The 144,179-nt window shown below is 40.5% G+C and overlaps 6 protein-coding genes and 1 pseudogene across 9 annotated transcripts in view; 2 read left to right on the forward strand and 5 right to left on the reverse strand.

Annotated features, from left to right (window-relative positions):
- The first annotated feature begins 1,544 nt into the window (after window positions 1-1,544).
- Window positions 1,545-6,836, forward strand: LOC128357367 (60S ribosomal protein L22). 2 transcript variants are annotated; one of them, XM_053317701.1, is made up of 4 exons: window positions 1,545-1,597; window positions 2,328-2,438; window positions 2,732-2,856; window positions 6,644-6,836. In XM_053317701.1, exons 1-4 carry the CDS (start codon window positions 1,586-1,588, stop codon window positions 6,786-6,788), a joined length of 393 nt encoding a protein of 130 aa, XP_053173676.1. In that variant the 5' UTR covers window positions 1,545-1,585; the 3' UTR covers window positions 6,789-6,836. The 2 variants fall into 2 exon arrangements, with proteins under 2 accessions (XP_053173676.1, XP_053173677.1); XM_053317702.1 differs by having other exon boundaries at window positions 1,552-1,597; window positions 2,331-2,438.
- A 3,532-nt stretch (window positions 6,837-10,368) lies between these two features.
- rcc2 (regulator of chromosome condensation 2) lies at window positions 10,369-22,136 on the reverse strand. Of its 2 annotated transcripts, none has more exons than XM_053317376.1 (13): window positions 22,105-22,136; window positions 20,853-21,067; window positions 20,602-20,695; window positions 18,193-18,336; window positions 17,964-18,095; window positions 17,727-17,815; window positions 14,138-14,252; window positions 13,656-13,822; window positions 13,359-13,539; window positions 13,167-13,272; window positions 12,030-12,102; window positions 11,831-11,908; window positions 10,369-11,510 (listed from the first exon to the last, which is right to left on the reverse strand). In XM_053317376.1, exons 2-13 carry the CDS (start codon window positions 21,051-21,053, stop codon window positions 11,406-11,408), a joined length of 1,485 nt encoding a protein of 494 aa, XP_053173351.1. In that variant the 5' UTR covers window positions 21,054-21,067; window positions 22,105-22,136; the 3' UTR covers window positions 10,369-11,405. The 2 variants fall into 2 exon arrangements, with proteins under 2 accessions (XP_053173351.1, XP_053173352.1); XM_053317377.1 differs by having other exon boundaries at window positions 22,091-22,128.
- A 9,860-nt stretch (window positions 22,137-31,996) lies between these two features.
- On the forward strand, window positions 31,997-59,578 carry arhgef10lb (Rho guanine nucleotide exchange factor (GEF) 10-like b). Its single transcript, XM_053317430.1, is given in 20 exon segments — window positions 31,997-32,102; window positions 32,921-33,024; window positions 35,477-35,554; window positions 36,171-36,350; window positions 38,524-38,640; window positions 40,032-40,124; window positions 44,622-44,792; window positions 44,987-45,144; window positions 46,644-46,813; window positions 48,991-49,106; window positions 49,653-49,780; window positions 49,914-50,014; window positions 51,014-51,135; window positions 53,120-53,206; window positions 55,132-55,352; window positions 55,457-55,611; window positions 55,700-55,842; window positions 57,678-57,854; window positions 58,487-58,598; window positions 58,992-59,578. Coding segments are annotated over 20 exon segments (3,117 nt in total). The 5' UTR covers window positions 31,997-32,005.
- Window positions 59,579-61,813: 2,235 nt separating this feature from the next.
- Window positions 61,814-79,270, reverse strand: igsf21b (immunoglobin superfamily, member 21b). The gene is made up of 10 exons (XM_053317168.1): window positions 79,258-79,270; window positions 79,043-79,155; window positions 77,673-77,794; window positions 76,435-76,553; window positions 74,754-74,869; window positions 70,989-71,511; window positions 65,843-65,943; window positions 62,928-63,120; window positions 62,804-62,842; window positions 61,814-61,899 (listed from the first exon to the last, which is right to left on the reverse strand). Exons 1-10 carry the CDS (start codon window positions 79,268-79,270, stop codon window positions 61,814-61,816), a joined length of 1,425 nt encoding a protein of 474 aa, XP_053173143.1.
- A 26,733-nt stretch (window positions 79,271-106,003) lies between these two features.
- LOC128356876 (solute carrier family 22 member 7-like) lies at window positions 106,004-109,051 on the reverse strand (annotated as a pseudogene).
- An 18,417-nt stretch (window positions 109,052-127,468) lies between these two features.
- On the reverse strand, window positions 127,469-135,840 carry tpx2 (TPX2 microtubule nucleation factor). Its single transcript, XM_053317047.1, has 16 exons — window positions 135,825-135,840; window positions 135,246-135,368; window positions 134,755-134,862; window positions 134,083-134,194; window positions 133,849-133,902; window positions 133,608-133,708; window positions 133,358-133,476; window positions 133,130-133,232; window positions 132,866-133,004; window positions 132,581-132,632; window positions 132,393-132,485; window positions 132,123-132,296; window positions 131,881-132,027; window positions 131,682-131,793; window positions 131,269-131,435; window positions 127,469-127,841 (listed from the first exon to the last, which is right to left on the reverse strand). Exons 2-16 carry the CDS (start codon window positions 135,349-135,351, stop codon window positions 127,731-127,733), a joined length of 1,698 nt encoding a protein of 565 aa, XP_053173022.1. The 5' UTR covers window positions 135,352-135,368; window positions 135,825-135,840; the 3' UTR covers window positions 127,469-127,730.
- Window positions 135,841-138,257: 2,417 nt separating this feature from the next.
- Window positions 138,258-144,179, reverse strand: part of vps13d (vacuolar protein sorting 13 homolog D) — a 78,352-nt gene continuing 72,430 nt past the window's right edge. For both annotated transcript variants that reach the window (XM_053317039.1, XM_053317038.1), the window contains exons 67-69: window positions 143,954-144,085; window positions 143,597-143,837; window positions 138,258-138,910 (exon numbers count right to left, since the gene is read on the reverse strand). In XM_053317039.1, the coding sequence (XP_053173014.1) occupies window positions 138,779-138,910; window positions 143,597-143,837; window positions 143,954-144,085 (505 nt within the window). In that variant the 3' untranslated portion in view covers window positions 138,258-138,778. The remainder of the gene's footprint in view (window positions 138,911-143,596; window positions 143,838-143,953; window positions 144,086-144,179) is intronic.

Genomic DNA, 144,179 nt, shown 5'->3' on the forward strand with positions numbered 1-144,179 from the left:
CTATTAGCAGGAGAGCTAATATCACTGCTGAGGCTAGCATACTGACACAAAAGTGACATTAACAAGAACTGTAAAATTCACACCCTTCTTTACTTGTCCTTTAAGAAGATGTATATTATTATTATATTTAGGCAGAGTTCTCATATGTCTGAGATATGTACAGACAATGCTTATTTCAAAATTTGGCTGAATTTGTTAATAATAATGCACCCATTGTGAAATTCCTGTGGATATGATGATTATTATGTTTTGTTGGTATTTATTCCACAGAGATACAAAGAAATTATTGTAAAAGAAGAAATGAATTGTTTTAACGTAATTCAGCCTGTTATACTTTCTTTGAATGAACACAAATTCATCTTCAGTAACTTAACACAAAAAAGTATTTTTCTTTTTGTAAAATAACTGATTCAGAATCACTTTAGCCTGCTATACAATTACTTACTAACCCTAACCCTAATTACTACATGGTCTAAACTAAACAAGTAAATAAGACCATTCATCACTACTAATTCTAACACTCAGGACCAGTTTTATTTTTTTAATTTATTTGTCTTTATGCTTTAGTGTTGACCAATGGCACAATCTACTAAATACAGGACTTTTGTAAAGCAGTTCAGAATGCATGTGTGTGTGTTTATACACAGGTGTGTTTTGGGATAAGAAAGTTAGTCTGAGTTTAAAGTGACACACTTGTAGCATATACGTGTGGAGTGCATTGTGTAGGGTTAGATCCTGAAGCTGCTGTATGCAAAGAGTTCACATAATAATGAGTTGAGCGATGCAGCATGGCAGACCTGAGCTGAGTTTGGATTTGTTGCACTTTTACTGTATAGAAACACTGTTTATCTTAGGCCTGTATTAAACACATGTCACTCTGACTGAAAACTGATGGCTCAATACTGTGCATCTATTCATAAAGCAGGTTTTCTCAACAACACGTGTCAAATAAAATCAAGTCGATTTGTCTTTATATCTCCAATTAGCAGACATGATCTATGATAGAGTGAGATCAACAAAGTGGACATGCTGTATTACATTTGGAAGAACAGATGACATGATTACTGACATGTCAGTCTGAAAAAGCAAACATTATTTTGTCACAGAAAGAAAGAAATCAATTTATAGTTGAACAGGTGTAATATTGGTTTATATTCTAATTGTCTAGAATAGCCTCAAGTGCAAATCACCAAACACAAGGCTACTGGATCGGACTGAGAGATTACAGTCTTAGTTTAGTTTTTCTAGATCTTTACCTATAATTTTCATGTTCAGTTGTTATTGCCTCCTGTGTTCTGTCCCCATCAGATTGTAGCTGCAGTCAGATTCCATTTTATCATCATTAAGAAAACCTAAGTCTGCTAAATGATGACAACACTGAATAAAACTTAATGGTGTTGACACTTTAATTTCAACATACATATTTACATTTTAAGGTGATAAAAAAATCCCTACTTGTAAATCAATCTCAGATCATACCCTCGGATTGAACGGATGTATCAATCGATGATTTGACGTTTGACTCGTAGAGCCAAATGTGACGCATGCGCACGGCTAGCTCTTCCTTTCTGCTAGCTTCTCCGCCATGGCGCCTATAGTAAGTCAAATCGCGTGTCGATAAAATCACAAAAACTGAGTATTTTCGGCTGTGAACGCCTGAGAAAAGGCTCGGAGTGCAACGCCAGGCATGTTAGAACAGTTGTAGCCAGATTTTAGGGACTGGGGTCGTGATTTAACGTGTTTTTTTTAAGTAGACACACATGTAGCGGAGTGTTTGTGGCCTATGGCTGCCTCTGTGCTAACGTTAGCGGGATGAAACACCGTCGAGTGAAACACCACGTTGTGAGCCAGCCAGCCTGTGTGCAGCCTGTCTACAGCCTGCAGGACAACACGCTGTATTTAACTAGTTGTATTAAAATGCACTGTTTTTAATGTTACTGTATATTTACGTTGCGTCACTTGAACGTTGTCTCTACGTACTGTGTGCTGCTTGTCGGCAAACTAGCGAGTCTACAGAGAATGAAACAGAACAATAAACTGCTCTATTCTTCATATTCTCTCGTGTTACCGCGTTTATTTAATAGTTTCTACCCAAATGACTTTGATTAAATATATAGTAAGAGCCTGTAATAAGCTTCAGTTAAAAAAGATTGATTCTGAATAATAATAAAAAAACAAGTTGTATGTCTCGTTCGGTCTGCGCATGTGTCAACAAACAGTTAATTGTCTCCAGAAGTAAACAGACTATCATTAGAAAGAGTTGACATCCTGTATTAACCTCTCCCTGCTGTCCACTCACTGTTTTCTGCTCTTTTTTTTGTTCATAGCAGAAGAAGCAGAACCACGGTAAAGGTGGTAAGAAGAAGAAGCAGGTCCTGAAGTTCACACTGGACTGCACCCATCCTGTTGAAGATGGCATCATGGATGCTGCCAACTTTGTAAGTCTATCACTCAGTCGCTCACTCACTGGATGTTCTTATTGGTAGTTTGCTTTAGTCAAGTTAGCAGCTGTGTTTGACTCTGTGGAACGTGAGTTTCCCTCATGCTGAAATAAATTTGTATAGTATGAAAATAATGAAGCTGTTGTAGTGTTGTGTAATACTAACATAACTTAAAAATGATGTTCTCTGTGATACATTATCTAACATAAGCAAGTCTCTACAGGTCAAGTTTGCACATTGAACACACTCTTTTTTACTAATGTGGTGGGGTGTGTGTGTTGTGTTTATAGGAGCAGTTCCTTCAGGAGCGCATCAAGGTGAACGGGAAAGCTGGCAACCTGGGTGGTGGTGTGGTCTCCATCGAGAGGAGCAAGAGCAAGATCACCGTGTCCTCTGAGGTTCCCTTCTCCAAAAGGTAAGACACTCTCACAGTTTATACACACCTGCCAAGCTGTGCACATTCAGTGTACGAGTTGTTATTTTAAGGGGCACAAAAAATAAGCCAATAGTCTAAGTTTTACATGTGAGTAATGGATGAATCCAGTTGAGACAATAAGCTGACATAACTGCTGCAGGAAGTCCCCTAAATCAGTAACGTCCATGTTTTTCTGTTTCACCTCTTCTACTCTCAGATGTGTTCACTTGCTTGTGAGTTTATATAGAGTGGTAAGTCCTCATGTTTCTGTGTGAAATGAGCTTCAGCACTGGTTTGATCTACCTCTGACTGACAAAGCCACAAAAAACAGTGTGGCAACAGGTTGTTGCTGTCTTTTCAGACACTGAACTGCTGACACAGACATTTTTATGGTTTGAACTTCACCACAGTGCAGTGTAGCTTAGCAGTACCTACATTAACACACCAGCAGTGACCTGTGAGGAAGAAATGAGATACTGATAGAGAAAACTGAGGTGTGTGTGTGTGTGTGTGTGTGTGTGTGTGTGTGTGTGTGTGTGTGTGTGTGTGTGTGTGTGTGTGTGCGCGTGCGTGCGCGCTGGCACAGTGTATCTGTAACTCAGCCTACTCTAGTAACATTTCAATGAAAGGAAACAAACACTATTGCAAATGAAGTGCATGTGTAATGTGTAATATGTGTAATTCTATACACACAGCAGTGATTCACATCTAGGTCTGAGTTCATCAGCTGACTCGTAAATGAAAAAGATAAACTGATGTGTGTGTTCATCAGTATACAGTATGTTTCAACCACACTACATGTGCTTCAAGTCTACTTATTGGTTTTACACATGTAACTACAGTGATTGTGTATTGGACTCTGAGTGTTCAGTCTCAGTCTGTACAGCTCTTTGTTGTTCCTGAATGAGCCACAGAGTGTTTTTAAAGCTTTATTTTTGATAGGGCATGGCATAGAGTCCAACAGGAAACAGAGAGAGAGGGTAGTGACCTGCAGCAAAGGTCCACTGCCGAAATTGAACCAGGGACACTGCTGTTATGTAGCATGCGTGCTAACTAGGCATGGGATGATAACCGTGTTCAAGGTATACCGCGATTTGAAAAGCCATGATAACCGAAACCGCCAAATTTTCTGTCATACCGTTCCTAAGGTATGAGCCGTGTTTTGTCTGGTCAAAGACAGAAAGTGGTTAGGGTCAGAAATCCCTCAGGTGGTGCAGCTGCAGCGTAGAGTATCACGACCCCTCACACTGTCATTACTGATTCAGGTTAAATGAACATGTCTGTCTTTATTTTTCTTCCTTTTAGGAACATTTTAGAGCTGTAATCGCAATACCGCCATACCGTGAAACCGTGATATTTTTTCTTATGGTTATCATACCGCCAGAATCTCATACCGGCCCATGCCTAGTGCTAACCACGTAGCTACCGAGGCACTCCTACAGTATGTGTGTGTTAAGTGGAAAATGAAGCTGACAATGTTGAGAAGTGTTGACTTAGATCCTACACAAGTGATATTCTTACTGTATGAACAAATATAACAAACATGACTGTTTCACCACTAGTTTGTCATGTCTAGGATCATACTATATGTTTAAATGACTATTTCCGTTTGCTGTTCAGTAGAGCCTGGCTGATATTATTGACCGATATCTACCTATCACCTATATATTGGTGTCTGTGAATATGCTGTTTGATATGCGCTGATATTTTTAAAAAAAAGTTATGTTAAATAGATTTTATGATTTTATGTATATTTGATCGTTTTTATTAATTCAACTTTAATACATGTATATTTGTTTTTTTGTTCTGTGTTTTTTATTCGTAGCTAATTATAATGATTATATTCCCAGCTGTGTTTTTACTGTTTCAAACCACTGATGTCTTTTGTACAATAAAGTTTATTGTTAGACTGAAAAATATCAATATTATTACACATCTTTGTCACAAGTGAGTAATAACCACATTTGAGGGATCACTGCAAATAAATGTTTAAAATATATATTCTGTACATATGATTGTCAGCCAATATATCCATATCACAACTTTTTTGCTTCCTAATATCAGTATCAGTATCGGTATTGGCCCCTAAGATCCAGTATGGGGCGGGCTCTACTGTCCAGTCAGATCAGCCCACCAATCAGTAAACAGATGGAGGTGGACAGGATGTTGGCTCCTCTCTCCTCTGACATGAAGCATCCTCCATCAGTTAGCAGGTCACACACAGAGCAGTCAGCTGTCATAGCCCGTCTGAAAACAGTATGAAACATTAGTGACCATCACACAGAGCTGACATGTACAGCTGTGTCTGTGAGAGAAATGCAAGTCAGTGTGCAGCATAAAGAAGATTCCTCTAACATGTTGTCTTTCTCAATACTAAATACACCATGTTCAGACTTGTACACTCACATCTCCAACTGAGCTCCACTCTGCTCATTAAACTGTACTATGACTCAATCACCTCAACTCTAACTACAATAACACTGTTATACAAGAACCAACCTAGCTGACAGTCACACAGTTAGTTGTGTTAATTAGTCTGTAATGTCTGTGATGTGTTGATTAGAATAAATGTAGTCATAGATTAGTATTGAGGTGCAGTGCTATGTGGACATATAAGAAGCTCAAAGTCCACACACATAGAAAAACATGAAGCTTCACTTGAAATGGACACAGCTACAAATATTAGATTCAACATTGTTTTTCCTAAATGAATCATATCAAATATGTAAACAGTGTAGAGACATCAGAGCCAATCATTATAAGCATCCTGCTCTCAGTATGAACCACTGATAACATCTGACTGATGTTGTGCAGCTGTTCATAGTCAACAGTGCACATGACTCCATCGTGTAGATCAGCTGTGCTCATTGTATCATGTTATATCAAACCTGAACCGTTCACATATTTACAGGCTATTTACTTCTGATGGTTGCAGCTCTTTAAATGGTGAAGAAAATTGTCCCATAGGTTAAAATTGTGCATGTGTGATCTCATTGATGTCCAGTAATGGAGCAGCTGTTTGCGTATCTACATTTATTCTGACCAATCACTGAACAGCAACAGAGTGGAGCTCCACAATTTTAAATGAAGTCATTATTTAGTTTTATTTAATTCATATTCCAACTAACCTGGAAGTTTAAAATGATCTTCTCTACTTTGAGATGTTGATGCTGTTTTATTAAAACTACAGCTGATGTCATGCTCTTCTTAAACATGCGTCATGTAATAATACATAGTGTTGTATTGTGTATGGACTCTGTGACAAATATTGAATGAATCGTAGATGAAACACTGAGAGCTTTCAGCTTGTTCAGTGCTGTTAGATTTCATGATGACCTGTACTGAGTCAGATGGACGATGTGTTTCCACGTCCTGCTGCTGTGGAAAAAGTCGAACCAAAATTTCTTCTTTTTCTGGAGCAGCCATCTTGTTTGTGTGACATCATTTGGGGCCAGAGTCTGTACAGTAGAGTCAGGTGGTGGGACACGCCCCCTCAGCTGGCCCCTCCCCTTTTATATCATCAACTAATGTAAACAAAGTTATCAGAAAAAGGAGCAGCTGGACAAACATCAGTGTGATAAACAACATGAAAAAACATCTTAAAGAAAAGTGTATGTGATGTGTATTTAGATTTTTTACTTTAACTCATGTCCATCCAAATGTTTTGGTTTTACTTTTGGGACACTGTCATCTTTATATCCAATCAGTGATCAGATCCAGTCCAGATCCAGTCCACACATGTACTTTAAAGGTTTCCAGACATTGATGGTTGTGTCTTCCTCTGCAGATACCTGAAGTATCTGACTAAGAAGTACCTGAAGAAGAACAATCTTCGTGACTGGCTGCGCGTCGTGGCAAACACCAAGGAGAGCTACGAACTCCGCTACTTCCAGATTAACCAGGACGAAGAGGAGGAGGAAGATGAAGATTAAACACAATTCATCTGATTTTGTACATTTAAATAAATGTTGTTTACAGTCCAGTGTGTTGTGTTTTTCTGTGTGTGAGTGTGTGTGTGTCAGCAGACAGACTCACCTCCACAACATCATTAGTCAGCATTAACATGAATGTGGAGCATTCGGTTTATTTAGTGGATTAGTAAACGTGTTTAGGATGTCTGTTCTCTTTTTGACAGTGCTAAGAAGTAATTCCAGAAAACACAATCCTCCAAAGACAACTATGATGATCAGAGGCTGCGTGTGTGTCAGTGCTTTGAGTCTGAGCTCATCTTCATGTTTCCTCCTGCTCATCTATCTGAAACTAACATGAAAGCTGTTTAAAATCCATTTCAGTTGTAAAACATGAAAACTAAATGGCAAAATCTAACTAATAGTTCTCCACTCGGGTAACATCAAAGCAGGTCTAGCTTTTTAAAAGTCTATTTACAGATGACATTAACATGTGGACCAGGACCCTGTTGGTCTGCATGGTGTCTGATTTATAAAAATGATTTTGTAGGAAAACGCAGCTTTCTTTCCAATCCAGACCACATTAAACCAGGAGCTGCAGTCACTTATCTCACCACCAGGAGTCGTAAGTAACACAGGTTTCTCTTAAAGGACAGGTTCATCATTTTTGAAGTGTCTTTAAACAACAGTCAAGAGCCCAAATGAACAGTGTTTTTCTTGCTGTAATGATTCCTCCTGTTCATACTGACCATTAGATCCCTTCATAATGCATTTATAATGGAATGCTTGATGTGAAGCTAATATGAAGCTTTAGTCATCTCACAGGAAACACTAAGAGGGAATTTGATGGTAAAAAGACTGTAAATGTGTCAGATATCACTTGATATGACTAACTCACACTGATAAATAATAATAATAATAATGCATTTTATTTAAAGGCGCCTTTCAAAGCACTCAAGGTCACCTTACAAGGCACACATAACACAAAAACAGTACATCAAACAATATAAATCAGGTGACATTTAGTGCAGAGATAAAGAATAAAGAAAGAAAATAAATAAAATAGATAGATAAATAAAAATAAAAATAAATATGAACGTGACTTCAAAGTGCATTAATATAATAATAAACAAGAATGAAGATTGCATGGTTAAAGGGAGATAGAGTAGGCCACTCTGAATAGGTGTGTTTTCAGGCGGGATTTAAAAGTAGAGACAGAGTCTGAAGTGCGAATGTCAGGTGGGAGAGAGTTCCATAGGCGAGGGGCTGATCGGCTGAAAGCTCTTGACCCCATGGTGGTTAAGTTGGCAGATGGAGCGAAGAGCTGGTTAGCAGAGGAGGATCGGAGAGTTCGAGAAGGTGTGTAGATGTGAATAAGTTCAGAGAGATATGATGGTGCCAGGTTGTGAAGGATCTTGAATGTGAGGAGTAGAATCTTAAAGTCAATGCGGGATTTGATAGGGAGCCAGTGAAGTTGCTGCAGGGCAGGAGTGATGTGTTCAATAAAGGGAGTTCTAGTTATGATACGAGCGGCTGCGTTCTGTACAAGTTGGAGTTTGTGGAGAGATTTCCGCGGAAGACCAAAGAGGAGAGAGTTACAGTAGTCCAGACGAGATGTGATCAGGGTGTTTACCAGGATAGCGGTGCAGGTTGGTGAAAGTGAGGGACGAAGACGGTTGATGTTACGTAGATGGAAGTATGCAGACCGAGTAACGCTATTGATGTGGGCTTCAAACGATAGTGTGCTGTCCAGGATGACACCCAGGCTCTTTACTTGAGGGGATGGAGGACCAGTGGTATTGTCGATGGACATGGAGAAAGTGTTGAGTGTTGCTAGGGTTGATCTGGTACCAATGAGGAGGACCTCAGTTTTTTCGCCGTTAAGTTTAAGAAAATTTAGTGAGAGCCATGATTTAATTTCCAGTAAGCAGTCGGATAGAGCTGTGGGTGGCAGAGTGGAAGTAGGCTTAGTGGAAAGATAGAGTTGGGTATCATCAGCGTAACAGTGGAATTGTATGGCAAATTTCCTGAGAATGTGACCAAGAGGCAGAAGATAAATAATGAACAGGAGGGGGCCAAGGACAGAGCCCTGGGGAACACCACTAGAGACTGGAGAGGAGCCAGATCTCAGGTTTTTGATTTGAACAAACTGAGTGCGGTCAGAGAGATATGATGTGAACCAAGCCAGTGGGATGTCAGTGATTCCAATGGAGGCTAATCTGTCCAGGAGGATGTCATGAGAAACGGTGTCAAAGGCTGCACTCAGGTCGAGGAGAACCAGAATGGATAGAAGTCCAGAGTCAGATGCCATCAGGAGGTCGTTGGTGATTTTCACTAGGGCTGTCTCAGTGCTGTGGAGGGGACGGAAGCCTGACTGAAATTGTTCATAAAGGTTGTTGTCAGACAGATGGGTGTGGATCTGAGCTGCAACCGTTCTTTCAAGTATTTTGGAGAGAAATGGCAAGTTAGAGATGGGACGGAAGTTGTTTAAGTCATTTGGATCGGCGCCAGGTTTCTTGAGTGTAGGAGTTATTGCAGCAGTCTTTAGTGATGATGGAACAACACCAGAAGTCAGTGAGGAATGAATGATGTCAGTTATTAACGCAGACAGGGCAGGTAGGCAGCTTTTGACCAGGTGGGTAGGTAGTGGGTCTAACTGGCAGGTAGATGACTTGGCTTTATGACTTGGCTTTATGAAGCTCAATAGAAGCTGATCATCTACTTTAAATGACTGTGTGGACACACTGTGGATACAGTCCTCCATCACTGAACACTGAAAGCACTTTTGAAGGAGATCAGTGATGAAAACCTCTCTAACCTCCATCAGTGCTGATCTCATTGATATGCAACCAGCTGTCAACATCAAACAGATGTACTTTCTCTCTAATTGCACTTTAATGCACTGTGCCGCTTATTTTTTTTTCTCTCTTTGGGATTTATTTACGATTTTAAAGAGATTTTTAGATATGTACTTTTATTCTATGTTGTAGTTGCTGTTCTCCCTGCTGTGTACTGAGAGGAGCATCATGCCATTTTCTTGTGTATGCAGCAGTTTTAAGTGCCTTAAAACTATTGTTTTAAGATACTTGAAATAATACGAACCTGTTCTTTAAAAACCTGAGTAACTTTTAAGAACAGAATCCTTATGTAACAGAACATTCATCAACACACTGCAGCCTGATTACATAGAACAGGATGGAGCCATTTCATCATTGAAACAAGTTCTAATACTTACCTGTACTGATGTAGAAAGACGTTTTAATGCAGGAATGTCCAAACTATTCCATAAAGGTTCATGTGGCTGCAGGTTTTCATTGTAACCCAGCAGCAGCACACCAGGTATGACTCATTTAATCAGCTGATCTCAGTCTTCAGATAGTAGATTGGTCAAATTGTGTGCTCTTGATTGGTTGGAACAAAAACCTGCAGGCACACAGCCCTTTATGGAATAGTTTGGACGTGTGTATTAATGGAATAACTTGGATATTCTGATACAAATTAATTCCAGCACAGGCCTCCCTACACACAGCATATGTAACACTGTGGTGGAAATATATGTACAAATTCATGTTAATGGTCAGAAATGACAAACAAGAAATCAATTTACATGAATCTTTATTAACCATTTCAACGAAAAACAATGTAACCCAGAGAAATTTCCATAAAAAAGAATGCAGTACAGGTAGGAGGAAAACAACCTCTGCTGTTTTAAAAACTGGGACAAGTCTCCAGCATTGAACCATTTCCAGACAGTGCATTATTGGTTCTGAAAGTTCTGACCTGCGTGTGAAACCGCTTTGAGCGCCGGAATAGTTAAATTCTACTCATTAGCAAAGATGAGAGCTAGCAGACGCTGAGGTCTGGAAGGACTGAGGTGTGCATCTTAGATGCAAACACTGAGGAAGAAGACAACAAAAGGAATGTAACATCGAGTGGAGTGCACAAACTTAGAACATCATGTTCCAAAAATCCTGATTGTAAAGTGTGGCAGCTGCACACAGACCTGCTTTACTGCCACTGACATGAAATCAGACTGATCAGCTGACCGTCTGGAACGACATAAACAAGACTTCCATATCCTGAACATACACGTAGAAAAAGGCACAGGTATGGAGTGTTGGTCTTTGAAAAGCCCTCAGTAGGAAAAGACTGAGAGTCCTGCTGTAGCACCCGTAAATGTGACAAACAACTCTATTATTTCAAATACTGCCACAAAAATAACAAATCAGAACAAGAGAAATTAAACATGAACGTTTGGCTGTATTACAAAATGGAAAAAAAAAAAAACATTTTTTGGGGGAAGCACGACTCTGCTAGGTGTGAAGTGCTTGAAGCAAACTGTTGCAGGTTTACTTGAGGTGAGAGGTGAAGATGAGCGTTCATTGTGAGACCTGGACCATCCCTGAGGATCTGTCCCGCCTCCAGTCCCGTTTTATCTGATTTTCATTGTCCTAATTGGTGGAGAGCTAGTTTGCTGGTAGTTGAGATGTATGGATATCCTGCAGACTTGTGAGCGCCTCCTCCCCCCTCTGAACTCAACCGTCCCACTTAGTGCACCACACCTGGACAGGTGTTCCTGCTGAGCGTCGCTGGTCTCTGCTCCAGTGAAAAGGGTTGAGGTGTTGGTGTGGGGCGCCCCCGTCAGATTGTTCGGGGGTTGTACTCTGGCAGCTTTTTCAGTTTCTCCTGCTCCTGCTCAGAGTCCTGCCTGGCAATGATCATAGAGTGAGCGTAGCCCATCACCACCTGCAAGACAAACATCACACTGTTTAATGAAGGCACACTTACATCAAACTCTAAAAGACAGGTGCAGAACACACACACACACACACACACACACACACACACACACACACACAGAGAAAGAGCATCTTTCACAACCAGTAAAGATGAAATAAAAAGGTTAATAATAATAATAATAATAATAATACACAGAATTACAGTTAGTTACTACTGTGCATGTTAATATGTTCTCCACTGTACTGTAAATGCTTTTAAATCTATTGAAGCTTTACGACTTCAAGACAATTCAAGAGCTATTAATGATTATATTTGTGTTCAGTTACCTGCTCGATGTAGATGCCATCCAAGGTTTTGACCTCCTGGGCGGTGGTGGAGGATTTGGGTTTGTTATCTCCATATCCCTGAAGAACACATGAGGAGAGTCTATCGATACAGCCAATACCCTAACAATACTTTATACCAGTAAACAGTAACACTTGACTTTATTCATTTAACGTGTGTGTGTCATCTCTGAGGTCTTACCAGCTCTCCAAATGTGGGTGAGGGGCCCCAGCTGATGGTGCTCTCATCTGCAGCGACGATGATGCTGCTCTTCCTGTTCAACATAAACACACCGAGTCACACTCCAAACCACTGCTGCACATCTGTGTCGTATATGATAATACTAAAATATGATGAGCAGCTGTGTGTGCTCTGATCTTTTCATACAGAACAGTGGACAGCAGCCAGTCACATCAACACTTACTGATGCTTTCAACCAATACACAGCTGTGTCTCAGTAGATAGAGAGCAGACTGTGTCCATCAAACATTGGACCTCATGTAAAAAGTACTTTCATTCTTAAAGTGATGTAACAATATTTGTGGCATTCATCAATTTTTCCCATACTTAGAATTTTGTGTGAGGTATGAATGTGTTCAGTGTGTGTGCAGCTGTCTGTCTAGTATCATGTACTGTTGCAGCTGACAGTGTAACATCATCTACTGTAGGCTGTAATATTCTCTCCTCTAGTACTGCTGCTCTGATGACTCCATCCAGATGTGTTCATTACTTTTGTTTAGATTCTTTAGGAACTTTTGGTGAATGAAACTTGCCCACAAACTGAGCAGAACATTGAGTCTTATATGGACATTTTAGAGGCACCAATCATGCTAATAATCCAGTCTCACTAACACACACACACACGCACACGCACACGCACACACCTCATCAACAGGTGACACACTTAAGTTGAGACAGTGAAGACAGTTTGTTGGATCACTAATAGGAGCGTACGTCAGAAAAACTGAGATTTAGGATAAAATGTGTATTCATTATAGTTATTAATTTTTTTACCAACTAACACATGCACACATGTTTTCAGCTTTATGATCAACAGGGTCTTTCATTCCTTCCCATCTACTTTGTGTTGTATGTGTTGCTGTATACAGATGCCTTTATGTGAACTGTACTGAAATGAACACTGATCACTGTTCTGCTCTCTCCTCCTTAAAACAACTGTGAACTATATGATACATGTGTTTGGAGGTGTGGTGAGGCTGTGGTACAGCTGGATGGAGATGCAGGCAGATGCAGGAGGACAGGAGGAGTAACAAATGTCCACCACACGAACCCCTCAGCATGTCAGAGTGAGAAGGGAACCGTGATGTCATCACTCACCCGCACGCCAGACTGCGGATCTTCCAGCCACACAGATCCTGCACAGCTTTGGGGTACATAGTGGACTCTCTGGATGTGTTGGTCACGCCCCAGAAGAACAGACCCCCTGGAGATACAACAGTCATCAGACACCTACTAGTACAGCAGCATGCACACATCTATCATACACACTACTCTGACTTGTATTCTTACCCATCTCACTGACAGCGAAGGAACACTGGTATCCTGTGTAGATCTGACTGGCTCCACGTCCGGGGAAGTCAAACAGTTTGACCAGTCGGGGAACCATCTCGTCTTTCTGCTCCGTGTGTCCCAGACGCCCATACCCTCCGAAACCCCAGCTGAACACCCGCTTCTGAGAGTCCAGCACCAACTGAAAACATACGCGCACACACACACACACACACACACACACACTAGTTTAATACCCAGTGTTCAGTGTAACAGCATTCGTTTGTGAACTCTTGTAAAAACTATCCTCCTCCTCACCGTGTGGTTAGCCCCGCAGGCCACGTCTCGGACCACCACGTTGGGCACGGGCATGACCTGGCCGTCCTTGGACTTCTCAATAAAGATGGCAACCCGCCGGGCGATGAGCTCGCAGTCGAACTCGATGCGCTGAGCACGAGCTATGAACTTCCCATCGCTGTTGTGGCCTGCAAGGAGAAAAGTGGGAGCATAAATATTAAATCCAAGGTAAATATGATACAGAATAACCCAACCAATGGCATGATTTTGAGTTCTAAACATGCCTATCAATATCAGCTGATACACTATATATTGCATTTTAACATATAGAAAAGCAGTTCAACTACTATATAATCAACTTCAATTATCTTTCATTTCTTGTCAATCAGCCGACTTAAAACTCGTTCCAATTCAAACATTCTCCCATTGGTCCCACTGATTAGCAGGTTCATCAAACCCACTTTAAACAAAGCCGACACGTTAAAGACAACATATGAACGCACCCAGCTGTCCATACTCAGGGCAGCCAAAGGAGTAGAGGTTTCCTTTACAGTCCACCACCATGCTGAACTCTGCACCACAAGCCACCTTCACCAGGGGCTGACCATTGTAGGAGATCTGGAGGAGGAGAGAGAGAAGGTGCACCAACATGATTACTATGAAGCCTCTGAAAGGAAGTGGTTACAGTTACAGTAGTGGATAGTAGTTACTGTCATCACAACTGGTTATTGCTACAGCCATACAATGTAAATCAGTCTGTACCATTACCTCTAATGTAAAAAAAAGGGGGTTTATTATACTTTATGTAGTTCTGTTGTTTTTAAACAATCTTTTAGACAGACTTTTACTGGTGCCTGTGAAGTAATGCAGAATTACAGTGGTGAAGGGTCAGCTGACCAGGATGAGCGAATCAGCAAAAAGAACAGAAATTTAAAAAAAAAAAAACGTATTTATTAATCCAGCAACATTTAAACACCAACATACAGACACTTTATCTATAGAAAACACATACATGAAATAATAAAAGCAGAAGTCAAATAGAAAAATTTAAATCAAATAAATAAATGGATACATAAAACATACAAGAAACATAACATTAAAAAAGGAAAATCAAAGATTTTTGTATCAAATCTCATGTTTGGATCCAAACCAACAATGAACTCATCAACACTAACAAGATACATCTTATTCCTCTGGGCCTTAGACCTTTATCCTTATCCAAAAACTATAGAAAACACATCAAAGAGCCACACCGCTGCACTCGCTGACATGTTCCTTTGTCCCTAAACATGGTGGTCACAGTAGATTGTTTAGAAGAGGCTCCACAGAGTAAAAAGAACAACCATAAGAGAGTAACCCTCAGGAGAGAGGTACCTGGAGCAGCAGACACTACCGTGCATACTCCAGAATGTAGCTCTGTTTACCTCTTGACTTCATACTGAATACAATACCATTCACCTTATATCTGCTTCCTTTATGGAATATTATTAGGAAACACTTCATAAATGTTCATCGCTATGCAGATGATAACTAACTGTATTTATCAATGAAGCCTGATGCAATCAATCAGTTAACTCCAAGCATATGGACATAAAGATCTGGATGATCTGCAATTAACTGAGTTTAACTGCTACTAAACTCAGATAAAACTCAAGTTATTGTGCACACAATCACATGGTTGGTTATGCAGCTTTAGGTCTAACACTGCAGGGGGACTTCCCATGATGATGCTGAGCTCATCTCCCCCCCTCTCCATCTGTACGCATTCATGTACCATTAATGCATGTTACTAACTTGGCTTTCCCGTGCATTTTTGGTAGCTTAGTGTAACACCCACTGCTACTGCTATTATTAGTCATATTTCTATTATTATTGTTGCTTATCTGTATCTCTCTCTCCGCCCCCTCCTTCCTCTCTCATGGCAGATGGTCACCCAACTAGAACCCAGTTCCTGCTTGACGTTTCTTTCCACTAAAAAGGGATTTTTTATCTTGCTGTTGTCACCAAGTGCTGCTCACAGGAAGAATGTTGGTTCTCAGTAAATTTAAGAGGAAGGTCTAGTGCTGCTCTGAATTTTGAAACAAATGCCCCAAAGTAACTTCTGTTGGGATTTGGTGCAACATAAATAAAACTGACTTGAAATGCCATAATGTAGCTGAAGATCAGACATCTACAAGAAACATTCAGCTGTTCTTCTCAGCATGGATCCCCACACAGAGGTAGTGTTGAGATTTCATAGGTAAAGTTTTTTGAATCCATCATGTCCTTCAACTTGTGAACAAAAAGGTGACAGCTCATTGTGTGCATGTTTTCTGCTGTTGGTAGATTCTTTTGTTGTTGATACTTCTGTGCCAAGGTCCAGTTGTGCCAAAGATCCAGCTGCACTCTGTGTGAATACAAGGACAAAGGATTTGATTCTTTTTTTGTCTCTTTTATGACAATGCAGCAAAGCTACAGCAAGCACAAGAGTCACAAAACATCATGAAGTAACTAAATCTGTAAAAGTCTTGAACACCATCATCATAGTGGTTAAATGATGTCATGAAGTTATTTACCATGCTAGAAAAAAAAAACATTTCAATATGTAATGCACAGATAGCATTTAATTTCATAATATTCTATCTATAATAACTATCTAACAGACAAGTTTAGCATCAGAATGGTACAGACAGTACTAACTGTTGTAGTGAAGGCCATCTGTTGCATTCCTTTGATAACGTGGGTACAACTGTGAGTAATGGGAAGTTACGTAGGAGAAATGACAAACTACACATAATAATATGTTTGTCTGATATTGTTAGAGTAAATATTTGAATTGCTTCTCCACCGCTACTATCTACAACCTCATTTAGTCTCTCAGTATATTCAGATGCATTTAGCATCTTGCTCGTCTGTAGAAGATTTGTGTTTTCTTACCTGTGTGTGCACTGCTGAGGAAGTCCTGGCAGTGGCTGTGGTGTCAGGTGGAAAGACGCTTGGCTCTTGAGGTTAGAGTTTTGGCTTGTATTGGGATTCCTTTGAAGGAACTGTAGTTGTAATCGTTTACAATAAAATGATTGCAGTGCAAACGTAGCACGTATGTAAGCTCCCTAGTGTTTGGATGTGGTATTGCGGATGTCAGATTGCAGTGAGCCGCAACCTTCGCTGGTCAACATCAGATGGAACAGTGAAAATTAACTTATTGTAATGTGTAGCAACCATATCGTATTTCCATACACTTCATGTACTCAACATTCTTGGGCGAGTTTGCAGTCAACTTGATGAATCTGTGCTGTTCCTGGTGGAAGGTGTTGAGTCTGTAAACATTTACTCTTAAGTCCTACTAACCTATACAACTACAGGAAGGGAAAGTAAATCCCCGCAATGGGAATTAGTCTCCACTTACACGAGTGTTGTACAAGTTAAATAGCAACTGTTTTAGGGAATCCTGAAAAATATTACACAGCTAAAATCCATCTATGAATTTGTGGGAAATGACGAACAAAAGGTGTAAGGTAGGCCTGGGCAAGATGGACAAAATTAATTATCACAAATACCTTGATGTTGATATTATGATAATATTGTAAGGAGGACTATTGGTGTTTTCATAAAATGTTTAAACAACCATCAGTAATGTGGATATAATGTCTAAGGGGGTAATGGTAAATAATAGAACAGCTAGAACAATCTGGTATGTTTAGAAAATGACATACCAGGAAAAGAAAACACTTACCGTATCATATTACAATATTTAGTCTTATATAATGATTAGATGTGAGTATATGTGTGTGTATATTATATATATATGCCTTATATCCAGATATCTTTATAATATCGACATGTTGAAAAGCCCTAGTGTAAGCAGATGTTAGTTATTTGTCACTGGTAAATGAAATGTGCAGAATATGCATATTTGAGATAACCAGAGCTGACTAGAACGGGTTAGTTCTAAACCCTGATATAACTGGTTTGTCTGTGGCTGTGACTGTGTTACACACTGTGAGCTAAAACAAACAGCAGACATATAGCTCATGAGTCACAGAATGTATGTATATGAGTGTATGTCCCTGGCTTCACAGTGAGTAGTGTACTGGTAGTAGGTAATGTTCTTACTGGTGCTGGGCTGAGGACCGCATCAGTCTGGTTGCCTTGGCCGAGCTGGCCCAGCTTGTTCTCACCAAAAGAGTATGCAGTGCCATCCTCTGTGGAAAAGTATGACATCATAAACACGTCATATACCAACTCTCACATTGTGTATACTACTGTTTACTAGAAAACTATAGAGCAATGAAAACTGCTCTTGATAACAAACACAGTGACACTTTACATTGATATGGTGCTGCAGCCTACCTGTGAGTGCCAGGGTGTGATTGCGTCCACAGGCTGCTGCAACGATCACATGATCTGCCAGGCCCTCGATTAACTTGGGAGCCTCCAGGCGCTTGGTGTCTCCGTGTCCCAGCTGACCTTTGTCATTACGCCCTGAGGAAGGCCACAAACAAAGAGCTCAGTGATGAAGACTCCATTTAGGGAATTTTTAGCAGGATTTCTTTTAACACAACTACAGCAGGTAACTTACCCCAGCTCCACAGCTTTCCCTCGGTGGTCAGGAGGAGACTGTGTGCAGCACAGGGACCAGCCATCACGCAGCTCACCTGGACATCGTTCAGACAGCCGTAGCGGTGAGGACCCCACAGATTCTGGCCCAGGTTACGGAAAGCCGCTGGAAATTCACACACACAGACCACAGAGTCAAACATTTAATACAAGCATCACATAAACACCTGTTTCATGTTACTTTGTTCCTCCTTATTTGTTACCCCGACCACAGAGTGGGTGGTGAGACTATTTACAAAACACAAACCACAGCCTTGTCATTACCGCTGAGGTATTTCTGAATAAATGATTCTTTGCTGTGAATTGACACTGACTGAAATGTTTGATCGAATTCCACATATTAATGTATCAATAGATTTTCCTTTGTGTTGGTAAATGTAGAGTTTAACACTAGAGTGTCACCTAGCAATGTCTGAGAATGAGTTCATTCTCTCCTCCCGCAACTCTTCAGGCTGATGTGCATTCCCCTCCTCTTCAACCAGATTCAACCCATTTCTGCTACCCACCCCCCCTTCAACAATGTGACAGATTTAGGATTGGGATCATTCCCCTGTCTGTTATTGTGAATTGGGGCCAAACCGATACTGGATTTTATATATTTATAAAAACATACACCTTTAAAAAAAAAAATCTGCACATATCGGACAACATATATGCTGATACCGATATATCTGTGATATCTGCCGACCAGTATATCCATCCGCCTCTATTTTGTTTATTTGGATGAACCTACTTCACACACAAACAAACGTATTAAGTCTTACATGTACACATGAAATCCAAAGCCTGATACATCTCCTTCTTCTGTGCCACAGAGCTTCATTGTAGTCCAGAAACAATCCCACATCCACACATACTGTCCTGCTGCCAGAAATACTCACTGCAGCACTGAATGCTGATTAATCTGACACTAAAAATAGTCACTGTTTTTAAATCAAATGATTGAGCTCTTAAAAAAATTGAAACGAGAGTCTTTAAAGATGTTCAGGAGGAACCAATGGGCTTAGTGCCACAGACAGACAGAAAGTACTGCGACGAACACGAACACTGTTGGTTTTGATTTTTTCATGGGATTTACTGACAATAAGGGGAAAAAAGAAAAAAATATATACACAAAGTAATGCATACCTTTAAATAAAAAAAAGGTATTTTTGTAGATGTTTATCTTTATGAGTGGGGTATCACTATCTCAATTATACTGTTAGAGTGTATCATTGTTAAATCTGTCAGTTACTTGAATAAATGCAGATCACTGAGATTAACAGGAAGTTCACTTTCAATGTGGACAGTTCACTTCAAGACTAACTACAGTTATATTTCTACATGGACTGCTAAAAATATCCCTCTAAACCTTTATTTATATATATATATATACATCCAAGTGCCTAACAAAAGACTTATTTCAATGTGTTGTTGGTGCTCAGGCAGGCGCAGCGTATCGCCCATCTAGAGATGGTCTTTGTCTATGCAGCTGCTCCTGCCGGCACCCCCAACCCCCCACATCCAGTCTCAACAAAGCAGTTTATCAGTGTGTACCAGAGTAGGGAGGCAAAGGATGGAACAAGGCAGTCCGCAGCCTGCCCCAGGCATCAGTAGGCCCACTGCAGGGAGGGGGCGGAGAGGGGGTGAGGGGTAAGGGGGCAGCACAGAACATGCATACATATGAATAGACATTACTGTCACAATCAATTAATAGGATCTCACTGGCTTTAACACGTGTGGGCCCCGTGCATCCCAAACAAAGACATATGTTGATATCCTCAGTCAGACACACTGGAAATACCTGATCAGCCCTTTATTGATTTTTTGGGGGGGTGGGCTGTTCAATGCAGAGAAGCCACACATCAGGAAAAAAACCCTCAAATTCTGCCCAGTCAATACGTATTACTAAAAACCTGATTATAGCGGATCTGTATTCACTGCACTGCTTTATAACAGTGAAGTGAGGACTACATTTTAGATTGAGTTCATTCAGATGAGAAGGTAAAAGTAACTGATTACTGGTTGCAACACATTATTCGGCATCAATGAACAAATATCCAGAATTTAAAACTATGATATACCTGTGAAGACTCATTTTCAATAAGGAGATGGCAGTCTAAATAAGCTTAAAAAAGGTTCATCAGCAAGAGATATTCTGCTCCATGATGTTAACTTAAGTTGAATTAAAGGAATAGTTCAACATTTTGAAAAATACACCATGTCTCTCACCGAGTACACTTTAGATAGCTACACAATGTCAATGGTAAAATAAGTCACTTTAGTATAATGGATATTAATAATTGCTTAAGTGATCAAGTTTTAAGGGAGCTCAGTTATCAGCAACATTTCTGTCCACCTGATCCAACCATTTGGCATTAAAATACTCTACCTTGTTGTTTGGGCACCTCCTTTCTTCCAATCAAATCCCAGTTAGTCGCTCCAAAGATGAGCAGCTGACCTTTAGTCTTTGGGCAGTCAAGTTTCTGTGGAAACGACACAAGGTCAGTGATGTAAAAAAAGCTTATACGTTCTGGTCTAATGTCAAAAAAATAACATCAAATATTTTAAATTACTAACACATCATTCTGGCAGTTTTCTTATTAAATTAGCAGACTGGTTAATTAAAGAGGTCAAACTCACTATTTTCTCTTTGACATCATCTGCCACAGTGATGGGCTGCAGACCAGACTTGGTGGTGGGCTTTCCAGGTTTCTTGTTGTTCTCCTGCTCAAAGTCAAACTCATCATCGCTGCTGAAGTCCCTCTCTTTCCTTTTGCCGCTGGTCCTCTTCTTTTTCACCCCACCGTTCCCTGAGACATCTGTCACCTTCTTGCGTGGCATTTTTCAGTCAGAAGCTGTTAGTGAGAGTGACTATGATCAGTATACACACACAGTAACAATCTGTATGTCAGAACTCAAATCTTTAAAAAGGAACAATGAGACAGTCTGGAGAGATACTGGACCACTGTAAAAACAAACATTAAGAACAAAGCAAGTGGGAGATATTATATATGACCTAAAACTGCTTCATTAACAGAATCATTCGCACTTATGGGACAAGACAAACTGTTCTTCATTAGAACAAACAGCTAGTTCAAATAAACACACACACACTCATGGGCAGGTTGTGGAAGAACAAGCATAATTAATAGAAAAACTTTTATATACTCCTGTTTTACGTTGAATTTGAACTTTAAAAACTTAAAAAAGTAAAAAATACAGACTTTACGAACTGAAACTACTGCCTTATGGTGAATCGGTGGTAACGTTAACGGAACTAAGTTTACTATACAGGTTTCCTCTGTTGCCAAGTACCAGTTTTACTATTTAAACTTTGGCCAATTTCCTTCAGATAACTTTGGTCAATATCCGAGTTATGAATAAGTAGTATAATTAGCGCAAGTTACTAAAAACAAACAGCAAACTAAAACACGTATCGGACAACCGGTGTCCGTCTGGTAGCTAGCTGCTAGCTTCATTAGGCTAAGCAGCCGACCACTGTCGCTCTTTGTTCACATAATGGTTGGGTAGCAAGCTAGCCCAGGTGCTAACGCTCAATATATTCACTTATATAGTTAGCCGCTACACAAACGAGCAAAGCAACGAGGGAACAAGGCGACGATAAACAACACTGACCGCACAATTAATAAGCCTGTTTAAGACTTAGCAAATAGCTGACTTAATTGAGCTAACGTTACCTTGCTACTGTGCGTTAAGCTAACAGCCAGTCTAAATATAGAGCCGTGGAACGTTACTACATCAAACGCTGTTACTACTCTAACTTTTTCAACATTTTCTCGATCGGCGCGTGTTAGGTTCAAAGATCGGACAGTCTCTCTGATTTCGAATGATGTTCCTTGTCATTTCATAAAGCTTACAATAAATCATGTACCGGGATTTCCTGATTCAGCAGCTCTCCGTCCGTCTCCGGTTTGATTGATTTGAACAAAAGAAGCTGCAGTCTGCTTTCACACCACGTGGTTTGCATTTACTATTCACACAGGAAGCCGAGACTCTCCAGTACACAGGTACAACCAATCACATCAACCAATCCACCTGCTTATACACATATACATACTCTGATCTGACACTTTATAAACATGTGTTTAACAGCTGGACACTGACACTGATAAAACTTACTTAAGAAAAGTTATGTTAATACATAAATCACTGGCATCAGGCAAAAATTGGAAGCAAGAAATGAATGAATGCAATAACGCAGCTCTCTCCATCACAAGTTTTAGACTGGTGAATAAAGAAAGAATGAACACAACAGTTTTCACCATTGACCAATCACACTTGATTTATTTCTATGTCTCGTTTTGTGTGTTTGTTCCCTCCTAAATCATCATATCAACAGTTCACTACAGTTTTAATTCAATAATAATGTCTTGTTGAAACATATTCCCAGGTCATACATTGACTGTGGGCCATTTTAAAGCGTCTATTGAGCGTCTGAAAACCTTTACGTAAATGTAGCCGCGCTATAATCCCAGTTTAATATGAGAAAGGATCATTTGCCCCCCTATGTATGTTAATGGAGCCACCATTTAATAGAAAACACCTTAATACAGTACACCACCATCACCCACTATGACCTCAATAATAATCAAAAAGTATAAACTCCATTGGATTGCACAGGTGTACAAAGAAGCCAGTGAGTGTATGTAAAAATATAAAAAGTCATGACCATGACTGCATGTTAAACCTTTAGATCTATCAGCAATTCTGCTGTTCTCCCTTTTTGAGAAGGAACCTCAAAAGGTGTCATTGAATCTAACCACAATGGACTTAATATTCCCTCAAATGATAATTGTCAGTACAGATTATAAGTAATTACACCGTGACTCTAGCCTACTCTTGTCCTTATATCAATCCAATATTGAAATCCAAATTCAAAGTCTAATCTTAGATTCCAACAGATAAAAAAAATAATATTTCTGCAGCCATCCTCATGGTGAGTGCACCACCAATCTGTCAAGCTCATTGTGCTCTCAGCTCCCTCTGCTGTCCATTCAAACCCTCTCTCCAGCCTTTGGGTCACGCCTCCTCATTTCCATAGAGCTTGAAAAGCCAGATGGAAAATGCCAAATGCAAAATTGCATATGCAAATAGAAATGCTAAATAAAGAGCTTACAATGAAGTATTTTAATTTAAGTGTTAAGCTTTTCCATGTCCTAGTTTTATATTTGATGCGTCCCTTTATTTCCATATCCTTTGCTATTTTCAATTTCGTCTCTGGAATTTAATAAGCTTTCAGTTGTAGCATTTTCATTTAAGCTTTTGCATTTTAAATGTCACTTTTTTCACTTTACATTTAAAATTTCACCTTTTAAATTTGCTTTATAAAAAATTATTTTTCTTTTTATGTTTAATTATGGCCTCGTTATTCCCAGCAATCTAGTAAAATAATATTTTCAGTTTTATTTCTTTTAATTTTCTATTTGGACTTTTAATTTTAATTACAAGCAATAAATATCCTCCATATGTTGACAAGCATTCACAATATTCTTCAAATCTTTACTGTTCTGATTGCTGGATGCATTCACAGTCTATGTTGTTCAACATCATTTATTGTGAATACTGGAAGTGAAGAGTTTTCTCAAGAACCAGTCATCCAAACAATTTCATACTGCACTTCCAGGTGTGAAGTACTATGCATAGCCTACATGCATACATATTGCTGTGAAGTGATACTGAGGTAATGTGTACATGTAACACAGAAAGTTATCTAATGCATGTTAATAGTCAGGATGTGGGGTTAGACAGTAAAATATGAAACAAATAAAACATTTGAACCATAGGTCAAATACTTATTTTTGATGCACTGTAGCCACTGTGTATTATCCACACTACATGTGACACTTAACCATAATAATGCAGCAACTGAAATTATGGGTATGTTTTATATTTTATTGATATAATTTAATATTACACATGAATGATGTGAATAGTTATCCACATGAGTAAACACCTTATAGAGTTTCAGATTGTCCCATGCTTTAAAAGGCTCCATGTATATAACCTTATTTAAAACATAGTCACTAAGTATTTGCAACAATACTTTAGCAGAGTTTGAAAACTTTTTTTTAAAGAATCAGGACTATGCATAAAATAATTTGAGGGAAAAGAGCAGATTCATTTACAAAACTGGCTCATGTCACTGGACTTAGCCACCAAAAACAACTTTACATAGCTCAGTCAACACATAGTTAGTATTCATGTTCCACTACTGCCATCTAGTGTCAGTCTTTTGTAATTTAAAAAAAGTATGTAGTTAATGTTGCTGACCAAAACTACACTACACACTACCTACCACTGTTATATCTGTTTTACAGTTTATAGTGTGAGACTATTCACTGTAAAACAGGAATAAAAGTGGACTGTGGACTAGAGTTACACTCTATTGAAGATGAGTTACCACATCCACTAAGAGTGAGTGTTTAAACAAAGACTTTAATGGTTTGATGAGTGTATCAATATTCAGCTACAGACTATGCAACAGATGACCTGTGCATTGATTTCAAATTAAAAACATTTTTTAGCTCCCTCTTTATTCATTGCACTTACAGAGTAAATTATGCACCCAGTGGTGCTTTTCAAAATATCAGGTCTTCCAAACTGTGAGCTCTGTGTAACTACACAGTGTACTGTATGTTTTGGTCATCTGTTGGCTTCTGTGTGTAGATGTTGATGACATATATGAGGCCTTCAGACACCTGATGGTCAAGGCTTTAACGACTGGAGCTCTAGTGAATAGAGACTGCAGCAGCTGTAACTCATTCATTTATTAAAAAACAAACAAACATGAATATCACTTGACTGGAAATTCCTATATTTATTATTTTTCTGGTGTGGTTGGGTTTGAGACAGTTTGTCTTGCTTGCAGATATTGGCAGGCATGCCTGGTGCAAAAGATGCTATGACTAATGCTACCTTTCAGTCATATTTTTCCATGAAGTAGATTTGGATTTATGTGTCACTGTTCACTGACTTTACCATTTCCATCAGTATGCATCATATGAGGACATCCATCATGTGTTGAAGAAATGATGACAGATGCAAAACTCATTTCAGTGCCACAGTGGATCTGAGGCAACATTTTTGTCTTATATCAGGATGCTTGCTCATCATTGTTATTTTAGTTGCACTTGGTGCTGTTAGTTTTGTTTTCTATATCATTTCAGAAGTTCAGTTTTTCAGTGTTTGTTGTAGTTGCTGAACATTGTTCCGGACTTTTTTCAAATTGTTTATAGTTTAGAAATGCTTCAAGTTCAGTTTGAGTTTGATTAGCTGAGATAATACATAAATCTAATAAAATAAAATAACTGAAGCTTCAATCCTACTAGTTGTGTTTCTCTGTGACTGTAAACTGAATCGTTGGGTTGTGGACTTTTGGTCAAGACATTTGAAGCAGGGCTCAGCATGGGCTCTGGGAGCAATTGTAGTAGTTTCATCCCTAATTAAGATAAAGTGTTAGGGTTAGGGTTAGGGTTTTATACTTTATTTATTGTCATCACTTTATTATATGCATCTTTTACATGTACAGTAATATAGGTTACATTGTGATGACAACAATTTTTTTGTCAGCATAAGTAATGTCATTAGGTGTCACTCTGTGATACATACAACATAGTAGACATTATTTAATATAATGCTTATTTAAAGTAAATCTAAATCTCAATATTTACAGTACAGATTTAAATCAATGGGAAATTTGTAGAAAAAAACAGGGTGAAGATAATAAAAAAGAAATTCAACTTTTAATTTATTGTTTGACATTTTAAAATGTATTTTCATTTCCACATTTGTAAATAATCCACATAGGGGAAAATCAAATACTACATTATAAATCATACAGTATATTTTAAAACAAATGATAAACAGATTTAATTTAAGATTTACAATATTTAAATGTGTCTGTGTTCTCTGTTTAAAAAAAGTCTAATAGTAAAGATTTAAAGCAGCTTCAATACATTTTTGGCTACTTGGGGGCAGCATAACAAACTATTAACACAACATTGACATATTGTGTTTTTATGGCTTTCTACACATAGGAAACAGAGAACATTAGGATTCATTTGGAGTTGTGTTTGTGTTCATCTGATGAATGGAAGCATCATATTCACTCTCCTTCAGAGGTGGACAGAGTACACAACTTCACTACTTGAGTAAAAGTACAGATACTCATTGTCAAGTATTACTCCAATACAAGTAAAAGTAGCTTAGTCAAAATATTACTTAAGTAAAAGTACTAAAGTATTTGCTTAAAAATCACTTAAGTAAAAGTATTTAAAAAATATCTCAGGAAATACAGGAAAGTAGTTTTATTGTCATTATACAATACACTGATGTGATTCTGCTCCAGACATGTTTATAGCTCAAAAATAAACACATAAAGTCAAGAAGCCTCAGAACACAGTTACATTTCAACACACCTAACCCCTACCTTGGACTCTTTGATATGAATTGTATAAAAAACATGAACAGGAAGTCAACTTAATCATTCAACTGGACTGCAACAGTTGCCATATGTTTAAACTGTTTAAAAATGGCAACTATGATACTACAAGCACATACAATTATGTTTAAAATGTTCATCTGCAATTTAACGAACATTAAGCTAGCTAACGTTAGTAGCTACTTTACCGCGACATACTTCAGGTTGGAAGACAAGTTTTTGTAGGCTGTGATCAGTTTTTGTGACAAAAATCTCAATCATGGGTTTGAGATAAGACCTGCTCGGTGGGAGTTTCTTCATTTCTTTGTATGGCACGACGTAATACAGGTACAGCAATACGACTAAGACAATCCATATGCAAATCAGCAGAACGTTTATTTTTCTCCGAATTTTGCAAAAAAATAATAATAATAATAATCAGCTGATGTAAGCTCAAAAGTAGCAAGTAACTAGAGCATCAATAGAAATGTAGTGGAGTAAAAAGTACTATATTTGTCCTTCAAATGTCGTGGAGTGAAAGTAAAAGTATCCCCCAAAAATAATACTCAAGTAAAGTACAGATACTCAAAAACTGTACTTAAGTACTGTCCACTACTGCTCTCCTTTCAGCTCTGGTTTGGTCTCTTGAGCTGCTGAATGCTCCGCTATGTTCACCAGCTAGTCTCTAACTGTGTCTGTGTGCTGTTTGGTGATGAGCAAGTAGAATACAATGAGTTGAGTTTATCAAAGCTTTTTCAATAAAAATTGCTAGCAGCTTGATGAGAGTGCTGACAAAACAATTAATTTGTGGGCCATAAAACCAAAACAATGAACTGAAAGGCCCAAAAATCACTCTGTAGATCTGAGCGGCAGAGTCAGCATTAATTCTCTGTGGTTTCTTCAACATCTTTCATGGTCGTCTGATCAGTGGTGATATACAAGATTTGTGCAGTTTTTAGATCAGACAAAGTTTCTCACTGGATCTTCAGTGGAGGGCTGTTGCAGAGTTGTTAGTAGCATTTACATATTGTTGAATGTAAAGATAATAAAGGTTGATGCAAACAAACAAATCCACCAATCTGTGAGTGTAGTCCTTTAAAGAGTCCAACCTAAACCACAACCTTTACAGTTGAAAACCCACAAACGACATGAAACACTGATTTGATAAAAAGAGGAAGTGCTTTATTTCTGGCAGTCTCCTGCTTTCTCAGCACTTCTGTCTTCTGCTTCTGTCACCATGTACTGCTCCCACTGTTGGACTTTCCCCTTCAGCTTATGTAGTAGTGTTTCGGAGACGGCACAGTGTTATTTGAGTGAGATTTCAGAGTGGCAGTGTTGTACGGTTCAAAAGGATAAGACTGTTCTGAGTTGCCTTATTCAGATCATTTTTGTTCATGACTTGGAAATCCTGGATATTTGTCTAAGAGTTACACATGAGAGCAGATTTGTCAGAGGGGAGGTGCACTGATGTATGAGGTAGGTGTTTGTGGTCAAGTAATAAAGCTGACACTGAGAGCTGGGTCAGATAGTTTTGTTGACTTTTTGTTGCATCACATATTTCCTCATTTTGATATGTTTATATTACACAGGCAAAGTTCTTCTATCTTGTGTCATTATAAACTGATGCATTGAGGAGTCTGCCCTTTAGTCTCTGGTGCAAGTAGAAACATGTAGACCAGGGTTGAGTTCACTTAGAAAGAATGGTGCTCCTTAATGGATGCAGGTTTCTTTCATTTGCTCACAGTGCTGATTTTAGTGTATTACAGTGATGAAAAGTACATGCACCAAACTCCTGTGCAGTGTTGGGGTACTTGTACTTTATTAGACAGTTTTCATTTTATACTTACTTTACACTCATATTTACTTTATAGCACATTTTAGAGAGGAATGTTACTTACAGCCAATATCAAGAAAGAACCCATTCTTTTTAACTTTTACTTTAGTAGGAGTTTCAATGCAGGTCTTTTACATAAAATGAGGTGTTTTTACATAACTGTACTGCTACATTTACCAAAATAAAAAATCAGAATATTTCATGGTACTCCAAAATGGTGTAATGGACAACCAGGAGCTTCAGTGGGCCATAAGGCGAGCGCTGTGAAATCAAGTCACCAGAATAAAATGTTGGGATTATACGCTTCTGCAAACCCAGCCAGCATGTCCATGTCAGTTCCACATGGGGCTACGTGGACACAGGCTACATGTGACAGGCTTGAACTGGGCAAATTTTGTGGGTCCCACATGGTTTCAGTAACATGTGCCCCACATGGGCTTCACATGTCTGAGCCCCACCAGGGATGTAAGTGGGATATGTGGGCATGGGCATAAACACTGCAAATTATATGGGCCCCATATTGTTTCAGTGACATGGGACCCACATGTGAAGCCCATGTGGGTTGGCTAAATTGGCCCCATTTAAGGTCCATTCTGTTCCCACTTAGACCCATATGGGCAAACATATGGGGCCTACATTGGTCTCACCAAGTTGGGCCCCACCTGAAATTCAGTCAGAACCAACTTGAAGATCATATGGGCAAACACAGGTGGGGTCATCATGGAAACTGTGGACAAACCCACTTGGGACCCATATTTGCATCCCAAATTTAACATGCTGGAGATGAACATGCTGGCTGGGCATCGGTTGAATAATGATGTTTATGATGTGACAATGCTGTGATACCCTCCCTGAGCTACTACCTTACCGTGGTTGAGGGGTTTGCGTGTCCCAATGACCCCAGGAGCTCAGTTGTCGGGGGCTTTATGTCCCTGGTAGGGTCTCCCATGGCAAACAGGTCCCGGGGGAGGGGCCAGACAAAAGGTAGCTCAGAAGACCCCAATGACGAGCAACATAATTGGTTTTTCGTGTCCCTTGCCCGGACGCGGGTCACCGGGGTCCCCCCCTGGAGCCAGGCCTGGGGGTGGGGCTCGGAGGCGAGCGCTTGGTGGCCGGGCCTTCACCCATGGGGCCCGGCCGGGCACAGCCCGAAGAAGGGACATGGGACCCCTCTCCCACAGACCCACCACCGGTGAGAGGGGCCAAAGGGGTCGGGTGTGCAGTGAGCTGGGCGGCAGCCGAAGGTGGGGACCTTGGCGGTCCGATCCTCGGCTGCAGAAGCTAGCTCTAGGGACGTGGAACGTCACTTCTCTGGTGGGGAAGGAGCCTGAGCTTGTGCTTGAGGTTGAGAAGTTCCGGCTAGATATAGTCGGCCTCACCTCGACGCACAGCAAGGGCTCTGGAACCAGTCTCCTCGAGAGGGGTTGGACTCTCGTCCACTCTGGAGTTGCCACTGGTGTCAGGCGCCGGGCAGGGGTGGCAATACTTATTGCCCCCCGGCTTGGTGCCTGTATGTTGGAGTTTACCCCGGTAGACGAGAGGGTAGCCTCCCTCCGCCTTCGGGTGGGGGGACGGATCCTGACTGTTGTTTGTGCCTATGGTCCAAACAGCAGCTCAGAGTATCCTGCCTTTTTGGACTCCTTGGAGGGGGTGCTGGAAAACACTCCCCCTGGGGATTCCCTCGTTCTGCTGGGGGACTTCAACGCCCATGTTGGTAGCGACAGTGAGACCTGGAAGGGTGTGATTGGGAGGAACGGCCCCCCCGATCTGAACCCGAGCGGTGTTCTGTTATTGGACTTCTGTGCTTGTCACAGATTGTCCATAACGAACACCATGTTCAAGCATAAGGGGGTCCATATGTGCACTTGCCACCAGGACACCCTAGGCCGCAGTTCGATGATTGACTTTGTAGTCATGTCTTGGACACTCGGGTGAAGAGAGGGGCGGAGCTGTCAACTGATCACCACCTGGTGGTGAGTTGGCTCCGATGGTGGGGGAGGATGCCGGTCAGACCTGGCAGGCCCAAACGCATTATGAGGGTCTGCTGGGAACGTCTGGCAGAGTCTCCTGTCAGAGAGAGTTTCAACTCACACCTCCGGGAGAGCTTCAACCATGTACCGGGGGAGGCGGGGGACATTGAGTCCGAGTGGGCCATGTTCCGTGCCTCCATTGTTAAGGCGGCTGACCGGAGCTGTGGCCGCAAGGTGGTCGGTGCCTGTCGGGGCAGCAATCCCCGAACCCGCTGGTGGACACCGGCGGTGAGGGATGCCGTCAAGCTGAAGAAGGAGTCCTATAGGGCCTTTTTGGCCTGTAGGACTTCGGAGGCAGCAGACAGGTACCGGCAGACCAAGCGGAGCGCAGCTAGGGCGGTCGCTGAGGCAAAAAACCCGGACATGGGAGGAGTTCGGTGAGGCCATGGAAAAAGACTTCCGGACGGCTTCGAAGAGATTCTGGACCACCATCCGGCGTCTCAGGAGGGGGAAGCAGTGCGCCGTAAACACTGTGTACGGTGGGGACGGTGCGCTGCTGACCTCGACTCGGGATGTTGTGGATCGGTGGAAGGAATACTTCGAAGACCTCCTCAATCCCACCAACACGCCTTCCGGTAAGGAAGCAGGGCCGGGGGACTCGGGTGTGGGCTCTCCTATCTCTGGGGCTGAGGTTGCCGAGGTGGTTAAAAAGCTCCTCGGTGGCAGGGCCCCGGGGGTGGATGAGATCCGGCCCTGGATGTTGTGGGGCTGTCATGGTTGACACGACTCTGCAGCATCGCGTGGACATCGGGGCCAGTGCCTCTGGATTGGCAGACTGGGGTGGTGGTCCCCCTTTTTAAGAAAGGGGACCGGAGGGTGTGTTCCAATTACAGGGGAATTATGATGATGATAATTTTACTGTTCAGCTTTATTTTCACTTCCAAATAAACTTGACTAAGCTTGTGTTTGATAATCATACTGCTTCTTCAACTCTCAGACTCCGTCGTAATTTACACTGAGTTCTCAGACCACAGCTATTAACTTGATGAGTAGAATCGTATCATAAATAGCTTATGATTATTTTATCCTGTCCATAGTGTAAAGTCGACTGTGTGTTTTTCTGCTCTTCTGGCTGGTCTTTGATCGCCAGCTGTCTGCAGATGTGCTGAGGCTGAAGGAGCGTTACGCTGTCACCCGAAAAGAGCAGCCAGTGCGTCCCAGTACACCTCATGTTACCCATGTCAAACAGAGCTGTGACACTAAGGTAGGACTCAGACTGAGACTAATCCTACTTCATGTTTCGGACCTATTCTCCTCTGCTTACTTGAACTGTTTTACTGCCAGGGAGAAGGGTTTTGTTCTTATGGTCCTTTTCATGCATGGACAAACCTGGGCTCACTGCAGCAACCTAGTGTAATCTGATACAAATGGGGGCTAATATGAATTATAATCAGTATGTAAATGTAAAAAACAAGTAAGGATAGATATGTATGAGAGTATCATTCAGAGTCAGGTTTGGCTATGTTGTGTTTTTCAGGTGCAGCAGTTGATGAAAACAGCGAGGAATGGTACCAGGGACGGTTTAGAAGAGACAAAGTTATCCATGATGCGTAAAGTGTCTTTCCTGCAGAGAAAAGACTTCACAGGTACATCATCTGTCACTTAATATGTTTGTGAAAGTAGTCTGGTTCATTACTTCTATGCAGACACAAGGCTTCATTCCTCATGCACAATGCTGTGATGCAACTTTTTCCTTGATTATATGCACATGATTAAAACTACTCCTGACCGTGCATATAAACAACTCACAGTGGTGGACAGTGAGTCATGAGTGCAATATCAGCATATTTAGTTCAGACATCGTTGATCTACTTCTGCTCAGTGTGGCTGCAGTACAGCTTATGGTGATGAATGAATGGTGATTTGTATCAGCTTCACAAAAATAAAAGAATGATGCATTTTATGTCCATTTATGTAAACTATGGATCACATTAGGAAAGGTGCAGCTAAAAGAAATGTGTATATGATGTTTTTACAGCTCTCAAATGTAAATATTGATCAAAAAGGATCATTTCAATTTGATTAAAGATCCCCTCCATCTAAAAATACTCAACACGTGTCAAACTGAGATTTAAGGTGAGCTCACAGAAACGTTCCTCCTTCAGCAGCAAACTCTGCACATGCATCATTCTGCACAGAGAAGAGAACAACATCCAACTGCAGGAACAAGAAGAGCAGTACATAGTTGAGTGGAGGGGACTTTAATGCTTGCAGTGAAAATCTGAGATATTTAGCAAAATGTTACATGTGCTGCAAAGATCCCAAATGCTGCATGTAAAAGAAATGACAGTAAATGTACAGATATGAAAATAATAAATGAGTTGCAATTAAAGCTGCAGGTACAGTACCAGTGCTGCCTGTTTGCTCTTGTTTGTGAATAAAGTGTTTGTTATTGATTTTCCAGGTGAAGGAAAGGACGATGCAGGTTACATGGATGTGTCTGTGTGTGAGATAAAACACCCTCCACCACAACTCTGCCCCGTGCCAGAGGGGCTCAGCAGTCAGCAGGTGTGTGTGTGGATATGAGTGTATGTACAGATGAAGCCATTTCAAAGTTCCCGTGTTTCCTTGATGGCTCCTTGACTGGTCCTTGACCGGTCCTTGGCTGGCCGATAATGGAAGCAGGGGGGAAATGCGATCCCCCCGCGATGACGTGGTCAATGAGGCCCCGACTGGAAACGCCCCTAAGCTGCCCGAGTGAAAACCAGCTGCAATGCCTCATTTAACCACGGGGAGGAGCAGTGTGTTTAGACCGGTTTAGACCCACTGCTCATAGAAAAGACTAGGCTGTCCAACGATTAAAAAAATTGGATTTATCACATTACAACCCTGTGATTAAACCTGATTAAAATACAAGGCTAAATGTTATATGCACTAATATTACTTGTATTTACTTCTATTCTTCTGTATAAAGTCGCCTAATGAAGGGTACAATATAGTTAATCCATTAGAAAGTACGGATGCCTTACATCTGACAGGACACCGTCCGTCACAGGAAACACTCGCGGACACTTAATAATTCCTCTGACTGATCACTGATCACTGATCACTGTCAAACCAAGAAATAGCCCATGAGACAAACCCAGTCTAGTGATTTAAAACAGGATGCGCTATTTAATACGTAGTGTTAATATTATATGGGTTCCCAATCCGACCATTTTTTGTGTATTATTTTATCATTATTAAGGCAAAATAACTCAATTTATGTCCATCAACATTATAATGAATAGGCTATAGGCTTAATATTAGTTTTCATCCAGCGTGCTGCGTGGACTTCATTACATCTGCTGCACCACTGCTACCACAATTATGAAATGCTAAGTTTATACAGCCTGTGACTGTGACCCTCATAAAAATAATATTTTACAAATCTGCATTATATAAACTAACGAAATTCGTTAAAGCAAGTCATTTGGCGACTTCTAAGTCATTCAGTTAAACTAAGTCTGTTCTATAGCTGCGCCGCTGGAGAGGCTGCGAGCATGAATGATATCAGTGCGTCTTTTTTACACAAGTATCTGTAGTAGGCTACTGCATGACTCAGGCATGACTCAGAAGAACATGCTTGTACTTTTTAATCATAGTGCGTTGTGTTAATTGATCGGCTGTGTTGTGTGTTATCGGCGCAGCACGCGTTGTGTTTTCGCGCAACGTATGTGTCGGAGGCAACTGTGCTTGAGTACACTTGGGTTTTGAGGTAATGTGAGTGCGGGCCAGCGGGGGACGGGGGGCATTCGCTTTGAAAGACAATGGGACAGCACTGTAACCATCCCCCTCAACCCATCACCTTCGTGCTGGACACCTCCCCCACTGAAAATCAAGATCAAGACACTGTTTGTGCCCCCACTATATCCAGCACATATGCTACTGTATGTGTGGTTGAGTTTTCATTTTTACATCTTTTCTAAGTGAGTGAGGGGTGTAGTTGTAGATGTGTGTAGTGCCCCCACTCTGTCCAGCACGTATGTGTGGTTGAGTTTTCAGTTTTACACCAATAGTTAATTAACTAGTTAGTTACTGTAATAATAATAACGAATCTGAATTTAAACTCAATTTGTCTGACTTATATTTATCTTTTTCATATAATTAATGCTCATTAAACTCTGTCTGGCCCATATCTGTCGCGGCATCTGAGCGCTCTTTCTCAGCCTTGCACAGGCTGAAAACCTGGCTGCACTGCACCATGACGCAGGAGAGATTTGACTATTATGAAAGCTCACAGTCACCCCTCTCAGAAAATCGTTCCGACGTCCAGGAACACTATTCTGATCTCTGTGCGTGATTTGTGTGACCATGGAACCAAATGGCCCATTAAGCCCAAACAAAAGGTTGAGCAATGATAATGCTAATAAGGTCGCTGGGCTTACCTGGCTTAACGCATGCACTGAATAGACCGGGGTTGGCTGGCACATATGTGCTGTATAAAATCAAATACAGTCCTGTGGTCCGTTTTCGTCATTTCGTATTATTTACCTGAGCCTAAAATTAAAATATGAAAAGACTTTTTTTTCGTTTTTTGTATTGGATTCAAAACAAATAACAAAATAATCAGTAGTCAGTAGGTTATTTAATTTTTTGATTTGATTCGATGAATCTGGATGACCTGACAGTAACAATTCCTAAAACATCAGAATGTGGGCTAGTTTGTGACAGAAGCGCCATCTTCTGGTCAAACCCTGTATTACAATGAATAGGTGGGTTTACAGGAAAAGATAGACACGCCCAGGAGAAGGAGGGGGTCTCTCCAGCTGCTGGAACTCAGCTGGAACTTGGCTGGGAGTCAGCTGCCATTCAGCTGGCATTCAGCTTGGAGGGGAACTTTGAAGTGGCTACTACTGTATGTGGAGATAGTCTTAATGGATAGCTTATATTTTTTTGAAACTAGACGACCTGTGCTGTGCTGAAAGTCAGTAATAAATAAGTAATTCAAGATGTGTGATGTAAGGTGACTCTGCTTCAGATTGTCAGACGCCTCATCCTTGGCTCCATTGTGCAGAGTGAGAGCAGCTACCTGGACTCTCTCAAGAGAATCCTGCAGGTGAGCTTCATGTCTCTTCATGTCTCTTCATGTGTCTTCATGTCATGTGTGGAAAGACTTTCTTTTAACAGGACAACATAGAACCAGAACATGATGTCTTGTTTTTGTGTTTTTTACCATCATTTCCATCAGTGATAATAAGTGTAAGTAGACAATATAGTGTTAAGTAGAGTGCAGATATCTGCCAGGTGTGTGTATGGGCATGTGTAGTCTCTGTGTATGGGCATGTGTAGTCTCTGTTAGACATAGAATAGTGTGATGGTATTTTAACTTAGCATCCTCCTAGGTTCACCTGACTGTATACATTTAATAAAGTAACACACACACACACACACACACACACACACACGCACACACACACAGCTACATGGACACAGACACACACACACACACACACACACACACACACACACACACGCACACACACAGCTACATGGACACAGACACACACACACACACACACACACACACACACAGCTACATGGACACAGAGACACACTGACACACACACCGGGACACAGACACACATACACACAGACACAACCCCTTCACACACACACACACACACACACACACCTACATCCTGCTAAACTGATCTTTTTGTATAACCTGTCAGGAGTACCATAGACCTTTGCAGGAGTCACAGAACTGGATCTTAAACCCCAAGAAGGTGCATCAGATATTTTACCGTCTGCAGGAGATCTATCAGTGTCACTCCATGTTCCAGATCGCTCTGGCATCACGCGTGGCTGAGTGGGATCACAGCGAGAAGATCGGAGACCTGTTTGTGGCCTCGGTCAGTCACACACACACACACACACACACACACACAGACACAGACACAGACACAGACACACACACACACACACACACACAGACACAGACACAGACACAGACACAGACACACACACACACACAGAGTATATTATGAATGTGTTTTCATATTAAGTGTTTTCCTTTGCACACTTGGCTGAATGGAGGATTTTTGTGCTTTAGAAATAATTGTAATAGGGGCAAATAGGTAGTGTACAGTAAATATGTGAGATATCAATTAGAATTTGTATGCATTGTAGGTAGGAATGATGTGGTATAAAGTGTAAAGATTAGGTATATGTGGCTGATGGTGTCCTATGTGTGACGTGTATTATGTCTACATCTCTCCAAACTTGAATTACTACTTCATTCAATTCTGTGAGATACTCTTTTTTTAAATAATATTTTATTTTAAATGAAGCTTATTTATCTTCACTAATCCTCTGGCTAGTGTCATGGTATCACATCATCTATGAATTATAGGTTATATATTTTTTCCTGGTCTTGACATTATTAAACACACTCTTTAACCTCAGCATCAACCAGACACTGAAGTATTTGACAGCAGTTGCTCTGCTCGTGTTGTTTATTACTACTCACTGACTTACAGTTACTCTAACTGAACCTCACTGTTTTTATATATTTTGGGACTCTGCTGCTCACATTGCTATGCCTTCAGTGCTTTAACAGAGTGCAGTGTTGTGACTATAACAGCTGTCATTCCAGCAGCAAACATCTGGATTTACAGCTGACAGCTATTATTCAGAATGCTGAGATTACTGATCTTGATCCTGTTGCTGACTGTAGATTTTTATTCTACTTACATTTCAGGCTGCAGATTGTTCATCATTACATCATCATTACAGCTTATCTTTTGTTGATCCTGCTGAATTAATAACTACTACAAGACTTAAGTTGAGGACACACAATAGCTGAATATCTGTACATATGTAACATATTATATGCAGGGTTGGGAAATTTAATTTGGAAATGTAATAGATTACAGTTTACTAGTTACTCTATTTAAAATGTAATAAGTAATGTAACTATTTCAATGACTTCATCAAAGTCATGTAACTTATTACATTTGATGATTTTTCTAATTTGAGTGAAACTCATTAAGCACCAAAATCTAAGTTGAGCTGTTTTTCATGGATACTGACATGATTTATAAGAGAGATCATTTCTTATAAAGAAGATGTATCTCTCATTTAAAATGTATTCATTAGTTCATGTAGATTTTGGAATATAAAATAAAGATATTTGATGAGAAAAGTCAAAAGTGTGACATGAGCTTAATTGTTACTGTGACTCCATTTAAGCTCCAAATAAACCCACGTCATGATTTATTTACTAAATATAAAAATATATTGATTTCAAAAAATTAAAAACAGCAATATATGTATTCAGTAACATGATAAATATAAAAAATGAGGAAAATCTTAAATCTTAAAGGTGACTTCAGATGGAACCTCCTTTATAATCATCAACATCTTCATCAGTAAGTGTCATTTAATGACACATTGTTTCTCAGTAACTGGAACACATACACTTACATCTAGTCTGTAATTAAATTATATAACTTCTCACACAGTGATGGAAGCAAATGAACCACAGATCAGGCATCTGGGATAATGACAAAATATTTCTTCCTCCTCTTTGGTGCACCTCTAGTTGGTGGTGGTCTATGTGACCACTATCACTCACCATGCCTAAGACTGGCCCTGTATTTAAGTCTGAAACTGGATGAGAAGTCCAGCAGACAGTCATGTACATTCTTTATGTGGTTAGTCAAATAGCTTCAGTTATCACCTTTTGTTCAGACCCTTAAAGGCCAGTTCTACTCTTGTATTTCAACTTAAACTTTTTAAAACTACAAATTGTTGTGTTGTTTTATGGCTGCATCATTCTATCAGATAACTTTATTTTAAATGTGTTGTGCTTCATTTTAGAGCCATTTCCTCAAACTTCAGTGTGACAGATTTGTTAAGTTTTGTAATCTCTGTTAGAATGTATAAAATGTATAAAACTAGCAGATGACATTCTGCAGAGGTAGCACTCAGTGTGTCAGTGTGTGTGTGTGAAATGAAATGTTGACTAGTAGCTGTGCATATGTGTGATAAAAATCAGTCTATTGATCGTCTTTTCCTTCCCAGTTTTCCAAGTCCATGGTGCTGAATGTGTACAGTGATTACATCAACAACTTCACTAACGCCATGGCGCTCATCAAGAAGGCCTGCGTGTCTAAACCTGCTTTCCTGGACTTTCTGAAGGTGCTCTCTTTAGTTTTTAACCATTTCAAACCTGTCATGTTTTTCCCTTTCAGACTAGACGGGTTTCAGTCAACTTTCTCAGTTGTCTGACAGAACTGATACACCTCCATTTAACTTTGACCAACACACTAGCTGTATAACATCTCATCACAATTTCCCAGAACTTGAAGTGACAGCAGCAAATTCTCACAAACTGCAACCAGAGAATGATTACAAGAAACAACTGTTAAATTAGATTAGATAGATTAGATTTCTTTATTTGTACCCGCAGGTAAATTTGGCTTGCAGTGAGAGACATTCATACAAAACAATACAAGAAATGAAAACAGTAAAATAGCCACACAACTCATCATCATCCCCATCATCATTCCATGCTGCGTCATAAAGTGCATTATAAGGTGGCTACCCTAAAAGTGCATGCATAAAGTGCATAAGTGCGCTCATCGTCATATCATCAACGCCACAAACATCGTCAACATCATCATCATCATCATCATCATCATCATCATCATCATCAACTTCACAGCTCCCCAACCATCATCAAGGGATCACTAGTTCTTATTAAGATGTATGATGGCTGCAGGGACAAAGCTAGACCTGTGCCTTTTAGTTTTGGTCCTAGGTACGGTGTACCTGCGGCCAGATGGGAGGAGCAGGAAGTCACTATAGAGGGGGTGAGACCTGTCCCCTAAGATGGAACCAGTGAGCCGCTGCAGCTGTTTTATATACAGGGCTTCTGGGCTAGGCTGAGTCTCACCGATCGTCCTGCTAGCCCATTTGACGACCTGGCTCTGTTAGACACTAGAATTGTTTAGCAACTAATTGATGAATCAGCCGATCATTTAGCACTATTGCTGCCTGTTTACACAACACAGCTGATGGCGACAAGGTGTTAAAGCAGGGGTGTCAAATATATGGCCTGCAGGCCAGATTCGGCCCTCCAAGGGGTCCAATCCGGCCCACTAGATAACTTTGCAAAGTATGAACATAGCAGAAAAGTAGGCCTAATTCCAATTTTTCAATAAAATGCACCTTAATGCTATTCTCACCTATTTTCAGTTGAGGCTTCTCTACTGGTGGAAAACTTGAAATAATTGACTTGAAACATGATTCAGATTTGAAGAACACATTTTTCCTTGCTCACTTGAGATCAAATTGGGCTGCATGTGATCTCTGAAGTAAAATGAGTTTGACAAAGTGTGTCAAAGCTGTGTTCCTTTTTGGGCAACTTTTTAGAATTCTATTACATTGCTTTTAGGATGTGGGAATATGTGTATCGAGGATTTTATCATTCATCACAACTTTGTGAATTCTGTTTTTGATTTGATGAATAGCACATGTTTTCATGGCATAGAACACTAAGTCTCTCTTCTCTGTGTGGCTTTGTTTAGAAGAAGCAGGCGTCCAGTCCAGACAGGATCACACTGTACGGTCTGATGGTGAAACCTATTCAACGCTTTCCTCAGTTCATTCTGCTGCTGCAGGTGAGTGAGTGTTAAACTGTAGTTTTAGACCATAGCTGAAAATAAAAATGTCTGAATTCAGCTACATCACAGAGAACATGATAAAACTGAAGCATCATGAAGCAGCCACACATTAAACTCCAGTCATTATAAAGCAGCTGAAACCAAATTATTTCTAACCTACATGTCTCTCCACCTGTAAACCCTCCAGGCTGCAGTAGTTATCTGATATCAAGCTGCAGTTCTGCATTTTCAAATAGAAAATGCAAATGTTGCAATAAGAGGCAGTAAAGTGGTGAAACTCAGCACCACCAATGGAACATTTGGTTTCATTTTGAGGCTTTAATTGTTGCACTGAAACTGTCTGTCGGACTTTCTGACTAGAGGAAGTGAAAGATCTCATGCAGTGTGTTATGAGTCCTAGACGTTAAAAATGACTCCATAAAACCTGCTTCTATATAACAACTGAAATGATGTATTACTCTCTCATTAAGATATAACATAGATTGTTACAGAAAGGATAAAACTAGTTATTGTTAGTTGTTGTTGGTTGTATCTGAACCAGCTGTTGGTGCTCAGCTGATGTCTTTCTTTACATCTGGGTAACATATAAACATCAAATAGGGGAAATGATTGTTCTGGTTCTGTGACCCCACACCTTTTCTCTGTTAGTTAAGACAGGACTGAGGTGGAAGGACTGATAACCCTTAGCAAAAAGTAGTATACTTGAAGTTCATTTTATTAAGTATAAGTATAGCAAGTATACTACGGACCATGTACCTGCAGTGTACTAAAAAGTATACTAATTTAATACCTCTTCGGACTAAATTGGAACATTTTTAAGTTTACTTTATAAGGTCATTTTAAGTTTACAAAAGTACACTTTCAAGTTTTCAACAAGTACACTCATCTATATACTGCTAGTGTACTAGGTTTATACTTCTAATCCACATTTTAGTTTATTGAAGTATACTTAAAGTATAGCACAAGTACACTCTTCTTCCATTGTACTAGTTCTATACTATATAAGTTTATAACAGGGGTAATACCTCAAAGCTAATGTGTTTTTATTCTGCTAAATGAAATGTAAGCACGAGTCAATGACTTGACCTTATTCTGTACTTGGATCAAGATATACTAAGTATTAGTACTTTGTGGCAGAAAGAAGTAAAAAGTATACTAAAGTACAAGTATAAGCTTTAGTATTAAAGTAGAAGTGTAAGTCTTAGTATTAATGTACTTAGTCTTAGACTTTTCTTTAGACTTGTCAGTATAAGCCAAGTATACTTCACTATACTATTCTTAAGTATATGAAATATAGTATATGAAAAGTATACTGCCTCAGTTTTAGTATAAAATAAGTATACTCATAGTACACTTGAGATACTGTTGCTTCATTGACTCTCCTAGAAACTAAAGAGCAAAAGTGAACTGAAACTCAGAGCAACAGTTGTCTTTCTTTGTGTTATTAATATGCAGATCAGGAGTTATATTTATGTCATTCAGACACAGTTGGATTTATGATGCTTTATATATTAAGAAGATTATGTGTGATTGTTTAGACTTTGTCCTCAGTCAGGAGCAGCTGCTGTCTTTTGTGTTTTTTCTTCTTGTTCCCAGCCTGCTCTTCATCACTCAGCCTTGTGTCTTGCCACCTGTTCCTTGTTGTTTCATTAGTTCAGTTTGTGTTTGAGTTCAGGTTTTCACTTCAGTCTTTGTTGGATTCTTCTGTTCTGCTCTGTTTATCACTTCTGTTCTTCTTTGCCTACACGCAAGTTTAAATAAAGAAGTTGCTCTACCTACAGTCTCCTGGATTTGGGTTCACCTTGTTTACACCTGAATGTGTCTGATCCACAAGTGGACAGAGCTAAATACAAATGGAAACGACCACCAAGACACATTGTGATCTGGTCCCTCAAACCACTTACTGAGGTGATTTCTTAGCGTTCATAAATAAAGACAAAAAAGTAGAAAGAAGATATAATCATTTTGATAGAAAGAAAGAAAATTAACTGAATAAAAAAGGTATAAGTGACAAACATAACATTCTGAATATAGATTCTGATAACAGATAAACTTCTTCTTTTTTATATATGTTAGATCAGTGGTCTCCAACCCTGCTCCTGGAGAGCTACTGCCCTGCATGTTTTAGGTATCTCCACCACTCTAACACACCTGATTCTAATTATGAACTCATTATCAAGCAGCTGAAGCTCATCAAGGGCTTGATAATGAGCTAATTATTAGAATCAGGTGTATTAGAGTGGTGGAGATACCAAAAACATTCATAATTAATATTTAGATTTAGATTTAACATTTAGAAATATATTCATTTTTTATGTATACACATTTTAACAATCATATATAACATGTTGTTTTACATGAATTTCTGTCTCAAATGAAAGAAAAATTAGCTAAATATTCCAAATATATTAGCTATAAAACTGTAACCGAAATATACAATGGACATCCTATATTCCTGACTACAAGCAGTCATCAGTGATGCTGGCTGTGGTCAGAGGTGAAACACACTGAACCTCAACCTGGTGTAAAGTTACTCTTTAAGAAAAGCAAGGCAGTTTTATTTATATAGAGCATTTCATACACAATGGAAACTCAATGTGCTTTACATAAAACAAACATTTAACAGTAAGAATTGGAAACAAAATACATAAAAACATGCAATTTAAGAGATAAAAATAAAACCCAATAATAGTAAAAACATGGAAACATTAAAACACCCCCCCCCCCCCCCCCCCCCACACACACACACACTAATAATAAAAACAAAGTACAGAAAAATAGAAAGAGAGAAATAAAATACTAGAATAGAGCATTAAACATAAGGTTGCAGCATAAAATAATAATTAGCTTTAAAATCATTAAAAGGACATAGAGTAAAAATGAAAGATTAAAATATAAAGTGCTTTAAAAGAGCTCAATCATAAGCTCAGGAGAAGAGAAATGTTTTTAACCTGGATTTAAAATGATTTCAGTTCTGCTGGTAGTTTGTTCCAGATGTGTAAAAGCTGCTTCATCATGTTTAGTTTGAACTCTGGGCTCAACTATCTGACCTGAGTCAGTAGATCTCAGAGCTCTGGGCTCAACTATCTGACCTGAGTCAGTAGATCTCAGAGCTCTGGGCTCAACTATCTGACCTGAGTCAGTAGATCTCAGAGCTCTGGGCTCAACTATCTGACCTGAGTCAGTAGATCCCAGAGCTCTACTGGGTTTATATTCTACTAACATGTCATTCATGTATTCTGGACCTAAACCATTCAGTGATTTGTAGACCAGTAGCAGAACTTTAAAATCTATTCTATAGCTGACTGGGAGCCAGTGTAAAGACTTTAGAACTGACTGGGAGCCAGTGTAAAGACTTTAGAAATGACTGGGAGCCAGTGTAAAGACTTTAGAACTGACTGGGAGCCAGTGTAAAGACTTTAGAACTGACTGGGAGCCAGTGTAAAGACTTTAGAAATGACTGGGAGCCAGTGTAAAGACTTTAGAACTGACTGGGAGCCAGTGTAAAGACTTTAGAGCTGACTGGGAGCCAGTGTAAAGACTTTAGAACTGACTGGGAGCCAGTGTAAAGACTTTAGAACTGACTGGGAGCCAGTGTAAAGACTTTAGAACTGACTGGGAGCCAGTGTAAAGACTTTAGAACTGACTGGGAGCCGGTGTAAAGACTTTAGAGCTGACTGGGAGCCAGTGTAAAGACTTTAGAACTGACTGGGAGCCAGTGTAAAGACTTTAGAACTGACTGGGAGCCAGTGTAAAGACTTTAGAACTGACTGGGAGCCAGTGTAAAGACTTTAGAACTGACTGGGAGCCAGTGTAAAGACTTTAGAGCTGACTGGGAGCCAGTGTAAAGACTTTAGAACTGACTGGGAGCCAGTGTAAAGACTTTAGAACTGACTGGGAGCCAGTGTAAAGACTTTAGAACTGACTGGGAGCCAGTGTAAAGACTTTAGAACTGACTGGGAACCAGTGTAAAGACTTTAGAACTGACTGGGAGCCAGTGTAAAGACTTTAGAACTGACTGGGAGCCAGTGTAAAGACTTTAGAACTGACTGGGAGCCAGTGTAAAGACTTTAGAACTGACTGGGAGCCAGTGTAAAGACTTTAGAACTGACTGGGAGCCAGTGTAAAGACTTTAGAACTGACTGGGAGCCAGTGTAAAGACTTTAGAACTGACTGGGAGCCAGTGTAAAGACTTTAGAACTGGAGTAATGTGTTCTGATCTCTTTGTTCTGGTTAAAACTGGAGCTACAGCGTTCTGAATGAGCTGCAGCTGTTTAATGCTTTTTTGTGGGAGTCCAGTCAGAAGACCGTTACAGTAGTCGAGTCTACTTGAGATGAAAGCATGAATCAACTTCTCGTGGTCTGTTTGAGACATAAAACCCTTCACTCTGGATATGTTCTTAAGCTGATAGAAAGAAAGAATAAGTGCTAACAATACCCTGAAGTCATAAATAATTTGAGACTTTTGTCTAACACTTGTTCTCCTTGTATCAGGACATGTTGAAGAGCACACCAAAGTCCCACACTGACCGTCTGCCTCTGCAGCTGGCTCTCACCGAGCTGGAGACGTTGGCTAAGAAACTGAATGAACAGAAGCGTCTGGCTGACCAGGAAGCTGAGATCCAGCTGCTGGCACACAGCGCAGGAGACCGCAACCTCAACAAGGTGACACACACACACACACACACACACACACACACACACACACACACACACACACACACACACACACACACACACACACACACACACACACAATGTACTCAGTGTGATGCTATGGTCTGAGATTGGTGAAGTGTCTTGATTCATGAAAGAATGAATAATTCAGTGCTTTCAGTGAGAACTCTTTGTGCTTGTAGTTGTTGAACTCTCAGCAGAGGCAGCTGATCCAGTGTGAGCTGCTGACTGAAGTCGTTTACGGTGAAAAAGGTCAAATTGTCAAGTCTAAGGAGAGGAAGGTGTTCCTCCTCAATGACACGGTGATCTGTGCTAATGTCAACCTCAAGTAAGTACCTCACACTGTCTGGACATGATCTCTTTTAACTCACACACTTCTCTTGTTTTTGATTATTTTATTGCTTTACTTTTTTTTTAACTTTTTATGTGTTCTACTTTTTTTTTTACATGATTTTGTTATTATCATTCTATTGTTTTATCTTCTTGATTTTATTTTTCTTCTTCTTCTTGTCTTCTTTGTCTTCTCTGTTTCGTATGTCTCTTAATCTTCTTTTTAACCTAGCTGTGTCCATCTTTTATTAAACTTAATCTCTTATTTTAATTTTCTTTTTTCTTTTTAATCTATTTTAACCTAGTTTTTACACTAACTTCAAATAAACCCTTTCTCTTTTCTCTTTTTTATTTATTTACTTATCTTTTTAATTTAATTTATTTATATTTTCTAAAGATTTTTATCATTCTTATTCTCTCGTGTGCATTGGTTTCAATTTTTTATTTTTATTTTGTTCTTTCTGTTTTTTATTCCTTTTCTTTGTGTCATCACTTGTTCTGTCTAATTATCAGCTTGTCAATCAACTAATTGTAAAGCACTTTGAGCTACACTAGCCTGTGTGAAAGTTGCTATATAAATAAAGTTTGATTGATTGATCTCCATTACAATTATAGTGGTTGTTGGACTTGATGTTGAAAGAGTGTAGTTGTAGCTTAAAGTGTGTATTTAAGGTTTGAGTTGACATTGAAAGGAACAGTTAAACATTTTAGCAAAATATTCTTGTTACCTGTGTTTCATAGAGTGGTGAAGTCAAGGTGTTATAACTGTGATAAAGTATTCTGAAGGAAGGAAGGAAAGAAAAGAAGACATGAAGGAAAAATGGAAGAAAGGGAGGAAGGAAGGAGCGAGGGACGAAAGGAAGAACGGACAGAATGAAGGAAGGATGAAAGACAGGAAGGAATGATGGATGGAAGGAAGGAAAAGAAGACAGGAAGGAAAAATGGAAGAAAGGGAGGAAAGAAGGAAGGAAGGAAGGAAGGAAGGAAGGAAGGAAGGAAGGAAGGGAGGAAGGAGCGAGGGAAGAAAGAACGGACAGAATGAAGGAAGGAAGAAAAGGAGGAATAACAGATGGAAGGACAGAAGGAAGAAAGGGAGGAAGGAAAGATGGAAGGAAGTAGGGAGAGAAGAAAGGAACTATGGACAGAAAGAAGGAAGGACGAAAGACAGGAAGGAATGATGGATGGAAAGAAGGAAGGAAGGAAGGAAAAGAACACAGGAAGGAAAGTGGGCCGGACTGGACCCCTCAGTGGCTCGGTTCTGGCCCACGGGCTGCATGTTAGACACCCCTGTCTTAAAGTCAAGCATTAATCTTCACCATCAAACTACAACTATTTCTTGAGTGAGTGACCTGCAGGTTCAGTGATATATGCACCACCTCCATCCAACTAGTCCAGATCTCAGCTGTTGTAGCTCTCAACAGAAGCCAGGTGGTGTTTTTGGGGTGTATGATTGTGACTAATAGAACAGCTGGAGTAATCAGCATCCACATCCATCATGTGTTTGTCCACCAGGGGTCCCCCAGACATCAGCAGCCTGGTCCCCGTTGGTCCTAAGTACTCAGTGAAGTGGTGCACTCCTCTGCTGCAGACGGAGGTGATGGAGGTGGGACAGGACAGTCTGCAGAGCAAAGACAGCGTAGTCACAGCCAGACGACGCAGCCCCGCCTTCAGCCCCGCCGGTACATCCACACACTCAACATCCAGCTGTTCAACACCTGCCACACACACACACACACACACACACACACACACACACACACACACACCACGAGCAATGTAGTAAATACAAAGCATGCATAATACTCACAGAGCTTATGCAATCAGTAAATGCAGATAAACAATATAATTGCAATGTCCCTGGACCAGCCCCCCCCCCCCTCTCTCTCTGGGTACATGTCAATTCCCTCATTTGATCATTCCTCACTCCTCAATCCTCACTTGACCCAGAAATCATTGTGATGCACCATCAGGCTGTTCCACTGTGCTTATTACTGCTGTGAGGAGTGAGGAGAGATCCCTGAGGATACACATCGCCATCCTGCACCCTTACTAGCCAACATACTCATATGTGATGTGACTGATCTGGATCATCACTGCAGTTTTATAAACAAATAACAGGTTCAACTCAAGTGTATTACTACAGATTTTAATATTTGATTTGTTGTTGTTTTTTTTAAATTCACGACCCAATTAAAAACCAGATGATCTGTGTTCAGAGCAGTCTGCTGTCTATCAGCAAGAAACACATTTAATCATTTATCTTCATTTCCATTAAGTTTCATATGCCATTCTAATTATAACATGGATTATTATGATTAATTTACCGTTAGGATATCAATAAATACAGATGAAAATAATGAATCAATAGAATAATGAATAAGTTAAGGGTTAATTTGCATTCAACTCCTGAGTAGAAGTGATTTGTACATGCTGTAAATACAGAATGCAGGTTTTCAGTCATGTGCAGGTGTTTATTAAATGGTTTAAAGGAACATACAGAAAGAAAACCTGTATCTTTATTATGATTTGGATATTGCATATATGTGTGGATACAAAATCCATCAAATGTAGCTACATCATGTTTCCTTGTTTCCTCTCTCCTTGAATCTTCAGTGGGAAAGACTAAAACACAAGGAATAAAAAAAAACATGCATTCACTTAAAGGAATTAGCATGCTCACTTTCTCTTTCCTCGTGTGTCTCTCTGCACTGTTGGCTGTCACAATGTTAAATCACCCTCATCTAAAACAACAACCAACCAAACAAAAAGGGGGCTCCTCAAGGGCCTAATGGTTCAGACACATGCCACATAACTGCAACAGCCACAGTTTGAATCCCGTCTATCAGACCTTTGCTGTGTGTATATTCCTCTTTCCACATGTTTCCTGTCATTGTGCACTGACTGTCAAGTAAAGGCAAAAAAGCCAAAAAATCATCTCCTAAAACAACAACCAATCACATGTAGCAGTTAGGGATTGATTTATATAATAGGGTTAGGTTTAGGGTTAGGGGTTATATTATTTCCAAGCTTAGCTGTTGTGTTTCCACACGTTTTCAAATTCCACACATGTTCCCAGACAGCAGGTACAGTATAAATTCATCCAACACGTACACCACCTGCAGCAGCAGCTGCTTCAAAATCCTGCTCACATCCTTTACATCCAGTCACACTACTCACAACATTATCCTCACTTCAGGTTTAAGCCTCAGCCTAAAAGTTTAGTTAGTTAGTCCACATGGTTTACTCAAATTTAAAGGGGTTATAACGTAAATGGATGTAAAATGTAAAATTTCTGCTTTTAATCCATTTTGAGAGAATTTATTAGAGGATTATGGCAAAAATGTCTAAGTGGTGTAACCATAAAAACTTTGTACCAAATAATTCAACTTGCTTAAAAACAGTAAATTCTCAATAAAACACCATATCAACTAGTTTGGCATGATCTTACATTATAACTTTTATATTAAATAAAGCTAATGGAATACTATTGTTCTAAATATTACATTTCATCTGGAGAATCGTGGAGACCAGGAAACATTTCCATGTTTTAAATGAAGTCATTATTAGTATAAGTCCACTTAAATACTCTGTAGCTGATACAATATTTAATATTTATCATTCTTTTGTGGTTACACCATTTGACATTTTCAGGAGCCTTCAGTCTTACTTTTGGTAAAAAATGGTGCAATGTCATGTCAAATGATATATCAGTATGTATCTTCTTAACTCTGCAGCACAGTGAGACTTCTTTAGTTCAGTCTTCTACCATTCTGTCCTTCCCTTGCCATCAGCTGTTCATTATATTTCATTAGGTTTGTATAGTGTGGTAGTAAACAGAGAATTGTTGGTGTTTCAGGTAAAGTGTTCCTGGGTCCTCCCAGATTGTACCAAGAGCTGGAGGAGCTGCAGCATGACCTGGCTGTGGTGGAGGAGGTGTCACTGCTGGTGGGAACACTCACTGGAACCTACCAGGTAACAATGATTACTGCTTAGAGAGAGAGAGAGGGGAGGGAGAGGTGGTCGAGCGAGCTAGAGAGAGAGAGAGAAGTGGTCGAGCTAGCTAGAAAATGAATGAAGACAGTGAGTAGCAGGGAGCAAAGCTGTGACTCTTATGAATAAAACATGACTTTTTGATTGCTACATATTAATACACAAATAAACACCACACCATCTTGCGGGAAGGTTACATGAGCAAAAATTAAATGTGACATGCATAAATAATGAAATGATGTAACAGTGGGGGTTGAATGCAGTGTACAATATAAAGTCCTGTTTGATGACATGTATGAAAGTGACAAGTACAGGGATTAAATAAGGGATGTAAATGTAAAGTCCAGTCTGATAACAGTACAGCAACAGCTTCTGTGTATGCTGGTGGAGGTTGTTTTGCATCTCAGTCTTTGTAATGTGATGTGTAAATGAAAATGAGTGATGTATAAATTCAATGTAGACTGGCTTAATCTTCAACAGATGATCTGATTGATTTATCTCTTCTTTCCTGTCTTGTCTGTGTGTCAGAATCTGAACAGCACAGTGTCTCAGGACTGGTGTCTTGCCCTGAACAGGCTCATCCGTCTGAAGGAGGAGGAGATCCAGAACGCCAACAAGTGTCGCCTGCGTCTGTCTGTCCCAGGAAAACCTGACAGGTGAGCGTCAGGACAGTGATTCTACAGCTTCAGCTGCAGAGTACTGGGTTACTGGATTAAGCAGACACACGTATAACTGATGTATTTTATCACGTTGACATGGTTTCATATCTACTTTATATTTGGCTCCCAGGTCTGGTCGTCCAGTGAGCGTCATGGTGGTCTTCAACACTCCTAGCCCCATCAGTAAGATCTCCTGGGTGAACCGGCTTCACATCGCCAAGATTGCTCTGAGTAAGTCCAGCGCAGTACACTTACCAAAACTTATTTTAGTATGTATGGTGGAAACCAGCAGCAGCATCTGATCTGCTCCAACCTGCATGTAAAATAATAATGTGCTGAATGTGCAGTGAGATGTATTTTTTAGGCCTTGTGGTTGAGAGGATGGATGGATGGATGGATGGATGGATGGATGGATAGATTAATGATAGATAGTTGGATAGATAGACAGATCCGTCACATAAAGCACTAACATTGTACTACTACTACATTATCCACTGTCCTACTGACTGCATATCATGGTCACTGTTCTTTAATAATCCAATTTATGGGAGCCTTATCATACATGTTTGTTTATGTCCTGTGACCGATTACACAGACTCTGTGGCCCAGGGGCCCCCTGACCTCCTGGTTCACTGGGCCTGTACTCATAGACCTGTTCAGTAATACTTGTATTGATCTGTAAAACAATTAAAAACCACCCCACTGAATTTGGTTGCTATAGACCTTGAGAGTAGTTTTTCTACCATACAGGCAATCTGGTTAAGTGCCCAGGGGCCCCTCAGCCTAAATGATGGGAGAAAAAATGTGTACGCTTTTTTTCATCAGGCTGTACAGAAATAAAGCTTGACCCATTGCTTGACCCATTGTCTTGAAGTTGATCATTACGGTCACTGTCAGAAACCTAGTATAAAACATATAATATATAATATATAAAGATTTACAAGGTTTCCACCTGACAGCAGTGTTATCTAATCAGACAAAGATAAAAGTTGTATGGGGGACATGAGCTTCAGTGCCCAGGGGCCCCTGGGGGTCCTAATGCAGAAAGGTAGAAGGTAGAAAACAGAAGACCAATATCATTCCAGCAGTTACTGGATCGCTAATGTTTAAAGTAAAAAACACACCACTACTTTAAATGAATTGTTGAGGATATTATTATAATGTTGAACACACTCCTCAGCATGGGATTGTATGACACTCTAATGATGTGTGTATGATATTACTGCACAGGGGAAGAAAACACTCCAGGGTGGGAATATGCTGAAGAAGATGAAAAGACTAAATCTCCACTCAGTTGTCCATTGTTGACTGGAAGACTTCCTGTTTTCTCCTCCAAAACACACACACTGAAGGTAAGAGCAGCTGCTGGTCTCTGATACTAACATTTAGAAAGGACACAATATATAGGGCTAAGTTTAGCAGTGACTGATCAAAAGGAAGAGCATTTGCAGATTTGCAGATCACTAAGCAGCCATCATTCTGAGCTGAACACATCTGTGAAGAAGTGATATTTGTGTCAGACTAAAGGCAGAGGAGGCTGCAGCATTTATGCAGAAAACAAACCATGAAAAGCATTAAAAGGTGATGAAACTGAAACCATCACAAATGTTGAAAATCTGTTTTCAGCATGGGACCATATCATGATATTTTGGCAGAGCTGTGGTCTCTGCTTTTAGATCTATTCCAGAAGCTGTGCCCATGTTAAATATAGTAATGCCTGAGGAGATATGAAAGACAGAAATAACCAATAAACCAACAAATAAATAACATGCTGAAATACTGAAATAAATGAGCTAATTCATTAATGAATGAATGAAAAGGAATACATAAAATAATATGAATAAATATAGAAATAAATGAGTAGCTATGATGAGTAGAGAAATATAGAAATGAAGGCTAGAATAAATACAGAATAACAAATATGGATTTAGTTATAAAATAATGAAAATATAAATAAATGCTGAAGTTCATACAGAAATAAATATTTCAATGCAGAGTTGAGTGAATAAATAAATATATGTTGGTCATCGATTGATTGAAAGTAATTATAAAAAAATGGTGTGTATTAATTTTCATATATTACTGAAGTGAGGTTATTACTACCTAATGAACACACACACACAAATGTAGACCAGAAACGTAGATTTGTATAAATACAACATATAAAAGAAATAGTTTTAATTACCTGCATTTTAGTTTTTTTCATTAAATTACTTATTTATTTAAACTTTCACTGTATTTGTATTCATATGTATACATTGTTTTACTAATTGTATTCATTAATCTATTTATTTATTAGAACATTATTTTTTATATATCAATAAAGATGGGGGGGGGGTTACTTGTTCAATAACAAGAATTTCATTAACAAATTTCAAATTTTTGAAAGAAAAATGATTCGAAAAACAAAACAAACAAGTGATCAAGTGATCCGGGGCCCTCCACAGAAAGCTGCAGGATATTCAGTTTTCCTCTATGAAGATGTGACATCATGCTTCTCTGTCTGTCAGGAACTATTTACTTCCTTTTATGATGGGTTTTAAGAGCGTATTTTATGCCTCCAGTGTTGGGGAGTAACTAGTTACATGTAACAGTTATGTAATTTAATGAAAAAATAAAGTGTAATGTGTTCCAGTTACTGAGAAACAATGTGTCATTAAATGACACTTACTGATGAAGATGTTGATGATTATAAAGGAGGTTCCATCTGAAGTCACCTTTAAGATTTAAGATTTTCCTCATTTTTTATATTTATCATGTTACTGAATACATATATTGCTGTTTTTAATTTTTTGAAATCAATATATTTTTATATTTAGTAAATAAATCATGACGTGGGTTTATTTGGAGCTTAAATGGAGTCACAGTAACAATTAAGCTCATGTCACACTTTTGACTTTTCTCATCAAATATCTTTATTTTATATTCCAAAATCTACATGAACTAATGAATACATTTTAAATGAGAGATACATCTTCTTTATAAGAAATGATCTCTCTTATAAATCATGTCAGTATCCATGAAAAACAGCTCAACTTAGATTTTGGTGCTTAATGGGAACATTTACCCTAACAGCTGGAAACAGAACATTAGAAAAGTCATCAAAAAGTAATCAAATGTAATAAGTTACATTAATTTGATGAAGTCATTAAAATAGTTACATTACTTATTACATTTTAAATAGAGTAACTAGTAATATGTAATCTATTACATTTTCAAAGTAACCTTCACAACTCTGCGTGTGGGAAAGTATCACCAGCATGTGTGTGTATAATAAGCTGTGTCCAGGAGTCCTGCAGTAAATGAAACATACCCCTCTCTGTCTCTGTTATGTAGCTGGAGGCAGCTCTTCACAGTCCTTCTCAGTCCAGCCTGCTTGGTTTCTGCACTGCCAGTACGTGTTTACCACAGGGTTACCTCTGGGTGAGTTCACTGACCTCAACTGTAGATAAATGTATATTTTATGTGATACAGGATTGTAACTTTTTTCAAAATATCAAGTTTAAATGAAGTAGAACAAATAGTCACATTGTCCAAATGAATAAAATAAAAGCAACCCATGTAACCTTAAACTACATTGTAAAATGACAGTGTTGTGTTCATTCACGATTTGCATTTTTAAAAGGGAGCACAGGGTTTTTTCACTATTTTCCTGCTTTTTGTGTTAACAAAGAACAGCTATTCTACTGATCGGTGAACTGTACAGCATGGCCTATTGCTCTAACAGAAGGATACAAAGCAAGTGAAGAAAAAGTGTAAACCAACAAAATATATATATATTTAAAAAAAAATAGAAAATAAAGAGCTATTACCAAGTAACACAACACATTTGACAAAACAAGGGGGACAAGAAACACAAATGCAAAGTTTAGTATATGTGCATGTGTGTGTATGTGTTTTAGTGTGGGTCTGTGTGGGATGTGGGGGTGGGGGGGCACAAGGTGCAACAGTGGACACACTTAAAAAAACAGCAACCCTAAACAGTTTCAGACTGGATTTCTTGTGAGCAATCCGTGTGACCCTGAGGAAGTGGTTTGCTCATCCAGGTCCAATTCACAATGTCCATCCTGCTGGTTTCTTTTTTAAATGTGATACTTAAACTGTTTCAGAGACTGATTTTCTGGTGGGCAACCACTAGACCCTGAGGAAGTGGTTTGCCCATGCTGGTCCAATCTCTTTTTTTCTTCCACAAGAAGCAAGCAAGAAAACAGACTGTGAATTTTGAAGTTACATTTTTTTAAAATTGTAGATTGAATATTTAATATTTTGCTGATTAACATCCACTAATTATAAAATGTGATATAACAGATAAAATGAATTTCAGTAAAATAAGTGAAAAATGAATAGATGGCCACACCTTTCAGTACCATACACTATATACAGTATGTACTAAGATGTCAGAAATACAGCAGGAAGAGAGGCCAGGAAATAAATCAGTAATAATATACTGTGAAGAGAGTAAAACAGGAGTGATGTGATCATGTCTCTTGCTTCTGGTTAAAAGCCTGGCAGCTGAGTTTGTACAGTGAAGTACATCTGTGTGTCATCAACATAACGATGAATAGAGACACAATGTCTATCAATGATGTGCCTTAGGCGAAGCAGGTATAAAGAAAATATTGGTAAATTGGTCCCAAAATTTACCCATGAGGTGCATTATACCTAATATAACAAATTGAAGCAGCATAGTGATATTCAAATACCCACAAAAAACATTTTAACATATATTTTGTGTACTAAAAGTAGCAGAACAATTAACACAGTAACAGAATTAGAACTTGGAAACTTTTGTTTGTTTCTCTCTTTAAACCTTGTCACATCCTGTTTGTAGGTCATGTTTTTTTTTGAAGTTGTTCTCCCTTTGTGTATTTTGTTAGTTTTACTTCCTGTGTTTCTCCTGCCTTAGTTGATTGCCTCATGTGTTTCACCTGTCTTGTTTCCCTCACCTGTGTCCTGTTAGTTATTACCCCATGTCTATATAGGTTTTGGTTTTCTGTTCAGTCTTTGTCTGAGCCTCTGTGTTAGTATGGTGTTTTGTCCTGTGGTTTGTACAGTGTTATTTTGCCCGTGTTGCCTGAGTTTTTATTTTTGAGTTCTTGGTTCTTGGTTTTGTAGTTTTTTGCCAGTGTTGCCTACGTTTTTATTTTGAGTTTTTGGTTCTTGGTTGGCCAATAAAGTGTCCTTTTGTTGAGACTGTCTGCTTTTTTGGGTCCACCTGCTACTCACCGTGACAAAACCTATTGGAACATTTCACTGAGATTGTCTCACTTTACCCCAAAGAAAGGTTTCTATCAGAATACAATCACACACAGCTTTACCTGCCTACTGCTTGAATCCATGGTGATCAGGTTGCAGGTGGAGGAGGCAGCTCCAACCACGGCCACGTAGAGATCTTCTCCCTGAACCGAGCCATCCCCCGGCCGGTCAAGAGTATCCCACTGAGGGCTCCGGTCCTGTGTGTGGAGTATGTGAAGGAGCCATGTCACATCACAGAGGAGAAGGAGGCTGAGAGAGCTCACAGTGCAGCCAAGATAGGAAACATCATCTGCGTTGGTCTGCAGGATGGCAGGTCAGTCATTTCTACCCACTCATCACCTCAAACTGTAGACATGAGCTTTAGAGGAGTTGAACTTTGGACTGAGCCATGCTAGCTGTTTCACCTTTTCTTCCCAGCATCCATGTGTACAGCACTGTGGACACATCTGTTCAGTGCCTGCTGATCTTGGCGATAGACAGCTGTCCAGTTCTCTGCATCAAACATTCACTGTCCTTCCTCTTTGCTGGACTGGCCAACGGTAAAGTAGCGGTGTACCACACAAAGACTGGAGGTGAGTGCTCACTAAGGGACACTCAGACACTGTGCTGGTTTTTAGAGTTGTGAACAGATGGTAAACCATGTGCTGTGTCTCCTTTCAGAGAGACTGTGGGACATGAACTCATGTAGGTTGGTGTCTCTGGGATCTGATCCGGTCTTCAGTCTATTGACTCTTGAAGACACTGTATGGGCCAGCTGTGCAAACCAAGTCACAGTCATCCAAGGATCCAGCCTCCTCAGCCAGGTACAAGATGGCTTTTTTGAGATAAAGTCGCTGTGATGTTCATGAAATTGTGAGATCATTGCTCTCATATTGTGGACATCATATATATTTTAATAAAATAATTCTCTGCTAGACACGCTGGGATTAACTTGCTCTGTTGATGAATTCTGATTGGTTCATGTAGACATTTTTAGGTCTTTTACTTTCAAAGAACAAACCAGTGTTCCACATTAATAATAATTCATTAGTTATTATAAATAATTTAATGACTCAGTCTAAAGATCCTGTGTAATGCACCATGTTGGTTTGGAATCACATTAACATACAACGTCGTGCGCCAGAAACTCATTGCTGCTGGCTGACAGCACACCACTGCTGCCCCACTTTTCACAGAGGCTGAAAATGTGTTTAGCTTCACTAAAATGAATTCAGATCATTTTTCAAGTCTAATATTTCATATGCCAGTCCCTGTGTATATGTCCTTTCATCACTTTGAATGTGGGTAAACAAGTTGTACACTGTCTATAGTACATTTCCCCTTCTGCTGCTATAGAATAGAATAGAATAGATAAAGCTTTACTGTCTACTAAGGTGGAAATTTGTCCTTCCTAAGCACTAGACAACATAAAATCAGACATACAGCATAAAAGGTCCCATTCAATATTAAAAACAGTTCATATGTGTAGCTTGGATCTTCTTAGATACTCTGCTGTGTTCAGGATGCTGTCTTGGAATGAAGGATTTCTTTAAAAAAATGTTAGTAGCCAGAGTGACTATATAGCGTCTTCCAGAGCTCTAAGACTCAAACTGGCCGTATAGAAGATGGAAACTGTCCTTTAACATGCTTCTCACTTCCCTCCTTGTCCTTTCAGTGAAGCATGATGACGAGGCCTTTTGAGGTTAGCCAACAATTTTGCTGGCCACTGACATGATCCTGGACAGTTCTATCATTGATGAAATATATTCTCACTTTACCTTAGCTACAAGTCATAAGCTGTCTGTTGTAATTCAGTCACAGTGCTGTCACTCTGATGACACTCATGTTGGGCATCAGGTGTACATGGGAGATGTATGTGCTTCGCTGAGTCCTCAGTTTGACTGACAGATGAGTGTGTGTGTCTGGAGCCAACAGCAGCCAGAGGCACCGCAGCTCCTCATCCTCTTCCTCCACACTGATGACTGTAGCTCAGTCTCTGTAAGGAAGGCTGGAGAATTTAATTGAATTGAGGAATTTGTTATTTTATTCAGTCACTGGTGAACATGTGAATGTTTTAACTTGTGCTTTATGTGACCTCTGTACTGCTCTAAGGCTTTGTGAAACTGAAATATGAATATGCCCTTAAACAGAAAATGTGCTCAGTGGATGAATTCATAAAAAGAATAAAAACCACAGCAAGACTGAGGCGGTGAGAATTTACATTGTAGTATGTGGAACAAACAGTGTTAGACTGGCACTGATTACAGTATTTGCATATGTAGTAGGTTAATATTTGCCATTTTATTTATTTATTTTTTTGTCCATTGTGCTATTTCAAGCACAATGGATATGATGCATTTTGATGAGTATTTATTCTATTCAAATCCAATTCAACAGTAATCTGACAAAAGACTGCACACAACAAAAGCACAGCTGCATTCAATTACACGGAGCAATGCGTTCTTGTATTTAAAATAATTCCATCCACTGAACATTTGACTATTTGTTAAATCCAAACACTTGAGGAGCATTGTGAGGAAACACTCGTCCCATCCTAGCAGGTCTGGGGTTAGGGAGAGATTTATTATATTTGACGCTGAGCTACTGCTGACAGATTACCCACACACTGACTATCTGTGCCTCTCTCCCTGAACTGTAGAGCTTTGAAGCCCACTCTGATCCAGGCTGCAAGGTCAGCCATATGGTTCATTCAGGTGGGGGGGTTTGGATGGCTTTCACCCAGGGGTCCTCCATTCACCTGTTTCACACGGAGACCTTGGAACCGCTGCAGGAAATCAACATCTCCACCCGCACCGCCCATCTGACACCAGGCAAGGTCTAACAGCATGTTAACACCCAGCAGAGTGTAGATTCTTTTATTAAAGTCATTGTCAAAGACATGCTCAGTCAGACAGTTACCATCATAAACACACAAGGTAATCATATAATTAAGTAAATGGTAAATGGACTGTACTTATATAGAGCTTTTCTAGTCTTTTTGACCACTCAAAGTGCTTTTACACTACATGTCACATTCACCCATTCACACACATTCATACACTGATGACAGGAGCTACCACGCAGCGTGCCAACCTGCTCATCAGGAGGAAACTAACCATTCATACACCATTGGTGCAGTCATCGGGAGCAATTTGGAATTCTTGCCCAAGGACACATTGACATGTGGACTTGAGGAGCTGGGAATCAAACCGCTCTATCTCCTGAACCACAGCCCCATTATTCAGTCATGATTCCTGACCACATTCAGTGAGTGAGGAAGATTTAGACTTCTAAGATTCAACAGATTTCCTGAGCTGCTTAGCGGTGTACATTTCCAGGACATTTCCATGGACTATGTGGCTTCTGTATCAGGTTTATAATGCTGTAAAACATGGACTGTATTAGCTTGCGAGAGCAGCAATGATGGTCATTGTTAATGATTAAATGTCTGTATGTATTCCAGGTCAGGTTTGTGTCTCCAGTTTGCTGACCTGCCAGGGTCTGCTGTGGGTGGGGACCAGCCAGGGCATCATCCTCACCTTCCCTGTACCCACCCTAGAGGGTATCCCCAAGATCACAGGTCAGACTTTGTTTCACTTTAGAGTGTGAATGTAGTGTGAATTGAAGTCCTATAAATATAGCTCTGGATGTTCTACTGCCTGATGTTAAAACCTTCTGCTAGTGAGAAGAGTCAATTTAATCATTTTTTAGCATTTATGATGAACCTAAATGCATAAATCAAGCTATAATATGAGTTTCAAAGACAGGCCTCATTTTAGACCTGCTAGTTGATCTGATATAAAAGTCATAAAAGTAATGTACTTAGAACTTGATCAGTTGCCAAAACATGAGAGGCACACAACTATACTATATATTATCCTGTCGATCTTGGTATAATTGCACAGATTATTTGCTTTGTCTGGTGTTGCTATGTGAGACAGCATGGAATCATTTAGAACTGTTCTTCACTCAGGTAAAGGGATGACGTCTCTGAATGCTCACTGTGGTCCAGTTGACTTCCTGGTGTCAACTTCCTGCACTCTGGCCTCTGATGTGCTCAGACGGGACTCCATATTCAACGGAGGTGAGGAGGGCACTAACGGAGAAGAACGAAGTGGGACGGGAGGAGATAAAGAAACACAGAGAATACAGCAGTTCAACTCCTCCCATGGCTCAGAGGCTTTTTTACCAAAGGAGGAGAAGCCCAAGCGTCTCCTGCTACAGTACCGCCTTCGCTCCACCTGCCAACTGCCCGGGAAGCTGCTGACAGCCCAGTCAGATGAGGGCAACCCAAGAGCCGCCACAGATTCTCTAGAGCACAGCCCAGAGGACGGCTCCATCTACGAAGTGAACGAGGACCCTGACGTGTGGGTGAGGGGACGGCCTGTGGAGGTGGGGAAGGAGGGGGATTCCAGGCGCAGCAAAGTCACCTCAACAGCTATCTTCTCTGGAGGCAGAGGACACCGCAGGATAGGACAGACAGCCTCAGCAGATACCAGCTCAGACCCCAGTGAAAACACTCTGCTAGTATGGCAGCTGCCTTTAACTCTCAGCCAATGAGAGGTGAGCATGTCGCCGGACTGGCTCAACAATCAGTTTCTTCAGTTACTGGTCAACTCTGACACCAGCTGACTTCAAATAGACTTAACATCACATCTGGTCTCAAAGAAGGCAAGGACATGTTACACAACTGTTTCAGAATTCTGGTTATACATGTAGTATAAAAGCCCATATATCATATTTGCATTTGAATTTTCCTCACATGAATGATTTTAATTACTTTATCTCAGTAGATGAAGCTAGACTTAAGTGTCCTGATGTCTGTCAACTTGTATGTCATACTTTGTTTGTATATATTGTACATTTTCCCCCACTGTTGTCTGTGTAAATTACCTTATACAGCAGTGATTTATATAGAGTAAAACATTACACTTGATGCATTTAAAAAGTTGAGTGTTAGATGCGCACATCCGGAATAAAAAAACAGGTGCTGGACCAAAAAAAATCTAAATCTGTAAAGGCAGAAAAATGTCGGGAAGGATACTTTGCAAATGTAATAGTGTAACTAGTAAACTGTAATCTATTTAAAATGTAATAAGGAATGTAACTATTTTAATGACTTCATCAAATTAATGTAACTTATTACATTTGATTACTTTTTGATGACTTTTCTAATGTTCTGTTTCCAGCTGTTAGGGTAAATGTTCCCATTAAGCACCAAAATCTAAGTTGAGCTGTTTTTCATGGATACTGACATGATTTATAAGAGAGATCATTTCTTATAAAGAAGATGTATCTCTCATTTAAAATGTATTCATTAGTTCATGTAGATTTTGGAATATAAAATAAAGATATTTGATGAGAAAGTCAAAAGTGTGACATGAGCTTAATTGTTACTGTGACTCCATTTAAGCTCCAAATAAACCCACGTCATGATTTATTTACTAAATATAAAAATATATTGATTTCAAAAAATTAAAAACAGCAATATATGTATTCAGTAACATGATAAATGAGGATTATCTTAAAGGTGACACAATGTGTCATTTAATGACACATTGTTTCTCAGTAACTGGAACACATTACACTTACATTTATTTTGTAATTCAATTACATAACACTGTTACATGGAGCTAGTTACTAGCTAACACTACAATGTTAAAGCCATGCTGGATGCAGCTGCTTTCAGTACTGACACTCCCACTTTGAAATGAAAACATATTGAAAGCTTCCTTGTTTATACGGTCTTAAATTCAGTCCACCTTAAGTAACCCTTACATAATATATTTTCATACAGTCAAGTGGAAAAATGCTGGATTCTCTTTCTGTGTTCCTTTTTCTATTCATTCATCTTAGATGCTGCACCTGACTGATAATGGTAAGAAAACCCCTGAATTCATAGATTCTGGATTATTAATATTTTTTTACATAAGGCAAAAACCATATCAGACACAAATTATTATTCAAAGCATTGTATTTTATATCTTAATACATATCTGGAGGGGAGCTTGAAGAATTATACACTGAATGATATTTAATTTCCAGTAACACAATTTCAGATTCCATCATTTAAACAAGGAAATGACAGGAGACATAACGTGTACAGATACTGAAGCAGGATCACTCCCTCCCTCTATAAGGGTTAGCGTTGGAATGAAAAAAGAAATAAAGAAATTGTTAGTGTTAAAGAATCATTTTTAGAAATAATGGCTTTGTGGTGGCCTTCACGAGAGTTAAGATGAGAGCCAAGTCCCTCTGGAGCTACAGGTGAACTGCTGTGTCACACCAGGAAAATAAGCAATTTCACACTGAACAATGATCCCAGCCAATCCATTCCTAATGGCTCTGCAAATTATTCTCAACAGCTCTGAGAAATGCCTTTATTTTTTTTTTTAACACTGAATCTTGCAGTATCCCACAAGGTGATAAAAAATGTCACCTGATCAAGTCTAAGCATGAGAGCTGGCTGTGCTAATTGGCCATTCTACAGTCTATCACACCTGGAAACTATGTGACATCACAGACACTACGCCCGAGATTTCCCCTCAGTATGATGCAGTCAGTACTCATGATTAGAGTAGAGTGACCCATCAGCAAAGCGGCTCAAAGCGCGATGGTGCTTGCCCTTTATTCAATATCTGTCCTCTCTCTCTCTCCCAGGGTTGAAATCCTGATGCAACTTTTGTGTCCCAACAGGTGTTTAGCAAGGTCATTTAAAGAGCAGGTTCCTCAGGTAGATGTGGGTGGTGGTGGTGGTGGTGGTGGTGGTGGAGCAGCAGGAGCGCAGGCCTCAGGTCACGTCAGCTCACAGGTGAAGCTCAGCAGCAGCAGCAACATGGAGGTTAAGGTGAAGGAACGTTGGCTGATCGCTGCATTGATGGCTGCACACAAACAAGATGACATGGCTTACAAACGACATCAGTACTGTGTATACTATACTATTATTTTAATTATATCTGGCAACTTAAAACACATAGGAAGGTCCTCTGTAATGCCAAAGCTGCATATTAATCATCACTAATAGGAGACAATTTAAAAAAAGCCTTTATGTTCCTTTTCAGTACTTTGGCCGAAGAGTCTTAGGAAATGTTATAGGTTACAGATTACTAGTTACTTTACTTTACATAAATAGGGTAATTATTTAGTAATGTAACTTATTACATTTCAAGTTCAGCTGTTTTTCATGGATACTGACATGATTTATAAGAGAGATCATTTCTTATAAAGAAGATGTATCTCTCATTTAAAATGTATTCATTAGTTCATGTAGATTTTTGGAATATAAAATAAAGATATGTGACTTCAGATGTAACCTCCTTCGTATTCATCAACATTTTCATCAGTAACTGTCATTTAATGACACATTTATTCTCAGTAATTGGAACACATTACACTTACATTTATTTGGTCATTCAATTATATAACGCTGTAGAGGTCACCCATTCAGACCTGTCCTTTCCTTTCATTTGTTACCTGTCTGCAGTTTTAACAGCTTTATAATTCTACCTAATATGATGCTCAATTAGTGGATAGACTTAAATACATGTGTGTGCAGGTATGGTGGGCGAAGTATTAGAGCTACTCATCCTATTTACATGTGAATTGGACGACCAACTGCATGAACCACAGTCTTCAGATTGAGGTTTGCTTTTAAAATAGAGAATTATTATTCCTCCTATTCATCCATAAGGCTCTCACATCTGTAATAGAGTATCTGAGGTAAGGTAGGTTAACCCAAGCTTTTATTTACCACTACAGCTCTAGTTGTAAGTGATAATGACCTACCAACAAAACGTTCTATTCCTTTCTTCAGTCTTGGATTGTCTGCAAAAAAACAAGCATTCTCTGTGAGCACACTGAACAAATAATCAATGACGACAACAAATCAACCTCGCCAAAATGGACTCACCAAACACGATGAGGCGGGTGTGTGTGTCGGTGGAGCCCAGAGGATTCTGGGCCGTGCAGCGGAACATGGAGCCATTGAGCTCTGCAGGAACTCTCTCCAAAACAAGTTCTCGCCCATCATGTTCCTCTCTGCCATCCAGCAGAGGACCCCCAACCTTAGTCCAGGTGAACATGGGCTCTGGGAAAACCTCGCTCTGCGGGGACACACACACACACACACACACACACACACACACACACACACACACACACACACACACACACACACACACACACACACACACACACACACACACAGCAGACAGGTGTGTGATTAGAGAGCTGTGAGGTCACAGTCTCAACAGCTGCTGGCTCTGAGTCATGTTCCTCTGTAACACTGCAGGGTTCCTGCTAAGAAACATTTTGACTTCACATCAGAAGCATTTATAATGAAGTCTTAATTATTCTGGCCACTCATCTTTGTGTGAAATATGAACTCATGGGTAGATATGTTAAAAAGGAGTGGGGTGAAAGCTCTGAGCTCATAATAAAGTGAGCGCTCCACTCATGTTTCATCACTCAGATAACAAGAAATGCAGCTTGTAGCACAGACTTCACTGGCATTAAGGATGATCTCCTGCCTATTGAGAGCGGAACCTCAACATGAAATGCACTGGATCTACTCTCAGAACTCTCCACAGGCTGAAATGATGAGTTGCTATTTAATGTGATGTCGTATTTTCAGTTTCTCTATGATCAGATTAATGTTTGTTTACTATTTGGATAATTTCTTAGTATCACCCTGTTAAAGATGAGGTTTTCCTTACCATTGCCCAGCCAGCATGTCCATATGGGTCACACATGGGTTAAATATGGTATACGTGGGTACTGAGTGGACATTGGCTTAAACTGGGCAAGTTTTGGGGGTCCCACATGGTTTCAGTAATATGGGCTCCACATGTGAAGCCCAGGCGGGCTGACTGTATGAGCCCTGTAAAGGATGTAAGTGGGCTAAGCGGGCATGGGCAAATTGTATGGGACCCATATTGTTTCAGTAACATGGGCCCCGCCTAAAAACCCAGCCAGAACCCACTTGACGCCCATCTGTGCAAACACAGGTGTGGACAAACCCATGTGGGACCCATTGCAGCCCAAATGTAACCCTTATTAGCCCACATGGACTATATGAATAAATATTGATTGATTGATATGTCAAATTTTCCAAAAACATTTTTTAAACACTTCAGCTGTCCTGTATTATAATAATATAAATAAGTTCTTGTATCTTTTCTTCTCTTGCAAAGTTTTGAAACATTGAATTTTCTGTGGGATCTGTTTGGATTGAATACTTGAATTAATTATTAATCATTGGTTCCCAATTTAAATATTTTGTTGATAAAAATTATTATAATCATTTATAATTTAGCAAAGTCTGTGCAGGTTTTTTTTCTATTCTGTGGCTCTTGAGATACATTTGATGTTGGAGATATTTTAATGATGAAAGTTAATGATGTGATGTAACTGTTTCATGTGTTTGATTAAACACATCTGGGTTGATTGTTGCAGCATGATGATTTGGTTTATTCATAAATTCTGCACTGTCTACAGTCATCTTTACCAGCTTGTCCTTCGCTGTATGACAGAACTTCCTGTTTTAGGGTCAGGGTTGATAAATTACTCAATAATGAACTTACACTTAGTGCGTGTGCCTCCTTTCTTTATTATCCCCTGAACGAGCAACACATAACATAAAAAAAACCCTGTGGCATCATTTTTATTTCATTCACCTACACAACTGATTTGTCCTACACACTGGGGGTTTATTAGACCATATGTCATTTCATGTGCAACATCCTGACATTTTTCCTTGAATGAATGACTGAGGCTTTAGGGCTGCTCTGTGCTCTGAGGAACTAGAGCTCTGCTAACTGACTGCAAAACTAACAAGCAGATGCTGTGTGGGTTTCCATACATGTCTGACCTTAAGCAATCCGTCAACTTTTAACATGCAAGTTTTGTGCAAGTTCTTGATCACAAGCAGCTGCTGTTGACAGTGAAAAATCTAAGTCATAATAGTTCACTGAGCATTTTATCACGATATTTCTCAAAAAACTGGAAGTTGTAAGTTGAAAATGAGCAATGACCGACAAAAATCTGAAAAGACTCTTGTCGTGTATATTGCATGCACTTTGTAGATGGTCCCTAACTCCAGTTTTCTAGACGCAAAAATAATATGTTTTTCATCATATCTACTAAATTTTATGTATTTATATATTATATATTTTATACTACTACTACTACAGTCTACAGTTAGCCACTGAGTTTTATGCCATTACTTTACACAGACTTTAAATTGCAGTATAGGAATGTGTGTGGATTCATTCCTGTGTATACAGTATATATATAAAATCCTGAACACAGAAATGTTGAAACACAGTTTGTGAAGCCTAGCTCCACAATTCAAATCTAAATGGTTGAAATGCTTTTTACACCTTTTTTAGAAATGCATTTATGACCTATTTAATGTGTTTAGAAGAAAATGTCTGAATTCACTGTACACAGTCTTTAAAGTAAGGTTGCTATTCAGATAAATCTCAGTCATAAATTGACTGTCTCATGCTTGATTGGGACTCACGTGTTTTATCATAATGGCAGCACCTCGAAAACCCAACATTACATTGTCCCTGCTTGCAACAGCTTCACAGTAGCACATGAGAAAAGGTAACTCAAGTCTCTGCAACTTGATTTGAAAAGTGAGCAGAAAGGAACTGAAACCAATTGCTGCCTGGAAGAAAAGACATACACTGGTCAAAGGAATGCCTTTTTCATTCTGTACATATATATTTGATACTGGAAATGTCCTCTACCCTTTGTGGTTTTTTTTAGAACTTCAAAGAACTTTTCTCTGTTTGAAGAGCCTCTGTGTTAAGAACTCACTGCAGAAGGTCCCAGCTTGAAGCCCTGGACAGTGATCCGCACTGTGTCTCCCACCTTGGCCTTACTGGGGCTCATGGTCAGCTTAGGTCCTTTGGGAGCAGCTGAGAGAAAAAATGAAATAAAACATTAGTCTGTGAGACAACACTCAACTTTTATATCCCTGAAAGTAATAATAGTACCTGTAACTTTATTATGGGTTAGGGTTAGGGTATGTCCTTTATATGTAACCTGTTGAAATGTACCAGTTCAAACTGTGCTGAAGGCTCAGGATGACCCACTTACTGTTTATTGTTTTCACTTCAATTGGATTTAATGAATTCAGTGGTTTGACCCTGTTTATTCTTTCCAGCCCTGAAATTGTCCTCCAAAGATTTGGTTGTGTTCAGGTTTAAATAACGACTGCTCCTCATACATCTCAAGTCTGTTAGCCCTTCAAGTAGTGTTTCCTCTGTAACATCTCTGTGGTTGGGGTTAGGTCCTAAATAAGATTCTAGGCAAGGCAAGGTAAGGCAGTTTAATTTATATAGCGCATTTCATACACAATGGCAACTCAATGTGCTTTACATAAAACAGAAACATTAAAACATACAATTAACCCCCCCCCCCACCCCCCATAATAAAAACAAAGTACAGAAAAATAGAAAGACATAAATAAAATGCTAGAATTGAGCATTAAATATAAGATTGCAGCATAAAATAATAATTAGCTTTAAAATCATTAAAAGGATATAGAGTGCAAATGAAAGATTAAAATATAAAGTGCTTTAAAAGAGCTCAATCATAAGCTCAGGAGAAGAGAAATGTTTTTAACCTGGATTTAAAAATGTTCACAGTTGGGGCTGATTTCAAGTCTGCTGGTAGTTTGTTCCAGTTGTGTAAAATCTGCTTCATCATGTTTAGTTTGAGTCAGTAGATCTCAGAGCTCTGGGCTCAACTATCTGACCTGAGTCAGTAGATTTCAGAGCTCTGGGCTCAACTATCTGACCTGAGTCAGTAGATCTCAGAGCTCTGGGCTCAACTATCTGACCTGAGTCAGTAGATCCCAGAGCTCTACTGGGTTTATATTCTACTAACATGTCATTTATGTATTCTGGACCTAAACCATTCAGTGATTTGTAGACCAGTAGCAGAACTTTAAAATCTATTCTATAGCTGACTGGGAGCCAGTGTAAAGACTTTAGAACTGACTGGGAGCCAGTGTAAAGACTTTAGAACTGACTGGGAGCCAGTGTAAAGACTTTAGAACTGACTGGGAGCCAGTGTAAAGACTTTAGAACTGACTGGGAGCCAGTGTAAAGACTTTAGAGCTGACTGGGAGCCAGTGTAAAGACTTTAGAACTGACTGGGAGCCAGTGTAAAGACTTTAGAACTGACTGGGAGCCAGTGTAAAGACTTTAGAACTGACTGGGAGCCAGTGTAAAGACTTTAGAACTGACTGGGAGCCAGTGTAAAGACTTTAGAACTGACTGGGAGCCAGTGTAAAGACGTTAGAACTGACTGGGAGCCAGTGTAAAGACTTTAGAACTGACTGGGAGCCAGTGTAAAGACTTTAGAACTGACTGGGAGCCAGTGTAAAGACTTTAGAACTGACTGGGAGCCAGTGTAAAGACTTTAGAACTGACTGGGAGCCAGTGTAAAGACTTTAGAGCTGACTGGGAGCCAGTGTAAAGACTTTAGAGCTGACTGGGAGCCAGTGTAAAGACTTTAGAACTGACTGGGAGCCAGTGTAAAGACTTTAGAACTGACTGGGAGCCAGTGTAAAGACTTTAGAACTGACTGGGAGCCAGTGTAAAGACTTTAGAACTGACTGGGAGCCAGTGTAAAGACTTTAGAACTGACTGGGAGCCAGTGTAAAGACTTTAGAGCTGACTGGGAGCCAGTGTAAAGACTTTAGAGCTGACTGGGAGCCTCTTCTCTTTATTGCCAAAAACAATGATCTCAGTTTTGTCCTGATTTAATTGAAGGACATTTTGGTTCATCCAATTAGTTACTTGCTCTAAACAGTGACAAAACACTTTGATATTGCAAAGATATTATTCTAGTAGAATAATCTCATACTTTTGGGGGAGGTTGGTTTGCTACATCTATTTTTAGTTAATCACTTATTATTTATTATGTTTTATTTAATAGGGACAGATACAATAAACATAGACATGCTAAAACAACTGATGCAATATCAAAGTGTTTATAAATAGTAAATGGACTGTACTTATGAAGCACTTTTCTCGTAGTTATGACTACTCAAAGTGATTTTACACTAAATGTCACATTCACCCATTCACACTCATTCATACACTGTTGGCACAGCAACGGAAGCAATTTGGGGTTAAGTATCTTGCCCATGGACACATCGACTGGAGGAGCCGGGAATCTAACCGCCAATCTTCCAATTGGTGGACGACACAGACAGAATGCTGATTTGCAACACCTGTCTCTAGAAGAGCTTTTGTGAAAGTAAGAGATTTATTGTTACTGTCTTTTATTTCATTTTATTTTTACTTTGTCTTATTTATTTTAATGATATGTTTTCATATTATATTCTCATCATCTCCTTACTGTGTTTCATTGTCCTCTACCTTCATCTGGTTAATGTCAGTCTTATTACTGCTCTGTGTGTTGTGTGTCTTGCTTTGTATTGTACTGCTTTTGCCTTGTTTGTCAAAGCACTATAAATAAAGTTATTATTGTTATTATTATTATTTATTATTATTATAAAAAGTAAAAAAAGGAAGTAAACCAAGTACATTAGAACAACAAATACAATATAGCATAGAATAAAGAAGACAAGCAAGGTTAAACATAAAAACTAGACATGAAGACATTTGTGTTGCTCAATTAACCAGGATTTAGTGAGTCTCTTGAAAAAGGTGAAGTGTGCAGCAAACTTCGAATTCCAGATTTTTGCTCTTTTCACAGAGAACAGCCGTCTGAGCGAAAAGATGTTTTGCAAAATAAGACTTTACATTTTCCACTTAAAGCTGCTCTGGTGGATGCTGCAGCTCTGGAGTCTCTTGATGTATTTGCACAAAGGTTGAGGAGCAAGTCCATTTAAACATTTAAACACAGGTTTTACATAAGGCTTTTACTTAAATATGACAATGATTATTAGTTATTAGTGATGGGCACTGCTAAATCAGTATGAATAGACGTTAAAGACTGAGGAAGAGAACAAGTACTACCATGTTTTCCCTTTGCTGTAGATATTTGGTTGTCCTCTAATGGTACAAGGTTAAAGTTGGCAAGGCTTCTGAAAGCCTACTGATGCCCTTGGCTGACTCCATTAGTTTTGCCAATATGGCTTAAAATAATATCACAAGATATTTCTACAACAATGATAACTGTCAGAGCTACCACTCTGTGCTCTGATTTAAATAGACCTGCTGTGCTGAAGGTAGTCAGCTGATCAATGAAGGATCAATGAACTTTAGTACAGACAGTACTGAGTGAAACATGTCTGCTGTCCTTCAGCCTCTACTCTTCACAACCTGGAAGAACTCTGGATGTTTTCTCTTTTATCACCAAGCTGTCACATGTTATCACTATAATGTAAAGAAAGCACCATGAGTCACTTCCTGTCTGTGACTTGCTCAGTATAGTTTCTACATGATGGAATCTGTTATGTGAGGAAGTTCCTCTGCTCTTTTTTCTGAAGATAATAAATGATGTCAAGTCAAGTGACTGAAGTTATTCCACAGCAGAGCATCAACAGTACATCCATGTAATACTGTGTGTGTTGCTGCAGTATATAGCCATAGTAAACACATCAACATCACAATACACTATTGTGATATCACAACTTCACAGATTTATTCCAGTATTATTATGAATGATATGATATGGCACATCCCTATTTTCCATATGACCAGTGACCCTCGCCTTGCAACTCATAGCAGTCCCTCAGGAGTCTCCCACACTGTCAGACACTAGTACGTGAACAAACTGGCGAGCCCTGAAGTCCCCAAACAGTCTTGGTATCCTTTGGCATATGGGTAAGAATTCAGCCTGTACAGGAGGAGTCGACAGCAGGAGTGTGTACGGCAGCTTGCATCACCAGCGTGTATATTGTATCCAGCTCATGGGTTTATTGTAGTACTGAACTTCAGTCATGTATAATGTGAAAATGTGTCACTACCACTGTGTTGAAGTAAACTAAACAATGTCAGAGTGTTTGAAAGGTTTAGTAATAGTTTAACCTTTACATACTGTTCAGATCAAATTTGACCCACAGCCGTAAAAACAACCCAAATTTTTTGTCCATTGAGGCTGTTCTGGGTCAAATTTGACAACATATCTTTTGATATGGATTTTATATTCACCAGAGTGGGTCAAATCAAGGGAAATGGTGGTTACTGTATATAGACAATCTTGAAACTGTACATGCCATGTATGTGTATATTCTTTAATGGGACAATAGTGACAGAGTTCATGGGGTAACTTGTGACTAGAAATAGCTACATTCATCTAGGTTGCCATGGTTGCCATTTCTCCTAAAAATGAGTGGTGTAAAAGCTAAAAAATACACTCTCTCTGCTCTCTGAAACATGAATCAAGGTTTAATCACATTTATTGATCAGTCAGATCCACTATTGATGCTTTCTAAACACATCTGTGGTTCAACATTTGTTATAGACACTTTTTATGAGGAGATTCTTAGACAGGGTCAAAACTGACCTACAACATTCTGTGAGGGTGTAGAATATGAACAGTATGTAAGGGTTAAGGTTGTAACTGCTGGCAGTTATTTTGGTCATAAACAAAGTCAACACAGCAGGAGAAGATGGGAGGTTTTGGTAAAGTTGGGCTCAGAGAGTGAAATGGTAAAAAAATCATGTCTGCACTGACGTAAACACATTAAAAAATTTAGCAGCACGTCTGACAGCAGTGGTTCTCCTCTTCAATAATATGAACATGACTTCATAATAACCAGATGATGTAATGAACAGGATTCAGACAGTTCAGTGTGCATGTTATTTAAGTGTGTGTGTGTGTGTGTGTGTGTGTGTGTGTGTGTGTGTGTGTGTGTGTGTGTGTGTGTCAGTGTATCTCTGTCCGTGTGTGTGTCCATGTGTCTGTGTCTGTCAATGTGTCTCTGTGTCCATGAATCTGAGTTAATGTGTGTGTGTGTGTGTGTGTGTGTGTGTCTCACCCAGTGTGACCTCGGCCTGCATGGGCATGGACAGGGCAGGGTGGTTCACCTCACAGCTGAACAGAGCCTCGTTGTCCAGCTGGGGGTTGAGGCTCCAGGTCAGCATGGCTCTCACCTCCATGGTGCCGTCACCCGACGCACGCTGTCGGTGCTGGAAGTAGTAAAGAGGGTCGCTGGTCTGGACCCAGCGTGGAAACTCCCGGCTCACCACCGTCTCAGGGATCACCTCGGTGGTCGGCTCAGGGCTCGACTCAGACTCTTGGGCTTGACCCTCTTCAGAGCTATCGGGGCCATCTTGACCCAGCCGAGCAGGGTTTCCCTCTTTCTCCGGCAAAGACAGGGACTTCCGGAGCTTGGTGTCATCAAGGTCTCGACTGGGGAGAACCTCGGAGCTCCTGAGCCCGGCCTGGCTCCTGCCTCTGGTTTTTCCTTGACCAGGCCTCTTGCTTTGGTCTCCCACTGAGGAGGAAAACTGGGTTGTTGGCACCACATCAATAAGCTCACCGTCCCGTTTGAAGTACACCTGAAAGACAGGGAAAGGACAGGTGAACATAACAGGAACCAGTGGCGTAAATATCAACCGGTGCAGCTGCAGTCTGGGGCTCATGAAGGAAAAAAAAACAAACAAACAAAAAAGCAGTGCGCAAAAGAGGAAGGAAAGAAAGCAGGATGAGGGTAAAGTTAAAATGACCAAATTAGACACGTTTTTTACTCCAACCCAGGCAAAAGCATAGTCCCGCCGGAAGCTAGCGGTAGCTTGCCAGCTAGCTCCGTAAATGAAGCGGCATTGACCCTACTGCCCGTCCTGCTTCTCCGGACTCAGTGGACTGGCTATACTCTCTATTGAGAACAGCAGAGCGAGGACTTTGGACCTGAGCAGCGTTGTAAATGACTTTGCTGAGCGCGAGACCCGTAAGATGAGCTTCTAATGAGTGAGTACAGCTTCTCTTTGTTATGAAGTGGAATTAGTGGGATTTAAATCTATGGCAATGTACTTGTACTTGCACTTTCGGGAAAAATGATTGTGTGATATAGGTGCCACATCCATTCATTAATGCTGTGGGAATATAATGAGCTGTATTTTTGATGGTTATGCTTATGGACATACTGTGCAAGATATCTTTGTGTAGCTTTGTTAGTGTCGGCTATATTTGTTTATATATGTTTGGAGACAGGCTGTTAGATAACTGTTGATATGGATCTTCGGCTGCTGTCCGTGGTGCTGAAAGGCTGGTTTGCAGGATGAGTGTGTGGCCAGTCACCTGTAACATCTCGAGTGGCTGTGCGTGTGTGTGTCCAAGCGTGTGTGTGTGCGTGTGCTTGTGTTTAGGGCGGGGGTGGGGGCACAAAAATTGCACCGGGGCCTATCACCATGATGTTACGCTGCTGACAGGAACAGTGGTGGCATTTCAGATTATAACCCTGACATGTCCTTGGTCTACACTTCTTGTGTCTGATAACCAGTTTGTCAGTCAACTGCAAAGCACTTTAAACTGCATTAACCTGTATGAAAGCTGCTGTATAAATAATGTTTGATTGATCTTTTCACTCTGGATAGAACCTCCATCTGAAATGACAGTTGGCTGTGTGCTCTCACAGTCACTTAAAGGACAGAACACGCTTTTACTGAGTCAAATACTTAGTCACTATAGCAGTTGTTTAAAAGGTGCTATGGAGCCTACCATGGTGTTTGACAGGAACATGCACACTATTACATAAGGTTGTTTACAGATGTACCGAGATCAAGTGTGAAAATTCCAAAAAAGTAAAGTGCCACCTCCTGATGACTCTCATTAATCATTCCCAGTACACAAAGAAGGAGGGGTTATGATCAGAGCCTGGCTTCTGACTTGCAGGGAGCATTTTACATTCCTTAACCTAAAGTTTTGGAACTTTGACCTTGTTTAACATAGACATCCTACATGAAAACCACATTAGTGAAGCAAAGCGTTAGTTCATGCAGGACACAGAAGTCCTTCGCCTCAGCTGTAATCAGCTGACAGCCACTGATTGAATCGGCACACCTTATCAGTCATACACCAATCACAGCCACTCTCACCACAAGGCAGTCCCTTTAAATGTTACTCCCATCTACACGGATCTAGCTTAACCATTGCTCACACTGCTGCTGGCAAAGCTTGCCTCCACCACCCGAGCCTCCACCTTTCTGTTTCAGGGTCCCATCATGGCTTTATGGTCAATATGCAATTCATGTCTTTGTTTTGGCCTGCTCCTTGGGGGTCTTGCATTGCGCTCCCTGTTTTTAGCTCAGCATGCTGCTGGCTAATCCAGGGAGCATCTTAGAGTGGAGCCTTCAACGCCAAGTAAAACTGTATTACCATTTGTTGCAATAAATTGTTTAATCTATGACGAGTGTTCCTGACTGAATGATAATGCATAAATAACAGAAAATCACAAAAAAGTTTAACATGTCCCCTTTAAAAATTCTTGAAATTTTAGAACCAGTCCTAACTGGATTTTTGGGGCCAAGGCTGATACCGATATTAGGGAATTTAAAAAATCTGATATTGTATATTGGCCAATAATCTGTGAATATGTGTATAAAACGCATATTTTTTGCAATGTTGTTCTCAAATCCCTGTGATAAAGATATGTAATGCAGGCATTATATTTCACAGTTTAGCTATAAAAATAGTGCACTGAAACGGTAAACTTCACTGGGAATGTAATCATTATAATACTAGAAATAACTAGCACTAGAAATAATGAAACAACAACAACAACAAAAACATGTACTTATATATTAAACTTGAATTAAGAAAAAGATTTAAATATACATAAAATTTTATACAGAGTAAAGAAAATATAGGCGCATATCCGACAACATATATGCCAATACCAATATATCTGTGATAAGCCAAACCGGATGATAATATCAGCTGACTGATATGTCGGTCTGGCTCTAATTTCCAGCCCATGAAAGGAATCTATCTCAGTGTTCCTACCCCCTGCAGTGGGTGCTGGGAGCCCCAAATGGAACATGAAAGGTTCAGTTTTCCTAACGTGTTTATTATTAAAAGCTTTCTCTGCAGACAGAACTCTCAGCACAGTGTGCCTAAATCTTATAATAATAGGAAAAAGCCTGTCATGTGACCAGCGAGACTGGTGTGTGTGTCATCATCATTATTTATCACAAATACAACAACCCTGTGTCAGGCAGAGAGGATCATGGTTAAACAAAGAGAACAGGCTGTCCACTTCAGTGGATAAACACAGAAAATGGAAAATTAAATGAAGTGGAATTCTATCAACATTGTGATGACGTAATATTTGCTCCTCTTCATCTCGCTGATATGTTTGTCTCAGTCAGGGTGTGTGAAGCCACTCTTCACTCTTATCATGGTGGACTTTATTTGATCACATATGCAGCCACCCTCTAATCCCCTGATATTAATTCCCAATACATTTTCCAGAGAGAGGTCATGTAGGGTACAGACCATAGCTGTAAATAGCTTTTTCATTTAAAACTTTCAAGCTGCTGCAGATAGCATCAAGCAGGGCATTCTTCCTAGGTGTGTTTAACATTTCAAATCCAGCGGTGCTCCCATTTTCACTCTGCAGTCAAAGAACAAGCATCCTCTTTCACTCTATCAGGATTTCTAACAGAATTCAGAGTCATTTTCCATGATCATGAATGGAAGAAGGAAGCATGAAGCTTTCCCTCCAAGCAAAAAAAAAGGCAAATTCAATAATGGAGACCAAGTCCTTCAAGAGAGATAAAGAGTAAAAAAGGCTCCATCTCACCATGGGAGCTGGCTTTGCTCCTGCAACAATGCAAACCAGAGTGAAGTTCTGAGCCTCATAGCGGCTGAAAGGAGCCGGACTGTTGGCCGCCACCACAGAGATAGACTTGGGAGGTACTGCAGATAAAACACAGGAAAAACAAAACAGGACTCAAATGAACTCAAATATGGTGCTTTGCATTCATTGGAGAATAAATCTCCAGTATAATTTATGAGGCATGTATCTAGTAATTAAAAAAGAAAAAGCAGATGTTTGGTTTATTATTGTTCGTCAATGATGTTTTTTTGTGTCCATGTGGTTTAGTCAAATGTAAAGGGTTAAATATGAAAATAAACGTATGAATAACTTGCACACATTCCTTTTTTGTGGACCCAGCATCAAATTTCTCCTTTTAATCCATTTTTAAGTAAATATATTAGAGGATTATGGTAAAAATGTCTAAGTGGTGTAACCATAAAAACTTTGTACCAAATAATTCAACTTGCTTAAAAACAGTAAATTCTCAATAAAACACCTTCCTTCCTTCCTTCCTTTGGCATGATCTTACATTATAACTTTTATATTAAATAAAGCTAATGGAATGCAATTGTTCTAAATATTACATTTAATCTGGAGAATCATGTCAATCAGGAACCATTTAAATGGATGGATCAAATATTTAATATTTATCATTGTTTTGTGGTTACACCATTTGACATTTTCAGGAGCATTCAGTCTTACCTTTGGTAAAAAATGGTGCAAATGTCATTTCAAATGATATAAAACCAACAAAAATACTAAATGTACATTTTAACAAACCTGATGCTGCTTTTAAAACTAGTTTTTAAAGATATTTGTGAATTGCTCGTCTTACCAACCCTTGTATGTCACTGATTTATTGGGAGACAATATACTGAAGGTGACAGAGATTTGAATACTTCATAGTCATCTTCAATCATACTTTCACTCCAGGAATGGATGAACATTTTTTAAAAATATTCTCAATCACTTGCTTGCCAGTAGCGACATATTCAGATTGGCACAAATGTCGTGTGTGTGTTGAGTACAGAGCTGGAGTCAGGATGAGGTTAACCTCTAAAACTCACTGATTAACATGCTGTAGAAACAGAAATGGAACAATGACAGAAAAAACGCCTGAATTTGTCCCATTCAAATTCAGGTGTTTGGATATATGTATTCTGTTTGCGTTTGCTTGTTTACTTTTAGTATGTGGTATATTAAATTTGTCTTACTTGAATCCATTGATACATACATATACATACATATCCATATAGTACAGATTGCTATTTCTTGTAACAATACTAACATTTGGTGAAAGTTCCACATAGTGATAGCTTCCTGTGGGCTGGAGCTATCCAAGACATTCACTTGCTTTGACTCATTTGAATGGTGGAAGCCTCTTTATGAACTCAAATCAACTTTGGAAAAGATTTTCACTGAACTGTAATTTAGCACCTGTAGTTTACAGACACATACCTTGAAAGTATAATAGCTCAGTCGTCATATAAGCGCCTGACAACTGCTTAAAGACAGACTTGGAAAGTTTTAAACCTATCCTTTAAGCTACAGCTGACATACAGCCAATGCTGTTGCTCAGGGAAGGATAGTGTGCATTTCACACTGTTTTCTAAAGAAACAGGTTTTTAAAATTCATGAGACGACATCAGAAATGAATACATACCTATGACAGTGAGTGTGATGCTGCCGGAGGCTAGAATCACCTTGTCTCTGGAGCTCCTGTCATAGATCCCCACATGACACTCATACAGGCCGTCATCCTCCATCTGGACCTCAGGAAGCCTGTACAAAGATAAAAGGTTGATTTAAAAACCATATCTTTCATATTTAACACTTCGGCCCATTAACCCAATTTCTTCTTGTTCTTTCACTCTGATGTTGTTCTCTGCAGAGTTTTTCACATTCACCTGCTGAAGAAGGAAACTTTCTCGGTGCTCTCTTTAAATCTCAGTTTAACAATTATTCATGAGAGCTACAACAGTTAGACAACTCACTGATAGATGAAATGACAAAAATGCCAAAAAACTGCAGCTTTCAGCTTCTCAAACGGGATTTAATGATTCTCTTTGCTGTACAAAGTATACTGACACTGTTGTACTGGACTGTTGGCAGGACGAAACATGAGGAAAGGATGAAATTTAACTAAATGCATACAAACGTGGGCAGAAGAAAACTGGTTTGTTTGTGTCTGGTTTATTTAAGAAGGAATACAAATGTGAAATGAATAATTTGCTAAAAAAAGGGGGGGGCCTGTGTGCACAGATAAGGCGTGGGATATTAGCACTACATATTGAAACCGGAAGATACACAGGTGTGATTGAAAATGAATCTGTGAATATTATGAGCTGAATGAGAAAGACATTCACTTCATTATCTATGTAGATGTACAATTGATTAGAACTGAAAATAGAGCTTTAATTGAAAAACTTTTTGGTCATGTTTTTGCATTTTCAGAATACATTTTTCAATTTTTCAACATACAAAACTATTATCCCACCCAAAAACTTCAGCACATCCAGAACTCAGCAGCCAGAACCCTCACTCACACTACACACACGGCCCACATCACCCCCATCCTAACTCAGCTGCACTGGCTACTTGTTTTGTCCCGGGTAAAATTAAAAATCCTACTTCTCACCTTCAAAGCCCTCCATAACCTGGCTCTTGTATACTTCAGCGAACTCCTGACTCCATGCTGTCCCTCTCGGTCTCTCAGATCCTCCACATCCAACCTCCTCACCGTCCCACGTACCAGGCCGGTCCACCATGGCCCGCACCATGGCCCCCAAGCTCTGGAATTTTTTCCATTAATCCCTCCCACAGTGGAAATGTTCCACTGTCTTAACCTTTCTTATTCTGAGGATATTCAAAAACAACTTGCACAGTAGTGGACAGCCTCACCGTACAGTTGACTGGTAGACCAGGTCCTCTCGTCTGCGGTTGTCCTCCATGTGGGAATAGCTGGTGTTGTACATGGCATCATAGGTGAAGATCTTCTGCTTCCCACTGCCTCCATCAGTCACCTGGTAGAAAATACAATTACTGAGGTTAAATACAGCAGTAACCATGTACACTTGAATTGAAATGTTCTGTATGTATAACAATGCTTTGTGGGTAGAGCTGGGTATCGTTTAAAAAAATGATGATACCAGCACCAATCCAAGTACTCTTAAAGTGATACAGATACCAGCTGAGTACTTCATTTGATACCCATAACACATTTAGGTCTCTGTCTTTTATCAGATGTAGCAGGTGTGTAATGTAGACACACTTTAGAGCGTTATGGTGGCATCTTGGCTGCTGAACTGCTAAGTGTGCTAACTCAAATGGATTGTTACTTCACCACCACAGACAGGTTGTAGCTGCTGTGGCACTGGACCAATAGCATATCACATTGAATCGAAGAATGCTTGTGTTGATTGGCTGTGAGGAAGTCCATACAAATACTCATATTTTCTAGCTCTAGTGCAAAAAGGATGGATTGCAGGTATGGTTTAACGGGAGATGTTTCCATGCTACTTGGTATCAGTTTATTTTGGTCGATACCTTAAAAAGATATAAAGTACCAATACCCAGCCCCATTTGTGGGTTTTTTTTAAACCAAGTTGGTGGTGAGGCTAAAGGGACACTGAAGTATGTCAACAATTTTTGAATGTATTGCCATGAACTTTGGTTCACAGAGGATGAATTGTAATCACTTTGGTGTTTCTCTGACTTTTCATCTAGCATCATAATCAGGTCACAATTTTGTCCAATACTTTGGTTTGTCATAGAATACCTGCACATCAGTCTCAGCTGTACTTTGTGTTTAGTGCATGAATCTAGTATGATGACTAGATAATAGAAAAGATAGCACCTATTGATTCAAATAAAAGTTGCTCATCTAGCGTACAGGCCAAGAAATGTTTGCTGGCCAGCTTCTGCATTGTGCGGCACACTGCTGATATCATTGGTTCGTATTTATTAGATATGCTACTACGACTTCTGTCTGTATGACACATTCTCTGCAACCAGTATATTGCATGTTAGGTTTGTTTGACTACAAGTACCCAAATATGAGGAATAATCCAAGTAAGGTTTTATCATAGTAAATATTCTAAATATTAGAAGTGTAATGAGTCATTTGTGTTGCCAGATACAACATATGACAGCATTCTCATCACAACAGGTACAGAACAAAACCCACACTGAGGGAAGCAGAAGGAGGGAGATTCACAGACTATATACAGAGAGATGCTGGCAAACAGCATTAAGTTTACCTGTGTGCTCACCCGAAACCACACAATCTCTCGGAGGTTGCCGTCTGTTTGGAAGTTGCATTTTAGTGTAACTGTGTCTCCAATGACAACATGAGGAAGAGGTTCAATGTTAACAGTTAAATAACCTGTCAAAGAGAGCAGAATGGGAGAGATTTGGAAGCATTAAATTCAGGCAGTAGTGTCCTACAGTTCCAAGTCAAATACCAATAGTGGTAGTATGGGTGTACCACAAGGGTCCATTCTTAGTCCTCTTTTAGTCACCATGTGTGTATATATATTTATTAGCAATATTATCTCTGCAACCCCAAATTGTAATGTACATTTTTTTGCAGGTGATTCTACTTTATATGTTACTGGCCCTTAATCTGACCACTGCAAATCCACAGTCGGCTTTTGATACATTTCAGACTCACCTGTAAGACTCATGTAGAACACGTATCAAGAAAACTGAAGCTCAAAATTGGATTTTTGTATAAGAACAGCTCATGTCTCTCTTATGCTAGTTAAAAGATCATTGTACAATCTATAATTCTGTATGCATTTGATTACGGTTATATTGTATGCCATCTTTTCCTTCAACCTTAAAGTCTTTTGACTCAGTGTTTTACAGTGCACTGCGCCTCATCACAGGTGATACATGGCGGCTGTGATTCAGGAGGTAGAGCAGTCGTCCGCCAATTGGAAGATTGGTGGTTCAATTCCCGGCTCTTCCAGTCCACATGTCATGAATTGCTCTTGTTGCTGTGAGTCAGTCACCATTGCATCGATCTACTAAAAAGAAGTCTGTCTGTATGTCCTTTGCATATCTCTTGAACCGTTCTTCAGATCAACTCCACACTTGGCAGGTGCATTGCTGGAGAACAAAGGGAGTGCCGTGTCAAATTTGGTGCAATTTGGACAAGCAGCATGATTATTCTGATCTGTCTAAAAAGATATTTTAACATTAGCTGTACCTGTTGTTCATACTGAACTTGAACAAATGGCCCCAAAAAAGATGTAGCTACATTCTCTTATTTCATTTTTTTTTTATTTAGGACATCAGTAGTGTCAATGGTGTATGGAGTGTTGTAAGGTGCAAGAAAGTAAAAGATAACAGAACTAAGGAAACTCTTCGTGTTCGCTTGGTTTGCAGTGTTGGACTTCTGTTGTTCAGTCCTTTTGGTCATCTGGTTTTGCGTGTTATATTCAGGTTGTTGTTTAAAAGGACTGCATTGCATTATTGGTTAGCTGATGTTTACTTGGGATTATTGTCATAGGTTTTTTCTTGAATGGTTTAATGTATGCCGAGGCCTGTACTACGAAGCTGGATTTTCTCTTATCGAGGTAACTTCAGGGTTAACCCTGGGTTTTCCGTACTACAACGCTGGTTCACTTCTTACTGGGGTAAATCACCATGGTAACTTATGCTGAACTGCTAACCTGCTCCGGAGCAGGTTATGTTCTGGATAAGAGATCAATGAGTATAAAAGCACCACCGCCTGACCAATCAGTTCTCTTAGAAAATGACCTGCCCATTCTTAAAAGATCCTGTCAACATTGGTGTGCGGATCATGAGAGGAGCGCTTAGGAGAGAAAGAGTCAGAATCATCTATTTCCTGCCAGCATTCCTTCCTGGCTTTTGCTGCAGCAACAGTGTTGCTTTTGGCCTGGATGATGTGTTCTTCATATTTATGAAGAATAATTGTCTGCTCCTCCATGGTAAAGTAGGCTGCTCTGCAGGGTTTCTCCATGTTTGTGATTGGTCAGATGCTGCAAACACCTCCCATTTATGTGAGCGCGCAGTGATCCAGATTGGAAAACCCTGGGTTCAATTACCGAGTTGATAACCAGCTTCGTAGTACCGTTTATCCAGATTGTGAATGTCTGGGTAAATCAACCCAGGTATCCAGGATCTCTCTCCGTTACCTGGGTTGACTTAACCAGATCTTCGCAGTCCGGGATAAGCGGTACTACGAAGCTGGTTATCAACTCAGTAAATCAACCCAGGGTTTTCCAATCTGGATCTCTGCGCGTTCACATAAAGGGGAGGAGTCTGCAGCGTCTGACCAATCACAAACATGCAGAAACCCTGCAGAGCAGACTACTTTACCATGGAGGAGCAGACAATTATTATTCAATATGAAGAATTCAATCACATCATCCAGGCCAAAAGCAACACTGTTGCTGCAGCAAAAGCCAGGAAGGAATGCTGGCAGAAAATAGCCGACTCTGTTAATGTTTAAATTCATGAGATCATACAATATTAATTTATCGGACAATATAAACGGACAGCACTCTGATCACACAATGCCACTTTATTACGGCACAGACGTTTGGGGCAGATCGCTTCCTCAGTGCCCTTCCTTTCATAAGAGACATTAAGTTAGTTTAATATTCAACATTCAAAATACAAACCTATTATGTGCTTCAACCATTTGAGTGAATGATTTCAAACCAACTGTATAACATACAGAATAATATCCCTCATGTGCCTCAAGGATTATTTTACAAATATATATTTTCGTCAATTTTTTACAATTACAATAAATAAATTTATGCTTATTATGTTATTAAGTTATTATGCTCCCTGACACTTTGATCTCAGGATGTCAAACCTACAGAATAATATCCCCCACGTGCCTCAATGATTATTTTTTAAATATATATTTTGGCCAATTAAAAAATTGCATCTATCCCTAAAAACTCTTTCTCTCCTAAGCGCTCCTCTCGCGATCCGCGCACCAATGTTGACAGGATCTTATAAGAATGGGCAGGTCATTTTCTAAGAGAGCTGATTGGTCAGGAGGTGGTGCTTTTGTACTCATTGATCTCTTATCCAGAACATAACCTGCTCCGGAGCAGGTTAGCCGTTCAGCATAAGTTACCATGGTGATTTACCCCGGTAAGAAGTGAACCAGCTTCGTAGTACGGAAAACCCAGAGTTAACCCTGAAGTTACCTCGATAAGAGAAAATCCAGCTTCGTAGTACAGGCCTCAGGTTTGTTGGATCCTCTGTTGTGTTCTGTTCAACTCAGCCATGTCTTGTATTTGGTTTTTCAGCTCAGCCTGCTTTTTGCTGTTTTGCCTACTATTCCAAGAATAAAGACCTTTTATTCAGCCTTGCTTTTGCCTTCGGTGTCTGCATTTGGGTCTGTTTGCTCCGCTATCCATGATGATAACTAAACCAAACCAAAACAAGTAGCTGGAGGGGAGAACAGAGAGCTGCACACAGCAGCAGCCACCAGCTGTGAGGAGAATGAGCTGTGCTGCAGCCCAGAATTAAATAACCTGGGAACACCTGAGGGTGTTCAGCATGCTATTATAACGAGGTGGTTTTCTTGTTATGAGAAAAAAACCATATAGAGCAAGTGAGTTAATTTTTTTTTAGTCATACACTGCTGCACTAACAGAGATGTCAAATCCAATTTATATCCTCAAAAACCATTTGCAAAGCTTTTTTTTTTTTTTTAAATAAGATTTTTTCATGTTTGCCTAAGAGGACCTGGCTGCAGCAACATGGCAGATGTCACCCACAATGGTTATCCGTATACAGGGGCAGCTGCAGTTCAGCAGTTGAATGTTGACATGTAGTGTGATGCGCTTTGAGTGAGAAGACTAGAAAGGTGCTTCATAAATGCAGTCCATTTACCATACAGTAAGTCATGAGACATCAAGATCCAGAAGATCCTGCTTTTTAGAGATACTTCAGGAGAATTGGAACAATATATAATCATAATTTTTATTTAAGACATTTGAAAATCAGAGTTTTGAACTCATAACTAACTGTAACAGAAGGAAAGTCTGTATAACCTGCACCATGTTGTTTAGCTTGTTGCTTGTACAATGTCAATTGTCAATTTGCATGTTGAGTTGCAATAATAACTCAAAACCATCCAATAAGGTCATTTTAAATAATAGTAATGGTTGATTTCCAGTATTGCTAGCTTTACTGTAAAGCTTAATTTCTTTAAATCCACAACTAAAAAAAAAGTAAAAATATTGTTTGACTCAACATACACTGCATGGCTCAAAGGTCTGACCAAAAATACAGCAAGCATGTTGTATAGAGAGTCTGCTTACTTTTGGCAGCCATCTGACAGTCAGCCACACATTATGACATTGGGTTATGACATTATATACAGTATATATGGGTCAGTTACATCAAATTGCCCTTAAAAAAGCTTCAAACTGACTGCAACCCTCGCAGGTCTCCAGCAAGCCACGTGTCACCTGGAAAACACAAAGCATTAACAAGGCCAAATTCTTAATAATTAGGCCACAATGTTCATTGTATAAAGGCCACCTGAAATCACCTACAGCATTTCTTTTCAACAGTAGCTCATTGTGAACATTCACACAGACACACTACATGGTTGATTACCTCGCCTTTTAGAACTGTGGGTGAACCAATTCTGGCTTCACTTCCACATTCCACCGTTCATTCATTCTGTCAATGAAAGTCACTGTCTTCTTCATCTACCTCCTGAATGTACACTGATGAAAACTGTGAAACAGGGAAACAGGGACAGTGGGAGTTTCACACTACAGTTGCAGGTGAGAGAACGATTCAAATTCATTATTCATAACGCTACATATACATATGCTACATTAGCATTAACTATATAAACTGTCACTAACAACTTAAATGTATTGTCCACAACATTACAATTAGCACTATCTATGTTAGCTGTGGCTAACTCATAGCTTCTAATAAGCAGGTGACTTTAGCCCTCCCTCATTCCAGCTAATGCTATATGTTAGCTATGGCTAACTTGTAGCTTCTAATAATCAGGTGACTTTAGCCCTCCCTCATTCCAGCTAATGCTATGCTACATTTTCACACTGAATCATTTAATAGTCAATTGTGTTTTTTTTAAAAAAGACTTCCATATCTCACAATTACGAGAAACAATCTTGTAATTATGACTTAATTACGACAAATTGTTTTCAGTACATTGACAAGGACAAAACCAGAAGGTGGCAGTAATGCAACATGAAGACTAATAATACCATAAACACTACAATTAGACACTGTTTGTTCAGGCAGTCACTGATCATGCTTCGTGTACACATAGTCACACATCAGTAATGTATCTATAGCTACTATGAGACATTTTGGTATCAACTATCAAAATGCAGCATAAAACAACACTGTTATCTTGTAATTATGAGATCCTGATCTTGTAATTATGATTTTCTAGTGATGATGAAACCTTTTCTTGTAATTATGAGATATTCATAATGACGAGATAAGGCCTCCAATTTTTTTTACTTTGGTGAACGTGATGTGCATGTCTAACAAAGTGACAAAATGAGAGAAAGACAATTTTAAAAGCTAGTACAATCGATCAAAAAAAAAAGTTTGTATTTTACCTGTTTCATTGCAGTGAAGAACAAAGCAGACACTCTTTTTCTTCTTGTTAGAGACGTGGCAGACTTCAGCGCTGTCTGTTTCTTTGTCCTCATCGTGTCTAAATGATCTGAGGCTGGGTTTTTTTTTTCAAATATGTTTTATTGAGCACCAACCATACAAAGTGTATACAATGTGAAACAGTGCTTGAACATATGAGACAGTGCACACATTTTTTCCCATTTTTTCACCCCCCCCTTCCCTCCTCCCCTCTCCCTCCTCCCTCCAATATACCATCTCTATCCCCTACCTGAAATCCCACTCCCCTACTCTTAAGTGACAGACACAAAAAAAAACAAAAAAACAAAAAAAAAACAGGACCTAACAAAAGCGAAACTAACAACAACAACAGAAATAAACACTAACAAAAAAACAAAAAAAAAAACCTTTGCATTAGTGGTTAATTACACTGTGATTCTAAATGATATATTTCACTCAGAATATTTCACTCATCAGGCATGATGTCTAGGGAGTCTATGATGGAGAGCAAGGGGCTCCAAGTTTTATCAAATTTCCTCAAGGAGCCTCTAAGGGAGAATCTTAGCCTCTCAAGTTTTAGATTATATAGAACCTCCTTAATCCATCTGTCATGTGACGGAGGCAGAGCCTGCTTCCAGTTAAGTAATATCAAGCGCCTGGCAAGCAGGGTACAGAAGGCCATAGAGTGTTGTGCTTCAGCAGTTAGAGTGTTGCCATATGGTATACCAAAAAGGGCAGACAAAGGATGTGGGTTTGCTACACAGTGGTAGGCCGTATGAAGAGTGTCAAATATTTTAGACCAAAAGTCCGCTAGCTTTGGACACGACCAAAACATGTGAATAAGGTCTGCAGGAGATTGGTTGCACCTATTACAAGCATCTGCAACATTGGGGTAAAACTTGGACAATCTGTGATTAGTGTAGTAGGTCCTATGTATTAGTTTACTTTGAATCAGTCCGTGCCGGGCACAGATGGAGGAATCATGGACTAACTCCAGAATATAGTCCCATTGTTCTTCTTCAATATGCCCCAAGTCCTGCTCCCATGAGTCTCTGGTTTTTTGGGGAAAATTAGAGAAGGTGGAATCAAGGGCTTTATAGATAAAAGAAATAGCTCCCCTCTGATCGGGGTTTATTTTCAGAAGTGTGTCTACCAAAGTCTCTGGAGGGAGACTTGGAAAGTTAGGGTAGTTTCTTTGTACAAAATGCCTAACTTGAAAGAAACGAAAAAGGTGAGCAGACGGAAGTTGAAATTTGGCTGACAGGTTGGTGAAGGACATGAAGGTACCATTGTCATAGAGGTCTTTGATAGCTGTGATACCTCTGTCACTCCAGAGTTGAAAGGCAGAATCCATAATAGATGGTTTGAAACTATGATTGCGGGACACTGAAGCATGGATAGAAGAATGTTGCAGGCTAAAATGCTTTCTGAATTGCATCCATATTTTAAACGATTGAATGACTACGGGGTTAACACTAATTTCAGTTGTTGACATAGGAAGCTGGGAGCATAACCATGACTGTAATGAGGTCTTAGAGGAAGAAAATTCCACTTGGACCCAGGCTGGCTGATTGGCGGTGGTTTCGACTGTCCAGTATAGGAGTTTTTGAATGTTAGCCGCCCAGTAGTAATGTATAAAATTGGGGAGGGCTAGCCCCCCAGACCGTTTAGGGAGCTGCAGTATATTTTTCCGCATGCGCACTGGTTTATTGCCCCAAAGAAAATGAGAGATTAATTTATCTACTTTGGCAAAGAACTTCTTTGATATAAGTACCGGGATATGTTGAAATAGGTAAAGAAACTTCGGGAGGATGGTCATTTTGATTAGGTTTACCCTGCCAGCTAGGGAGAGAGGTAGAGTAGACCATCTATTGAAGTCTTCCTCAACTTTTTTAAGCAAAGGGACAAAATTGCTATTGAAAGTGTTTGCCAATGACCCAGTGATAAAAACACCCAAATATTTGAAACCTTGGTCCACCCATTTAAAAGGGGCTACATGGTTTGGCAATTTACTCACTAAGTTGTTGACTGCAAACAACTCACTCTTCCCAAAATTTAGTTTATATCCTGACAGTTGGCCAAATTGTTTTAAGATATCTAGAATTACAGGGAGAGAGGTAGAAGGGTTGGACACATACAGAAGCAAGTCGTCCGCGTACAGAGATAGCTTGTGTACTGTTCCTTGACGTAAAATGCCCTCAAAATTTTCTTCAGATCTTAGCCAGATAGCCAAGGGCTCAATGGCTATGGCAAACAGTAAGGGGGACAGTGGACACCCCTGTCTTGTGCCACGTTGAAGTTGAAAAGAGGGTGAGAGCACGTTGTTTGTTTGTATAGATGCTACTGGGGATAATATAACAACTTTACCCATGATATAAAACCTGAACCCAAAGCAAATCTATCCATCATCTCAAAAAGAAACTCCCACTCCACCCTATCAAAAGCTTTTTCAGCGTCCAGCGACACCACTATCTCAGGGGTGCTGGCGCTCGGCATGGTCAGAATGTTCAGGAGTCTCCTGGTGTTGTGAAATGAGTGCCTCCCCAGCATGAAGCCTGTTTGATCTGCTGAAATGATCTCTGGCAGAACCTTCTGAAGATGGAGGGCTAAAATCTTAGCAAGAATTTTGTAATCCACATTTAATAATGATATGGGTCTGAAGCTACTACAAAGTAAGGGGTCCTTGTCCTTTTTTAGGAGAAGAGTAATTGTGGCATTGGTCAAGGTAGGAGGAAGTCGGCCAAGTGACAAAGCCTCATTAAACATGTCACTTAGAACTGTGGAGAGAAGTGGGGCAAATTTCTTATAAAATTCTACTGTGTATCCATCTGGACCAGGTGATTTTCCACTCTGCAATGTAGTTATCGCCCTCATAATCTCAGATGTGGAGATCGGTTCAGCCAAACTTTCAACTAACTCCTGATCCACTTTAGGAAACTCGATGGTGCTTAACACACTTGCTGAACTGGTGTTCGGGTGGCTGGAGGCATATAGATCAGAGTAAAATTTAGAGCATGTTTCATTTATAGACTTTGGGTCAGTGGTAGTGGCGCCTGATGAAGATTTAATACTAGGAATGAACCTAGATGCTGCTGCAGCTCTGGCTTGCTGGGCAAGGAGTTTACCAGCTTTGTCCCCTGACTCAAAAATTCTTTGTCTCGACTTAAGCAATTGAATTTCTGCATCATTTGAGGTTAGAAGGTTGAACTCTGTTTGATATTGTAGACGCTTTTTATAAAGTGCAGGGTCCGGATTATTTGCATAGCTATCATCAATTTCCAGAATCTTTTGTGCTAGCTCAGTTTGACTAGACATGGTAATTTTTCTGAGGTGGGCTGTGTAAGAAATTATATGGCCTCTTAAATATTCCTTGAAGGACTCCCATAAGGTGCCCCTCGACACGTCTGGTTTGTCATTTATTTCAAAAAATAGCTCAATGTTTGATCTTAAGGAGTCCACCAAAGAATCATTGGCAAGCAAATTTGAATTAAATCTCCATGGTTTGAAAGAACGGTTGTGATCTGGGAAGTTTATGTCTCGTGAGGTGGGAGCATGATCTGAGATCACAATGCTAATTGAAATGCTAGTTGAAATCTCCACAAATGATAATGTGGTATGTTTCAATATTGGGAACAGAAGTAAAGATCTTTGAAATAAATCGTTCATCATCCCAATTAGGTGCATAGATGCTAGCTAAGATGACTTTGATGTGACAGAGTGTCCCTGACACAATAACAAACCGGCCAGTTGAGTCCTCAATAACATCTTCTGCTACAAATGGAATATTATTTTGGACCAATATGGCTGTAGCCCTGGCTCTTGCACTAAATTTTGAGTGATATAATTGGCTGAACCTACTCCTTTTGATTCGCATAGTCTCACCACTATGTAAATGGGTCTCCTGCAGGAATACTATATCTCCTTTCAGAACTTGAAGATGAGAAACAATCTTATTTATCTTAGTAGGTTGGTTTGCGCCCTTGACATTCCATGATATGAAGCGAATATTATTCATTGCGTGTCTACTTTCCATTAAGGCAAAAGTGAGTAAAGATTACAGTGTAATATATATGAGTAGTACATGTGACAAAGGGGGGGGGGGGGGGAAAGCACAACAACCACAATACGACAACAAAAAAGAAAACAACCAAACAGGTGTTTGTAAGTAAAAGGAGAAGAGACATGTAGCACCCCCCACCCCGCAAGCATCCCCACTTCAGACACAGACGTGCCCTGAAGCCTACTACTTATCAAAATTCTCCCGGAGCCCCTTTCCCTTTTAAACTCCTGCCCCGCCACACAGTCAAAAAACAAACAAACAAACAAGTGATTTAACTTTCTTTTCCCTCCTTTCAAAACACTTCTGAACAGCGTTTTTTTCCCTTTCTTTTTTTTTTCTTTTTCTTTTTTTCAAATAGTTCGTGCTGATGCAGTGAGGTGAGTAGTCATACAGTCCAGAAAAAAGGAAAGTGCTTCACTGCAACTCGCACCAAAACTCACATTGACCTGCATCCCAGTATGGCCCACAGTAGTCCGTATTATATAACCCATGGCCATGTTTACTTCAAATAAGGGTTACAATCAAGATATAGGTTAAATTGAAATTAAACAAGAATGTATCAACGGAGTATCACTCAGAAACAAAAAATAGTCTAACTGTAAACCCATCAGACCGTTTGAGATCATAATTTAGCTTAGGCTGGCTGCTGGTCAAGTTTGTCCATTTGGGTAGAGAAAAACGCAAGCCAGGAAAAATATATAATAAAGTAAAAATGAGTAGAAATAAGAGTAACCTGAATAGCAAATTGCCTCTTGTTGGAACCAGTCATCCTTCGCCATCAAAGATCCAGGTTTCTGGTGTGATGCCAGGAACTGCTGGGCTTCCTTCACCGAAAAGAGGCGCCGTCTCTCCCCGTTGTCAGCCCTGATGAACAGTCGCGCTGGATACAGTAGGGAAGGCTTGAACTGGAGAGTGAACAGCTGGCGCATGACTTCTCTGTACTCAGCTCGCTGGTCCATCACTTCAGGACAGTAATCATCGTATAAGTACACCGACTTGCCATCATATTTTAGGTCATCTCGTTTCTTGCGGGCAGCACGAATTACCATATCCTTGGTTTGAAATTTGTGGAAGCAAACGATCACAGCCCTAGGTTTATCTCCCTCTGCTGGTTTGGGTCTCAGCGCACGGTGAGCTCTGTCGAGTTCTGGGGGAGAAGTCAGCACATCTTTGCCCAGTATATCCACCAGGAAGTTAGAGAAAAATATTGTTGGTCGTGTTCCCTCGACAGATTCGGGTACTCCAATGAGACGCACATTGCACCGTCTACTTCTCCCCTCCAAGTCGGTTATCTTGGCTTTCAGTTTAGCGTTATCATCAGCCATGCTGGTTAGCTGAGATTCCAATGACTGCAATTGAGTCAGCCCAGATTCCAGGTCGGAAATGCGTTGTTCATGATTAGTAACCGTAGTCTGTATACCGTCTAACTTGGCGTCAATGGTAGTGAGTTTGTTTTCAAATCTGACGGACAGTGAATCAGGCTTCGTTAGCAAGTCCGCCCGCAGTTCAGCTAGCATGCTAGCTAAAGTAGCATTGTCGATGGCAGAGTCCGGTGAAACAAGTTCTTTCTTTGATTGTTTAGCGGTTTTAGACATATTGGCTGGCTAAAACTGTCAAACAAATGTTTAAAAGCAGTTGTAGTGAGGTTAAGATTAATCCGACTGAATAGTACTGAAAATAGAGACTGTGTGGCAGGAGCCTGGAAAAACACCACTACTCCATTCCACTCGCCAACCGGAAGTCCTGAGGCTGGGTTTTTAATGTTTAAGAAAAGCACTGTGTAAAAATGCCTTAAGACCATGTGAACAGATGGTAGTATATATAACCCATGTGTATATATATGCTCATGCTTTTTAGACTACTCACGTTTCTAAAGATCCCAAATCTATCAGACTGAATTTTATATTTAAAAAAAAAAAGTATAAAAATATGCATAAGACATCTAGAATATTTCTATTTGAGGGAATGTGCAACTATAGCACATTTGGAGTTTGAATATCTTACAGCATAAGAACTGGAAACAGAATATATGACACTGTCAGGCAGAGTGGAATGTAACTTTAACAACCATACAGATATTTAAGGCAAAGAGGAAAATTGGATTTTACAGCTTAACCTTCAACTAGGGTTGGAATACAATTTAATTTGATCATTATGTAATCATAAAAGTATTAAAGCTTTTGACAATGAAAAGGACAGTTTGCCGTGTTGACAGCAGCTGTATTTGGACTTTTCCTTGAAGTGCTGCAGATTTCTTTTCTGACACTTGAATATTTAATACGGACTCAATCCCTTGGAGAGGATGGGATTAAATTTGGCATGAATGTAGAGCTGCTGTTGCATTTCTTTATGACGCTGGCTCTTGGGTGTTAAATTAGCGGCTCAGCGTCAGTCGGACCTGTTATAACAGCAAAGCGTGTTAATCATTCCATGCATTAAAACCAATGGCCCTGTGAGTGTGCTCTGCAGTGACCTATAAGCTGACACTGACCCCTGCCAGTCTAATAAACACACTGACTGACAGCTCACACAGCACACTGCTTAGATGCACTAATCCCTGGGAACAACTGTATTTACACTAGGCCAGGATTTATATGTTATATGCTGTGACTTCAACTGCATTAATGTATGATACGCTTTCATATGTGAATATTCATACACAGTATGATATTCAGATATTACTGTGTGAAATGTATAATTTCACATAAAAACATCCATTTCACATTAAGTATCACATGTGATGAATTCAGATATATGCACATGTGGTTTTGGACATGTACTGTGTGTCATTGTCACATATATATCACATGTGAAAGGCCTCTCAGGCACAAATGTGTACATTTACAGAGGATAAATTACATATGAGCTCTTACTATTCCTTTATTGTTTTTATTTATTATTATATTGTGTGTCATTATATTGTATTTTAATATCTGTGCAGCACTTTGGTTCAACTGAGGTTGTTTTTTAAATGTGCTTTATAAATAAACTCATATTTTATCATCACATGGAATTTGTTAGATGTTTCACAGTGAGAATCACAGTCACTTGTAATATGTATGGGTATTATGTATTGGTTTCAAATGTGATGAATTGACATAAAGTCACATGTCGTTTTTTGACATTTACATGAAAAAAATGTATGGATATGGAGACATGAGATTTTTAGATACTTCACAATTTCATGAGCAAATGTCACATGTGATAAATTCACATGGATGCACTGAATGAATGCAATATATTCATTTCCCATGTGATGAAAACACATGCCTTTTTCATTAGATGTGACATTTTTTCCCATTTGAAGAATTTTCAATATTTGTATTGTACAATATTTCTAAAGTATGTAAAATCTTCTACCTCATGTGAAATGCAAACCTTCACAGGCACATATAATTTACAATTTTACATCTGAAATGTGTAAAATGTGAAATGTGCTATTGTGTGTGAGGTTTTTTTTAGACATTTCACATGATGAAGCAAGAGCTCAAATCTCCACATCAATTTGTAAAACATGTAAAACATTCATATATGACCAAATGTGCTTGTTTATTTATGAAACAGTAGTCCACATGAAATATGTCTATATAATTCATGTTTTTTAAATTTCTCATGTGAAATATTACACTTCAGATATGAAATGTAATATTTCACATATGAAAAGAGGAATTTCATGTGTGTATTGAGTTGTGTAAGGGATGAAAATCAACACAGAGCCTGACTCAGTCTTTAGAGAGAGAGAGATAGAGAGAGAGAGGAGAGAGAGAGAGAGAGAGAGAGAGAGAGAGAGAGAGAGAGAGAGAGAGAGAGAGAGAGAGAGAGTGTGTGTGTGTGTGTGTGTGTGTGTGTGTGTGTGGCTGGTTTGGGGCTGCCCTCTGACATGTGGACTGGAACCAAAGGCACCTTGCAGAGTGGCAGTCTGGCAGCGCTGGGAGGTGCTCCGATGCTGCGATGCTCTGATGCCCTTTGTCATCAGAGTAAGCCTCACCTCTACAACGCTGGCCTGTACTTCATGACGTCAGCCTGCCTACAGATTATTTTTCCCATGTTTTTCCTCTTAATCCTCCCCCCAGCTTTTCATCCAAAGAGCCAGCCATTTGCCAAGCTCTGGTCTCTCCACACACACATACACACAAACAAATGTGGCAGAGAGATTAACACTTATCAGAATAACATTGAAGTGATAGAAATACATCACTCGCACATGATAACTGAATCATAATGTCCTGTGTAAACAACAGAGAGCAATCATTTAGCTAAGGAAAAGAATATTTTAGAATGAGATTAGGGTTAGTGAGATGAGATATTCAGGAGTGATACGGTTGTCCCTGCTCAGCCCAGGCTTGGCTGCTTTTGCCCTACTTTTTGGTTCAGTGTGGCAAACATAGAAAGGACAATTCAACAGCTTAGCCTTTCCGAGAGGGGCTGTGTACTGTAAAGTATTTGATATTCAATGTCTTGTGTTGTCTGTGCTGGAGGAGATAAAGCTGGCTTATCCAGCCAAGTCGTTCTCCTCTTTGTATTTTCTCCCAGTATAGAAGACAAGAGTCTGCCCCACTGTCAGATAAAAAAGACTCAAACACATCTACAAGTTGAAAAACTTCCTACTGCTGCTGCACTGGGTATTAGGATGCAGTGGTGGTGCTTTGAATGGCAAATGCAAGATGTTCACCTCATTTTAATACTCTTTGATTGCAGAGCTCAGTTTATATTCAGGTCAACTACAAAATGTCAAAGTTCAGGTCAAAAATCTCTCCTGAAAGTGTTCTGGTTCTGTCCCAGTCTGGTTCTATGACCCTACTGCAGTCCTCCATAATGCCCTCTGTTTGTTAAGAATGGATGAAGGGAGGAGAAGGATGGATAAGAGGTTGCAGATTATATTAAAGGACCACTGCACTGAGTCGTAGAAACTCAGAGCAACAGTTGTTTTCATTAATATACAGATCACTGTGCTCGGTAGATGAATCGGTTCATGTTTATGTCAACAGCAATTTATGTTTCTTGTCTTTATAGTAACAGTTTCTCTGTTGGCAACATCAGGCTGTAGTTTATTTACTCAGTAGAACTTGTGCACTTTGTTATATTTATGTCACTCAGAGACAGTTTGATTTATGATGGTTTATATATAAAGAGGATTGTGTGTGATTATATTGCAGACTCTCATTTAACTCATGGATGGAGTCTTGTTTTTTGATTTGTCCTCAGTCCAGAGCAGCTGTTGCCTTTTGTATTTTTTCCTTCTCATTCCCAGCTTGCACTTCATCAGTCTTGTTAGCACTGACTCTAGAAACAGAGTCTTCCCTAGCCAATCAGTTTCCAGCATACCCTTGGTTTTGCCACTTGTTCCTTGTTGTTTCATTTGTTCACTTTGTATTAAAGTCCTGCTTTTCACTCCAGTCTTGTTTGGATCTTCTGTTCTGACCTGCCAGCTTTGTTTTGGTCTGCACAAACTTTAAATAAAAAAAGTTTCGTCAGTCTGCATTTGGTTCCACTTTCTCTGCTCTACCAAACAGAAAGAGAACTCATATAGAATTCCTTTCATCTCTCAAACATCCGCAACTCTTTTCCAGAGCGAGACAAGACAATAAATAAATCTACACTCTAATCTGACCAGACAAACTGACTGACTGCAACTGAAATACTGACAGAAGAAACTCTAAAACTAGATTTTACCACTTATTAAAGGAAGAGTTCAACATTTTGGGAAATATCATTCACTGTGATGTGAAGATGTTCAGATGGCTGTCAGTCTCCAGAGTATTAGAGGTGTTAGCAGGCAAATTTTGAAACTTTGGACGCGGCCAGACTCACTATCATCCCCCCTACTTCCAGTCTTAGCTAGGCTAACCATGCCCTGACACTACCTCTCCACTCAATACACAGACATGAGGCTGAATCCCTCTAAATGCTGGGCTATTCCATCATAATGAAACATATCTCCCTGCCTGCATCGGGTCTGATGACATGACAAGAAGTAAAAGATATTCATTTCAATATATTAATTGTACATGTATGAAATGGTAAAATTATGACTTTAAATGTAGTGGCTAACCAAAGTATTTAAACTACTAAATGTTTCTGTGATCACTGACATATTTCCACTGTACGTGGTTATGACGTTAGGGTCAGGCTGTGGAACTAATTGGCCGTATGTGCGGGTGATGGGGTGGGTACAGTATTACCTGTCCCAGGTGCAATGCAGGGGCGGGTCATGAGTATCAGACCCAGCCCTAATTACACATAAAATGAAGTTTAAAAGCGATTTGTAAACACAGACCAGAGATGGAGTACTTTAATCCGGAGTGCACAGGGATGTTAAACTAAAATCTAGAGTCATTGTGTTTAACAGGGTGGGGGAAATTACGAAACACCTCCAATTAAAAATAAATTGCAGCAAAAAATCTGGCTTAATATAGATCAATGAGTTAAATCTGAAGTTACAATGAAATAAAAGTGAAAGCAATAATGTTGTGTATAACATTTTAATAATTAAAAAAGTAGATTTTGGATTTAAAACAAGTTGTCTTGATCAAAAAATATTTTCCATCATTATCATTCCTCCTGCGTCAAAGTGATGGTTTCTCAGGTCTATTCCTGACATCTTCAATCAGGTTCTCTATTGCAGTTGTAAGAGGCTGTATCTGGATACTGTTGACAGTCAGTGGAGGAGCTCCCAGCTGTCTCAGCTCTGTGGTTTCCAGCAGTGGAAAGAAATTCATTCATAATCCAAAATCTAGCCTTAGGCTCCCAAGATCATGGACAGAAAATCTGTGAATTGTGATTTGGAATTAACATCCATGCACTCAACATTTAATCATTTTAAAGTGCAGATTACCTTGAGCAATATGGGTCAGAGTCAGACAATGGGTGTTTTATCCCTGAGGGGAAAATCTCCCAATAGCATTAGGTAACTTACTAGATGACAGCTCTCTTGCTGTGAATCTGCACGCTGCTTAAACATCTGAATTTGTGAGGAAAATGTTTTCATTCCTTTAAAATGTGTACACTATCATCAACAATAGCCACCACAACCACGAGTTTCCTATTCCTTAGCTACCAGACACTACTAGTTTCCATCCTGTCTGCATTAACACGTTAGAGAGCCCTGGGGCAAAGATTAGCTATACTGTCTCTAAATTTTTATTACAACTCTACAACCCAACAAGAAAATGGATGATGATGATGATGATGATTTGATCAATGAGGTTTTTTTCAGCCTACACTTTTCTGCATTTGGGTCCATGTGAGAACACTCTTACAAAATTCCTTTCATCTCTCAAACATCCACAACTCTCATCCAGAGCATGAAAAAAGATAAATACATCTACAACCTGACCAGACAAACAATTGGCTTTTGAGAACCATTCTGCAATTGGGTTAAATTACTCCATAGAACTCAACTCAAGTCTTAACCACCAATACCACAGTATCTAATTCTAAACCAATCTCTATCTAGAAGATGCCACCAAATGATGCCAATGATGCCCCCTCTCCCCTCTCTCCTCTTCTTCTATTCCTTTTAGCTACCAAACAACTTGCCATAGCAATAAGGTCCCATAATAAGTTGTGTTGTATTGAAATCGTTCAAACCAAACATAGGACATGAAGGAGTTTCATATAGATAATACTAATCATCAAATTAATTAGGACTTTGTTAGTTCATTGTATTGAACTGCTGGCATGAAGGATGACTTCATGTCAATTACCAATTACGTTAATTGGCAGAATTTATGTTAAAAATGGATATTCTGCCAAAGTTTCTATATTAGTTCCAGAATATATTACCCCTTCAAACATGTACAGTATATTTGCAACACTTAAAAAAGCTTTCATCAAGTTCATATGGAAATCAATTCTGTGACTTCCATATGACAGAGGAGGAGTTAAGTACCTTACTTGCAGCTCAACTACAAACATTATGTATTTTTCTTTAGATAATGTGCCAGGTTAGATAATGTTACACGACTGTTCTCCACTCAAATTTACCACTGCATCTATATTTATATTCCCCAAAACTGAAGCTTTTAAGCAAATTCACATCTAATCTGTTTGTATTTAATATGATAAATATTACAACATTAAGAAATACATGAACATACAGTACATCAAACCCTTCTAGTTTAGCCCAATATGGAGGAATTTATAGCAAGAAGATCAGATAAATGTTTTGAAATGCGGTTCTGAAGGGATGGAAGACTGGAGATTTATACAGGGAGCAGAATGTACTCAACAACTGCCAGCTAAATTTGATTTACAAAGCAAAGACCTTCTTAAAATTCCATCGCATACCTCCTTGGAGGAAAGTACTTTAAACTTTGTATAAAAGAGTCAAAATGAATGCTCTGGTGGAAAAGCACTTCATATAAGAAGTCTCACACAGCAAATTATTAAATTGACTTATTGTGGCTTTCTAGAAGCCATCAAAACTTCATATAGTCATTGTTCACAATTCCATTGGCTATACAAAGCATATTGGCTCAGTCTTTACATGAAACGGATAGGATGGATATAAAATATGCTAACGTCTGCCTGCTAATTTGAAATGATTGTGGATATTTATTGATGAGATAATGATAAATGGCATTTTTTAAACTCTTATTACCTATGCCTGACATCTTATTTTATTTATACTTTCATATTTTTGTCTTGTATAATTGTATGCCATTGCATATTTTCTTTGATTGTATTTTGTGTAAAGTACTTTGTAACATTGGATTTGAGAAGTGCAAATATGAGAAATGAATGAAATGAACAACTGAATTATAATGAAATATCAAGCTCTGTATATTGTTCTACAGTCTGCACACTAAATAGCAGAGGTCTCTTGGGCTTCTGAAATTAATTTGAATAGATTTCTTCCTCCACTTTGGCATTCCTCCAGCAGCTGCCACCCCTAACAGCCCTGATTACTGCTGTGTGACAGGATGCAAACTATGTTCTCCTAGATGTGCTACACCCCCATCCCCAAACCCAGATCTCACTCTTAGCTCACCTGGGACCAGTTTGCCCTGGGAGACCCTACTAGAGGCTACCCTCTCTGACAACACAGCTCACACACAAACCACTCCATCACAATGAGGTTGCAATTCTTGTCTGAGCACAGCATCGATGAATAAAGACCACATTCCAAAAATCTCTATCCTGTTTATTTCTGACCAGAATATAAATAATATAAGAGAAGAGAAAAATGCACCTCTGCATTTCAACTAGTTTTGAATAGAAATTACGAAGTTTCTAAGAATTTCTTTGTATCTTGAAATTAAGAGTCAAAGCAAACTTTGATACCAGTTTTTTCATTTTAGGACATGAACATTTTAAGTGAAGTTGAAGAAAACGTAATGATGGAGATTTTTGCAGTGCAGGTTCACAGGTTATGAAAAAGAAAAGCACCATGGTGTCTATTCTAACCAGTGTTAGAATGGTTTAAAACACTCCTAAAGTAGTCATCATCATATTGTAAACCTCAACAACCAAACAACATATCATAGAAGCAAGCATACCTCATCACCTCTAAACAAACAGTCATTATTCCATCAATCTTTTCTCTGAGCATTCTCAACTTTGTTCTCACAGTTCAACAGTGCACACGTCTCCTGGAGAAGCTGCTTTGTTGTGTTCATGTTCACTTACTGGCTGTTAGACTGAGTGTGTGAGCAGAGAAGAGAAGGCAGCAGAGAGCGAGAGGACGGGTCATCCTGCTGGGTGCTGCTGCTCAGACCGAAGGATGCTCCATCTGATGTCAGAGAGGAGGACGATGGCAGCGTTTCATCTTCCATGCTTCACACTGAGGCTGCCTCACACTGCTGCTCGGGTTTATAGTCAGAGGATTACAGCAGCTCGCTCTCTCTCTCTCTCTCTCTCTCTCTCTCTCTCTCTCTCTCTCTCTCTCTCCCCCTCCCTCCCCCCACTTCTCTCTGCATGCCCCTGACTGTACTTTTACCATAATATTTTATTTTTTTTCCTCCACAATAAAAGTGTTGGATGAAACAAACAGGCACTAAAGCATAGTTCAAAATGAAAAGAGATCATCCACTAAAAAGCATGAATATACAGTTCTAGTAATTCATGTACCAAAGTCCAAGTGAGAAAAAACCCAATTTTTTTAAGGAAATCATGATATCCCCATGGTGTTGTCTTTTTATTTATTATTTGGTCAAAGAAAAGTTATTTCCTTACAGTGACAATGCCCTTATATTTCTGCTCTGCAGTGAATGTGAATTATTGGCACCCACAATAATAACTATACTGTCATGTCATCTCTCTGAACAGGCTCAATAATAGTTTAGTACAGTCTCAGCCACTCAGAATTACTGCTCCAAGTTGGCTGGTACCACTCGAAGCCCCCACCCCCACCCTGTTGCCTTCTGTCTAGATGCCCATTTAAGTGCCATTATAGGATGCCACCATTAGATGGTGCTTCCTTCACAAAAACAGTCACTCAAATCACTGACAGCACATACTTAGTCTGGACTGGATGTTTCAAGACATTTTAGTTAGGAAAGGTTTTTAGTAGAGGAAAGGTTTAGTTATTATTCATATTTTTAACAGCATAGCTGAAGACTTTTCTGTTATCAGTATTCTATTTTAAATTAATTTTATTTCCAATTTAACACTTGATTAAATTGAATGTCTTTATTTTGCCATGTGTTGCTTTCATATCCTGTTTTGATGCATTTTATGTAAACTAACACTAAACTCTGATTGTATCCTCTCATACTCTCTCATACTCTGTCATGTCTCCTCAAAGACTTGAGAGAAAAATAGAGTGTAAAGGTGCATTCCTGCTAGCATAGAAATGGCTTTACAACAATAAGCATTTATTGAAGCCTGCGTGGTATCAAACATTCAGTGGCTGTTTAATTTACACTTCCTCATGTTCTCAGTTCATGTACCCTGAGTCACTTTCCTCTATGATGAGCTGGCCATGTAACATTTCATTTTTGAAAACCACTGCAGCAAACACATACAGTAGCTAACACATTTCATGTTTAATACAATGCAGAACAATAGATTGTACTTTATTAATCCCACAATGGGGAAATTCACTTGTTACAGCAGCAAACAGAAGGGTAATATACACTACAGAAAAAAGGGCATCCACAACAAACAACCACTTAGACATATACAATAATAACTTTGTTTTTTAAAAGGTGCTAAATAGAGTTTACAAAGTGCTTTGACCGACAAGGCAAGGCCTTCCAGGCTTCCATACAATGCAAGACACAACAGAGCAGTAACAAGACCGACATTAACAAGATGAAGGTAGAGGACAATGAAATATGGTAAGGAGATGATGAGAATATAACATATATATATATATATATATATATGGAGTAGTGGTGGTAATTGAGGAAAAACATGTTCAGGTAATGCAGGTGTTGTAAAGTCTGACAGCGGTTGGATTGAAAGATCTGCAGAATCTTTCAATCCATCTGTGGGGGGAACAGTCTGCTGCTGAAGGAGCTGCTGAGTGGGGGGCCTGCAGGAAAGAGGAGTGAATGAGTTTTAGTGATGGTTTCCGGGTCCAGTGTGGCTCCGTAGAGTCTCTGGGCCCAGCTTGTTGCTACCTTCAGAGCCAGCTGGTTACCCTGTGAACTGATGAGGTCTGTAATGTATTTTGTGTGACCAGGTCCTGTGTGCTGTCGGTGGGTGAGGAAGGTTTGATAAACTGAGCAATTTGGGGTGAAGTGTCTTGCCCAAGGACACATCAACATGTGGACTGGAGGAGGTTCGACACTTGTTCATAAAACTAAAATTTGTTGGTGCTGCCTCATTGAGAATACCACAACAGCTACATTCAGTCAGCCATGTTTCACTAAGAAGTAAAAAATCTAGACCATGGGTCATAATGACGTCATTAACTAGCAGTGATTTGTTGGCTAGCAATCTGATATTGAGTAGAACTAACCTTGTGGAGATAACAGGAGACACTGGTATATTTCAAGGTTGACATGCTATACTTAATAAATTTTCTTTTCCTGGGGGAGAACATAATTGGTATCAGTATTGCAGCCTGGACTCAGATCACAGATGATCTGAGTCAAAGGAGGTGGGGGGGCTCTGACTTTTGGGTGATGGTGTTTTCCAGCGTGGTGGAATGGGAGGGGCTTGACGATGAGGGAGGTTGAGGGGAGAAAAAATGGGATTTGGGCGTGGTGTGAGTTGGATGCCAACATTGACAAGGTCATTCATCCTGTCGGTGAAATTCAGAAGTGGGGAGTCCTGACTGAGTGGAGAGAATGAAAGGCTGGATGGAGTCCCCTGGTGGGGCTGGGGGAGATCCCACTTGTTGGGCTGTTAGGGCTGGGGGACACTCCTCATGTTGGGTTGTTGGGGCTGGGGGAGACTCCTCCTGTTCGGTTGTTGGGGTTGGGGGAGACTCCTCCTGTTGGGTTGTTGGGGTTCCTTGTGTTGGGGTAAGGATGATGACATTAAAGCCTCTTTCTGAGTGTGCTGACTTTTATGGTCAGTCCTTATCTCAGGCGGTAGCAGTTCTTCTCCAGAACGCTGTCTTATCTGTTGTTTTGGATTGTCTTGCATCTTGTCCTTGGCAGGGACTGCTGGTGATTGACACACAAAATAAAAAATGTTGTAGCTTAACAGCTGTACTCCTGACTTGTTAAGGCAAAATCCATCTGCCTTAAAGAGGTGCCTGCGTTCCCAAAAAATGTTCAAATTATCAATAAAATTCACTGAGCAGCAGACATATCTTTGAGCCATCTGTTGAGCATCATCAGCCTGCTGAATCTCCCGTCTTCTCGCCGAACTGTCGGTAGAGGTCCACTGATAAACACCTCAGTATTCCGACATTGAACTTTGCTCAGCAGTGATTTCCAGAATTTCCACCCATACCTTTCTCTGGTGCTGGAAGATGAGCTTTCTTTTGGGGAGTCAGGGTCTTGTAAAAGCAGAGCAAATCTGTTCTCTAGTAGAATCCCTGTGTCTTGGGTCGGTTTGCTCTTACTTTTTGTTTTTGCCACAGTCCACGGCTGTTTTTTCCTTGGTACTGGGGTTGAAGAGACCCTCCTGTTCGATGGCAGTGCAGGCCACCCAGTTTCATCACGAGTCTCTGGGTGCTGGGTTCTGCCTGTTAACCGTCTTCCCATATCTGAGGGAAGCAATTTATCTGTACATGATTTATGCTTTGGCTTTGCACCAAGAGAGTTCCATGGAGGACTACTGGTTGATTTACTGCCGTCCATCCATCCTCTTTCTCTGCTTATACGGGGTCGGGTCATGGGGGCAGCAGCCTAAGCAGGGAAGCCCAGACTTCCCTCTCCCCAGCCACTTCGTCCAGCTCTTCCCAGGGGATCCCAAGGCGTTCCCAGGCCAGCTGAGGGACATAGTCTCTCCAGCTTGTCCTGGGTCTTCCCCGGGGTCTCCTACCAGTGGGAGGTGCCTTGAACACCTCACCAGTAGGGCTGGGTATTTTCAATGATTTCCTGAATCGATTCAATTCTGATTCACAGGGTCCCGATTCGATTCGATTTTCGATCTGATCCGATTCTCGATTTGATTCAATATCGATTCAATTTTATGTTCCCAGAGTTTCTGTTTTGTAAGTCAGACAATATTTTTAACACGCAATCACGTGTGGACACCAAATTCTTCAAGAGTAAAGTTAAATAGTGAGTCTGATCCAACACTGGGATCTAGCATGATAGCATCTGTGTATTTACCCTTAAGACCAGTGGCATTTTAAATCATGTCATTTTGAATTATGTTGTCATCATGTAACCAATGATTTTCAAAAAATGCACATAAAGATTATGGATAAGCATGTCAGTTCAAATATAAGACAAAGTTGTAAACTCTCAAATTGTAATTATTATTTTAAATTTCATCCTTCCATCTATTCTCTCTGAATGAGTTAAGAATATGGCGAGCTGGTTTTAACAACACACTGAAAAGGCTGGTCAAAAAAATCGATTCACAGAATTTTGAATCGATATAGAATTTTAAAATAGAAAATCGATATTAATTGATGGATCAATTTTTTTTTGGACACACCCCTACTCACCAGGGAGGCGTCCGGGAGGCATCCTAACTAGATGCCCGAACTTCTCAACCTATCTCTAAGGGAGAGCCCAGCCACCCTATGGAGGAAAATCATTTCGGCCGCTTGTACCCGTGATCTTGTTCTTTCGGTCACTAGCTCATGACCATAGGTCACCCTTTTCCGGCTGAGGACAATGGACTCGGATTTGGAGGTGCTGATTTTCATCCCGGCCGCTTCACACTCGGCGGCGAACCGATCCAGTGAGAGTTGGAGGTCACGGTCTGATGAAGCCAACAGGACCACATCATCTGCAAAAAGCAGTTTTAGATTCCGTCTCTCACAGTTGAAGTGTATCTATGATAAAAATTACAGACCTCTATATGCTTTGTAAGTGGGAAAATGCAAAATCGGCAGTGTATCAAATACTTGTTCTCCCCACTGTACCTCTTCACAAAGTTGGCAGCAGTCTTGTCATGCTCCTGAAGAGAACTGGCAGCCGTGATCTTCTGCCTGAGGTCGGCTGGCACAAGGTGGTGGTGACTGTTGTCTGCCAGTTCAAGCATCAGCAAGGCCAACGCCTCCACTTCCTCTATTCCTGGCAGATGCAGATGTCGCTGGGTCATCGGCACATCCTGCAGAGCGGGGCTATCCTCCTCCTCCACCTGTTCTGCTTGTGTTAGGATAGCATGTTTCCTACAGATGACATCAATAGGATCACCCTCTGCAGGCATGTCGATACCCTCATCTGCCATCTCCTCTTTGCTTTGCTCAACCGACTCCTCTTTGTCACAAGCCTGCAAATATGTAATTGTACTAATCACAAATGTGTCTGGCCAGTTGTATAGGGATAGTCTGCCTCATATGTATGTATATTGTTGAAGTGTGCGATTAAATACTTTACCTCTCTGGGCATAGTAATTACTCACAGTGAAGCTTGTTGACTGGCACATGGCATACTCCACACCAAGGAGCTCCTCCTCTTCTGGGCCCCTTTATTGATCAGGGTAGGGCATAGGAGCGGCACAACACAAGACCAATATATGTATTATTGTATATGCTTAGCACACATGAGCTGCATCTGAACTCAGCTTGGCCTCTCCCTGTCTATACAGAGGAATGTGTGGCTACTGCTTCGGGTGGGAGTTCAACTGTTGTTTGAAGGTGAAGCTTTTACCACACACATCACACTCAATCTCCTTTGGAGCATGAAGCTTCATGTGCCTAGTCAAGTTAGACTTCTCAGTGAAAGTCTTGTTGCACAAACTGCACTCGTGTCTCTTCCTCTCCATCTTTAACCTTTACAACATGAACAAATATTTATTAATTAAGTTGTCCAATATGTAGCTGTACAAAAGTAGTGTTTTGTTCTGTTTTAGATACCTAGCTAGCTCATGTGTTAATAGTAAGTCTGGTCATTTACTGAGGTAACTGAGGTAACTAAGGTATATAATAGCTTGACAGTCATTTGTTTCACATTTAGAATAGGTTATAGATTTAGTCAAATGCTGTCATGATGATAAAAGTGATAAAATGTGCAGAAATTCTCACAACAATAAGAAGCCAAACTGACAGGTTGTCAATAGCCTATATTATCAATACAGATTAAAAACATGCAAATTCGTGCATATGTAAACAATGGTATTTTTGACGCAGAAAGTTGCCACGTCAGAGAATCTTTTCATTCATCAAAACCAGCACCAAGATGTACACTAAAATATGCACAAAAAAGATTAGACTAGAAATGACTTCTGTAATTATGGTTGTCTCACTGTTAGCGATTGACATGATGCTGATTGGCCCGTTGAGGAAGACACTTGCTCAATGATTGGCGGGTTGAGCACTCAACTGTGCTCAACAGCGCTCAACAGTTAGTTGCGATAGGGACTGGTATGGGAGACCGCCTAGGTGCTATAAGCTTTTTCCTCTCAGCTGTCACCAAAGGGGGGCGCTGTTGCTCCATCGCCGCACACAGGGCTTTGAGGAACAAAAGCTGCAATCATTCCAGCTGTGTCTGTATGCACGCCAGAGAGGTGGCACTGAGACGCCTCACTTTCCGAGTAGTTTTTAGGGTTCCAGTTCTCACTGTTACAGCCTGTAAAAAGCCTGCAATCATCTTATAAGCGCGTGTACACAAATAGCCTGAGAGGTAGGGGCTGTAGTAAGGCTATAGTCTTACTTAGATGTAGACTAATCAGTTGTTGTGATTTTATGAGTCATCTACACATTGATCTCAATATAGCCTAACAATAACCCGCAAGCCAACGCGTCAGCTGTTTCCCAGCTGATCAGTGACATCACACACAAGCTGGACTCTATTTGCCCTGACGCACCAAAGTTTGTCTTCGGAGATTTTAATCATTGTAATTTAAAAAAGACATACTATCAGTATGTTACTTATCCCACCACACAGAGGAACACCATACCTGATCTTTTCAATGGTTCTATTAGTGGGGCTTATAAATCCCTCCCTTTGGTGCTTCTTACCACAATAGTGTGTATCTCATGTCTGTATACAAGCCAGCCTTCAAACGTCTGGAGAAGGAGGAGAGAACAGTGAAAGTCTGGTCAGAGGACAACATCTCCTCCCTCCAGGCATGCTTTGAGTGTACAGAGTGGAACTGCTTTTATGATGTGTGATGATGTAAATGAACTCTCAGACACTATTTCATCATGCATCACATTCTGTGTGGACTCGATAATTCCCACCAAAAAAGTGATCACTTACCCCAATAATAAGCCCTGGGTGACCAAAGAACTTAAAGGTGTTATCAACAAGAAGAAAATAATTTTCTATTCAAGTGACCTCCTGGAGAAAAAAGCAGTCTCTAAAGAAGTTAAGGAGGAAATAAGGAAGGCCAAAATAAAGTATAGGAATAAAATTGAAAGTCAGTATTGATGTGGAGATGTTAGAGCTTAAATTAAATTTGTTTGTAAATTTATAATGAATGAATGTACAGGTTAATATGGCCAATTAAAATACTTTGCAGTATGTTTGCTATCTTGCCAAATCCACAAAAACATTAGCAAAAGACATCCCAAGTGGGTCAGTGATAATACAAAGAAAAAAAGATCCTTGAGAAAATAAGGACTGGACCAGCAGCTCCTCTAGGTTGCAACGTACCAAACATTGTTCCAATCCAGATTATTCATCTTTAGCATATTAACCGTTCACACTTCTCTGCATTTAAGGTCTTCCTCCTTTTTTTCCCCTTCATAATATTGTGTTAATACATAACATATTTGTTCTCAGCAGTCAATTTGTTACAGATCAACTCAACGTTTATGTATTACCTAAAAAACTCAGTTTAAGACAATCTACTATAAAGATAAAATTGACACTGTTATGGTGTGTTCAGGTAACAAAATCAAGTCAAAGGCACTTGTAATTTAAAGTACTTTATTTGATCACAAATGTAACTCTTGTGTACAGTTAATCTTACACCACACAATAAAACTATTTAGAAGATAAATTAGTTGGGTTTAAAAGATGACTTATGTGTTGCTTAAAGGGCTTAAAGAGTGTTTTCCCTTCCACCTCTTAAACACCCTTTCAACCTACTGAACTTTAAATTGCACATTAAGTCACACAAAACCGACTGTGGGCTACATATTGTCATCATTGTTTTTGTTTTATTAAAAACGTTGCTGAATATGCACTCATGCCCGTGACTGCTCTTCAATATCCTGTATGGTCTCTGGCAGGCACCTGTTACGGGTCTCTGGTAGTGTCCTTGCTACAATTGCCCCCAGTATAGCTGCAGAGCACAGGACAAGCTGCGGGAGGTGCTTCCACACCTCATCCAGAAGAAGGATCAGAGGAGCCACTGCTACACCAAATCGACCCATGAAGGAGTTGTAGCCCATACCACTCTGCCTAAAACACATTCATAGACAAAGGAAACTGTGTGACTTCAGCTGCTACTCTTGTGACACAATTTTTTATCATGTGGAAATGTTGCTATACTGTATATAATAAATAATAAACATTATCTATATAGAACCTTTCAAAACAAAACAAATTAAAATGAACTAAAAGCCATAAAAATCCACATTATGCAAATTATGCAACACAATTTGAGTACAACATAAAACTAAAAATAATAAATGAAGTAAAATGTTCAGGCAGTTCAGGTAAAATCAGAGACTAAATCAGGTGAGATGTGATTGTGCCTTTTAATTCTGGTTAAAAGCCTGGCAGCTGATTTCTGTACAGTCTGCAGTTGTTATCTTAGTAGTAGAGAAAAGACTGTTAACAAGAAAGATAACAGTATGTACAACAATAACAGTATGATATAGTACATGCATTTTAGGTTACAAATCCATGAAACGTTTTTAGGCTGACAGAAGAATGATTCAAAGAAAACCATGCACAGTTACCTCACTACAGTGGGATATAGCTCTGAGCTATACAGTATAACAGTTGCAAACGATGCAGAGGAAAGACCTTTGCCAATAACTGCTACCACTGTTCTTACAATCGACATATCTGAGAGAAGATAAATGCATTGTTAGAGTTTATATAATCTTAAACAACAAAATGACCAAAGGCTTAGATGTAAGTCTGGAAATAAATGAATATCCACCTTTAGGTACCATGATGTTGATTCCGAGACAGACTCCAACCAACAGTAGAGCTCCTACCTCGGTACTTCTCCTGCCTATCTTATCCAGTAAGAAGTAAACTGATATTTTGGCTGGGAGCTCGATGACAGCGTAGGTAAATTGAGTGAGATAGATATTGAGCCCAAAACCTGTGACGTTGAAGCTGATACCATAAAATGACATTGCCCCACAGAACCTAAAGAAAGAGAAATTGCAAACCTTTTTTAAATGACTCTAATCCAAAAAAACATGTTGCGACTTAAAATCGTAAAACATACAGACCAAAGTGTGCCAGTACGCAGGGCCAGTTTCCTCATTTTTGGTGTTCGTATCAGATCGAGGTAGGAATAAACCCGATCTCTTTTCTCTGTCACAATCGTGGACAATGTCTGAAAGAATGCAAAGCAACATTATTTTCTAAAACATTTGATATTAAAAAACATGCAAAGAATCATTTAAAGGCACAAGATTATGTCATTGACTCTTATTTGCTGACTTCAACATCTGGAATATCCTAACCTCTGTATTAAGGTTGTCGGTTAACCCCTCAGCCACCTGGCTGACTCTGGTATCCACCTGATATTAAATGCAAAGATGGTTTTGTACGTACATCACCAACAAATTGGGTTGATTTTGTGCATAACAACAAAACAACAAAGAATACAAAAGAAAAACAGAGTTGTTGTCGACACTGAATTCTGCAAGATCCCAAAAGTTTAATGAGGCAACATTTCTATCATCAAGATATGTATTTGTCTGTATTTCTGTGTCCATCTGTATTTATCACCTGCTTTCCCGTCAATGCTTGTAGAGAAATACCTTGATGGTTGAAACTACTCAAATTGATAAAAAGACAAGTGCTTCTGTTGGACTAAAAGTTTTTGATATTTTTAGTCGTACCTCCAGGTAATGATAGCCAAGATTACAGGTAAGGTGACACTAACAGTCAGCCACCCGCCAGTCATTCACAAAGTAAGCAATAGCTGCAACTCCCATATTCCCAAACGTCCAGGATAAGTTGTCAATCACTCCCACCAGCTTCCTGTGCTCGATGTCTACCCACTCCACGCCTGTAAAAAACAAGGAGCTTGTCACTTTGCAAGGATCAGAGAAAAGCTTTACTACAACGCTTTTTAGAATTTATAGGCCTGCATTTGGTAACCCTGAATTCTGAAATCAACACAATATAGGATATGTTTTTTTCTGTGAACATCACGTAGGATGAAGAAAAAGCACTCGCAACAGCAAACAGCATTCCTGACACATATGACACCAGCAGCATGATCCTTCGGCCAAACCTACGGAAAGTCGGGAAATCTCCAAATGTAATTTATCGATGGGTTGAAAACACTTGGTGATTAAATATTTAGGTTGACAGCCAAGCTGCAATACCTGTCACTCAGACTCCCAAAGGACATGGCTCCGAACATCACTCCAACAAAGAAGATGGTAGCAGTTGCTTTGTTTTCTCCTCTTTTATCACACACCAAGTCCCACTTGTACAAAAACAAAAAAAGAAAGAAAAAGGTTCAGAAAAAAATGTGCTCACGATGGTGAAGAAGTGCTTTTACGTTTGTTTAATATTGTACAAATGAAAGAAATTTAAGTCACCTGTGAGGTCAGAGTAGACTTGAAAGTGCTGTTATCGTACACCCATCCATTCTGGCAGGACACTGTAGGTAGGTCAGTAATGTCGGAGGAGTTGGACAGCAGTTGATACTGAGGCTCTGCAAACATCTTACAGGAGCTCAGACTCCCATCCTCCTGGACTGGGATGCTAACAGCGAGCCTCTCCGGCAGGGATAAATTGCTAAAAATACCTCCATCATCCAGAGAGCTGATGTCGCAGTGGTGAGAGGGAACAGCTGCTATGAAGTTGTTTAGCATGAAGTGGCAGGGCAAAGTGAAGCGGCTAATGAAGCTGATTACGATGATCATTTTCTGAAATCTTCCAAATCCATTAATATCAGCAAGAATATTCTCAAACTTCATTGTGGCCCAATATGTGTAAAATATCTTCCTTTAAAACTGGGAAAAAATCTTTCAATGCGAATGACAGCACACTACAAGTGGACAGACAACTCGCCACCAGACAAGGCAACCTTTGGCATTTGACTATCCAAAGGGCTTCTGGATTACAGCTGAAATAAGTGAATATTTTACCTCACTTAACCACTAAAATAACTCTTGTCTATGTAACTGTGAAGTGTGCAGTCATGGTAATAGTTCGAGCACGAGACATCATTTTATTTTATTTCCATGTACTTCCTAAATATTGTTTCTTTATTGCATTATATGGAATATAAAAGTAGTCACAAATCTGTATTTTTGATGCAAAATTCAGCATTGTTACAATCAAAAACATTTTTTTCAGGAGAGGAGAAGAATTTATCCCAAACACAAAACACACACGATGTTAGTTTGAAAGTAAGCAGCTAACTTTGTGCATATTGTTAAATGCAGTTGCTTAATGGTCAACAATGGGTTAAAGAGTCACAACTCTCACTGGCATACCATTAGAACAACTTTGACTTTTTGAACAAAGCTTTGTCATGTATAACAGTGGAAGACTTGTCCTGTGTAACCCACCCCTACACACCTAAATACATAAATGTGAAAAGAAATGATGCCTTAAACAGCAAATATGTCAACATGCGTATCATTATATATCATTATACATATCTAGGTATTATGAACACCATGTCTTCAAGCCCTGAAGAGTTAAAATAACGTCACCATTAATATTCACAGTGTATTTATGCAGCCACACATTCTCACAGAGATAAAGTACTTCACTGTAAATTATTTCCAATGCTAAAATGGAACTCGCCCTAACTGTCAGAGTGACTCATGGAAATGTTATATAATATGCAACTAATTAAGTCATTAAGTGTGTGACTTGGTGTGGAGCTGTCTATGCTCTTCTCAAGTTTTGATTCCTCTTTCTGGTTTTGTCTGTTGTTTTCCACTGCTGAGCTGCCATTCATCGTTGACCTTAAAAGTCAGAATGTTGTCAGAAATTAGATATACATAACCAGGGGCCACATGTTGGCTACGGGCAAATGTTCATTGGAAAGTATGAGTATCTGTAGCTGCAGATGTCTCCAATGATCTCTTCAGTTTCATTTGCTGCTGACTGTCCTCACATTGCTGACTGTCCTCACATTGCTCAGCTGTAAAGTAAATATTTCAAATGTGGCTTTTATGCAGTTGACTGAATGATAATTTATATATATATATATATATATATATATATATATATATATATATATATATATTTAGTTGAGTCAGTTAGTAGTTTGAAATGAGATCCAACAACCAAGTGTGGCAAAATGAGGGAGAGTTATCAACTATGCCAACTTGTGGCAGAATGAGGGAGAGTTATCAACTACGCCACCTGGGGATTAACCAAGGGGGGAGTTGTGGGTTCTCCGAGTGAGGACCACTTCCGCGTTCTAACCGACCAACAAAGGATTCTGTGTTGCAGTTTTTTCGGTGAGTAAACCGTAGTACTATTTTACCCATAGACTGTATAACATATATTTTACCTGGATTTTGGCACTGTATAATGACTTTATGACAGATGACCAGAGCAGCTAATGTTAGCTGCTGTTGCGGTGTGTTTTGTGTTCTCAGAGTCCGTTTAATGCGGGATATAATATAGAATATACATAATGTTGTGTATTATCTTTCATTTAATATTATTATTATTATTATTATCTTTCGTTTAATAATACTTATATACAGTGTCAAGAGTAACTTAAATGAATAAATTAATAGCCTAATTAATGCCACACTGCAAAAAGCAAGCTTCTAATTCAGAGAATGTGTGATCTGTGTTGTATTGGTGATACTGATTTCAGAAATGTTCAAAAACAAGATCAGAGCACCCATAAATAAATACAATATATATTTCTTATCATATTCATTGTTGGTATTATTATTAAAGGAAGAACTTTTTATTAAGCAAAGCCCTTTTTATTACTCCATATTCTCAAATAGCTCTTAGTATCATAAAGGTTTATGACCTCTGATCTATAAGTTGCTGAGCATCTATATGTGTCATTTTAAAAGTTTCCCTCTAGGTGATCCAGACAGGCTGGACAAGTGGGCCGTCAGCATGAGGAGACAGAACTGGACCCTGCTCTCCAGCCCCAATCCTCCCTGTGCTTTCAATAAAATCTGTATTGAGCGTGAACTCAGCGTCTGCCACCTGTTGTCACAGATACTCAGAAATGTTTTTTTCTGACTTTCTTAAAACTATATGTATAACATGCATCTCAAACCTTATTAAAATCAGTTAATCATGTGGAGAGATTTCTCATGCAGGTAGATAATTATCTACATATTAGAGTTCTACTGTTAGTAAAGGTAAGACACAGACATATGATTTAGCACATTTGAAAAAAACGTTTACTGGTAAAGACTTTCTAAGGTTCCATGGGAACCCTGGAAAGGTCAGAAAACAGAGACACTGTTGTGAGAATTTTTACAATTTTCAGTAAAACTTTGCAATTGGTGGGTAAAAACTTGAGCTTTAATGCTTAATATTTGTGTTTAAGTTGATATTCCTTTTAACTGACTATGACATTTTTAACATTTTCAATAAGTGTAGAAGACAAAAGGAGTGCAATTATGAAAATAATTTATTTGAACATGAGGTACTCTTTAAATGAACAAACAAAACAATCAGTATATATAATAAATAATAAATAAACTTTTAAAATAAAATAAAAAATAGGGGCAGTGTTTGGCTCGGTTGGTGGAGCGCCCGCCCCATGTGAGGCTGTAGTCCTTGCGGTCCGGGCGTGGAAGCTGGCCGGGGCCTGGTCTGGGCAACCAGCAGAGGCTGGACGGGGCCTGGGTGCCTGGCCGGGGCCTGCTCTGGGGCCTGGGCAGCTTTCTTTTCCATTTTCTAAATATAAAGAAAGACAAACATGTAACCAGTGGTGTACAAAGTATTGAAATGCCTTACTTCAGTAAAAGTAGCCTACTAATACCACACTGTGAACATACTCAAATACTACAAAGACAAAGGCATTCAAAACCTCACTTTTGTGAAAGTGTTAACATTAAGTTTTATCTGCAAAATGCAATTAAGTATAAAAGTAAAAACGGTCCCTCTCTGTTTTACTGTTATAGAATGTTTGTGGATTGATATCACTGATGAATCACTGCATATGATGCATTTTATTGCTGAGGCTGTTTAAGTTTAGCACAATTTAACAATTAAATATACTATGAGTCGATTTATCTATATCTATCCCTGTCATGTGAGTATGGGGTGCCGTTTGTAAAGCGGCTCACGCTGAAAACAACATCAACATTTTGTCACATTTAGCTTCAAACCATGTTTAAAAAACTGGTGTGAATTTTTGCACATTTACAACAATATTTGTCAACTTAGAGATATTTTAAATATTTAAATCCAAATGTTAAATGTTAGATTTAAATGCTAAATATAAATCTAAATGTTAAATCTAAATCAAAATGTTAAATCTAAATCTAAATCTAAATGTTAAATCTAAATGTTAAATCTAAATCTAAATGTTAAATCTAAATCTAAATCTAAATGTTAAATCTAAATCTACATGTTAAATCTAAATGTTAAATCTAAATATAAATCTAAATGTTAAATCTAAATGTTTCGAGTGAAACTAAATATTTAGCTAATATGCAAATTCAAATGCCGGTAACAGGAAGTACCAAAATAAAAGCTTGAGGAGGTCAGAGTGTGTTTATAGTGGCAAATAACGAATAAACCCCATCTTATCCAGGGAAATGGACTCTTGGACATGGATTATCGTGATAATAACTACCTAAAATAAGAAACACGGTTGGAGAAACTTTATTTGAAGAGTACTGAGTGAGTTTTTAGTGTCACTTTTATGAAGGGTGCCGGACTTATGACCTGTAGCCACTACAGCCAGCCACAAGGGGGCTCACTATGACTGATCTGTCATCCTACACCCTCGCTCCTCCACCCGCTAAAGCTACTCGCGCTGCCCCCAGGGGACTCAACGCCCCCGGAGCCGCAACTGGGGTGCGCTGGGGGGGGTCGAGCTGAGGGATTTCATCAGGCTGATGATACTGAAAGTGATTTTGTCTCTGATTTTCACCAGATTTAAAATTGTATCAAAATTTGCCGTTAAAAAAAACTGTAAAACAACAAGCCAGAAGCTCCAGCTCTGGAGAAACAGATAGCGGACACTCCCAGAGCGCTCCCCGAGAATGGTGCGTCGCCACCCGGGTAAAATACGTGAGGGAGACGGCTGCGAGATTTGGCGCTTTTTTCAAAACTCTGATCTAAAATATCAGATTATACCACTTTCCCTTGGTCGGTTGAGGTCCAGTAAAAAGTATAATGGTCTTTTAACTCTCCTCTAGGCATATATGTATTATAATGTCATGTTTTTTTTACACAGAAAGTCACTTGATCATGCCTTTTAGCCGACATGTCACAAAAACTGTACGGTACATGGCCATATAAAATTAAAAAAATGCTCCAGCGAACTATAAGCAAACAAATCAATGTTGGTCCCATTCAAAGGCAGACATTTTATTGCAGTTTTTCAACATTTTTTATGACGGATATTAGCGGTCCCTCACTAAAACAGGCCATGAAAAGATTGAATTATAATAAAATATTGATAAAAGTACACATTATTCATTAGAAGACACCTAACCCTAAGCAACAAATATGTATATTGTAATACCTATTTTAACTTTATCATGGTGGTGTCATTTCTAACAGGATCTGAGGGTTAAGATGAGTTTTGGTCCCCAGCGGACTTATTTAACTTTATTTCTTATGTAGTATAACCTCAACAAAACATTAATCATTATTTCAAGAGCTGCAGCATTATATATTTGTTTTATAAGGAACTTAATGTTACCTGCGGTCGAGTCGGTCGCTGTCAGGTCGCTGTGCTGGAGGCTGGACTGCCGTGTAGCTGCTGCCAGTAGCTGCTTGTTAGCCTAGCCTAGCTGATTAGCCTTAGGCTAGCTCCGTTCGGTGCGGTTAATTCGAGTTCAGTGGGCAGGATCTCGGCCGGCTGACCCCGGCTGACCCGTAGAGTTATCGCCTCTCCTCCAAATATGGAAAATACACGCCCACTAAAATCCAAGATGGCGCAGTCCTAATGCCCATAGTAGAGGCACAAAACACACTCCCCCAAACCAATGGGTGACGTCACGGGTGCTACGCCCATTCTTTTTACAGTCTATGGGATTAACACCCAGGAAATACACCAACCCCTAGGTCACGCAGATTCGCTCACAGAGGATGGAGACGGACTTCACAATATACAAAGTTTATTGATGAAAAATTGTAATAATTAAAATGACATGCTAATACACAGCCTGAGTGCCAAACAACCAAAATTATATTAATTGCGGTAACAGAAATAATAAATCAATAAATTAACAAGTAAATAACAGGAACAGGGCTAGGATCTAGATGACCGACAGACTACACAAAACCAAAAGGAACGAAGGAAAACAACACAAATCAAAGAAAACCACTACAAACCAAATCACCACGTGTCACACCAAATGAAGGGGAGTGCAAGGGGAACCACCACCCGGGGGCCTGCCGCACACTATGCCAGCTCCTGTCCTGGAAAAGAAAAGAATTATAATACCGCATACAGGAAAACAACTCACACACACACACACACGAGAATAAAATTTACTACACAATGGGCAAAAAAAACCAACCACCAATACACAGAATACAAAAAATAAACAGCAAACAATGAAACAAAACACCAAAACTCAGCTGTGGACGGGTACCAGGAATGGTAACTGAATTACAGACAGGTCCACAGCTGAAAACAATAAAAAAATATACAAGAAAGAAAATAATCTAAACCAATAAACAAAAATAATAAATAAGGAAATTAATCAAACAAAAGTTGTGGTGAGAGGATAAGTCCCAAAGCTGCGTGAGCAGCGGACATTAACGAGATTGTCCCGTTAAATCAGACCATATCCAGTGGCAACAATAACAGTAAATGGAGCGACAGCACCAGGGCTGGAGGCCGTAAAAAGTCATCTCCCGGATTGCCCAGTTAGCAGTGCACTTCCCTGGGCACATGGTTCAAGTACCCCATTACCCTGTTGGGCAACAGGTTGGGGAAGACGATGAACATTGGAATGTTGGCCGGCATTGGAGCGACCAGTTCGACGCAACACTGGCTGAGAGGGCCTGGGTCAGGCTGAGCATCTGCTGGGGCCATCGCAGTAAGCCCAATAAAGCAGGGTTGGACTGGTGCCTCACTGGCAACAACTGCAGAAGTTTCACGGGCCAGCAGCCATAGCTCACCATCTCTAAATGGAGAGTGCTGTGCTGCTGAAGCAGGTGGAGATGGCACTCTAGGGGGGGGCGAGCACTGGACAAGACCTGGGCCTTCAGCATGCCTCGGTGCACCTGCCGAGCCCTATGCAGCTCTTCCACAGGGGCAATGGTATAAACCGTTCCGTCGCCTGATGGGACTTTCAGCACCTGATAAATCACTGATCTCCATTTATCATGGAGCTTGTGCCGACCCCTAACACCACGGTCTCGGAAGTAAACCAGCTGGCCCACCTGCAGAGGGACATCCCGAACATGCTGGTCGTACCGCTCTTTCCGTCGGCTTGCAGCAGCCAACAACCTCTCACGAGCATTATCAAAGGCCACCTTGAGCCTTTCCTGATGTTCCGTCATCCAGTCCTGCACTTCCCTGGTTCAGGGGAAGCCTAGGCTCTCGCCCGAACATCAAAAAGAAGGGCGACTCTCCTATACTTTGATGTGGTGTAGTGTTATAACAAAACAACACCTGCGGGAGACAAGAAACCCAATCCCGCTTCCGGGAGGCTGGCAACGTCCGCAGTAGATCATGAAGAGTTCTATTAAGTCGCTCACGCTGCCCGTTGCCGGCTGGATGGTAAGGAGTGGTTCGCGATTTATCTACCTCATACAAGCGACAGAGCTGTTGAATCAAGGAGCTCTCAAAGCTTCAACCTTGGTCAGAATGAATATGACTTGGGATACCAAATTTGAAGAACCATTCGGTCAGCAAGACCTGAGCCACAGTTGCTGCCTGCTGATCCCAGGTTGGAACGGCCACTGTGTACTTGCTAAACACATAAGTCATTACCAGAACATTCTCCAATCCATTCCGTGAGGGTTCTAACAATGTGAAGTCGATGGCGACAATCTCGTTTGGCTGAGATGCCAGGAGATGACCCATGAAACCATGGGGCACTGACCCCGAGTCCTTGGCAACCTGGCAACGCTCGCATGTCTGAACCCACTGCTTGATGTCGGCAGACATCCCCGGCCAGTAGCAGCGCTGCCGCACCAATTCAGTGGTGCGCTCAATGCCCTGGTGACCATGGTCTTGGTCCAACTGGTAGGGTAGGTAGGACAAGCTGGTGGTAATCCTCCCCCCAGCCGGACAAAATGTCCGGCGGTACAATACACCCTCCAGCTCAACCAAGCGGTCCCACTGTTTCAGGAGTGTCAATGCAGCAGGGGGAAGTTGCTGCCTTTCGTCATGAGTAGGCTTAGCCTGCTTCCTCCAAAAGGGCAGAAAATGGTCACACAAAAGAGCATCCACCTCCTGCAAAGAACGGAGGTCCAATGGGGAATGGCCCCGAAAGACAGACACCATTGACTGGATGGCAGGCACCACTGGGTCTGTGCCTGAAGTTGGTGGGAAGAGCAGTGGGACTGAAGTCCCATGTAGCACATGTTCAGCCAGATACTACCGGGAGAGAGCATCAGCGTTCCTATTGACGCGCCCGGAGCGATACCTGATGTCAAAATCAAAGACAGCCAATTGGGCCGCCCACCGCTGCTCTGTGGCCCCCAACTTAGCTGAATTAAGGTAGCTCAACGAGTTGTTGTCTGTGAAAACCACACACTTGTGCCCCAACAAATACTCTCGAAACTTCTCTCCCATTGCCCACTTAAGCGCAAGGAACTCTAGCTTCATTGAGCTGTAGTTATCCATGTTGCGCTCCGTGGGCCGAAAGCCTCTGCTGGCAAACGCCACTGGCCGAACACCATTATCCGCCTCCTGTGAAAGGACAGCCCCTAGTCCACTGTGACTAGCATCAATCTCTAAGATGAATGGACGTGAAAAATCAGCATAGGCCAACACTGGGGCTGAAACCAACTTCGCCTTTAAGGCCTCAAAGCTTTGCTCACACTGGGGTGTCCATGCAGAGCTCGGTAGAGGGAATGCGTCCTTCCGTGTCTTGCAATTAAGTAGGCGGTAGTCAACACACATACGGAGACTACCATCCTTTTTACGCACAAGGACAATGGGGGAAGGGAAGGGGCTATGCTTTCCCGGATCACCTTGGCTTCAAGTAAGTGATCTATGTGAGCCTTCACCTCCTCATACTCAGAGGGAGGAATCCGTCGGTACCGCTGTCTCACTGGAGCATCATCAAGCAAGGGGATTTCATGAGATAAGGTTGGTACAACCCAAGTCACCATTGTGGTTGGAGAAAACTGCATGATATTTCTGCAGCAGATTTTGCACCTCCATCTGTTCTTGTTCTGCTAAGGCAGATAGGTCCACAGCTTCCACCCCGCCTGACACACCAGCAGCTGCCTGGGAAGAGACTGATGCTGTTGTGGACCTCACCTCTGTCACACCAGCCGGCAAGCTGATGACCTGGGCACTAGTTAAAACCCCAAGGCCAGTACATGGATAGAGGAGGACGTCAGTCGTCCCCACATTGACCACTGGGATGTAAGCGGTACCGCGGACAACCTGGACAAGACAAGGGGAAGCCAGGAACCCTGCTGCCAGGCCGGACTCCGCTGGTTCAGACAACACGGCTTGACCTGCCAGCTGCCACAAGCTTCATTACTCTCCCAGGTATGCGTACTGCCCGCCTGCCCCGAACCCTGGCGGTCCCAATGATGTTCCCCTGACATTCGGTGGCAGCCTGATGGCACCGTTGCAGAGCTTTGAGGACTGGGCCTGGAGCTTGAACCACTGAGGGAGAGTCGAAAAGAGCGGGACCATACACTGCAAAGAGTTCCCGATAACATCTACGGATGATATTGCTTCCCAAGATCCCAGGGACAGCAGATGACCAGGATTCCACAACCAGGGACCACCTTCCCACACAGTGTCACAGCAAGCTCCAAATAGCCAATGTATGGAATACAAAGACCGTTGGCTGCCTGTAGCTGCAGCCAATTACAAGACCGGAGGCGCTCATGGCCCCACGACGCAAAATGTTCTACAAAGAAACTCTCATTGATCGTGGACACCATGGACCCGGTGTCCAACAAGCATCGGACAGTGACCCCACCCATCAAAACATAAATATGTGGACAGGGCACCATTATTTGATCGATGAGATCGTGTGGTGAGCCTCCAACCTCCCCATCTGAGCTTTGGCTCTGCAGCTCAGCGGGCATCAGTTTCCCGGCTGCAGTGAGGAGCGGGAAAATCCAACCAGATTAGAAGATCGGCCAGTGGCAGAGCCAGCACGGGGACAGGGGGAAACCCGCTCACCGTCACACTCGCTGGCATAGTGGCCTGGCTGTTGACACCTTCTACAAATCAAAGGCCCATTGCGAGGAGGCCGAGATGGTAAAGGACGGGCCTGAAAAGAAGGTGCTGTAAGCTTTTGAGCAGTGTCTCTGTCACCGAGTGGAGTGACTGAGACAGGGTGCAAGACCCAACCTTTTCTAGTAGGGGAGCGACCACCACAAACAACAGACCGGATTGGAAATTTCTTTTAAAAATATATTTTATTAAACAATCAATAAAAATAAAATAGGTCGTTTTTATGAGTCCATTTAAAAGAGTCTACCTTTCTTTATGAGTCCATTAAAATAGTCCACCTGGTTTGTGTTGCTTCCAGACCCAGGGACACGTTGAGCTCTTGGACCGCAGGTATGTAGATAGCTTTAAAGAGAAGGAGAGCATATGATGACCATCAGAATGTTTAGCCTATCAATCTTCAGTTGGTAAGATGTACAGGGCAGAAATAGTCTTGGTGGGGGATGGATAATTAATAATAAAGCTTAAACACAAAATAAACAAAAGCCAACTCAGGGCAGGTCAAAATAAATAAACAGCCAAACAGTTGGAAAACAAATTTCACTGTACTCAAAACAAGCCCCCATCCAAGCTATTTAGTAAATCCATGTAAGTAACTGAGGTCAGATTCCTTTAAATTAATACAGAGATAGAAAGGGTACTTAGCTGGAGGAAGGGTGGAACGCGTCCCCACCCCTCCACTGTCTCCTATGGCTTCCCCCTCTTGCACCGTGCGCTCTCTTTCTTGGTCAGCCTGACGTATCAACGGCGTCTTCTCCTTCAGTGGCGATTCCTGTCGCTCCACAGTTTCTGTGTTCCCAAACCGACTCACTCCAGTCGTGACAACCATCGGTTTATGCTCAATCCTTCCTTCGGTCCGGCCGTATCACCTGTTTACGTCAGCCAAGCTGCTCCATGTCCTCCTTCACCGCCTGCTGCTCCTGACTAAAAAAGAAAGTGAAGCACCCACAGCCCTCCCCCAAGTGCTACCCAATTACGCACATGCAGGTGATCAGGTAATTATCGCCGCAGGTAGATGGACAGACACCCACACACACACACACACACACACACACACACACCCTATCACCCTGTGACATGTCCAAACCTTTGACTGGTACTGTACATAACGTCCATATGATTAAAACAAATAAAATACGTATACATATTCATAGGACTAGAGAGGATTCCCAATACTGAACAGCCAATAAGTGTCCTGGACAACAGCTGCAAATTATAGTTTTAGATCTTTCTATATCATTGTATCTTAATGTTTAAAATTTGGCATTCAGATTTTTATATTTTATTTTGTTTTGCTTTTTGATTGCTTTTTTCTCTTTCTCCCATCAATGTTAATTCTGTAACTAAATGTAATGTCAAATGAAACCTGGTCATCTCATCAAGGCCTTACTTAGATATACAGACCCTTTCCAAAAAATTAGAATATCATGGAAAAGTTGTTTAATTTCCATAATTCCTTTCAAAAAGTTAAACTTTCATAGATTATAGATTCAGGGCACACAATTTAAATGATTTCAAGTATTTATTTGTTTATTTTTACATCATTTGGGCTTCCAGCTCATAAAACCCACGAAAACAGGAATTCAAAAAATTTGAATACTGTGAAGAAATCACTATTTACTTCTCAGTTTTTGCAGAAATAAAAGAAAGAAATTAGGATCACATCAAATCAATCAAAATATGGTACTTTCAAAACGATATGTCAATATTCAATACTTGGTTGCCTGCCTCGATGGGACGTGGCATTGAGGCAACCAGCCTGTGGCATTGGGAGTTATGGAAGCCCAGATTTCCTTGATGCTTGCTGTCAGCTCTTCTTTGTTGTTGGGTCTGGTGCCCCTCATTTTCCTCTTGAGAATACCCCATAGATTCTCAATGGGGTTTAGGTTAGTGATGGGAACGGCAGTTCTTTTTACTGTACTGAATCTTTAGAATCCGTTCATTAAAATGATTTGTTCAAAAGATTCGTTCACCGAATCGTTCAGTGCTCTCCAACTCCCTGAACTGATAAACAGCCAAATAATCCGTCATTCAGTTCATGATTCAGCCCTGAGGTTCACGTTCACTTACTGAGGGACGGTGCGTTCAAGGACTATATTATACAATCATTCGCGGGAGACGCAGCGCTGCTTATACATGCACTAAAAATATTACACAGTGAAAGTGTCCTCTGTGCACAGTAAAATAACATAACATGATGCTACACTGATGTTAGCAACACAGCACTAATGTTAGCAGTACATGTACTGAACGTGAATCAACTCCTCAGCCCTCAGTGCCCTGAGTCAGTGAGTGACTGACACAGCGCCACTTTCAGCAGTTCGCGAACGTGATTCGTTCGCGAACGATTCATTGAACGACATGCTGAGGACGTGAATCTCGTTCACGTACTGTGCTGAAAGTGGGCTGAATCATAAACTGAATGACGGCGAATCACGTTTGCGAACGAATCATTGAACGACATGCTGAGGACATGAATCTCGTTCACGTACTGTGCTGAAAGTGGCGCTGTGTCAGTCACTCACTGACTAAGGGACATTCAGTACCTGTACCGCTAACATTAGCGCTGTGTTGCTAACATCATTGTAGCATCATATTATGTTATTTTACTGTGCACAGAGGACACTTTCACCGTGTAATAATAATAATAATAATAATCACGTCCTCCTCACAGTTCTCTGTGTGCAGGCGAGTGAGTGAGTCGCGGCAGTTCCACTCTCGACCGGCAGCCATGCTCGCGGCTGAGCTCAACCGAACTGAATTGAGAAAGGAACGAATCAGTTCATGAAGTGATTCAGTTCACTTCGTTCACTCAAAAGATTCGTTCGTTCGAACGACATGTTCGCGAACGACACAACACTAGTTTAGGTCCGGCTGGCCAGTCAAGCACTGTGATAGCATGAGCATCAAACCAGGTTTTGGTGCTTCTGGCGGTATGGGCAGGGGCCAGGTCCTGCTGGAAGATGAAATCTGCATCTCCATACAGATCCTCAGTAGAAGGAATCATGAAGTCCTGAACTCTAAAACATTCTGGTAGACTGCTGCAGTGACCTTGGATTTAAGAAAGCAGAGTTTACCAACACCTGCACCGGACATTGCAGCCCAAATCATGACTGACTGTGGATATTTCACACTGGACCTCAAGCAGCTTGGGTTCTGTTCCTCACCCGTCTTCCTCCAAACCCTTGGACCTTGATTCCCGAATGAAAGGCACACTTTACTTTCATCGGAAAAGAGGACCTTGGACCACTGGCCAACAGTCCAGTCCTTCTTCTCCTTGGCCCAGTTGAGACGCTTCCTACGTTGCCTCAGGTTTAGAAGTGGCTTGACCCGAGGAACCCGACAGTTGTAGCCCATCTCCCGGATGCGTCTGAATGTGGTGGTTTTTGAAGCTGTGACTCCGGCCTCATTCCACTCTTTCTGGATCTCTGCCAGATTCTTGAATCTTCTCTGTTTGATAATCCGCTGAAGCCCACGGTCATCTCTTTTGCTGGTGCATCTTCTCCTGCCACATTTTGCCCTTCCACTAGACTTTCCATTGATATGCTTGGACACAGCACTCTGTGAACAGCCAGCCTCCTTAGCTATGAACTTTTGTGGCTTACCCATCCTATAGGAGGGTATCAATGATGGTCTTCTGGCCAGTTGTCATGTCTGCAGTCTTCCACATGTTGAATCAAACTGAGACAACTGAACCAAACTGAAGCAATTTAATTAAAAAAATAAAATTTGGGCTGACTTCTTCACAGTATTTTAATTTTTTGAATTCCTGTTTTCATGGGTTTTATGAGCTGGAAGCCCAAATTATGTAAAAATAAACAAATAAATACTTGAAATCATTTAAATTGTGGGCCCTGAATCTATAATCTATAAAATGTTAACTATTTGAATGGAATTATGGAAATTACACAACTTTTCCATGATATTCTAATTTTTTGGAAAGGGCCTGTAGATATCAGTTGTGTCATCCACACATGAATCTCATCAAGGTAAGGCTATAGCCTTACTTAGATGTAGGTTCTGTAGTAAGGCTGTAGCCTTACTTAGATGTAAGTTCTATAGTAAGGCTGTAGCCTCACTTAGATGTAGACTAATCAGTTGTGATTTTATGAGTCATCCACACATTTATCTCATCAAGGTTAGGCTAAGACAGTCATTTGCGTTTTATTGCATGACATAAGTATTTGATACATCAGAAAAGCAGAACTTAATATTTGGTACAGAAACCTTTTTTTGCAATTACAGAGATCAGACGTTTCCTGTAGTTCTTGACCAGGTTTGCACACACTGCAGCAGGGATTTTGGCCCACTCCTCCATACAGATCCTTCAGGTTTCGGGGCTGTCGCTGGGCAATACAGACTTCCAGCTCCCTCCAAAGATTTTCTATTGGGTTCAGGTCCGGAGACTAGCTAGGCCACTCCAGGACCTCTCCACCAAAACGCTCTATCTTTTGTCTCATCAGACTGGTTTAGTTTAGTTTAGTTTATTTGGATCCCCATTAGCTGTTACCCAGGCAACAGCTACTCTTCCTGGGGTCCATGTTAAAATAAATACAACCAATTACATTACAATTACAATATAACATAAATGCATACCTAAAAAGAATGACCCCCCCCCCCCACCCCCACCCCCTTTAAAACAGTGACTTCAAACTTCGTACAATTCCATTAAAACCAGCTTACATAATTGGTATCAAAACACACAAATAATTGAGACAACACTATAAACAACAAACAATCAAACAAGAAACAAAAAACAATGAAAACAAACAAACAAACAACAACCAAGCAATGATACATTAAATATTTTGCTGGCCTCCACCCAAGAATAACCTTTTTATATGTTTTTTAAAACGTTCTTTATTTCCTAATGGGGGCATGTTTATCAGCTACCTCTAAGAACATTTCTGTAAATAGTTCCAGTGCTTTGTCCACATGTTTTATTGAACAGACTTTATCCCATTGTATCTTATTTATGTCCCCAATGAATTCATTTTTACAAAAAGATTTCAAAGATCTCTGGAAGAGAACTTTAGGTCCAACTTTTGGAACTTTGGATTTCCTAACAATTGCCACCAGATTATGATCACTGAAGCCAACTGAGATTGATACAGCCTTTGAGCACATTTCTGTAGCATTTGTAAAGATGTGGTCGATACAAGTAGCAGATTTTTGTCCTGCACTATTTGTATACAATCGAGTAGGTACGTTCAACATTTGAGATAAGTTACACACTTTTGCAATCACACTCAGTTTTCTTTTCAAAGAACATGTTGCTGACAGCCAGTCAATATTCAGATCCCCAAGAAAATAGATTTCTCTCTCGCAGTCTGTAGCCTTCTGCAACATTAAGCATATTTCTTCTAAGTACTGAACATGTGCACAAGGTTGCCTATAACAACACCCTAAAAGAAATGGTTTGGTGTGAGGTAAATGTATTTGAATCCACAGTGCCTCAATATCTGATGTCAAAAGGTCGCCTCTTGTCTTAACAGGTATATGATTTTGGACATATATTGCCACACCACCACCATAGCTGTTCCTATCATTCCTGAAAACATTATATCCTGACACAGCAATTTCATTTACACCTATTGTTGAATCTAAGTGAGTTTCTGAGATGGCAAGTATGTGTAAATTCTCATTCTTAAGTAAGGAAGTGATTTCATGAACTTTGTTTCTTAGACTACATATATTGAGATGGGCAATTTTTAAGCCCTTCTTTGGTAATTTAAGAGACATGATAAATAATTCCCAAATGTAAAATTCTATGTTCCATTTTTACTTATTTTGGTTTCTGTAAGTGCCATTTTTGGCTTTTGATGGTCTCACCGCTGTCTTGGGGTGCTGCTGCGGGGGTGTATGATCAGCCTGTCGTGTCGCAGAAAAGCAATGTCCCCTCTGTCTCGAGCAGCTCTCAATTTAGGCAAGGCAAGGCAAGGCAGTTTTATTTATATAGCGCATTTCATACACAATGGCAATTCAATGTGCTTTACATAAAACAGAAAAACATGAAATTTGAGAAACTTAAAACATACAATTAAACCCCCCCCCCACAATAAAAACAAAGTACAGAAAAATAGAAAGACATAAATAAAATGATTGCAGCATAAAATAATAAATTAGCTTTAAAATCATTAATCATTAATAATTTAGGCATCAGTTCTTTTCTTTTCTGTCGGACAGCATCTGTATAGTCCTCATTTATGTAGATCATTGAGCCTTTGAGGCATTTGGCCCTCTGAAGAATCATTGATCTGTCCTTGTACTTTACCAACTTGACTACAATCGACCTGGGTCTGCTGCCCCCGGACACAGGTTTCCCTGCACGGTGTGCTTGCTCCACCTCAATCGTCCCCTGCAGTTGTAGTTTCACCACAAGGACCCTCTTTACCTTTTCCTCTGAATCTGCCCAGGTTTCTCCTGGTGTCTCCTCGATTCCATCTATGATCAAGTTGTTTCTTCTGGACTGACCCTCCAGATAATCCAACTTGTCGGTGGCGGCCAACAGACTCTCACATATCTTGAAAATTTCTGATTGCATGTCTTTACAGTGATCAGTCTGTTTTATAATACCCATTTTAATGTCATCCACCTCTTTCTGTGTATAGTGAATGCTGGCTTTAATTTCTTGAACTTCTTTTGAGATATCATCCATGCGTGTGTTTGTTGAATCCAGGATTATTTTGACAAAGCCTTTAAAGTTCTCTTGCTGTTGCTGCAAGAGTGCTAAAAACATCTCTCTCTGTTGTTGCATTAGCTCATTCACCTGTGTGAGCGTAATACACTCTTCCTCAGACTTTAGATCTGGTTTCTGCTTCGGTGGCATGTTGCTTCAGTGAGAGGGCTAACAGCCTGGGCCTTAGCCTTGGCTCTGGTTTCAGGCTGCTGGCTGCTGCTGGAGTCTGATGGCTGCCCTGATGGAAGGCTGCTGGCTGCTGGTTAGAGGCCTGGGCTGCTAGTGGAAGCCTACTGGCTTCCTGAGGGAGCCTGAGAGGCTCAGCATATGGAGTAGGCCGAAGCAAGAAGGAAATCCACCAAATATCAAGAATATAAAAAGTCATCCACAATTTTCACCTATCTGTTCACTTAGTATGATCTAAGAACTATTGTAGTGCATTAAATTAGAACTTTGTGATACATTAAACTTAGGAATTCACTCCAAAATCAAGGTGAGGTGTGGAGTGCTGCTAGTCCTGTGGGCTGTGGCTGAGAGGTTGGAGTCTGTTTGATTGAGTGTGTGGACAGGTGTCTTTTATGCAGGTATCAAGTTCAAACAGGTGCAGTTAATACAGGTGGAGAACAGCAGGGCTTCTTAAAGAAAAACTAACATGTCTGTGAGAGCCAGAACTCTTACTGGTTGGTAGGTGATCAAATACTTATATCATGCAATAAAATGCAAATTAATTAATTTTAAAAATCAGTGATTTTCATTTTAGATTACATCACTCACAGTTGAAGTGTACCTATGATAAAAATCACAGACCTCTACATGCTTTGTAGGTGGGAAAACCTGCAAAATTGACAGTGTATCAAATACTTGTTCTCCCCACTGTACATACTCCACTGTCTGCTCATTTATGACAACTGGTGGAAAAGCTGTGGGATTCTTTTTGAAATCCACTATCATTTCTTTAGTTCTAAGGTAGGTGGAAGCTTCTTTAATTTGTTTGTTCATTTACTTTGGTTCAGCTTGAGTTATCATCCCTTAAAAAGCTTCCAGTGCCAAACATCATCTACCCTTCATGTGGCAGCACTACAGAGGTACAAGTTTTACACATGGTTTATGTGACAGCATGTAGATGAAAGAACATGAAACAATCTCAGCCTCTAATAACATCTGTATTTCTCACAGTAAAACAGACCATCTTCATGTACTGGAAAATATAGGAGAAGAACACTTCTTATATGATAACTGGTTAAAAGTCTATAAGGACTTAAACTTTCAACATCACACTGCACAGTAAATTGGTAAACTGTGGACAAATATAAAGACATGCATTACTAATAAGGAGAAAGGAGCAGTAATTGACAAAAACCATTACATCATGTCATTGTGGAAATCAGAAACTGTCACTTAAAGATACGCTTACACTGTACAGTGTCCATAAAGTCTATCCCCACATACAAAGACCACCTTATCAAACATCAAGCATCTTATTATACAATAAGAAGTGGAAATCTAAAGAGTAACACATTCCATGTTATTTTTGTAGTTGGTCATTATTCACAATCAGGGCAACTCCGTTTTGTTTGTGAACTACTAAGTCTATTGAGTAAGTTCGACATGATCTCCTCTCTTTACTCATCAACTCTCTGATACAGCAGTTACATTAACATGCTGAATTAGCTTAAATAATCCTTAACTTTTGGAGAATTGCTACTATTACTGTTGAAATGTTTTCTTGACAATGTACTGTTCTTTATTATATTGTTTAAATTATTCTTGTGTATCAGGGGTGTCTCATTTTAATGTTCAGACTGACTGAACAAAGTCTGTTAAAAGAAAACCTGGAAGTTCATTTTAAATGAAAGCAAAATGCTAAAGATGCTTATTCAAGTCTAAAGTATTTGTCACTACTAAGCTAGCTTGTACACTGAAGTCATCTATTAAGTGTTTCTTGTTCAGTCAATGTGTACACTGGAATTAATCATGGTCTAGCAAACAGCTGTGTAGTAGAACTGTGATGTTGTCTTCTTTGAACAGAATGATCAGAGTTTGTGAACCTTTTAGAATTTGCTCCAGTTCTGCATAGATGACCTAAAATGTGATCAGATTTCTATGTAAGTCCTAAACCCACATGAAGAGACACGACAAAGAAATAAGATAAAAACTTTATACAGTTTAATTACTGGAGGAAAAAACAAAAAGTGTTTTAAGAGGAAAAAGTACATGCTCACATTGTATGAACCTGAACTTTAAAAACTCTAAATTGTCACATGTTAGATTTGTATTAGAAGCAATGCAGCTATACAGTGGTGTTTGGTAAGAATTCCATAGAAAAACAAAAACGGAAAATGCAATAGATAGTACAGAAGACAACAACAACAACAACAACAACGGGTACAGGTTAATATTATAAAAGGCAAGCTCACAATGCAAAGCGGTCACTAAAGTTGGGAGACTTTGGAACAGTGAGGGGGGCGTCACTCTTCTTCAGAAGCACAGGTTTATAATGCCTGATGGGCTGAGCCCTGTGGACCTGGAGAGGGAGGGAAGAAAAAAAAAACAACTATCAGACTGTAGCTGTGTAAATTGATTGATGACATTAAATACCAGTGTTTCCCCGCGGCGCACCACCACTGTTGAATTCTCAGTGCAGCTGCAAAAGTGACTGCTTGAAGTAACGTGACGTTAACTATGTTGATCACTTGCTCGAGAAGTTGCTAGCAGCTAGTTAACCATCCAACTTTGCTTTTGGCTTCGGTGTAGGCTCCATAACACAACCTGCCCCTCCCTTCATAAGCTACTGAAGTCGGGGGAGGACAAAAGCAGACAACCCCACTGTCCCGCATATTGATAGCAGCTCCTTAACACTCCCAGAATCTGGAGCGAGCAAGCAACAGCGCGCACTAGAGAGTGACTGCGCGCATGCACAAAAAACGATGGGTTTTCTATGGCTTTTGCGCATCATATCAATGATATAATGTCACTGTGTGGATCATTAACCTTGTGCTCCCTGGTTATAGTTAGTGAACTATCAGCTTCTATCTGCTCAGATCTCACAGTCAGCAGCAGGAGAGCAGCAGGGGAATCTAGCACACAGTTTGTATGGAAGCCTAATTGTCAATTTGAAAAAAATATTAGTTTTTGAATGAAGGGGTGGAAATTTAAATATTTTTTATCCGATTCATCACAAAAACTAACTCATTAATTGTTCAAAATAATCATTAGTTGCAGCCCTTTTTCAACTTATTATTATTTTCTTCTGTCATATTCAACACTTAAATCACTCATTTTAATTAAACCAAGCTTCCTTGTTGTAAAATTGTAAAAACGAGTGTGCAGTCATCCTTAATATTGCTCATTTATTAAGAGATTGTCTCAGCTACACTTCAGTTAGAGTGAGTGCACTGTGATGGAAAGGGTTGAATGGATTTCCGTCCAGACAGGGAATGAACAGCTCATGTTATTCAGCTATAAAGCTTCAAACTACCTCACATCTCATTTAAATCCAATACTTGACCTGAAATTTCTCGCAGCTACACACCAACAGCTCTGCTTTCACATACTTTACACCTTTCAATCAGAATGAACTGCCATCAAACTACAAGCTTTCACTCCTCTTAGAGAGATTTCAATGCTTTATTATCTGATGGTTTTTAACCACTTAACACACGCCCCTGTTTTTTATGTTGTTAGCCTAAACGACATGCCCAAGTTGTGAGCAGCACAGATCCCACATAGTTTGAGACTCAGAGATGTGTCTGGTATCATTGGAAAGGAAACACTCTCAGGATTCTTGTAAAAGTGTGATTCTGTGACTTACTGACAAAGATAAGAGTGGCAGAGGTTACAATGATGGGGTTGTTTACTCGCCCATAGATTTGCCTTTACAATGACATGTGTACAGACATTCAGGGACCTCTCAGCAGGATATAGACACAATGAGGCCACAGCCACATGTCTTGGCTTCATGCAGTCCAAATTTGGAGTCAAAAGACCAAAAGATGAATTTTTCAGAATTATTTTTCAACAGGTATGTCCATGCGTTTTCCTCAGGTCCTTTTTGGAGACTCCAAATGGACACTTGGTTACCATGGTTACCAAAGCTGTATAACCACAATCAAACACCTATAACTTCACATCCCCTTTGCCTACAATCAAAATCTTGGTCTCTAATGAAAGCTGACACCATATTATTATTATTATCATTATTATTATTATTATTATTATTATTATTATTATTACATATAACCATATTTTTTTGTTTGGCCATATCTATCTATCTATCTATCTATCTATCTGTTTATTTTGGTATAAGTCATATGTCAAGTCGAAGAAGAACCAACCGTGTACCAAAATGCCGAGTGCGTAATGATATATGGTTCAACTCTTTTACACACCGGGCGCACGCCGGTTACGCTTGGAGTTTGTTTATGGACAGCCAAACTTAATAGCTTAGTGTCATACACCGTTGGAAACCTCTGACTATTGGCTAAAAGGTTATCAACTTCATTTCACCGAATATTTCCATAGGCTAGAACAGCAGTCAATCAAAGCCATGTCGTCATTGTTGTCGGTCACATGTCCTCATTGGCTTTGGAGACATGTACTGCCTAATCCTAAACACCGATTGGCCTGTGTGTGGTGTCGTCAGAAGCAGAAGAGGCTCACCGCGTAAACATCTAGTCACGTGTACTCTGAGATGGACGTGCAGGTCAGGAAATGACATAAACGGACCGTATATGGTTTGTTATTTGTGTTATTACGTTACGTGTTGGACTAAATACATGTTGACATATTGAGGAAAGTATTCCGGTTTTATGGAAACGGATTTCATATTTCACAAGAATGGATATTTGGCGAGCTGTACAGAAAGTCCTGAGTCATAAGATGATCGTTGTGGATAAAGGGAAGACTTTGAAGGTATGTAGCATTATAGCCTTTCTTACTTAGCTCAGGGGCTAGCCGAGCTAACCGCTAATACTATTACGGCTGTGAGCAACCATATAAGTGGTGAGTGGTCTTGAATGAATCAGGAGAATCTAAGCTTTCCAACGATGTACGGCATGAATATATATATTTAAGGGTTGGTGTTTAAAACATCCAGAAGAACTTGTGGCTACCTCCTAACATCCGTCCCGTCCCGTAGACGGAACAGCGTGCGTTAAGAGGTTAATGAATCCTAACTTTTGTTTGCTGACTGCACATACACTGATGGCACAGGCTGCCTGCTCATCATTCACACAGTGACAGCAGAGACTTTAGGAGCAGTGTGTAGAGGACCTGCTCTACTTCTTGAGTCACAGCAGCTCTGATCAGAGGCCTGTACTACGAAGCTGGATTTTCTCTTATGGAGGTAACTTCAGGGTTAACCCTGGGTTTTCCATCCTACAACGCTGGTTCACTTCTTACCGGGGTTTTCAGAACTTGTGTCAGGAAACCTGACAAAAAGTCTAAATAAGAACATCTTGAGTAATCGCTGCAAAAGTGCAGAAAAGCAGAATTTTATTCATATTTTTTAATTGACCAAAATATATATTTAAAAAATAAGCCTTGAGGCACATGAGGGATATTATTCTGTATGTTATACAGTTGGTTTGAAATCATTCACTCAAATGGTTGAAGCACATAATAGGTTTGTATGTGTTCATATTTATGAAGAATAATTGTCTGCTCCTCCATGGTAAAGTAGGCTGCTCTGCAGGGTTTCTACATGTTTGTGATTGGTCAGACACTGCAAACACTCAGAGATCCATATTGGAAAACCCTTGGTTCAATTACCGAGTTGATAACCAGGTTCGTAGTACCGTTTATCCAGATTGTGAATGTCTGGATAAATCAACCCAGGTAATGGAGAGATATCCTGGGTATGTTAATCCAGCTTCGTAGTACAGGCCTCTGAACCTCAGACACTATCTGATTAAATCTAAATCAAATGAGTGAATGTGATGTTTTGCAGTTACCTGTTCGTGGCGTAGCCTGACAATCTCCTCCTTCACCCGCTGCTCCTCCTCTCTTCTCCTCTCCTCCTCCACCATGGCCCTGTGTGCCTCCCTCTCACTGGCCAGCTGCTTGCTCTCCTCCCACTCCCTGGCCCTCCGGTCTGTTGCCAGCTCAAAGGGCTCTACAGCTGTGGAAGAATGAACACCTTCAGACAATGTAGCAACAAGGTGGCAGTGAAGTTCAACAGTAGTGCTGTGAGAACAGCTCAGCCTTACAAATTCACTGTAGACTATTCATCCCATGACACTTGCTATATTAGCTAAAAATACACTACAGTGAGCAGCTGTTTAGGAAATGACTGAACCTTGATGTCACTAAGAGCATCTGCCTTTAGATGAGATTTTAATTACTGCTCTAATAATGGCACACTTACCCACTATAGCCCTATGCTCCAGTTTGGGCTGGAAAGGCTCTTTGTGAGTGACCAGGTTGGGCCTGGCTTTGAATGTTGCGGCTTCCTCCTGCCGCTTCTGCTCCTCTTTCACCTGCAGTGCACAGAGGTCATTTTTCAATGTCTACAGAATGGTAAAGAGTGATTGATAAATGCTCTTCCTGTGTGTTGAGTGACGTACCAGATGTTCCTGCTGGCTGCTCTTCACACTACTGCGTTCATCAGTCAGCAGTGTGAAGGGTTTCGGCTTGGTGGGCTCTACCTTTACCTTCACAGGGAGGACCACTGTGTCGAAGCACGGCAGGAGCTGAGCCTTGAACTCTGGAACCTGGAGAGGTTGAAAGGAAACGTGGGACATACTGGTTATGCAACTTGTTTATCATGAGGTGTAAGGACACAGGTTGGGTTGAAGTGTGACTCTACCTCTTCATTTCGATTCTCCTGCAGCTTCTTCTCTTTCAGCACCCTCCTCTCTCTCTCCCTCTCCTCAAAGGAGAAAGGTTGCACCTCCACATGGTGTTTCTCGGGCAGCCGGGGCTGGAAGGGCAGCCCAAAGTGAGGAACTGGGGGGGCCTTGACTGGTGAGGGTGGCTTCACCTGAAGAGACAAAAAGTAAAATAAACTTTCAGCTTAAAAAGTAACTAAATCTTTCCACAGTAGGTCTATTGAGTGAGCAGCTAAATGTGTCCTCACCTCCTCAACCTTGTCCACACGGACCCTGTTCTTGAGGGCAAAAGCTGGAGACTCTGGCACAGTCGGCAGCACAGTTTTCTTCTCTGGAACTCCCTGTTGATAGGAACAAGTCTTTATGGTGCTTTCACACATTAAAAGCTTTACATTCTCTCATTTGACACATATGTTGCAGCAGGATTTAAACTCACCACTACTTTCTCCAGGATCTTCTTGGGCTTTGGATTGGCCTTGAATTTAATCCTGTGATTTAAACACAACGTCAGTAAACAGCCCCTAAAATTCAATGCTTTGTCTGACAGGAAGGCACTGTAGGCTAGAGCGATGGTTCAAAATTCCTCCAAGACCTTCAGGAAGACCACAGAACAATTCATTCTGTGATTGGGCATCAATAACTGTGACAATATAAGATGATAGTGAAATGGAATGCGCAGACTCTCCTCAAATAAGTATCCAAATAAAGTGAAGTTTCATACTTCTGAAGTTTCTCCGCCTCTTCAGCCTCCAGTTCTTCGCTGCTCTTAGCACCGGTTGGTCGGCTTCGTTGGCGGGTCATCAGGTGTGGGGAGTGAGGCTGGGTGAGCTTCAGGTGGTTGCCCTTTACTGGGCATGGCCCTGATTAAAAACAAACAGACAAACATTAGAAGCTGTGTGATGGAGTGTTAGGTCTCTAACAATCTCAAGACTTTAAAAAAAAAAAAAAAAAAATCATTATTAAATATAAGCCATCTCTTGCACACCTTTCACCAGATTCTGGCGACTGGGCAGATGGAAGCGGTCTGGGATTCGTTTCTCATACTGTTGTATAGCCTGGGCCATGGGTACATAAGCAGCTGCTCCCCGCTGCAGGACACAATGTCATAAAACAAAAGTGAGTAAAATGTATTGTTATAACACTTTTTACAGACCAAAAGTCATATTTAATGATTTAAATAGGTCATGATTAGAGTATGGTTAGTATAACTCACGCAAGCAGAGTCTGCTTCTTTATGGGCTCTTCTAGATGCAGCCCTGGTACGACTGCTTGTGCTTAAATGGAACTCTTCAGGTACAGTTGCGGACAGGGCCATTTTTTTGGGTGGTGGCACTGAAAGAAAGTGATTCAAACTTCTATTCAACACAGACAATTATCAATCACAACTTTCAGATCTTGTAAATGGTAACTAATAAAAAGGTTGTGGTCTGGTGTATTTAATAACTGCAGTAATGTGAACTCACTGCCAGCCAGAGCAGCTTTGTAGCTGGCTTCGTTCCTCTTGCGTCGCAGTGCCACCTCCTTCTGGAGGTTCTTGATGCGCTCCAGCTCATCATCTACAGAGCTATCACACATCAAAAGAATGATCAGTAAACACCAAAAAGTTATTACTGGCTTTTCCATTTGAGCTTGTAATTTAAAATGGAAATATTCCAGATATTTGGGGTTTTCTGCAGAAATGTAACAGGAGAACATCTCGCTTACTTTTTGATTACTGGTTGTTCTGGAGCGTTTGCGCCTGCTTTGCGTTTCGACACCCTGAAAGTGGAGAAACTGCAGGTGAGTAAACAGACTCTCCACATGGCACAGGATCACACAGGCATGGACTCAACATTTCAATATCGCCACACAATAACCCATCACTATGTGTTACTGATATTCAATAAACCAATAGTCAGTGTCACATGAGTATATGAGGAGTGATGAGTGGGACTGTACCTGCGTGGTTGTGCAAGGGGCCGACTAGAGGACCTGGTCTTTGGTTTGGCGCCACCTTGAGCAGAAGTTCCAGCACCCCAACATGTGACTATGTTTGGAGCCACTGATGTGCCTGAAATACCAAGCAGTCCATAGGAGTACACATTAACCAAGTCTGGAAAACTTAACTCGGTTACAAAAGACTGAACCATAAAGACCGCTGTATGCTAAATGTTTGAGGCCTAACCCCCTCCACAAATAACATGTTTTGGGGATTTTTAAAGAAATTGAACATTCTAGATACATAAAACTATTTTCAGCTAACATTAAAAGAGTTACTCTGTTATAAATGTGATTGCCATGGTAACATGCATCACACAGTAAACAGCTGCACATCTTCCAGCTTTATTAGATCAGACTAGATGTGTTGGACGAAATAAATATCCAGTAATTCAGAAATCGATAGTCATTTACATTTGGAAACCTGTGTGGGCCAAAATGTGAGTCTACCTCTGACAATTCCTGGAGTCAATGCAAGTGTTAGCTGACTGATATATTGGTCAGGCTCTAATATTAACACCAAAAAGCTTTTTGAAATACAGGGGGAAAAACTACATGTCAGTTGCAGAAAGCTGGTGTCCAACAGAAGATATAGAGTGCATCTATACTACCAATAATCCAAAGAATACTAACCCTCTTCAACATCCTGGACCTGAGGGTCTTCGATGGCTTTGGGTTCCTCTGGCTCCATAGTTCTCATAGGGGTGAAAAGGTGACCATCTCCCATTGTGGCTTGTTGTTCTGCATCAAAGAGACAAACAAGATATGGAAATAATCTTACATATTGGTTGCTTGGTGAGAACACTCGTGTTACCGCTGTTAGCTGCAAACTGGGGTGTTGGCATCCTCTGTAGTTGTTTTTCTTCCTTTGTAGCTTCGCCACAACATTGATGACTTATAGACTCGTGTACTGTATGAATGTAATGTCTTTGTTATTTTGTCCACCAGCTTTTGTCCTGATAAGTGAGCAGTTTATTGTTGCTAACTTTGTTAGTTAAGCAGGGTTAGCCATACACAATAACGTTAGCTTTCAGTATTTAGGAGGATGCTGCAGTCAACAACAAAGATCTGATAGATGTTTAATGCAACGTAACAACAGTTTAATCACTAACATGGAGACTTACCAAACCAAGTATCATCGCTGGTCTCCAACTGATCAAAGTCAGTCACGTAGGACGGGGCGTCGAATTCATAACGGCTACAAGCTCCACTCGGGCTTTCGTCAGCCATTCCTCACCTCTTACTAACTAACGATGAAATACAACACAAATGTGGATATTAGTTAACTTATACATATATACATTAAGTTGTTTCTACGATAAGCAACCATAACAATGACCTAACGTAACAACAACTATGAACGTAGCTAACATTCACAAGATGAGCAAAACAGAAACAACAACAACAACAACAACGTAGCATAGTTCAGTATTACTGAACTGCCTTTCGGCGTAAGTGTTTCTTCATAAGCAAGCTATACGATAAGTTCATGTTTGAGAAACTACTACCAATTACTGCTAACGTTAGCTTAGGTTAACATTAAATCAACAGCCTCTTTATACAAGCAACTGTTTCGGTTCAACTGTCAAATTATTCGAGTTAATACAAAAGGAATGTTTCTACATTGCGTTATTATCTAGTTTAGCTTACATTCGTTTTTAAAAATTGCGAATAAAATAAATAAAGTTCGTTGTTGCTCTTACCGCGTCCGTACAGCGCAGACCTGCTCGAGTTATGAGCTGATGAACTTACGTTAACTGTTTGAATTTCCTCCCTTTTAAATCGTCCAATCGCTGAGGCCGTGTTCCTCAGCTTGCCGCTCATTGGCTCATACCGTTTGAGCGTGGCCGCGAACGTAAAAACAAACGTGTACGTGACACGGATTTAATGTGAAGCATTTTATTTCATAACACTTTAGATAGGGCTGTGAATACTTCAAAATATTGAGAGAGAAGTTATTCAGACAATAGAGCATATCAGTAACAAAGCAGGGAAATAAAGCATGTTTTCAGAGGAAGTAAACTGGACAAAGTCAATTTTACAAAAGGGAAAGTTAAAGGAGAAGAACTTGGACTTCTTGGTGAACAATCTCACTTGGGAAACATTTTATTCACAGATGTAAATACCTCAAGATAAAACCTCACATCAACGATTGGAAGAATGAACTCAAGCTACTGTATACAAGAAATCCTTGTACTACATGACAAACAATAAGGCCCAGAGACTATTTTCTTTAATGGACTTATTTACCCTTCTAGAATGAGACCCTCACATTGTTATTTATTTTTTCTTTTCTTCTTTTGTTTTATTGTATTGGCTTCTCTTCATATCTTACAAGCTGATTCAACGTCTTCAATTATGGTATCACAGAATGTGCTTTAAATGTTTGTATTGTTATAATACTGGAATACATTTTTTTTTTAATTTACAAAAGAAAAGTCATTTTTTCTCTTTCTTCAATAAACGTTGTCCAATAACAAATAGTACAATATAACAATAATTCCAAGCAGCATATTGACAGAAACAAAACATGAATCAAATTAATTTTAAGGGGGTTCATCAAGATATAATAGTTCAGATAGTCTCTATAGGCACTTCAGTTTTCCAGTTTAGGACTGTAAGAAAATTCATTTTTAACCGTTACAGAACTTTACATTTGTGTATGTAAAATGTACCCATAATCACAATATTATTACTAGAGCCCGACAGATTTATTGGTCCACTGATATTGGCCTATCACAGATATATTGGTATGGGCGTATTGTCCAATATCTGTTATATAGGCAGCATTTTATATATATATATATATATATGTACACATACATACATATGTTATAATTGCATTTTGGGGTAGTTTTATTTAGTTTTTAATTTTATTGTTGTAAACATTTGTTTTTTTCTATATCACTATTTTTTGAGCTTCTGTAGCAATGAATTTTCCCCACTAAAATATCAATTCTGATATATTGATATCAGAATTGTTTTACTCCTTAATATCGGTATTGGCATCTGCCCCAAAAATCCATGATTGGTTACGCCATAATTATTACATATAAATTTGACATGTTTTGATTTGTATGATCAATAAACAAAGTAGCAGATGCAGGTATCACAGATGAATATTGTAATGTTCCTTTAATCAGATTCTTCAAAGCCACAGGAACAGCTTTGAAAAGGGAAGTAAAGTGAAGTCAATATCAAACAGCTTTCTGTTCTACATTTGCCCTGAACTGAATCTCTCAGGCAGTTTCCTCTCAGTCTACAGTCTGCTGCTACACAACACATCTGGATGTTGGTGGCCCTCCTATGCTCACACACATTTGTTTTTTTCTATAGTCTTATATATACTTTGTAGTTCATTTTTATCTTCATAGTTCAGTTTGAGCTTTCTTGCATGTGTCTACTCAGAGTTTGTCGCTGCTCTATATATAAAAGGTTCTGCTAGAATTATGAAATGTATTGGTTTCAAAATTCTGTGTCCAGCAGCTGGAAGCCCCCTTCCACTTTCTTCTTGTTCACTGTGATGTTCTCTTCTGTGTACAGAATGATGAAAGTTTCTGAATCATTTAGGATTTGCTCTACTTCTGCATAAATGACCTAAAATGTGATTAGATTTCCATGTAAGTCCTAAAACTAAATACAAAGACACAACAAAGAAATGAGATAAAAATCTTAAACTGAATGAACTGAGGAGAATGATTGAAAAAGTCCAGGTACAACTGATTTGGTATTAGTGGAAATAACAGATCCCACACGGTGAGTGCTGCAGTTGTGATGCTTTATTTTGAAGCAGTGTCAGTGTGAAGGGTTTTTAACAGGAAAACAGACTGAGCCTGAACTGAACTCCACTCCAGCACAAAATCCCCCCCCCCCCCGAAACCCAAAGCTCTTTACAAGTCTGGTCTGAAAGAAGTCCACACTGTCTGTTAGGAGGGGTTATTAAAAAAGACTTGTTAAATAAAAGTAGAGACCTGGACCTGGTCTGTGATTGTAAAAGGCAGAGAGACAGTGACAGGCAGCTCCAGTGTTTGTGTGTGTGTGTGTGTGTGTGTGTGTGAGGTGGGGCTGGGGAAGGGAGGGGGGGAAAGGGGGAGGGGGCTGTGTGTCCCCCTCCCCTCCTCTCCCATGTTCCCATGTGTCAGTGCAATTCATCCCCCCTCCTTACTCCAAAAAAAAAAAAAAAAAAACAAAAAAAAAGACTAAGTAAAGGCAGTTTGTTACATTTCACATTATATCAGCTTCTGCTTCATAATTAATACAGTATGTGTACACTGCTTTATGGTATTGGTATGTAGCTCTATTTACATTTCAGTCTATTCACAAACATAGAACACACGTAGGATGTGTACATCATATAAACACAGAGAACCAGTGCCAATGTATTTCTACATATACACAGTCACACTAAACACTGTCTTGCATATGTGTTTTCTGTCATGTACATGTATGTGCTTTGTCAAACATCATGTGACTAGACAAAGTGCACAGCTGTGTGACTGTTACCTTTAGTGTTGTTTGTCAGACACATGATTTAAAAAAACCTACAAAATCCAATAAAAACCATCGCCCTCTGTGTGTTTAAGGAACGTTTGAACTTCTTCAGGCACCTTTTTTTTTTTACACTTTACAGGTATGTGGAACTAGAGGAGTCATGTGATCAGGACTCCAGCAGTAGGCAGTCTTCGTTATCGCTGGCGGGCAACATGAGCTGCTGCTCGTAGTACAGACTCTTGGCGTAGTTGATTTCTTGGGAGATTTTGATGGCCAGATTCTCACTCTTCACGTGGACCTGAGGAGAAACACAGAGGATGTTTAATGACACTGATGATGGTATCAGCATTCAGTGATGCTCACTCTGTCACATTAGTCCATCATGGAGTCTTGTAGGCTAAACGTTAAACCCTGACCAGTCAGAGCTCACCATCTTTAACCACCATTGTTATGTGTGAGGTGATGCATAACTACAGCACAGATCATTTCTGTATGTAATCAGTGTTTTCTGAGTGAAAGTGAAGCTGTGATCGGAGGAAACAACAACAACATGAGGCCACAGTAAAGTCTCTGATCCACACTTCACAACTATGAAACCTGTAGTAGTGTGTTCTGCACATTCTCCAGAAGAGCTGGACGAACAAATTGATTCACATAAGAAATGCACTTCTTAACTTTCAAGATTATGAATCAGAACAAAAATGTCAAAATATTGATTTTTATTATTGCTTGTGTTTTTTTGAAGATGAACAACATGAACCACAGGAACTAGTTCTTCAAAAAATATGAGTGTTTGTCATGGTGGGATCTTCCATATGGGCAATCTGAGAAAGCCCAGGGGCCTTTGAGCAGACAGAGGCCCTCAATGTGTACAGAAATACAACACAAGGTTTGACCCATTATCTTGATGTTGATAATTATGGTCACTAGTATGTCCAAAACAAATAGAGTCACAAGGTTTCCACCTGACAGCAGCGTTATCCAATTAGAATAAAATAGAAGCTGCATTAATACAATACATTAATACATTAATGCAGCCTTGGTGTTTGGGCTTAATAATTGTCTATGTCAGATGAAGTATATAGTGAATACTTGATACCTCATCACCAGGGTTGTGAAGGATACTTTAGAAATGTAATAGATTACAGTTTACTAGTTACTCTATTTAAAATCTAATAAGTAATGTAACTATTTCAATGACTTCATCAAAGTCATGTAACATTTGATGATTTTTCTAATTTTAGTGAAACTCATTAAGCACCAAAATCTAAGTTCAGCTGTTTTTCATGGATACTGACATGATTTATAAGAGAGATCATTTCTTATAAAGAAGATGTATCTCTCATTTAAAATGTATTCATTAGTTCATGTAGATTTTGGAATATAAAATAAAGATATTTGATGAGAAAAGTCAAAAGTGTGACATGAGCTTAATTGGTACTGTGACGAGCAACATAATTGGTATTTCGTGTCCCTTGCCAGGACGCGGGTCACCGGGGCCAGGCCTGGGGGTGGGGCTCGGAGGCGAGCGCCTGGTGGCCAGGCCTTCACCCATGGGGCCCGGCCGGGCATAGCCTGAAGAAGGGACATGGGACCCCACTCCCACAGACCCACCACCAGTGAGAGGGGCCAAAGGGGTCGGGTGTGCAGTGAGCTGGGCGGCAGCCGAAGGCGGGGACCTTGGCGGTCTGATCCTCGGCTGCAGAAGCTAGCTCGAGGGACGTGGAACGTCACTTCTCTGGTGGGGAAGGAGCCTGAGCTGGTGCGTGAGGTTGAGAAGTTCCGGCTAGATATAGTCGGCCTCACCTCGACGCACAGCAAGGGCTCTGGAACCAGTCTCCTCGAGAGGGGTTGGACTCTCGTCCACTCTGGAGTTGCCACTGGTGAGAGGCGCCGGGCAGGGGTGGCAATACTTATTGCCCCCCGGCTTGGTGCCTGTATGTTGGAGTTTACCCCGGTAGACGAGAGGGTAGCCTCCCTCCGCCTTCGGGTGGGGGGACGGATCCTGACTGTTGTTTGTGCCTATGGTCCAAACAGCAGCTCAGAGTATCCAGCCTTTTTGGACTCCTTGGAGGGGGTGCTGGAAAACACTCCCCCTGGGGATTCCCTCGTTCTGCTGGGGGACTTCAACGCCCATGTTGGTAGCGACAGTGAGACCTGGAAGGGTGTGATTGGGAGGAACGGCCCCCCCGATCTGAACCCGAGTGGTGTTCTGTTATTGGACTTCTGTGCTCGTCACAGATTGTCCATAACGAACACCATGTTCAAGCATAAGGGGGTCCATATGTGCACTTGCCACCAGGACACCCTAGGCCGCAGTTCGATGATTGACTTTGTAGTCGCGTCGTCGGACTTGCGGCCGCATGTCTTGGACACTCGGGTGAAGAGAGGGGCGGAGCTGTCAACTGAACACCACCTGGTGGTGAGTTGGCTCCGATGGTGGGGGAGGATACCGGTCAGACCTGGCAGGCCCAAACGCATTGTGAGGATCTGCTGGGAACGTCTGGCAGAGTCTCCTGTCAGAGAGAGTTTCAACTCACACCTCCGGGAGAGCTTCAACCATGTACCGGGGGAGGCGGGGGACATTGAGTCCGAGTGGGCCATGTTCCGTGCCTCCATTGTTAAGGCGGCTGACCGGAGCTGTGGCCGCAAGGTGGTCGGTGCCTGTCGGGGCGGCAATCCCCGAACCCGCTGGTGGACACCGGCGGTAAGGGATGCCGTCAAGCTGAAGAAGGAGTCCTATAGGGCCTTTTTGGCCTGTAGGACTCCGGAGGCAGCAGACAGGTACCGGCAGACCAAGCGAAGCGCAGCTAGGGCGGTCGCTGAGGCGGTCGCTGAGGCGGTCGCTGAGGCAAAAACCCGGACATGGGAGGAGTTCGGTGAGGCCATGGAAAAAGACTTCCGGACGGCTTCGAAGAGATTCTGGACCACCATCCGGCGTCTCAGGAGGGGGAAGCAGTGTGCCGTAAACACTGTGTATGGTGGGGACGGTGCGCTGCTGACCTCGACTCGGGACGTTGTGGATCGGTGGAAGGAATACTTCGAAGACCTCCTCAATCCCACCGACACACCTCTCGGTAAGGAAGCAGGGCCGGGGGACTCGGGTGTGGGCTCTCCTATCTCTGGGGTGGATGTCGCTGAGGTGGTTAAAAAGCTCCTCGGTGGCAGGGCCCCGGGGGTGGATGAGATCCGCCCCGAGTTCCTCAAGGCCCTGGATACTGTGGGGCTGTCATAGTTGACACGACTCTGCAGCATCGCGTGGACATCGGGGGCAGTGCCTCTGGATTGGCAGACTGGGGTGGTGGTCCCTCTTTTTAAGAAGGGGGACCGGAGGGTGTGTTCCAATTACAGGGGAATCACACTCCTCAGCCTCCCTCGTAAGGTCTATTCGGGAGTGCTGGAGAGACGGACCCTCCGTCGGATAGTCGAACCTCGGATTCAGGAGGAGCAGTGTGGTTTTCGTCCGGGCCGTGGAACAGTGGATCAGCTCTACACCCTCTGCAGGATCTTTGAGGGTGCATGGGAGTTTGCCCAACCAGTCCACATGTGTTTTGTGGACTTGGAGAAGGCATTCGATCGTGTCCCTCGGGAAATCCTGTGGGGGGTTCTCCGGGTGATAAGGGCCGTCCGTTCCCTATATGACCGGTGTCAGAGCTTGGTCTGCATTGGCGGCAATAAGTCGGACTTGTTTCCAGTGAGGGTTGGACTCCGCCAGGGCTGCCCTTTGTCACCGATCCTGTTCATAATTTTTATGGACAGGATTTCTAGGCGCAGCCAGGGTGTGGAGGGGGTCCGGTTTGGTGAGCTCAGGATCGAGTCACTGCTTTTTGCAGATGATGTGGTCCTGTTGGCTTCATCAGACCGTGACCTCCAGCTCTCACTGGATCGGTTCACAGCCGAGTGTGAAGCGGCCGGGATGAGAATCAGCACCTCCAAATCCGAGGCCATGGTCCTCAACCGGAAAAGGGTGGAGTGCACTCTTCGGGTCGGGGATGAGATTCTGCCTCAAGTGGAGGAGTTCAAGTACCTCGGGGTCTTGTTCACGAGTGAGGGAAGGATGGAACGGGAGATCGACAGGCGGATCGGTGCGGCGTCTGCAGTAATGCGGACTCTGCACAGATCCGTCGTGGTGAAGAGATTTACCAGTCGATCTTCGTTCCTACCCTCACCTATGGTCATGAGCTTTGGGTAGTGACCGAAAGAACAAGATCGCGGGTATAAGCGGCCGAAATGAGCTTCCTCCGTAGGCTGGCTGGGCTCTCCCTTAGAGATCGGGTGAGAAGCTCAGTTATCCAGAGGGAGCTCGGAGTAGACCCGCTGCTCCTCCGCGTCGAGAGGAGCCAGATGAGGTGGCTCGGGCATATAGTCAGGATGCCTCCTGGACGCCTCCCTGGTGAGGTGTTCAGGGCACGTCCCACCGGTAGGAGACCCCGAGGAAGACCCAGGACACGCTGGAGAGACTATGTCTCTCGGCTGGCCTGGGAACGCCTCGGGATCCCCTGGGAAGAGCTGGACGAAGTGGCTGGGGAGAGGGAAGTCTGGGCTTCCCTGCTTAGGCTGCTGCCCCCGCGACCCGACCCCGGATAAGCGGAAGAGGGAGGATGGATGGATGGATGGATGGATGGTACTGTGACTCCATTTAAGCTCATGTGTGCTCCAAATAAACCCACGTCATGATTTATTTACTAAATATAAAAATATATTGATTTCAAAGAATTAAAAACAGCAATACATGTATTCAGTAACATGATAAATATAAAAAATGAAGAAAATCTTAAATCTTAAAGGTGACTTCAGATGGAACCTCCTTTTATAATCATCAACATTTTCATCAGTAAGTGTCATTTAATGACACATTGTTTCTCAGTAACTGGAACACATTACACTTACATCTAGACAGAGATCAGTTAGCTTCATATTACAGTTAAGTTCATGAGTGAATGAATCATCTGAATTGAGAGTAGTGAGAGAATCAGTGTCTCACCATGGGTTTCTGGTGGGAGGGGCCGGGCATGGCCACACCACTACTGGTGCTTTCAGCCTTCTTGGTGAGCTGCACATACACCTTCCCATGATCCTTAGAGACCAGGCAGTGGTAGAGGTCATCATACTTGACCTCCAGGAAGATGGCCTCCCGGTCGACGAAGTCCCCGGGCTTCAGGAAGTAAACCACTTTGGAGGAGATGAGCACGCAGTAGCTGTCGATTGGCTCCACTGCAATGAAGCTGAGGACAGGAAACAGAAAACACACTGTCAGTCTGATGGAACTTCAGGGTTGGGGTGTGGGTGGTGGTGGTGGTGGTGGTGTGTGTATTAATGCAGGGAAAGGAGCATGACTCACAACTCAGAGTGGATGTTGTCAGTGAGGCGGAAGAGCTGCTCCTGACCGTCGGCCTGTGTGGATGAGTATCGAGGCAGCAGACCCTGAGGTCCTTTACAGCAGCGAGGCTTCCTGACGCGCTGCACGCTCAGCCTGCACAACACAGTAACAACACAACATACTTCACACACACACTCTTCCTGTTCCAGCTGAACTTTATAGTCTTAACGCTTGTCCAGAACTCTGA

The sequence above is a fragment of the Scomber japonicus genome, chromosome 4 (assembly GCF_027409825.1).
Source record: "Scomber japonicus isolate fScoJap1 chromosome 4, fScoJap1.pri, whole genome shotgun sequence".
In the NCBI taxonomy this organism is placed as follows: domain Eukaryota; kingdom Metazoa; phylum Chordata; class Actinopteri; order Scombriformes; family Scombridae; genus Scomber; species Scomber japonicus.

Excerpts from the sequence above, each read along its gene's own strand:
- LOC128357367 (XM_053317701.1), top strand. Across the intron at positions 2,439-2,731 it reads TCATGGATGCTGCCAACTTT|GAGCAGTTCCTTCAGGAGCG; the intron begins GTAAGTCTATCA and ends TTGTGTTTATAG. Across the intron at positions 2,857-6,643 it reads GAGGTTCCCTTCTCCAAAAG|ATACCTGAAGTATCTGACTA; the intron begins GTAAGACACTCT and ends CTTCCTCTGCAG.
- rcc2 (XM_053317376.1), bottom strand. The coding sequence starts at position 21,053 with ATGCCACGCAAGAAGGTGACAGATGTCTCAGGGAACGGTGGGGTGAAA. Across the intron at positions 14,253-17,726 it reads CGGTCCTCAGCCCAGCACCA|ATCTCCTACAATGGTCAGCC; the intron begins GTAAGAACATTA and ends CTCCTCCTCCAG. Across the intron at positions 13,823-14,137 it reads CCCTGAGTATGGACAGCTGG|GCCACAACAGCGATGGGAAG; the intron begins GTGCGTTCATAT and ends TTCTCCTTGCAG.
- igsf21b (XM_053317168.1), bottom strand. Across the intron at positions 71,512-74,753 it reads GAGCAAAGCCAGCTCCCATG|GTGTACTTCAAACGGGACGG; the intron begins GTGAGATGGAGC and ends CCTGTCTTTCAG. Across the intron at positions 62,843-62,927 it reads CACCCGCCTCATCGTGTTTG|ACAATCCAAGACTGAAGAAA; the intron begins GTGAGTCCATTT and ends GTTTTTTTGCAG.
- tpx2 (XM_053317047.1), bottom strand. The coding sequence starts at position 135,351 with ATGGCTGACGAAAGCCCGAGTGGAGCTTGTAGCCGTTATGAATTCGAC. Across the intron at positions 132,028-132,122 it reads AGGAGAATCGAAATGAAGAG|GTTCCAGAGTTCAAGGCTCA; the intron begins GTAGAGTCACAC and ends CAACCTCTCCAG. Across the intron at positions 127,842-131,268 it reads TCAGGCTACGCCACGAACAG|GTCCACAGGGCTCAGCCCAT; the intron begins GTAACTGCAAAA and ends CTCCCTCTCCAG.